The 119,231-nt window shown below is 44.5% G+C and overlaps 1 long non-coding RNA gene and 1 pseudogene across 6 annotated transcripts; one reads left to right on the top strand and one right to left on the bottom strand.

Annotated features, from left to right (window-relative positions):
- Positions 1-8,436: 8,436 nt before the first annotated feature.
- LOC134482799 (uncharacterized) lies at positions 8,437-87,667 on the bottom strand. 6 transcript variants are annotated; one of them, XR_010059354.1, is made up of 8 exons: positions 87,583-87,667; positions 84,406-84,510; positions 66,952-67,176; positions 62,933-63,033; positions 60,180-60,276; positions 13,938-59,744; positions 13,347-13,468; positions 8,437-11,890 (listed from the first exon to the last, which is right to left on the bottom strand). It is a non-coding gene; the product is annotated as an uncharacterized LOC134482799 (long non-coding RNA). The 6 variants fall into 6 exon arrangements; XR_010059348.1 differs by having other exon boundaries at positions 66,952-67,160; XR_010059358.1 differs by having other exon boundaries at positions 66,952-66,999.
- Positions 87,668-117,447: 29,780 nt separating this feature from the next.
- On the top strand, positions 117,448-117,925 carry LOC134484154 (large ribosomal subunit protein eL24-like; annotated as a pseudogene).
- Positions 117,926-119,231: the final 1,306 nt, after the last annotated feature.

The following is a 119,231-nucleotide window of genomic DNA, read 5'->3' as shown; positions in this document are numbered from 1 at the left end:
ACTGGGTCTGTAGCACAGTGGATGCTGATGGGGACTGGCCACAACTGGCATTCTATCCTACCAAAAGCAAAAAAGAAGTAAGAAAGAAAGAAGGAGAGAGAGAGAGAGAGAGAGAGAGAGAGAGAGAGAGAGAGAGAGAGAGAGAGAGAGGGGGGGGGAGGAAGGAAGGAAGGAAGAAAGAAAGAAAGATACAAAGAAACAAAGATACAAAGATATAAGAAGATACAAGGAAGGAAGAAAGAAATAACCCATCTATCTCACTCCCTGCAATCCTGGTTTTCACCATAATGGGGCGCGGATGTGACCTTCTTCCTACAAATGAAAGCTGACTTCCCTCAGGGAGATAGATAGATAGATAGATAGATAGATAGATAGATAGATAGATAGATAGATAGATAGATAGATAGATAGATAGATGGATGGTTGATGGATGGATGGGTGAATAGATAGATAGAGAGAGATAGAGATAGAGATACAGAGATAGAGAAGTGATTTGACTTAATCAGTTTCTTCCAGTCCTATTCTTCAGAGCAAAGTCACCTTCGACATGGCTGGTGCAATTGCTTGTTCTTCATTTCTGCTTTCTTTGGCTGTTCATTCAAGGCAGCCCCCTTAGAATCTGCTCATCTCAATAAAGCCCCATCTGTGGAATGTATATCTTCTCAGTAAGGAGCTGAGGCATTCTTGGAAGGAGCTCCCAAAATCCCCTCTGGGGCAGTTGACAGTGTTCTCTACTTCAGACAGCAGCTGCATGAAGCAAACACACCTGTCTGAACATTCCAGCTTGGGTGCACATCACAGTGCACCTGCCCCAGGGTCCCTGTCAGTTGCCCATTCCACAGGGTCACTACTACAAGATCCCATCCCAAGGGCTCTTGCCCCATTGCTCCTCCCCCAGGGACCCTGGCCCACTGAACCAACCTCAGGGATCCTGTTCCATTGTACCCACCATGCTGCACCTTCCTGAGAGTACCTACTGTCCTGAGGTCACTTTTTATAAAATCTAATGCAAATATCTTGCCAGCAAGACCACATTGTCTTTGGTGGCACCAAGTAGATATTAGCAGGACTTCATCACCTTCCCTTTCTCAATCCCTTCTCACAGTTGGACATGTGGAAGCAAAGAAACTGGCAGCAGAATACAGAATATTCACCCAGAATATCACCACCCCTAGAATTCTCATGAGATGTGCTGCTATGACTATGATACAGGGGTGGCAGGTAGGCTTTGATATTGAACAAGCCTAGGCTGGTGCCTCTGCTCACATGTGTGCCAGCAGCTTAGCTTAAGTCTACATGTCGTAAACTCTGAGAGGAGGAAGGAGATCTTCCTACATAGAGGCTGTTCTCTGAACCTGTGTTGGCCAAGGTCAAGCCAGAGTGTTTGAACATGCCAGTTCCAGCCTCTGAGGGTTTTCTGCCTGCCTGGTGTTTGTCCTGCTTTATGTCTGTTGAGGTGAAGATGTGGTCCATGCTAGGAAAAAGTTTGAAGACAACTGCCCTGGGTTCCCATGCTAAAATTCAATTCAGGACTGACAGGGACCTAAATACCAACAAGACCGTGCCAGGCCCATGAGTTCAAAAACCAAAAGCAAATGGGACCTTGATGTCCTCCTGTGCTGCTCTGAAAAGACTCAGGACACACAATTCTCCTGCACATCCAATGCCCCTTGGGAAAATCCTCTGTCAAGGGCAGGTGATGCCTCATGAGAGTGAACTGTCAGGGTAGGAAAAGACACTTGGGACTACTGTCCTGAACTCACCAGTCACAGATGAATGGGCTTTGAAAAGTTTTCAGAACACAGGATAGGGGTGTGTAAGCAAGTGCAGGTAATCCTTGGGAAACACATAGTTCCTGAGGAGGTTCTGAGAGCTTTTGGATCCACTCCTGGAGAAGACAGCATTGTGTTCAGGGGGTAACAGAGCAGGAGCCTGCTGATGCTATAAACAGTATTGCATTGGGAGTATTGGGAGCGGTAACAATGCCCTTAGGAGCAGGATGTCCTAGCACTCTCAGATCAAGCAGACAGCCTAGCGCCTATTAGGGCCATATCCCAAGAGTATGCCGCTCATGTAGGAAGCTTCTAATGTCTGGAGGCAGAAGAAGGGAACATGGACATTGTTTGAGTTAGGGGTTTACTGCTGAGAAGAGACACACCACAACAAATGCAGCTCTTATAAGGACAACATTAATGAACAAAGGATTGCAGGTTCAGAAACTCAGTCCATTATCTTCAAGCTGGGGAGCATGGCAGCATCCAGGCAGGCATGGTGCCAGAGAGACTGAGAGTTCTACATCTTCATCTGAAGGCTGCTTGGGGAAGATCGGCTTGCATGTGGATAGGAAAAGGGTCTTAAAGCCCAGGCCAATGTGACACACCTACTTTAACAAGGCAAAGTCTCCTAATAATGATACTCTAGAGCTAAGCATATACAATCACAGACATCTCCAAGGAGGGTGGCACTGTTCTATTAGAGAGAAGCATCAGCTCCCATTAATATATTGAGGTCAACCCTGGATAGGGCACGGAGCCCTCCACACATCCTGGAACTCATGGAGGCATCCTATGAAAGAGCTTTTTCCCAGAAGCACACGTGTGTCAAGGCGTCCTTTCCAGCCAGTCCCTAGGGAATCTCCAGTGTTAAACTCTGTCTCTTCTTTTGCAGAAGTAAAATATAATAAAAATTCACAGTACAGTGAATAGCAATAATGGCGAAAGGTGTAAATAGAGTGGATTAGTACCTGACCAGTAGGATTGATTTTATATGAAATGTGTTTGGGTGCAGTGCAGTATCCTCTTCCATGTTCCTACATACTGATCAATGACCCTGTACAATTTCTCTCTAGACAGAACCATCTGGAATTCACTCACTGAGGGACTTATGCCCTGGAGTGGCAGCTACTGGTAGGACTTGTGCATCCATGTCACGAAGCGAAGAGACAGAGATGCATGGATTAAATGGAGAGAAGCAGACTGGAATGGTGGAGAGGCTAACCTGCCAACAACCCCAAACCCCCAGCAGGATGACAATGGAGAACAGCGAGCAGTTTCCCAGCCAGCCTCACTCTCCATAGACAGACTTCTTCCAGTCCTTCCATTTTCCCAAGGAAAGAAAAACTCAAAAAGCAGGGACAGGGAAAGAAAAACTGCTCTACTCCCAGGAGCCAAAAACAAGCTCCCTAGCACCTCCCTGTCTGAGTCCATAACCAGCCACAGCCCAGTCCTCTGCTCATCTCTAGAGGCTCAGGGACCCAGGCAGATGAGCCCTTGAATCACAAACGGCTCCTCTACAGCATTCTATGGGTGTCAGTCCTGAGTCCCTGAGCCTGAGGTGCTCTGCACTGCTATTCAGATAAGACTTCTCTTGATCTCTGTACAAAGATCTCTGTGTTGGATGTCAGAGGAGTGTGTCCACCCAGCATTGGTCCTGGGGCTCTGGCCCTCTAATCTATTGGTCCATGTTAACTTCACCACAGAGCCACCATGTGTCCTTGTACAACCCCTCCTTGATCACCTTTTGTAGGAAGATATTTAGAGTCCCTTGCAGGTGGCACAGAAAATGGCACACGGCTGAGGGTGGTAGACAAACCTGGGGACACATCAAATGCTAGGATGTTGTGAGGATCCCTAAGCCATGCTTGGGCAGGCCTGTGCCAGGGCTCCCATAGGACCCTTTCTTTCTGTCCCCTATACACACCAAGAACCAATTACCAGGCAGGGGAGAAGGGAACTTGGATTCCAGGCCTAGCCCAGTCCTATGATTCCTTACCTTATAGCCCTTGCGTCCTTTGGGGCTCAACAGTTCCCCTACAATGCAGACAGCAAGGCATACCTGGTATTCACAGCTTACCTGGGCTGAAACTAGGCTGCTTTTGATACTAAAAACCAGGAGGATGTGACTTGGCCTTGAAATTACTCACTCAGGCTAGGGAGGACTCCAGGGTACCTGAGCTCAACTGCAAAGGCAGAAGCTGAACAACAGTGAGCAGAGGTGGCACATTTTGCTGCTTCTTTGCTTTTCTGCTCTCAGGCCTTTCAATGAACTCTACAGATGAGGATCTTTCCTCCCAGGCTTAGTGTCTGTAGCCATGAGGGTCCTCTACAGGGAACTCAAAACCCCAGAAGAGTCTTCAAGAGGAAACTGCTACACACTGCACTGTCCCCCAGCACTCTGAAAAACAGAGACCCTTTCTGGGCTTGTGCCAGTCAGTTAGCTTCTGGCTGCACTGGGTGCTCACACATAACACAGCAGCCTGGGTCCTGTGACCTGGCTGTCACAGACTGTGATTGAGAGTTTATTTCATCTGAGTCAGCACAGCCACTCTGTTCCTTCTGGTCCCAGGGAACACAGAGCTCCTTGTCTTCACACATTCCTGTTTTAACGTTGGACCTTAATATCTAAAGTGAAGCCCACACTCAGGATGGACTTGTTTTTCTATACATCATGCCAACTTCTGTGTGAGAGGGAGTTTTTTCGTGTATATGCATACCCCCTTATGTGCCTAGGTGTCCATGTATACCCATGGTACCCATGGACCAACTGTCTCCCGTCCCCAACCCCACCCCGCCCCTGGGATGCCCAGCACAGCCACAGTACAGCCTTCTGTGGGTCTGGATGTGCCTGTCTGCCCTACCCACCAGAGCATGGCCTGCTATGACAGGAGCTCTTCATTATTTTGGGAAACATAGCAGTGAACCCAGGTGGGGCTTCTGGTCGTCAGGGAGCTCACTTGTCCCCCACTAGTTCCCTTGGTTGAGGGATTGTGGTTTTCAGGACTCCCAGAAGCAGCAGAAGCCAATGGACTCATCCTTAGTGTGTGCAGCAGCTAAAGGTGCATGGAGGTCAGGACTTGTGCCCTGTGTCTTCAGAGACAAGAAGGAGCCAAGACCATTGGCTGACCCTGAGAAGCCACTTGGGTCCCATAAAGATTCTATTTATGTCCTTCCTCTGAGCCTGTGGAGACATTGTGGGGAACTATGCCAATTTTCTCTGGACACCAGGCTGTGCAGAGCTCCAGACTGTGGTCACAATCAATAGGGAATGAACAGGACAATTAAAGGCCAGGCTCTGCCATGTCTCTGCCAAAGAGAGTTCAGTGGGGTCAAGGTGTGGGCATAAGGAGGAGCCCAGGCAGATTCCAGAGTCTCTTTCCTATATTCATCTGAAGGCTGGGGAAAGAAAGTCACCACAAAATCATAGTGACTTTACATGACTGCCTATTAAAAGAAACATCAAAGATGACAGGCGTAAATCATGAAAATGGCATCTGTGTGTGCGGAGACAGCTGTCTGCATGGACAGAGTGTACCCACACTCCAAGCAGGGACTACAGGCATGGGGAGTGTCTGTCTACACTTGCAGCAGGGCATACATGCTACCAAACACACAATAAAAGCCATCATGCGGGGCTGGGGATTTAGCTCAGTGGTAGAGCGCTTACCTAGGAAGCGCAAGGCCCTGGGTTCTGTTCCCAGCTCCGAAAAAAAGAACCAAAAAAAAAAAGCCATCATGCCCAAGCCTTGTGTCTATAAGCCACTGAAAGCCTCTCACCCCTCAGTGGGGTCCGATCTCCAACACCTTAGAGACATCCACAGACTGTGCCTGTCAGAATATGGAGAGCCATGATGAGAGTCTCCCCCGGGAACTCTGTAGTCTTGCTGGAAAATCAAGAGGAAAGCCCAGCCTCTAGGCCAACGTGCAGCACAGTTAATACACAGTGTAAACTGCATTGACACACAAAGATGCTGAAGACAGAACATGGGAGGGCCTGGCAGAACTGTAACTCGGCCAGAGGTGGTGCGGCTTACAAAAAAGAGCAATCATGCCTGTGGTAGCTCCCTAAAGCCCAGCTCTCTGCCCCCTATATTTTGGGGTCTCTGAGGAAGACAAACTGATGGACTCCTAGAGCATCCTGTTGACTAGCTTGCTGTTCAGATGTGGGATGTGGTCACAGTGCTCTGACAAGGCCATAAGGGCATCTGCTAGGACAGCCAGACTCTAATTGATAAAGAAGGCCTCCTTCAGGGCAAACCCAGTCACCAAGACACAGCTGTAAAGTAAGCAGTCCAGTCGCTTGTGAGCATGCTATCCAGACAGGAACAGGCAAACAGAGGTGGTTCTTGGGAGGGACCATGGGACCCACCCACTTCCCAGGCAGGCACCATGGCCTTGTAGTCATTGAGGTCCCTTGTTGGATACCACAGTCCTTTTAACTGCAGGCAACCCTTTTTCTAGACACAGAACAACATAAGGCCCATCATGGAGTATAACATGGCCTTCTGTTGACAGTTCACAAGCTCTCTCTACTGTGTTGCCCTTTGATGACTCTGGCATTCTTGACTGGGCAGATGTCGCACCCATTCACCTGCATACACACTGCTGGCCCAGTCCATGTGCTGAAACCTGCCCCCAGGAGCTGCCCAGCATGGTCGGGTGGGTCCACTGGAGATGAAGCCCAGTGCAGTGGTAATCCACAAATACCTGCCCTTGCTTTCTCGTGAAGGTCAGCTTGGCTGGACTTTGGGGCTGTGGTCCGGAGAGTGGAAAACAGAAGGGTCACAAAGGTCTGTCAATCATCAGACAGAGCTGAATGTCTGGGAATCCATTGGCAGACAACTGAGACTCCCTAAGCACCATGAGGCAGGCTTTGCTCAAGCACTGTCCATAGGGGGCAAGTCCTGGAGGTGGATGTGCCTACTAAACAGACAATGCTGCCCTAAGCAGTCTCGTCCCTTACAGAAGTGTCACTGTAGCAAGATGGAGAATGTCCATCTCTACTGGCTTTCCATAGGAGTGAAAACTAGCCTGGGTGTGTCCTGCTGTGCCCAGGGCTCTGCACTCTGGCTTATGATGTGGAGGCCCAGAGCAGCTGTCCAGCATAGCATGTGAGACCTTGAACGCACTGCATTTAAGTCCTAGGGTGAGTCTCATGTGGTCAAACTGCATGACTCAGGTGGCTGACATCTAATCTGCTGTGATTGACATCGCTGGCTTTTACAATGTGGGTGTAGCCTTAGGGGCCATGTTCTCTGAGTTGCATACCTCTGTGGATGAGGCCCACAAACTCCAGGGCACTGGTGACAGACCTGGAAAAGGACAGCATGAGTCAGAGGTAACCCCCTGGATGATCTGACAAGGGATAAGCACTCTGCACTCAGGGTAACCTTACCTTACTCATCTGACAGACAATTCTCATGTGAACCAAGTGTGGTAAGTTTGTCCTCTTTGGACACACAGATGTACATGCAGATAGAGCACTAAAGTAAATGAATCTTAAAAGAAAGGAACAAAGGAATGAAAGAAGGAAGAAAAGAAAGATAAAGAATGAAAGAAAGAATGAATGAAAGGAAAGAAAGAATGAAAGAGACAGAGAGAGAGAGAGGGAGGAGGAGGAGGAGGAGGAGTAAAGAAAGGAGGAAGCAAACAAGCAAGCTGCTCAGCTGTAGAGAAATGGGCCTGTAATCCCAGACACTCAAGACACACAGTAGGGAGGGGGATCAGAAGTTCAAAGCTAGCCTGGTCTACAGCATGAGTTTCAGGTCTGCTTGGACAACTTAGTGACACCCTTTATCTAAAGGTGAGGAGGGCTAAGGCTACTAACTCAGTGGTAGAGCACTCATGGGGGAAGCAGACTGCTGTCCATTGATAACTCTCCTTTCTTGCTCTGAAATAGACAATGGTGTTAGAAGAGTCAAAGGTCCCTGTCTTAGCATCCACTATTCTATTTGCTACAACGTTAAGGGTCCAATTTTTGGTATTTTTTCAGTGATCAAATCTATGAAACAAAACTTAAGCAATACTCTTATTGCTGTCAGAGTGGCAGGTGGATGATAAATGCTTGCCCACCTGCATCAGTAAAAAGCTGGTTCCTTGGACTCCCTGCAAACACATCACTGCTAACTGTATGCCTTGTGTAGGCTTTTCCAGCACTGTACGTAGCTTGAAAACCTTCCCTGCTATGGACCCTTGAGTGGGCATCCTGCCTCTCAGTCTCAGAATGGAGCAAAGATCCCCTGGTCACCTCTAGGCTCACAGGTCAGGGACCTCTTCCATCCCGTGGTGAGGAAGACTGACACGGCTGCACACACTTTGGAAAAAGAACATATTGGCAACCCTTATCGAAAATGATGCTTCTCACTTTCCATTATGGCATTCTATAAAATATGGGTATTTCCAGGTATAATTAGACGTGTTGTTGATTGAGTGTGTGTATGTTTTGGAGGTTGGAGGCGGATAATTCGTTTCTCCAAGCCCCTTCCTCAATTTTGGGTGATAAACATTGACTCTCATATAGTCTTTTAATAATTTACAGTTATTTATATATTTTTAAGTTTTGCTTATTTTTACAAACTTTTTGTTCCTCTCTCTCTCTCTCTCTCTCTCTCTCTCTCTCTCTCTCTCTCTCTCGCTCTCTCTCCCTGTCTCTGTCCCTCCCTCTACCCCTCCCTTCCTTCCTGTCTCTCTCTCTCTCTGGGTAATTAGATATAATACTCAGGGTCAGGACATTCTACCCTTGAGCTACCCCAAACAGAAAAAGGTTATAAACAACTTTATTATGATATCTGTGACATATAAAGCTGAAACGTGTTAGACGTGAGCATCTTGATGTTCCTAAAGACATGTACTTTCTCAGATACAGAATTCCAGCGGGCTAAAATTCCTGCTGTTACTTCAGATTAACCTTTGTCATGAACTGAACCAATGGGGAACATAGTAAGCACAGTCCCTGAGCTGCTTCCTAGGTCGGTAGCACTGGCTCCATCCCAGGCACAGCTGGAGTGGGCAGCTGTAAGGTTGAGGACCTGCACTCAGGACACTGGGCTCCAGGAGCACCTCACCTTCAGGTCATCCTGTGTACCTCTGATCGTCACTCCTGGGTTCTCACTGCCTGGCACTTAACCATAGACATCACTGTAGAATTATCTAAGGCCAGAATGTCAAAAACATAGTTGTTATGAATTTCTACTTTGAAAATGTCAAATGTTGGGCTGCTTGAACAGTTTTCAAGAACAGGTTCAAGAAATGAACCTGGGAGAAACACAAGAAATATAGCCTGAAGTCTCTTCCAAAACAGCCACTCCAGCATAAGCTTCCACAGGCAGTCACTCTCCTCTGCACTACCGTCCCCCTTGTTTTGCAGCTCATGGATCTCCTTGCTTAGCATGTCCACAAGGTGCATTTGCTGTTGCTTCTCCAGCTTCTCCCTGGCATCTTGTTTCCATGGGTCTGGAGACAGACTATCCCCATAGGACAACTCCTCTTTACTGATAGTTTTCTACTGCAGATTCCTGTGCTCAATAGTGGGGGGCTGCTGCTGGGGCTACAGCTCCAGAGTAACTGTTTCTTGGGGCCTCTGCAGTGTGGAAGGTTTTCCTGGTTGGGCCGGTGTGGCCAAAAGAGATAAGGAAGCAGGGATCAGGGAATGAGAGTGCATCTGCCCCAGATTCTACTCCTGCTCCCCGTGCTTCCTCTCTGCTTCCTTATCCAGGCAGGCCTTCTATATCTCAGACCACCACTGCTGCTCCTCCTTCTTTTTTGCTAGCCAGCAACCACCTGAGCAGACTGGGATCCTGCCTTGTTTGCAGAAGGTGGTGGGAGGGGCAAAGCCACTGAAATGCCATCAAAACCACTGGTGTAGGTGGACATGTGGTGGAGGAGGTGGTGGAGGGAGGTCTGTTCATATGGGCTGGAAGACAGTCACAGGGGTGGGCAGCACCTCTGCTGGGTTTTCCAATGGCCAGGACCACTCTTGGTAGAGTGGAAGCAGGGGTAACTGACTTGGAGGAATATTTCAGGTGCTCCTGGCTGGATGTCATAGAGTCCACTGAGGAGCTCTGGATCCACATATCATTGTCACACTAGAGATCCATGCTGGCCACTACTCAATGCAGCTCAAGTTGGTAAAACTCTTCCTGAAGTTCTTCCATTGAAGGGGTAACACACCGAGAAAAGAAAAGACGAAGATCTAATACTTCAGAGACTCACCAGAGATATTAACAAAATTTCATGCATGTTTCTTTCTCACAGAGGAGGTAAGAAAACTGAGGAATGGGTGTATAACCAGACCTGACACTGCTTTATGGCTCACTCTCCAAGTAACCAGCTGTACCTGTGTGTACAAAGGAATAAAAAGATTTTTCTATACACTGATGCATGCTGTTTGTGGCATTGTCACTCCTGCAATTTAGCTCCTAGCTTCAGGACTACGTAGAGGGGTCTGTTCTTGTGAAATGTAAAGAAATAAACAATGAGATTCATAAAACTGCATAAAAGGTGAACTTTGTCCTCGGGGATCTGTTTTACAATCTTTAAAAAAGCAATCATGGGGGTTGACACCCCAAAAGGAGCTTTGCCATCTCAGGAAGAGGTGATAGACGGGTTTGTATGAGGGGTTATTGGCAAGACAGGAAGGGCTAATATTGGATTATAAAATAAATAAATAAATAAATAAATAAATAAATAAATAAATAAATGGTTTTTTAAAGAATATATTTTAAAAGCCATGATAAAAAATGTAATTTTGACCCTATGCTTTCAATAAAAAAAATCTTTTTTTTTTCTGAGCTTGGTACCGAACCCAGGGCCTTGCGCTTCCAAGGCAAGCACTCTACCACTGAGCTAAATCCCCAACCCCAATAAAAAAAATCTTAAATTTTCTTATTTACTCATTTACACTAATTCTCATGTTCCCCGATTCATTAATTTATTTGACTAGTGTAATAGAAATAAACTTAAATGACCAAAATTCAGGAATGATAGTTAATGTAATTTGTTGGGAACTGTATCAAAGAAGTCAGATATTTCACAAGTAAGAAAGTGTTCCAGCTCATCTTAGACCTCAGTGCAGGGTTCTCCAGTGAAGACAGATGTTAGCTGCTGTTGTAGTGGTATATGCACACTTCTCTCCAGGGATAGGAGGCTGATCTATTAGAAATAGTGTTAAAAACCCAAGTGTCACATTAAATAACAAGTAAAATAAACATAACAACATTCCTTTAAATGCAGGAGCCATGGCATACCCATCATACACTGAGGGCAGGATGTTTAGCACTGAGCCAGAGACAAAGATGTACCAGAAGTCGGCTTCACGCACCCCTACAAGTCTCCTGACGCCACAGACCAGGAGCAGGACTTTCTCCAGGACCAGATGAGATCTGGGCTAGAGACATGAGAGTAAATACGTGAAGCCTTTTGGAGGTTGAAGCCTTTTGGACGTTGGGGTCTCTATTCAGTATACTCCATCCTCACTACTTTGTTAGCAACTCTTTTAAGTGTAAAAATGATCTCCACTAACTTGGAAACCCGATCCATTTTGAAGACACATTTACAGTGCATTTTGATCTATAAGGTCAAGGGTTTTCCAAATAAAATCCTAATTTTGGACTAATATGAGACCTCTATGAAAACTGTATTCTAGCTGGCCAAGGGACACAAAAAACAATGATCAAAGTATAAACAATGATCTGGGTGACAAGGTGACTTAGAGAATGCCTCTTCTTACTTGTCACATTGGGGCTGAAAGGGTGATCTGCTCTGTTTTTCATCAGACTGTCTTTACCAGGCAGCTTCGTTGGATGACTGTGCTCTGTCCAAGGCTTTTGAGGACTCTTTGGGGAGCGGTTTTGAGCTGAATTATTATAGAGCTCAAAACCTTTACTCTTCCACCTATCGATGTTGGATAATGCCATCCTCTGCTACATAAGTGGCTGGAGCCATGGATCCCTCCTTGTGTACTCATGAGTTCATGGTTTCCTACCTGGTAGCTGTGGGGTCTGGTTGGTTGATATTGTTGTTCTTCCTATGGGATTGCAAACCTCTTCAGCTCCTTCAGTTCTTTCTCTAACTCCTCCATTGGGGTCCCCATATTCAGTGTAATATTCAGCTGCAAGCTGAACAGGGCATTGAGATGGGAATGGGTGGGTGGGAGCGGGATCATACTCATAGAAGCAGGGGCAGGGGGTTGGGAGAGCATGGGAAGGGGGTAACATTTGAAATGTAAATACATAAAATATCCAAGAAAAATAAAACTCATAAAAACTTCACTCTGTGCTCTGGGTTTACCTGAGCCATAACGATCTGAAACTGAAACCAAAGCCAATTCACTCATTCTCTCTCCCTCATTCTTTCTAAGATGAAGAGCTTCAAAGGATGCATCTAAAATTCTTATATTTAATAACTGCTCTTGGTATAATAGGGTGATCTTTTATATACATTCTTTGACCAGCCTAAAAATGCAAAAACGAGCAAGCAATCAGAAGAAACCATAGCCCAGGGTCTCACTATATATTTGAGGCTGGTCTGGAATTCAGTACACAGGCAGGAGGACCCCAAAGTCACAGAAATCTGCCTCTTTCTGCATCCTTAGAGCTGGCATTAAAGGTACATGCCACCACAAATAGCTTTATACGAACATTTTGAAAAGCTTTTACATATATTGTCTAGAAAAACTTTTCATTCACTTAGTATGTATGTATGTATGGGAGAAATTGACCTTATTTATTTTCTCAGATCTGACTTATAATTTGTAAATAACAAAGTAACTATTTTTCGAGTAATATTTAAAAGTACTCAACTACTCTTCTCTCACCTGATAACACACATATTATTTTCCATCAATCAGTATGACAGCATCACATGGTGCTGTCCCCTGGTGTGATTATCAATGCCTGTTCACAGTTTAGTCTTCCTGTCTGCTCACCTGGGACTCATTCGTTACCCACTTCCCTCTTTGAGTTTGTAAATGGTGTTCTGCTTTAATATGCCAACACATGGTCTAGCCAGGATTGTTTCCTGTTCCTCGCTTTAGTATACAGGATTCTAGGCTGTCAGACACTGATATTGTTGTTGATACTGTAGCTACAAAGGTTAGGCGCTAAGGTGTGCAGGTTCCAAAGCTGAGGCAGGGTCAGAAGAGAGTTCACAATACTGCACTTAACAGACTGTAACTATATCTAGGAAACTGTACCATTAGATCTGATCTGAATCATGATCCAGAAGTATTTCTCAGCATCATGCACTCAGTCTCAACTAACTTCTTCCTTGAAGAGCTGAGCAAGAGCTGTGGTAGGAGCTACTACATGGGAATTTTAGGGCCTCTCTTTATAAAAATAATTTATGTGTATGGGTGTTTGCCCAGCATGTGTACACACGAATGCTTGACTCATGTCCAGAGAACTTAGAAAAGTGCTTTAAATCCCATAAAATTAGAGTTTTGGGATAACACTGGTGTTGTAAAATACTGAATCATCTTTCCAGCCCCAGATTTTGATAACTTTTAGGAGTAGCCATATCTCAATACAGGATCACTATATGTTGGCTAACCTGGCTTGAGTCACTAGCTCTTACCTCTCTGCACCATGGAGGACAATGGCTGGGTAAGAAAGGTGGACAGGCAGTGAAAGAGGATGCCTTGATTTGCAACTTCCAGGGTAACCATGGGACTGGTACTAGTCATGAGTTCTGCTGCCCTAGGAAGAAAATATAAAGAAACAGCGGTCACTGTCACAGTAGAGTCTATGTTCAGAATACTTGTGCTTAGGTTCCTCAGCCTGGTTGCTGTTTGGGGAAATAAACCAGACTTTCAGAAGATTATGTCCTCTCTACATCACTTATGATAATCAATTATAAAACAGGTAAGTATATTCTATTCTATAACATTAACATTAAGATATTTAAACATTTTACAAGCTCTAAGTATATGTGTACATATTTATATAATTATTTAAGGTAATACTCTATACTAATATACATTCTTAAGAGTGAACACAAAATGAGATTCCTGTGCTCTAAGAACTAGGATTATTGGGGAAGGTGGGTAAACACAAAGATCTTTTACATCACTACTTTTTGAATTCAAATTTCAAAATGCAAAATATCACTTCAGTACATTAAAACTAACCAATCAGTTGAGGCTTTAAAGGAACCAATTAGTCATACCTTTCCTGAGAATGTCCAAATAGACTAAATCCATCCACAATGAGGACTTGGTCATGGGCACCTAGTTGTCCAACCTGAACCACCAGAAGGATGCAGGGGTAGGGAGAAAAGAAAAAAGGCAGCGTCAATGCACCACAGCATTCCTCACACCACACAGTCAGTGCACAGCAGCATTCCTCACATCACACAGTCAGTGCACAGCAGCATTCCTCACACCACACAGTCAGTGCACAGCTGCATTCCTCACACCACACAGTCAGTGCACAGCAGCATTCCTCACACCACACAGTCAGTGCACAGCAGCATTCCTCACACCACACAGTCAGTGCACAGCAGCATTCCTCACACCACACAGTCAGTGCACAGCAGCATTCCTCACACCACACAGTCAGTGCACAGCAGCATTCCTCACACCACACAGTCAGTGCACAACAGCATTCCTCACACCACACAGTATCCACAGCCATAAGCATCTGCACAGTATTTCACAAAGCTCGAGTGAAGAATGCCTTTCACTGTTTCCTTTAAAACAAATACTGACCACATCTGCAATACCTCCTTGGACAACGATTTAACATAGATTTCCAGTTTATCCTGGCCAGCAGACTATGCAAAAAAAATGGTCAGAACAGCACAATTAAATCACACAGCAGGAAATGTGCAAAACCCTGCCCACATACACCCTAGTAGCTTGACTAGTTAGGAAAGTTTCTATTTTATGGTTCCAAACTTGTAAGAAAAATACTCCTGTAAAAATGGACAATTTGGTGAGAAAATGCCCATAGACTTGTAATACTCAAAATGATTATTTATAAAGTCTGAAACAGCTACAAATCCAAAGGAATGAGAAACACCTCAAGTGACTAGCCCTTACCCATATCAGGACAGAAAACCAGCTTGGTACTAAATAATCCAGCATCTGCCTTCTCTATCTTCTATTTAAACATAAGGTTTAAATTTCAAGACAAGAAATTAACTTCTTGGAGGAAGCAGTTAACAGCACTTTGTAAGGAAATATTATCCAGAAAGTGCTCTACTGGAATTCATATCCTGGGACCGAACAGTCAAACACACTTAAATAGCATTCTATGGAGAGCTAATGAAGTGTTTTAGAAAAAGTTAGGTATTGTATATAATTTCAGGATCAAAAATATTCTGCTTAGAGATCATAATATAACAACAAAAGAGCTTTGGATCACATAGGGAAGTATTAAACCATACAGTTATGTTCACGAAGCCCTACCCGGATATTACTGGAAGTTGCACAACACTATGTGTATACTTTTGTACCAAGAATAAAATTAACTTACCTTAAAAACTATGAGATAGTATTTGATATAGTAATGTATCATAAAAAGTGACTTCAGGAAATGAAGATAAATTTCTAAAGTAGCAATCAAGAAGATGTAATTTTATGTGTAAACCATCTGTGTTTCCAGCCAATAGTTAACATTTTATTTTACCTTTTTCATTGATGAGAATGGTCCATTTTCTCCCCTGCAGTAGGGAGTAGGGAAAAGACAGCAGTCATCAAGTATGCAGTGTGTTACTGTTTCATAGGCATACAACCTGTGTTTTATTTACATATAAACATAGGGATGAATATAATAATATTATGAATAAAAAAATAAATTACATTATCTATCAATAGAAATTAGATATTATAAAAGAGAATTGTCTTATACAGGGTTCTTTAGAGACACAGAACTTATGGGAAATCTCTGTACAGTAAGACAATTGGTTGATGACTTGCAGTCTATAGTCCAACTCCCCAACAATGATCAGCAACAGGTATGAATAGGAGTCCAAGGATCTAGCAGTGGCTCAGTCCTACAAATCAGGCAGGCAGATGAAAGAGAGACTCTTCCTTCTTCCAATGTCCTTATATAAATCTCCAGCAGAAGGTGTGTCCCAGATTAAAGGTGTGTACCACCACAGCTGGAACTGGGACTTGCTTTGTCCTAGGTGACCTTGAACTCAGAGATCTCCTTGTCTTAAACTCCTGAGATTCACAGCCACTTTGCCTCATGATCTCCATGCCAAGATTCAGTTCAGAAATTTGTGTCTCCCAGCCTCAAATCAGGATCAAAGGTGAGCTTTCCAATTCTGGATTGAAGTTCATTCCACATATAGTCAAGTTCACAACCAAGAATAGCCATTACAAGTATATACAATGTGTCATTATACATATACAATACAGATACATATAAATTTGAAAATACCATAACATTTTATTAGTATATGTTAACCGAGTAAAGTGACGGAGGTGGCTGTGTCATTTGTTTGCACATCGTGCATGGGTGGGAGAAGAACTTATAAGCCCTTGCATCAAATGAGGAGCTGCAGTTAACAACAGCTGATAGAAATTCACTCTTCCTTGGGGACAAGCCACTGGTAGGACTCTGATAATCCAGTGAATGTCTGTACACACAGTATGCATGTATGACTAGCACTAATAGGGCTTACTGGGATACAAAAAATGTGTGTATGTGTATTTCTGTACACACACACACACACACACACACACACACACACACACACACACACACACAGAGGAATGGTTTAGTGGTGCTGACTTTTAAGCCCAGGATCAGATTCAGGTGGACCTCTGTGAGTTCTAGGCTAATTTGATTTACACAGCAAGTCCCAGACCAACCAGGGCTATAGAGTCAATCGGGGGATTCTGAGAGGGATCTTGTAGAAGTTGGAGGACAGATGTTAGGGTGGATATGACCATATTTTACTGTATACATGTATGGAAATTTAAATAAATGAAAAAATACATAAGTAACTGAGATGAAAAAAGTACACTAAATGATCGCAACTTTTTGAACTGACATTTGTCTAGTTATGTGGCAAAGAAGAAATAAATATGCCTTTTACTGATTTCATCTATGGCAATGCCAGTTTCCTTGAGTCAAAACACTTAACATAGATGATTGGAAATGACCTTGAAATCACAGTTACCTGTGGGGAGCGGGTGTGGCGGTAGTCCCAAGATGGCGCCTGGGACTGCAGCTAAGTCTCGTGACTAGCATCTGACTTCCTCACACACCTGAAACTAGCCACATCCATTGTGAGAGCTGTGCAGGTGCACCATGATGCAAGATCAGGCCATGTGACGTGGACCTATGAACTGAGATTATGCAGTCTGGATTGAGGAGGCGGAGTTGAGGGAGGATACAAGGGAGTGTGCTCGGGGGCTGGGCTGGGAGGGAGACAGAAGAAAAGAAAAGAAAGATTCCTGTTTGCATGTTGTAAGGTTCTTGAATAAACCGCTTTGAAAAGAACGCTGTGTAGTCGCTCTTTTCTGCGGGTCGGAAACAGAAGCGACAGTTACCATCAGCATACATGGGCTAGATTGAAAATTTATAGTTCTGATTAATGAAGCTGGAAGATATTTCATAACTTTATATTATTCACTGCATAGGTTATTTTATAGATCAATAGAATTCCACAACTCAGCTGTGAAATCATTCCATTCTCCCAGTAAACATCCATGATACAATAATGATGTTCTAATCTCTTTGAACAGGTGCTCCGGTGCAGAGTTTGCCTGAGATAGCCCAACAGCTGCATCCTGTCTTGTCTCCTTCTAGAGAGCTTCGTGACTTTTCTGAACAGAATACAAGGTGGGTTATTTGTTTGAATTTTACTTGGGATTTTTGACTTTAGCTTTTTCCCTGATATCTTTTCCATAATTTTTATTCTATTTTCCTAACTTTGACTTTAGTTTCTTTCAATCACTTTTTGTTACATGTAATTTTTAAAATAACCCCACACTAAGTCTGGCTAAACACAGGCATCAGAGTTTCACCCAGCCCCTATGGCTAGCTCTATGCAGCTGTGTTACTCTGCATCCTGAGGCTCGATTGCTAAGCCAATTGGGAACCAGTTTAACATGAAATACCTTGACTACTCAAGATGAAATACTGCTCTTTGTTTAAGCATGTGAAAAGATAGTCTTTTTATGAGCCAAATTTAATAATAACTAATCATACGTCTTCGTTCATGCATTGTGAACAATGGCATAAGGAATCTTTACCTTTCTTGCTTGGTTCTCTTGAATTTTCTAGTTCTTCAGGGGGGCTCATCTGCCCTTTCTGACCCAGAGAACCCTGGAAGGAGTCCAGTGCCTAATTACTTTTCCTATAAGCAGAAACATAAGGTCTTTCTCCCAAATTAGCAGACACTTTAGCCAGTAACCAGAAAGATTTTTAGCTTGACATCTTTCCCAGAGGAATAGTAAAATAACCAGAAAATTCAAAAACACATACATTTCGAAAATTAAATACTCATACGAGGGAACTAAACCAAACAAGCAGAGTAGAAACAGTTTTTTCAGGCCTTTTCTAATCTGCCAAGACAGGACATTTAACCCTCTTTTGAGAGAATATGAGAATCCTGTGAGACACTGAGACTTTCCTAGAGGGTTTCATCCTTATCCAAATTCTGTTGTCTGCCTTGGAGGCTGTAGTTTTTCTGTTAGCTCAGTTTGTCCCTGCACAGCAGGAGCTCCCAGATAATCTGGGCTCATTTGCCCTGAGTTAGCTCTGAACCTCAGGAGGAATTCCCCAGGTGACTGTGGCCAAAATTGTGTCCTCTTCTATCTTTAAACAAAATTACATCAAATTAGCAACAACTAAACCAAACTTTATTAAAAGCAGGCAGTCTTCAGTCTCCCTCTCTGCCTGGATCCATTTATTATACTGATTCTTTTTACAGGAAGAGAACGCAAAGCCTGATTTGGGTCTGTCTATCACTGTGTTTGATTAAGATTCCCATGTGCTGGAGTCATTTGACTCATCTCTGCTCATTCAGGAATCTAATTCTCTCATCCCTAGGACAAGAATCCTAACTCCCTAGTGGATTGTTGACTACCACAGGCAACATCTTCTATTGCATGAAGTTTTAAATTAAACCCATGCAAATTCCTGCTATGCTCTGGTATCAGTGGTTATCCTGAACCCACATGGCTAGCTCTATGCAGCCATCTTGTCCTGGTTCCTGCTGGTAGTTTGCTACTCTAACCACACAACTTTAATCTGAATGCCTGGACTACTGCTTGCATTTCTCATCCCATCCACCACCTCTGGCTGACCTGCAGAAGGTTGGATAATGCTCCTTTCACAGGACTTGCCTTAGTCTTTTGAAATGAAAACCCAGAAGCTTATACTAGCCAGATTTATAGTGGTAAATCTCAAACTCCAAAAGTCCCAGTCAAAGAACAGAAAACTCAATAATATAAGTACAAGCTGAGTGCTTAGACTAGACAAATCTACCACTACACTACTCTATTGCCCATTTATGAAATCTCTAGCTACTTGTGGCTCCTGCAAGCCACATGGGCCTGCTCCATTTTCCACCTCTTCTCTCCCATCTTCTTCTTCTTGCCCGCATCATCCATCTCTATTCTTTCTCTCCCTTTCCCAAAACATTCTGCTCTATCTTTTCCTTCCATTGCCCAATGACAGGCTGTAGCCTTTATATGGCTAATTACTATTTCAATTGACATCATCTGAATATGTGATCTATTGCACTACAGGGCCGCCCTCTTGAGAGGAAAAAATTCAAACAGTAATCCACAAGACATTTTGCTCATTTTAGTTAACACATGAAGTGACGATAGCTTCAGTTTCCAAACATCTTTTTCATTATTTTTATTCTACACTTTTAAAGTTACTTCTAGGTATTATTTGTAGTATTTTTAGCTACAATGCTTACACATAGTAAGGAGGATTTCCCAAACCCTAGGCCCCAGCAGAATCTCTGAGGAGGGAAACTTCCACACTCAGTACAAAGTCTTAAGGACTTAAGGAGCAATGCCAAGGTCCCGATATCACATCATCGCCTCCCTAGCAGTCCCATGGCCATCGAACTGCTTGTAAAGAAGCATTGGTGTAGGCCACACATGGCCAAGGCAGAAACAATGATGATGGTCAACAACCTGAACAGCATCTTACTTCCACAATTAAGAGCTTATTGAAGGACAACAGCTTTACCAAAACACCTGAAAATGGGGCCACCTAGAGGAGGACAAGGGCAGGGAAATATTTAGGCAAATAATAGCAACTGTGAGCTAATGCCATGAGCACGGTATAGTACCGAGTGAACTGAAACTGGATAAGATTATGTTGGACATAAATGGAAAAGTCAAAATCATCGACTTTTGCCTTAGAAATCAAGTGGAACCAGGGCAATGCTGAACTGGCACTGTGGTCCTTTCTCTTTTGGAGCTCCTGAACTCTTCTTCAGCAAACTTTATGATAGTCCACAGAATGACTTATGGACCATAGTTTTACATTTAATGGTAGATAAAAAAAGTCAGATTTTACTCTGTCTTCATACTACAGTTTTGAAGACCGGTTGTGGCAAGTATGTATCCTAACCTCTGTGGGGTGTCAGAAGAGATGTAGGACCTCTTGGCCTCTTAATGATAGTCAACACGAAATATAGTTTGACAGTCACAGATGTGATGATGTACCCCTGGTTAAAGGAAGATTGAAAGGCTTTCCCAAATCCCTATGAAGGACTGAGCTCTGTCAGGCTAGACCCTGCAATTGTGGAAGAAATAGAACATACTGGGTACAGAGCCTAAGATATCACAACATATAATCAAACCATGGGATCATGTGGCTTACTGTACAGGCAAGTTCTCCAGGTGCAGGGCAGAACAACAGAGGCTCACACATCGAATCCAGTTATTCCCTACCCTTGATGTATACGATGCATTACCTTTGAGCTGAAGAGGAGTGGAAGCTACCCCACCCTAGTCACACTGGTCTCAACATCCTCCAATGGCCTTGTGTTTACCTTTGGCCATTATCTTGCCAAAGAGAAGGCAGAAGAGCGAAGAGGGCTGTTCTTCTCTTCTTCCGGCCACTTCAGATGAGACCCACACTGGACAAACATACATCCATGCCAGCAGTGTCGCCTGAATTCACTGAATAATCAGCTTCAGTGAGAACAACAGCAGCAATGAGAACACAGGAATGCAAATTCCTGCTATGCTCTGGTAGTAGTGGTGTTTCTCACCCCACCTGGCTAGCTCTATGCAGCCATCTTGTCCTGGTCCCTGCTGCTAGTTTGCTACTCTAACCAAACACCTTTAATCTGAAATGCTTGGACTACTGCTTGCATTTCTCATCCCATCCACCACCTCTGGCTGACCTGCAGAAGGTTGGATAATGCTCCTCTCACAGGACTTGCGTTAGTCTTTTGTAATGAAAACCCTAGAGGCTTATACTAGCCAGATTTATAGGGGTAAATCTCCAACCCCAAAAGGCCCATGCAAAGACCAGAAAACTCAATAATATATCTACAAGCTGAGTGCTTAGATCAGACAAATACACCACGACACTACTCTATTGCCCATTTATGACATCTCTACCTTCTTGTGGCTCGTGCAAGACACATGGGGCTGCTCCATTTTCAACCTCTTCCTCCCCCATCTTCTTCTTGCCCAAATATTCCGTCTCTATTCTTCTTTCTCTCCCTACCCCAAAACATTAAGCTCTATCTTTTCCTTCCATAGCCCAAACACTGGCTGTAGCCTTTATTTGGCCAATTACTATTTGCCATGACTTCACCTGAATATGTGATCTATTGCACTATAGAGTTGCCCTCTTGAGAGAGCAAGAAAAACAAAACAAAAAACTGCAGTCCACAAGACATTTTGCTCAGTTTTAGTTAACACATGCAGTGATTGTAGCTTCAGTTTCTCTACATCTTTTTCATCATTTTTATTCTATAATTTTAAGTTATTTCTAGGGAATATTTGTAGTATTCTTAGCTACAATGATTCCACATAGTAAGGAGGAGTTCCCACACCCAAGCCCCAGGCAAATTTCTGATGAGGGACACTTCCACTCTCAAAACAAAGTCTTAAAGCCAAGGGGACGCAGGAGCAGCGCCTTTGCCTCAGTGGCAGACCCATGGCCATGGAACTGCTTCTAAAGAAGCAATGGTGCCTGTCACTCATGACCAAGGCAGAGACAATGATGATGGTTGACTACCTGAACAGCATCTCACTTCTACAAGTAAGAGCTTGTGGAAGGACAACAGCTTTACCAAAACACCTGAAAATGGGGCCACCTAGAGGAGGACAAGGGCAAAAAATATTTTGGCAAATAATTGCAACTGTGAGCTAATGCCATGACCAGGGTATAGTACCCAGGGAATCTAAACCTGATAAGTTTATGATGGACATAAATGGAAATGTCAAAATCATCGACTTTCACCTTAGAACTCAAGTGGAACCAGGGCAATGCTGAACTGGCACTGTGGTCCTTTCTCTTTTGGAGCTCCTGAACTCTTCCTCAGCAAACGTTATGATAGTCCACAGAATGACATATGGACCATAGTTTTACATTTAATGGTAGATTAAAAAAGTCAGATTTTACTCTGTCTTCATACTACAGTTTTGAAGACCGTTTGTGGCAAGTATGTATCCAAACCTTTGTGGGGTGTCAAAAGAGATATAGGACCTCTTGGCCTCTTAATGATAGTCAATACGAAATATAGGTTGAGAGTCACAGATGTGATGATGTACCCCTGGTTAAAGGAAGACTGAAAGGCTTTCCCAAATCCCTATGAAGGACTGAGCTCTGTCAGGCTAGACCCTGCAATTGTGGAAGAAATAGAACATACTGGGTTCAGAGCCTAAGATATTGTAATATAAAATAAAACCATGGGATCATGTGGCTTACTGTACAGGCAAGTTCTCCAGGTGCAAGGCTGAACAATGGAGGCTCACACATTGAGTCCAGTTATTCCCTTTCCTTGATGATGATGATGCATTCCTGTTGGGCTGTAGAGGAGTGGTAGCTACCTCGCCCTATACGCACAGGTCTCATCATCATCCAATGGTCTAGTGACTTCCTTTGACCACAATCTGGTCAAAAAGTAGGCAGAAGAGTCACTGGGGCTGCCCTTTGTTTCTTGAGGCCACACCAGATTACACCCACACTGGACAAACATACATCCACGGCAGCAGTGTCGCCTGAATTCATTCAACAATCATCCTCAGAGAGAACACAACAGCAATGAGAACACAGGAATGCAAATTCCTGCTATGCTCTGGTATCAGTGGTAATGCTCAACCCACATGGCCAGGTCTATGCATCCATCTTGCCTGGTTCCTGCTCCTAGTTTGCTACTCTAACCAAACAACTTTAATCTGAAATGCCTGGACTGCTGCTTGCGTTTCTTATCTCATCCACCCCATCTCCCCGACCTGCAGAAGGCTGGCCAATGCTCCTCTCACAGGATTTGCCTTAGTCTTTTGTAATGAAAACCCAAGAAGCTTCTACTAGCCAGATTTATAGGGGTAAATCTCCAACGCCAAAAGGCCCATGCAAAAACAGAAAACTCAATTATATAATTATAAGCTGAGTGCTTAGATTAAACAAATCCACCACTACACTACTCTATTGCCCATTTATAAAATCTCTACCTACTTGTGGCTCCTGCAAGCCACGTGTGCCTGCTCCATTTTCAACCTCTTTCTCCCCCATCTTCTTCTTGCCCGAATCTTCCGCCTCTATTCTTCTTTCTCTCCATTCCCCAAAAAGTTCTGCTGTGTCTTTCCTTCCATTGCCCAAACACAGGCTTTAGCCTTTATGTGGCCAATGACTATTTCACCTGACATCATCTGAATATGTGATCTATTGCACTACAGGGTTGCCCTCTTGAGAGAGCCAAAAAACAAAGAAAAAAACAAAAACAAAAAGTAAAACAAAAACAAATAAAAGAATAAATTGCAATCCCAAAGACATTTTGGTCATTTTAGTAAACACATGCTGTGAATTTAGCTTCAGTTTCCCTACATCTTTTCCACTATTTTTATTCTATACTTTTAAGTTATTTGTAGGTAATATTTGTAGTATCTTTAGCTACAATGCTTACACATTGTAAAGAGCAGACCCCACACCCTAGCCCTCAGCAGAATTTCTGATGAGGGAAAATTCCACTCTCAATACAAAGTCTTAAGGACCATGGGACACAGGAGCAACGCCTTCGACTCAGTGGCAGCCCCAGAGCAATCGAACCGCTTCTAAAGAAGCAATGGTGCCTGACACTCATGACCAAGGCAGAGACAATGATGGTCGACCACCTGAACAGCATCTCACTTCTGCAAGTAAGAACTTGTTGAAGGACAACAGCTTTACCAAAGCACCTGAAAATGGGGCCACCTAGGGGAGGACAAAGGCAGGGAAATATTTAGGCAAATAATCATAACTGTGAGCTAATGAAATGACCAGGGTATAGTGCACAGGGAACAGAAACCTGATAATTTTACCATTGGACATAAATGGAGAAGTCAAAATCATAGACTTTTGCCTTAGAACCCTAGTTGAACCAGGGCAATGCTGAAGTGGCACTGTGGTGCTTTCTCTTTTGGAGCTCCTGAACTCTTCCTCAGCAACTTTATGATAGTCCACAGAATGACAAATGGACCTGAGTTTTACATTTCATGGTAGTTAAAAAAGTCAGATCTTACTCTGTATTCATACTACAATTGAGAAGACCATTGTGGCATGTATGTATCCTAACCCCTGCGGGGTGTCAGAAGAGATGGAGGACCTCTTAGCCTCCTAATGATAGTCAACATGAAATATAGGTTGACAGTCACAGATGGGATGATGTACCCCTGGTTAAAGGAAGACTGAAAGTCTTTCCCAAATCTCTATGAAGGACTGAGCTCTGTCAGGCTAGACCCTGCATTTGTGGAAGAACTGCACCATAATGGATTCTGAGTCTAAGATATTACAATGCATAATCAAACCAGGAGATCATCTTGCTTACTGTGTGCCAAAATATGCCTACCTAGAGCAAGTCAAGGCTAGGGAAATATTGTGCAAATAATAGCTGTGATGAGCCACTTCTACGGGCAAACAATACTTCACAGGGACGTGAAGCCAAAGAGTGCTGGTTTGTATATCAATTGAAAAGTCAAGATTATGAACTTTGGCCTAGTACCTCATTCTACCCAGGGGAAATGCTGAACCAGCACTGCGATACTTATACTTTTGGTGTCCCTGAACTCTTCTTTGAAAAATTTTATTATGTTCCAAAGAACAAAATATGGACCTTGGGTGGAATTTTATAATTTTTGGCAGTCAGAAAGTTTCCATTTGATTCTCTCTTAATTTTGGAGCTGAGAAGACAGGCTGTAATAGAGGTATATGCTGCCTCTGGTGGGGTGTCAGAAGAGCTGGAGGACCTACTTAGCCTCTTAAAGATAGTCAACCATAAATATAGGCCAACAGTCATTGTGGTCATGATGCAACCCTAGTTCAACTAAGACTAGAAGCAGTTCCCAAATCCCTATGAGCAACTGATCCCCCTCAGGCCAGACCCTGCTAATGTGAAAAAGTAATGGAATACATTGGGTTCTAAGCCCTAGAAACTAAGGACACTTCAACCAGATAATATATTAACCAGACCATGTCATCCTACTTCCTTCTGCAATGGCAGGAAGTTCAGGGGCAAGGCAACAAAACATAGGCTTGGACAGACAGTACAGTGGATGTGTTGGGAAAAAGCAGGTGCTAAGACAGTGGATGTTCTGATAAAGTGGCCTCCAAGTCCTTGTGAGGAAGAAGCACTTATGCCATCCAGTAATGACCATGGCAATGACAACAATTGTGTTTATCTACCCCAACATCATCTACAAGTAATTGAGACCAAAACAAGTGGATACCTTGTCATGGAGCTGGGTGAGGTTCAACATCTTTACAAATGTATCTCAAAGTATAGCTACATAGTGAAGGACAAGGCCTGGCAAAGTTTATGCAAATATTAACAGCCTGGATCTACTCTCAGGGGCACAGAATAATCACAGGACAAACAAATAATATGTTGGATAAGAAACAAAAAGCCAAAATCATTGACTTTGACCTTAGTACCCAAGACAATCAGAGCAAATGCTGAACCTGTACAATGGTGCTAACACTTTTGATGCCCATGAACTCTTCCTAGGATAAATTTATGATAGTTCAAAGAACCACATATGAATGCTAGAGTCTTACATTTTAAGGTAGTTGGAAATGTTGCCTCTATTTTCATACACGAGTTGAGAAGACATGTGGCAGGTGTGTATCTTGACCACTGTTGGGTGTCAAGAGAGCTAGATGACCTGCTTAGCAACTTAATGACAGTCAAACCCAGATATATCCATCATAGACATGATAATGCACCCCTGCTTCAAAGAAGAATGGGAGCATTTCCCAAATCCCTATGAGGAAATGATACCTCTCAAGCCACACCCTGGAATTTTGGACGTAATGCAATATGTTCCATTCAAAACACAAGACATAATGTTCCTTTATATCAAAGAAAGTCTAAGCAGATCATGGCATTCAACTGATTACTGTAAGGACAGGCTATCCAGGTGCCTGGCTTCACAACCAGCCTCAGACAGTTACTCCAGTTATGGCTCCATTCCCTACCCTTGATGAGTATGCTACTTCCACACTAGGCCTGGACTGCAGAGAAGTGGAAACCAACCCACCATTGGCACGTTGGACTTGTCATCTCCCATAGCCTTGTTTATGCCTATGTTCATAATTCTAGTCATAGAGGATTCAGAAGAACCACTGAGACTGGCCTTCTCTTCAGGCCACTCCAGAGGACACCTGCACTGGACAAAACATACATGCCAGGGTGTCTTCTGCCTTCAGTCAACAAGCAGCCTCAGGGTGAAAAGAAGCAGCAATGAGAACACAGAAGACAACCTATTATTCCTCTGTGCCTAAGGAGAGGGCAACACTGTCCCCAGTAGTGGCCATCCAAAAGGCTTTAAGGATGGAACAAGACATAAAAAAATGTCCTGATGAAATGTGTTGCTGCTCTCCATCAAGAAAGAAATCTCACCTGAGGCATAACACCTTGTCTCTTTTGAGAAATGAAGCACAGTTAGAGCATCCAGAGAACAAGTTGCAGGCACAACCCAGGTACCTTTGTGCTAAGTCCTACCCAATTTACTCTATGAGGGTCCTCCTGTGTCTCTGATTTCCATTTGTTCAAAATTGTTTCCTTTTTAACTTCTGTAAGTACTATATGATTCTTGGTCTATGCCAAGCCCTCTTGCTGTTCTATATTTCTCTAGTTCCCAGCAGGCATTAAATATGACTGATGTGTACCCCACTCTACAGACTTGTCCTGCTGACCCCATGCCTTCATCTGTACTTAGAGCACCCCAAAATACAACAGCTCCCACAAGGTCAGGCCTAGAGGCCTACTATGGGCTAATGGAATCTTCCAGAGGCAACTGTTCCTAACATATCTGGCAATTAATCACAAGAGCTGAAGAACAAATTCTTAAGTTTTCAGAAGTAACATCACATTCCATTACGCCTCAAAAATAATAACCAGCAATTCCTTCAAAACAGTGACGGTGGACTTAGTAAACAGTGTGGATCCTGTGACAATGTAGGTCCTGCAATACTGGAGGCAATGAGATAGTGCAGGTACTTTTACATTGGAGGTCAGGCAACATTGGAGGACCAGCATGAGTAGAGGTCCTGGGAAAATGGAGATGGGACTGGTACAGTGGAGGTCCTGACTAAATGCAGATGCTGCAAGAGTGGAGGTCCTGCAAGAGTGGAGGTCCTGCAAGAGTGGAAGAACGGTGATAGTGGAGGTGCTAGGTCATTACCATACTGGAACAGTGGATGTCCTGCTACAGTGGCTGTCAAAGTGCTGGTAAAGAAGAAGCAAGGGTGACAGCCAGTAATGAAGATGGCACATGTACTGATGATTTTTGACCATTCCAACATCATTTCACTACTCCAAGTAATTGAGTCTGAAACAAGACAATACCTTGTCATGACGCTACTTGAAGGTCACCAGTTTTACAGACACGTCTGAACAGCTGGCCAGTTGGTGGAGAACAAAACCAGGGAAACATTTAGGTAAATACTATCAGACATGAACTACTGCCATAGTCACATAATAGTTCAAAGAAACCTCAAAATACATGATATTTTCTTGGACAAGAAAGGAAAAGTCAAAGTCATGGTCTTTGGCTTTATGAACCAAGTTGATATAGGGCAAATAAAGAACCGACACTATGATGATTACCTTTTGCTGCCGTGGAGCTCTATCTAGGCAAATTTTATGATAGTCCAAAGAATGACACAGGGAAGACATGAGTAGTCTTACATTTCATGGTAGTCAGAGGTTTCATTTGACTAGTCATAAAAGGGCTGAGAAGTCAGGTTGTAGCCTGTGTGAATCCTGCCCCCTGTGGGATATGAGAAGAGCTGGATGACCTGCATAAGTTCTTAATGAGAGTAAACCCCAGATACAGGCTGACAGTCATGGACGCCATCATGCAAATCTAGTTCAAGAGAGACAGAAAAGCATTCCCAAATCCCTATGAGCAACTGATCACACTCAGGACAGAACTTGCAATTGTGGAAGCAATACAATATATTTGGTTCCAAGCCCTAGATACTACAGGTACCAAAAAAAGTATATCAAGACCATGGCATCCTATTGCTTACTGCAAGGGCAGGCTATCAAGGGACATGGCTGCACAACACAGTGTCACCTAGTGAGAACAGTTATGGCACCATTCCCTAACATTGATGCTGATGCTGCTTTCCCTCTAGGAATAAAGAAGAGCAGAAGCCAGCCCACCATCAGCACATTAGTTTCGTCATCTTTCAATGGTCTAACTTCTGTTTTTATCCAAAATGCTTGTTATAGAGTAGGCGGAAGACCCAGTGGGACTGGCCTTCTCTTCAGGCCACTCCAGATGACACCAACACTGGACAAAAGACACTGTCTCCCACATTTACTGAATGAGCAGCTTCAGGGAGAAGAGCAGCATCAATGAGAACAGAAAAAACAACATATTCTCTGTCTGTGCTTCAGAAGAGTGCAAGATATTCACCAGCTGGTGTCGGAGCAGAGGCTTTAAGAGATGGAGGAAGAAATGGGGGAAGTTCCCTGATGAACCTTTGTTATGGCTTTACATCAAGAAAGAAACTTCACAAGAGGCAGGACAGAGTCTCCCCAAAAAGAACGAATAAGGATAGCATGCAAAGAACAAGGACCAGGTACAGCCCAGGTACCTTGGTGCTTTGTCCTACTCAGTTGGCTCTGTGCTGGTTCTTCCTCTATCATTTCCATTTCTTTAAAATTGGTACCTTCTTACCTTCTGTAAGTACTGTTTGATTCTTCCTCTATGCCAAGGGTTATTCCTGTTCTGGATTTCTCCTCTTCCCATCAGGAACTCAATGTGACTGATGTATACCCCACTCTACAAAGTTATCACTTGCTGATCCTATCCTTTCACCTGAATTGCATTACCTTCTGAAAGGCAACAGCTCCCACAAGGTGAGGAATAGAGGGATATGAGCTCTTGTGATCTTCCAGGGGATAACAGTCCTAGAACCTGTGGAAATCAGTCACATGTGCTAAAAAAACAAATTCTTGGGCTTTCAAACGTAACATCACATTCCAGTAAGGGTGAAATATAATAACTAGCAATGTCAATAAAAATTGAAAGTGAACTTGATGCAGCTGTGCCTATCATGAGTCAGTGTAGGTCCTGAAACAATGTAGGCACAGAGATAGTGGAATTACTGTAACAATGGAAGTCCACCATTATTGGCAATCATAAAATATTGGAGATAATGAGAGAGTGGAGATTAGGCTGGAACAGTGGGTGTCCTATAACAACGGAGGCACTGTAAAAGTGGATGTCCTGCAACCAGAGATGTCCTTCAATAATGGAGCTACTTGGACTGAGGAAGTCCGTAATACTGGAGGTCCTGGGACAGTGGAGGTTCTGCAAGAATGGTATTCCTGTCAATGTAAAAGTAATGAAACTGTGGAGAACCCTCAACAATGGAGGTCACGTGCCAGCAGAAGTCCTGCAAAAGTCTAAAAGAGTTGATATCCTGTGACAGTGGAGGCCCTGTGACAATGGAGGTCCTGCCCCTGAGGCAGTACAGTTGCTCCAACATTGGAGGCCCTGAAACAGTGAAGGTCCTGAGACAGTGGAGGTTCTTTGATAGTTAAGGTGATTGGAGAGTGAAGGTCCAGTGTCAGTTGAGGTCCTGCGTCATTGGAGGTCCTAGAGATATAGTAGACGTCCTGAGACAGTGGAGATGAGCCTGGAAGAGTGGAAGTCCTGTGACAGAGGAGGTCCTGTGACAGTGGTGGATATGCAACAGTGGAAATCCTTCAACACTGGAGGTCCTACAAAGGTAGAGGTCCTGAGACAGTAGATTTACAGTGAGAATGGAGGTCATGCAACAGTGGACTTTCTGTGCCAATTGACATCCTATAAATTCTAGTTGGTGATATAATCGATGTGCTTCAACAGTGGAGGTCCTACAATAGTGAAGGTCCTTCAAGAGTGGCAGCCTGATACACTGGAAAACCTGCAACAGTGGGCATCCCTTAAGAGTTGAGTTGCTGCAACAGTGAAAGTCCAGCAAATGTGTACATCCTGTGCTAGTAGATGTCCTAAAATTTGTAGTCCTTAGAAAGTGGAGTTGCCTAGACAGCAGAGTATCTATCACAGTGGAGTTGCTGCATAGTGGACATCAAAGTCCTGCTAATGTAGAAGCAATGATGCCAGCCAGTAATGACCATGGCAGTAATGATAATGGGTAACCACCTCAACATGATCTCACTTCTTCAAGTCATTGTGAGCAAAACAAAATTATGTCTCATCATGGAGCTTGTTGAAGGTCAACAGCTTTCCAAATTCATCCAAAAGTATGGCTACCTAGAACAGGACAAGGTCAGGAAAATATTTTGCAAAGAACAGCAGTGATGATCTACTGCCATGGGCACACAATGTTTCACAGCTACCTGAAGCCATATAATATAATGTTGGAATGCAATGGAAAAGGAACAATCAGCAACTTTATCCATAGTACCCCAATTGAACAGGGCAAATGCTAAACCGGCACTATGGTGCTTACAATTTTGGTGCCCTTGAACTCTTCTTTGTCAATGTTTATGGTCAACCATCATAATTTTCTATTACTAACAGTAAACCCCAGATGTAAGCTGACAATCACAGATGTAATAACGCAATCCTGCTTCAAAGAATGGGAGGAAAGTAATAAAATATATTCAGTTCTAAGCCCGAGATATAAAGAATCTTTATATTAAAGATAGTATAACCAGACCATGGCCCCCAATTGCTTACTGGAAGGGCAGGCTATCCAAGTGCCTGGCTTCACAACCAGTCTCAGACTGGCTCCATTCCCTACCCTTATGATTATGCTGCTTTCCCACTAGGACTTTAGAGTGGAAACCAACCCACCATTGGCACATTGGACTTGTCATCCCCCCTGGCCTCGTTTCTGCCTATGTCCATAACGCTAGTCATAGAGGATTAAGAACCACTGAGACTGGCCTTCTCCTCCAGGCACTCCAGATGACACCCATGCAGGACAAAGAATACATGCTAGAGTGTCTGCTGCCTTCAGTCAACAAGCAGTCTCAGGGAGAACAGAAGCAGTAATGACAACACAGAAGACAATACATGATATTTTCTTGGACAAGAAAGGAAAAGTCAAAGTCATGGTCTTTGGCCTTATGAACCAAGTTGATATAGGGCAAATACAGAACCAACACTATGATGATTACCCTTTGCTTTTATCTCTCTGTGCCTCTGGAGTAGGCAAGTCTGTCCCCAGCATGGCCTGGCCCAGAGGATTTAAGAGATGGTCTAAGAAATTAGGAATATCCAAATGAAGCAGTGTTCTTTTGTTCGTCATGCAAGAAAACTCCCCTGGGACAGGACAGTGTCTGTCCTGAGAAATGAGGGATAGACACAGCATCCAAAGAACAAGCAGCAGGCAGGCACAGCCCAGGTACCTTTGTGCCTTGTCCTGCCCAGTTTGCTCTGTGCTGATTCGTCCTGTGTCTCTGGTTTCCATTTCTGCAAATAGTTTCCATTTAACTTCTGTAAGTACTGTCTGTTTCTTCCTCCTCCCAATGCCTTCTCCCTATTCTGGATTTCTCCTTTTCCCAGCAAGGACTCAATGTGACTGATGTGTACCCCGGACTACAGAGTTGTCCTGCTGACCCCATGCCCTCACCTGGACTGTAACACCCCCGAAACAAAACAGCTGCCACAAGGTGAGGTCTAGAGGGCTGTGGGCTCGTGCACACCTCTAGGGGCAACTGATCCTAGCACATCTGGTAATTAATCACAAGATGTGCAGGAAAAATTGTTAATTTTTCAAAAATACCATCACATTCCATTAAGCCTCAAAACTAATAACCAGCAATGCTTTCAAAAAAGGGACAGGGGAATTAATGAAACAGTGCAGATCCTGTGACAGTTTGGGGCCTGCAACTGTGGAGGCACTGGGATAGTGCAGTTTTGTATTTGAGGTTGTGAACATTGGAGGTCCTGTAAGAGTGGAGGTCCTGAGACATTGGAGATGGGACTGGTACAGTGGAAGTCCAGAGACAATGAAGGTGCTGCAAGAGTGGATGTCCTGGAACAGCGGAATTCCTTAGACAGTGGAGGTCCTGCAATAGTGGATGTGTTTAGACAGGGGAGGTCCTCCAACAGTGGAGGTCTGTTACGGTGGAGGTTCTACAACAGTGGCACTCCTGTGATAGTGGAGGTTTTGAGACAATGTAAGGCTGGGAACAATGGAGATGCTATGCCAGGAGAGGTTCTACAAAAGTCTAGTCGGTGATAGAGTGGATGTTCTGAGACAGTGGAGATCTGGTGACAGTGGAGGTCCTGCACCATTGGAGGTTCTGGAACAATCGAGGTCCTGAGACAGTGTAGTTGCTCAGACATTGGAGTTTAGGCAACATTGTAGGCCATGTGAGAGTGGAGGTGCTGGGAGAAATAAAAGTGATGGGACAGTGGAGGACCTGTGACTATTGTGGTCCTGCAATATTGGAAGTCCTTCATCAATTGGGGTCCTGGGATTTTTGAAGACCTGCAATATTGGATGTCCTGCACTATTGGAGGTGCTGATTCAGCAGAGATGAGCCTGGTACAGTTGAGACCTGGCTAAAATGGAGGTGCAACCACACTGCAGGTCCTGCAAGAGTAAATGTCCTATTACAATGCAGTTGCTCCAAGTTTATAATTCCTGCAATACTTGGTTTTCTAGGACAGTGAAAATCCTACAAAAGCAGAGGTTGTGTGTCAGTTGAGGTTCTTTGACAGGGAATGTCCTAAAACAATGGACATCCTTCAACATTGGAGGTCTTGCAACAGTGGAGGTCCTAGACAGTACATTTGCACTGTCAGTGGAGGTCCAGAACAGAGGAATTTTTTTGGGCCAGTAGAGGTCCTGCAAAAGTCTAGCTGCGGAAAATGTGGATGTCCTACCACATCGGAGGTCCTGCAACAATTGAGGTAATGCAACAGTGTAAGTATACCTACTGTGGACATCCTGTGCTAGTAGAGGTCCTGCAAGTTGGCGTTGCTGAGACTGTGAAGGTGCACGGACACTGAAGGTTCTGCAAAAATGGAGGTCCTTATAACAGTTGAGGAACTGCAACTGTGGATGACCTGTGCTAGTAGAGTTCCTGCAATTTGAAAGTCCTGAGTCAGTGGAGGGGCTGAGACACTGGAGGTCTTTTGACAATGCAGGTCCTTGTCACCGTGGAGGTGCTGTGATATAGGAGGTCTTACAACAGTAGAGGTCCTTGTAACAGTTGAAGTGCTGTGACAGTGGAAGTCCAGGGGCAGTACAATTCCTGTGCCAGTAGAGATCTTGCAGTTTGGAGGTAATGAGACTGTGGAGTTTCCTGACAGCTGCGGTACTACCACAGTGGAGGTCCTGTGACAAGGGAGGTCTTAGGATAGTGCAGTGTCTGGGACAGTGAAAGTCCTGCTACTGTGGTTATCAAAGTGCATGCAAAGAAGCAGCAAGGGTGCCAGTCAGACAAGAGCATGGCCAATATAATGAAGATATTCATCCACACCAATATCATATTGCTTCACCAAGTAATTGAGTCTGAGACACATCTATACCTTCTCATGGTTGAAATTCTATAGCTTTACAAATTCATCTGAAAGTCTTGCCACCTCGAGGAAGACAAGGTCAGGGAAATATTTAGGCAAATATTAGCAGACTCGATATACTGTGATGGGCATGGTGTAGTTCACGGAGACTTGAAATCGAGTGATATTTTGTTACACAAGAACGGAAAAGTCAAAATCATCAACTTTGGCCTTTCCTAGCAAAGTTGAACCTGAGAAAACGATGAGCTGGCACTACGGTGTTTACAATTTTGATGCCTGTTATTACATCCTAGGCAAACATTGTAATGGAACAAAGAACAATATTTGAGTTAAGGAGTAGGCTTATATTTCACTGTTGTAGGATTTGACTCAGTTGTTATAAAAAGGTGAGAAGACATGTTGTGGCCGGTGTGTATCCTGCCCACTGTGGGATGTCCGAAGAGCTGGAGATCTGTGTAGCATCTTAATGGCAGTCAACCCCAGATATGGGTTGATAGTCATAGAAGTAGTGATGTACCCCTGGTCAATGAAGACTGGAAGTGGTTCCCAAATCCTTGGAGGAACTGATCCCCCTCATGCCAGACACTGCTAATGTGGAAGCAATTGGATATTTTGGGTTTTGAGCCTAAGGTATTATAGATATATTACATCAAAGAAAATATTACCAGACCGTGGCATCCCATTGCTTACTGTAAGGGCAGGCTCTCTATGGGCATTGCTGCAGATCCCAAGGTCAGCAAGTTTGTCCAGTTATGGCAAACATTCCCTACCCCTTGTGATGGCACTGATTTCCCTCTAGGACTGAAGAGGAGTAGAATTGAGAACACCATAGACACATTGGTCTCCTCATCTTCCAAGGGTCTAATGTCTGCCTATAATAATGAGGCTAGTCAAAAGGAAGCAGAAGAGTCACTGGACTGCACTTCTCTCCAGGACACTTCCGATGACAGCCACACTGGACAAAGCATACATGCATGACAGAGGTTTCCCTGCATTTACTCAGCAAGCAGACACACTTACAAGAGCAGCACCAATTAGAACATAAAGGACAACCTATTCTCCAGGTGTTTGTCAGCTGAGAGCAGGCCTTTCCCCAGCTGGGGCCTTCCCAGAGGACTTAAAGGATGGACCAAGAAGATGAGAGAATCCCTGAAGTTGTGTTTCTGCTTTACATCAAGAAAGAAACCTTACATGAGGCAGAACAGTGTTCTCTCAGAAATGAGGCATGGCGAGAGCACCCCGAGAACAAGCAGAAGGCACAACCGAGGTACCTTTGTGCTTTACCCCTCCCACTTTGCTTTGTGGTCATTCCTCCTTTGGCTCTGTTTTCCATTTCCCCACAATTCTTACCTTCTTATACTCTCTAAGTACTTTACGATTCTTCCTCCACCACAAGCTTTCTCCGTCTTGTGGATTTCTCCTTTTCCCAGCTGGGACTCAATACGACTTAATTGTACTCCACTCCACAGAGTTGTCTTGCTGATCCAATCCCTTCACCCGAACTGTATGACCCTCTAAGCACAACAGCTTCAACAAGATGAGGGCTACAGAGCTATCAGATCAGGGAATCTTCCATAGGTTACTGGTCCTAGCACATGTGGCCATTAATCACAAATGATACAGGACAAATTCTTATGTTTTCAAAAGTAACATTACATTCCATTCATCCTCAAATCTAATAACTGGTAATGCCTTTGAAAAAGTGTAATTAGAGTTGCTGCAATAGTGCAGATCCTGTGAAGAGGTAGGTCCTGTAACAGTGGAGGCACTGAAATAGTGCAGGTTCTGGGACAGTGAAGGTCCTTTGAAAGTGGAGGCGCTGCGATAGGGGAGGTCATTCTACCTACAGTGGAGATGCTGCACAATTGAAGATTTGGCTACAGCGGTGGTCCTGTGACAACTGAGGTCCTGCAAAATTGTAATTGCTGACACAGTGGTATTCCTGTAAATGTAGAGATCCTGTGACAGTGAAGCTGCAGCATCATTAGAGGTCCTGCTTCAGTTGATGTCCTGAAACAGTGTAGTTGCTTTGACCCTGGTAGTGCTACAACAGTGGAAGTTCTGGGACAGTGGAGGTTATAGGCTAGTGGAGGGCCTGCCAACAGTGCTTATCCTGTGCCAATGCTGGTCCTACAAAAGTGTAGTTGCTGAGTCATTGGAGGTCCTGTGACAGTGGAGGTCCTGCAGCAATGGAGGTCCTGTGACAGTGGAGATTCTTCAACATCTCAGGCTCTGGGACAGTGGAGCTGGTTGATGTATGGACAGTGGAGGTTCTGCAATAGTGGAGGTGTTTAGACAATGGAGGTCCTGTAATAGCATTTTCTCAGTTCTGGATTTCTACTCATCCCAGAGGGGACTCACTATGACTGATATGTAGCCCACTCTACAGAACTGTGTCCTGCTGATCCCATCCCTTAACCTGGATTCAACTTCTCCCAAAACACAACACCTCCGACCAGGTGAAGACTGGTGGACTAAGGGCTCATGGAATCTTCCAGGGGTATCAGTCCTAGAATATGTGGTCATCAATCACATGTGATGCAGAAAAAATTCCTGTGTTTTCAAAAGTAATATCCCATTCCATTAAGACTCAAATCTAATAACCAGCAATGTCAACAAAATGTGAAAGTAGAATTGGTGCAACAGTGCAGATCCTGCTACGGTGTAGGTCCTGCAACACTGGAGGTACTGCAACAGTAGAAGTCCAGCAACATTGGAGATCCTGCAATAATATGGGTCCTGAGACAGTGGAGATGAGGCTGGGACAGTGGAGGTGCTACAACAATGGAGGCACTCTAAGAGTGGGGGTCCTGCACCATGGAGGTCCTTCAAAAATGGAGGTACTTAAGACTGAGGTTGTCTGCAATAGTGGACATCCTAGGACAGTGGAGGTGCTGCAACAGTGGAGGTTCTGTGTTAGTTAAGGTACTGAGACAGTGGAGGACCATCAGCAATGGAGGTCCTGGGCCACTACAGGTCCTGCAAAACTCTACTAGCTATCCTGCAACTGTGGATATCTTTTAACAGTGGAGGTCATGCAACATTGGAGGTCCCTGAGACAGGAAATTGGTCCGATATTGGAGGTCCTGCAACAGTGTAGGTCCTGCGACAGTGAAGGAGTTGGGACAGTTAAGGTGATTGGACAGTGGAGATCCAGTGTCATTTGAGGTCCTGTGACATTAGAGGTCCAACAGTTATAGTGTAGGTCCTGAGACAGTAGAGATGAGTCTGGGAGAGTGGAGGTCCTGCAAAAATAAGTGTGCTAAGACATGGGAGATCCTGCAACAGTGAATGTCCCGAGACACTGGAGTTTCTGAGATAGTGGATGTGCTTGACCAGTGGAGGTTCTCCAAGAGTGGAGGTCCAAAGCAATGAAGGTCCTGTGACTGCATAAGTGCTGAGAGAGTGGCGATCCTGTGACAGAGAAGGTCCTGTGATAGTGGTGGCCCTGAAACAGTGTATGTGCTTCAACACTGGAGGTCCTGCAACAGTGAAGGTCCTGATACGGTGGATTTATCATGACATTGAAGAACCAGCAACTGTGGACTTTCTATGCCAGTTGACATTCTGCAAAATTCTAGATGCTGAGAGAATGGATGTGCTGCAACAGTGGAGGTCCTACAATAGTGGGGGTCCTTCAAGAAGGGAGGTGCTAAGACACTGGAAATCTTGCTAAAGTGGATGTCTTTTAAGAGTTGAGTTGCTACAAGAGTGAAAGTCCTGCAAAAATGTACATTCTATGTCAGGGGAGGTCCTGCAATTTGGAGGTCCTTAGAAAGTGGAGTTGCCTGAGAGTGGAGGTTCTACCACAGATTAGGTCCTGTGACAGTGGCTGTCAAAGTCCTTGTAATGGAGAAATAATAATGCCAGCCAGTAATGACCATGGCAGTGATGATAATGGGTGACAACCCCAACATCACGTGGCTTCTTCAAATAATTGAGACCAAAACAATATTATATCTTGTCTTGGAGCTTGTTGAAGCTCAACAGTTTTACAAATACATCCAAAAGTATGGCTACCTAAAGCAGGACAAGTCAGTAAAATATATTGCAAATATTAGCAGTGATGAACTACTGCCCTGGGCACACAATATTTCACAGGGACCTGAAGCCAAATAGTATTTATCTTGGATATTAATGGAAAAAAACAAAATAATCGAATTTCGCCTTAGTACCCGAGTTGAACCAGGGCAAATGCTGAAGCACCACTCTGGTGCTTACACTTCTGTTGCCCCTGAACTCCTCTTTGTCAACGTTTATGATGGTCAACCATCATCATTATCTCTTAATCACAGTAAACCCCAGATATAGGCTGACAGTCACAAACCTCATAATGCAACCTTGCTTCAAATAATGGGAGGGTTTCCCAAATCCCTATGAGGAAATGATACCTCAGGCCACACCCTAGAATTGTGGAAGTGATGTAATATATTCAGTTCTAAGCCCAAGAAATAAAGATTCTTTAAATCAAAAAAAAATTATTAACGGATAATGGCGTCCAATGGCTTACTGAAAGGGCAGGCTATCCAGGTGCTGGCTTCACAACCAGGCTCCCTCATTGAGTCCAGTTAGGGCTCCATTCCCTACCCTTAAAGATTATGCTGCTTTCCCTCTAGGACTTCAGAGGAGTGGAAACCAACCCACCATTGGCACATTGAACTTGTCATTCCCCATGGCCTCGTTTATGCCTATGTCCATAACTCTAGTCATAGAAGATTCAGAAGAACCACTGGGACTGGCCTTTTCTTCAGGCCACTCCAGGTGACAGCACACTGGCCAAAACATACATGGCAGGGTGTCTTCTGCCTTCAGTCAACAAGCAGCCTCAGGGAGAACGAAAGCAGCAATGAAACCACAGAAGACATCCTATTATCCCTCTGGGCCTCAGGAGAGGGCAAGACTGTCCCAAGCAGGAGCATGCTCAGATGATTTACAGGGTGGACCAAGAAATTAGGAATATCCAAATCAAGCAGTATTCCTGTGCTCAATGAAGCAAGAAAACTCTCCTGGGACAGCACAGTGTCTCTCCTGAGAAATAAAGGCTAGAGTACATCCAAAGAACAAGCAGCAGGCAGGCTCAGCGCAGGTACCTTTGTGCTTTGTCCTACCCAGTTTGTTCTGTGCTGGTTCCTCCTGTGTCTCTGGTTTCCATTTCTGCAAAATTGTTTCTGTTTCACCTATTCTAGCATTGTATGATTCTTACTCCACCCTAAGCCTTCTTTCAGTTCTGGATTTCTACCCTTCCCAGCAGGAACTCAACACAACTGATGTGTACCCCACACTAGAGTTATCCTTCTGACCGCATGCCTTCACCTGGACTTTAGCACTCCCAAAAGACAACAGAACCCACAAAGTGAGGCTTCGAAGGCTATCGGCTCATTGAGTTTTCTAGGCGCTACTGATCTAGCACATCTGGACATTAATCACAAGAGCTGAAGAAGAAATTCTTAACTTTTCAGAGGTAGCATCACATTTCATGAAGCCTCAACACTAACAACAAGCAATGCTTTCAAAAATGTGACAGTGGAGCTGGTGCAGCAGTGCAGATCCTCTGACAGTGTAGGTCCTGTAACAGTGGAGGCACTGAGATAGTGGAGTTACTTTCACATTGGAGGTCATGCAACATTGGAAGACCTGCACGAGTGGAAGTCACGATACAGTGGAGATTTGACTGCCGTAGTGGAGGTCAGGAGACAATGCACATGCTGCAAGAGTGGATGTTCTGCAACAGTGGAGGTCTTGGACAGTGGAGGCCCTGTGACAGTGAAGGTTCTACAACAGTGGCATTTCTGCGATAGTAGAGGTCTTTAGACAATGTAAGACCAGCAACAATGGAGATCCTGGGCCAGTAGAGGTCCTGCAAAAGTCTAGGTGGTGATAGAGTGGATGTCCTGAGACAGTGGAGGTCCATGACAGTGGAGGTCCTGCACCATTGGAGGTTCTGGATCATTGAGGTCCTGAGACAGTGCAGTTGCATAGACATTGGAGTTCCTGCCAACAGTGTAGGTCCTGTGAGAGTGGAGGTGCTAAGAGAGTGAAGGTGATGGACAGTGTAACTTTTGTGTTCCTAAAATGGTGGAGGTCCTGCAATAGTTGAGGTCTTGATACAGTGCAGTTCTTCCAACTTTGGAGGCCCTGCAACAGAATAGGTCTTGGGAAAGTGGAGGTTCTGGGACAGTAAAGGTGATGGGACAAAGGAGGTGCTGCATCACTTGAGGTCCTGGGACATTAGAGGTCCTGCAATATTAGAGGTCCTTAGAAAAGTAGAGGTCCTGAATGAGTGCATTTGCACTGACAGTGGAGGTCCAGCAACAGTGGACTTTCTCTGCCAATAGAGGTCCTGCCAAAGTGTAGCTGTTGAGAAAGTGGATATCCTACAACGTTGGAGGACGGGCATTAGTGAATGCCCTGAGACACTGGAGATCCTGAAATAGTTGGTTTGCTTGGACAGTGAAGGTACGACAAAAGTGGAGATCCTGCATCAGTGGAGGGGTTTCGATAAAATGGAGGTGCTGCCACACTATTGGTCCAGCAACAGTGAATATCATGAGACAACGCATTTTCAATGATAGTGGATCTCCAGCAACAGTGGGATTTCTGTGCCAGTAGAGGTCCTGCAAATTCTAGAAGCTGAGAGGGTCCATGTCCTGCAACGCTGTGGGTCCTGCAACAGTTGAGTTACTTCAACATTGTACGTCCAGCTACCATGGATATCCTGTCCTAGTAGAGGTCCTGAAAATTGGCCTTGCTGAGACAGTGGATTATCCTGTGAGAGTGGAGGTCCTATGACACTGGAGGGGATGGGACAGTGGAGGTCATGCCAAAATTGCGGTCCTTGTAATGGTTGAGTGGTTATAACAGTGGAAGTCTAGCAACAGTGGACATCTTGTGTCAGCAGAAGTCCTATAACATAAAGGTCCTAGGACAGTGGAGTTACTGAGACATTGGCGGTCTTGTGAGTATGGAAATTCTTTTAACAGTTGAGGTGCTGTGACACTGGAAGTACAGAAAATGTAAATGTCCTCTGATAGGAGAGCTCCTGCAAATTGGAGCTGCTGAGAGAGGGGAGGTCCTGCAACAGTAGTGATCCTGAGACAGTAGAGATCCTGCAACAGTGGAGGGGCTGAGACACTGGAGGTCATTTGACAGTGGACTTCTTTTAATTGTAGAGGTGATATGACAAGGGGGTTCTGCAATGATAGAGATCCTTGTTACAGTTGAGGTACTCCAACAGTGGAAGTTTAGGGACAGTAACTTCCAATGCCCGTAAAGGTCTTGCAATTTGGAGGGTCTGAGACAGTGGAGTTGCCTGACCGCAGACGTCCTACTGCAATATTGGTCTGGTGAGAGTGGAGATCTTGGGATAGTGCAGGTGCTGGGACAGTGGAAGTTCTGCTACAGGGGTTATCAAAGTGCATGCAAAGAAGAAGCAATGGTGCCAGCCAAACATGACCATGGCAAATATAATGAAGATTTTCATCCACCCCAACATCATCTTGCTTCTCCAATTGAGTCTGAGACAAGTCTAATAACTTATCATGAAACTGGTTGAAATTTTACAGCTTTACAAATACATTTGAAAGTCTTTCCCCTTAGAGGAGTACAGGGTCAAGGAAATATTTGGGTAAATATTAGCAGGCTTAATCTACGGCTATGGGCACTGTAAAAGTACACAGTGACCTGAAACCAGATTATATTCTGTTAGAGAAGAATGGAAAAGTCAAAATCATCAACTTTGGCCTTCAAGGCAAGTCAAATTTGGGCAAATGCTGAACTGGCAGCATGGTGCTTATCCTAATGGTGCACCTGATCTCTTCCTAGGAAAACGTTAGGATGTTCCAAAAACAAAATAAACCCAACATATGGACTTAGGAGTAGGGTTACATTTTGTCATACAAGAGCTGAGGAGACAGGTTGTGAGTGGTGTGTATCCGGCCCACTGTGGGGTGTCAGAAGAGGCAGCTTAGCCTCCTAATGACAGTGAATCACAGATATGGGCTAACAGTCACATAGGTGATGACACACCCATGCTCAATGAAGACTGTAAGTGGTTCCCAAATCCCTATGAGGAAATGATCCCTCTCATGCCAGACACTCCACTTGTGAAAGCAATGTAATATATTGGGTTTTGAGGCCAAGAGATTATAGATTCACTGTATCAGGGAAGGTACAACCAGAGCATGGCATCTTATTACTTAATGTAAGGGGAAGCTATTCACCGGCATGGCTGCATAACCCAGGCTCAGCAAGTTTGTCCAGTTAGGGCCCCATTCCCCACCCTTGCTGATGGCACTGATTTCCCTCTAGGACTAAAGAGGAATAGAAGTGAGTACACTGTAGACACATTGGTCTCATCTTCCAATGGTTAAGTGTCTGACTATGATCTTAAGCCTAGTCAAAGAGGAGGCAGAAGGGTCTGCCCTTCTTTTCAGGATACAGCCAATGCCACCCACACTGAATAAAGCATACATACATGCTGGAAGTGCCCTGTGTCTTCAATCAACAATCAACCACACTTAGAAGAGCAGTAGCAATGAGAACACAGAGGACAACCTACTTTCCTGCTGTTTCTCAGCAGAGAGAACTTTCCCCAGCTAGGGCCTTCCCAGAGGCTTTGAAGGAACGAACAAATTTCAATAGGGAATTCACTGATGAAGTTGTGTTGCTGCTTTCTTTCAAGAAACAAACTTTATATGGGGAGAAGAGAGTGTTCTCCCAGAAATGAGGCACAAGGCGATCGTCCAGAGAACATGCAGAAGGCACAACCCAGGTACATTTGTGCTTTGTCCATCCCAGTTTGCTCTGTGCTCATTCTTCCTCTGTCCCTGTTTTCCAGTTCCCCATAATTCTTACCTTCTTATATTCTCTAAATATTTTACGATTCTTCCTCTAACCCAAGCCTTCTCCCTCTTCTGGATTTCTTCCCAGCAGGGACTCAATATGACCGCTGTGTACCCCACTCTAGAGCGTGGTCTTGCTGACTGCATCCCTTCACCTGAAGTTTATCATCCTCTGAAAACACCAGTTTCCACAAGGTGAGGTGGAGAGTGCTATGACCTCATGGAATCTTTCCATAAGTTACTGGTCCTAGCACATGTGGCATTAATCACAAGAGGCACAGAACAAATTCTTATGTTTGCGAAAGTAACATCACATTCCATTCAGCCTCAAATCTAATAACCAGTAATGCCTTTGTAAAAGTGCAATTAGAGTTGCTGCAACAGTGCAGATCCTGTGAAGAGGTAGGTCCTGCAACAGCAGAGGCACTGAAATTGTGCAGGTTCTGTGACAGTGAAGGTCCTTTGAAAGTGGAGGCACTGCGATAGGGGAGGTCATTCTACCTACAGTGGAGGTGCTGCAAAATTGAAGGTTCGGCTACAGTGGAGGTCCTGTGACAACTGAGGTCCAGCTGTTGGAATTGATGATACAGGTGTATTCCTGTAACTGTAGAGATCATGTGACAGAGAAGTTGGAGCATCATTGGAGGTCCTGCTTCAGTTGATGTCCTGAAACAGTGTAGTTGCTGTGACCATGGTGGTGCTACAACAGTGGAAGTCCTGGGATAGAGCAGGTTATAAGACACTGGAGATCCTGCGACAGTTGTAGTGTTCCTACAGTGGAGGTCCTGTGACAGTGGAGGTCCTGCAGCAATGGGTGATCTGTGACAGTCGAGTTGATATATGGATAGTGGAGGCCCTACTATAGTAGAGGTGTTTCCACAGTGGATGTCCTGCAATCATAGTGTTGTTTGGACAGTGCAGTTCCTCAGACAATGGAGTTCTTGTGACACTGATGATCTTATGACATTGGACGTTGTAAGACACTTGAGCTCCGGCACAGTAGAAGTCCTGTGATAGTTGAGATACTGAGACACTTGAAGTCCTGTAACAGTGGAGTTGACACACAGACAGTGGACTTCCTGAGGTAGTGGTGGTGCTTAAACAATGGATGTCCTGTGACAGAGGAGGTCTTGCGATATAGGAAGAACAACATATGCTGGCTGATGACCCAGAGCTTCCAGAAAATAGACCACCAACCAAGGGGTGTACAGGGATATGATGTGTGTGTGTGTGTGTGTGTGTGTATACATATATATATATATAAAATTTTCTCAAACACAGTTTAAATCTCTTAAGTGTGCTCTCAAATCTGCCCTAATTCACATAAATCAGTCAAAACTGTTGGCTTTGTAAATAGTTCTCTCGTGTCCCAATGTTTATATGCTGGTCACCCCAACAACATTATACTTGTCTACATGAGAGTCAAACAATGTGGGATCCTTGTACCAACTGGACCACGCAGACCCTGGGCTCACCTTCAGGTTCTCACATACATATACAAGCACACACACACACACACACACACACACACACACACACACACACACACTCATGAGAGAGAGAGAGAGAGAGAGAGAGAGAGAGAGAGAGAGAGAGAGAGCTTATCATCTATTTCTAAGGCATAATGTGTGCTCTTGGAGTTGAGCACTGGGACTTGCACATCTAAACAAGTGCTGTACACCTAGGAACATTTTCTGATTTGTATTTTCTCTTTTATATCCAGTTCCTTGGACATCTTCAAAAGCAAGTAGGGCATTGACATACCATGAAATCTTGGACGTAAAAGTAAATTTTAATACAAAGCTCACATGTCACTCACAGATGACTCTAATAGGAAGTACATTAAGTTCAGTATCATTCAATCTGAAACCCTCAATGTGTATACACCACTCTCACTGCCCTCACGAAATCTCATGTTTGAACCACTCTGCCTAGCTGGAGATACCTGTTTATCTCCCAGAATAAAAGGGAGGCTCCAGGCTCAAGTGGAACAGCAGATTCAAGGTGGGATTGTTGGGTGACATTACAGTGAACACCAGGGACTTCCCCTGAGAGGCAGGAAGTGGCCCTTTCATTCCTGCTGGGGGAGCAGTATCTAGATTGTCCTGCATGGGACAGAATCCTCTCATTCTAGCAGATATCCTGGGTGACAAAAGGAATGTGAGTAGATTATGAAATCAAACTACCACATTTCTTTCTGAGGCAGAGACATTTGAGAACCTTGGCCTAGGAGCTAACAGCTCCAGATAGCAAGGTGATGTCAGTGTGGGCCCTGTATTGACCTATGTATAGTTATTTATGTTAATCACCAAATATGTAAAACTTACAGCACTTAAGAGCAAAGTCTCCCAGGAGGCTCAGCTAAAACTAATCAGTGAGTTTTTAAGAACACAAACAAGTAGGAAATTTAAATTCATGTGACTGCTAGAAGTAAAGCAAGATGCTCTTGGTAGATAAGGTGATAACCTCTGTGTAAGACCCCTAAAATCATACACAACTTAAGATGTGAAGTACTCAGCTAGCATGCTTAGTGCCATGAACCCAAGACAGAGCTTCTCTATGTCTCATCATCTCTGAAGCACAGTCCACAAACAGTTGCAACAAATCTTTTCTTCCTCCAAGTTCAAAGTTACCTTTACTCTTATTGTTTCCACAGTTAACTGAGCTCTCCTGGATACACAGGTTTGACTAACCGTCTCTGAACTTCTCCCACCCACGTACAGATGATACCTCCCTCTGCACATGAAGCCTGTTCCTCTCAGGCCTGCTGTTCTCCTTCCCAGATAGAACTGGACACCTTTCAAACCTACATTCTTAAGTCATCTATCAACATTGGGTACACGATAGGCACAAGTTGTCATTGAGTGCCAAATGACACTTTCCTACCTGACAATGAATAGGGTCCAGGGGTTCCAAACATGAAAACTGGCCAGATAAGGTCAGGTAACCTCCATACTATCTCCATGTAGAGAAGAAAATTGACACACCTTCTCAAGCAGACTTTCTCAGCTGTCTCAGACCACACAGCAGTCCTTTCTTGAGCTTCCTTACTTCCAGTGACTGATGAGAGTACATGAGAAGATGCTTGATTTCTAGAAGACCTGGACCCCATGAACCATAGCAGCAGCAGTTTGTGATCAAAAGTTATATCAGGAACTAAAAATACCTAATGTTCATGTGTTGATTTGAATATGCTGAGCCCAGGGAGTGGGACTATTTGCAGATGAGCCCTCATTGGATAGGTGTAGCCTTGATTGAGGAAGTGTGTCACTGTAGATGTGACCCTTATGTTCCTTGTCCTAGCTGCATGAAAATCAGTTTTCTAGTAGCAGCCTTCAGTTGAAGATGTAGAACTCCCAGCTCCTCCTGCAACATGTCTGCCTAGATGCTGCCATGCCCCTACCTTGATGATAATGAGCCAAACTTCTGAACTTGTAAGCCAAACCCAAATAAATGTTCTTCTTATAAGAGTTGCTTTGGTCATGGTGTCTGTTAATAGCAGGAAAACTCTAAGTAAGTCATTTTCTACCACAGATTACTAAGTTAGTTGAGTGATGTCTTCACCTGAGGAGACATGGCCTCTTATTAAGATGCTAATCTCCAAGCAATTTCAGGCTCTCTTCTGGTATAGGCATTGGCTATAATATTAGTATTCCCAGTGTCTTTTTCTCTGTAAACTGTACATTTTGTATTTCTTTTTGCCCCATTTGCTATTTTTCATTGAAGAGTATAAGCACAGTATGACAGAGGCCATACTGGGCTCTCTTCAAATTTTCATCAAAGAAATTTGTTTATTATTTTTGAATTTAGCCTCAAGTAAGTTTTTAGGATGTGGGCAGAAAGGAAGCCACATTTTTGTAAAAGCCTCATAGGAATTATCCTAGACCAGTTACAAACATTTTTTTTCCTTCTGAATCCCCTTCTCCTGGGCTTCCACAGTCTGAATAGCTCTTGGCACTCCTGACTCCCAAGTTCTTGCCAGTGTAGCCCATTAAACTCATCTTAGAGCACTGGAATTCTTACACATTTCCCAAAACAAGAAACAAGTACAACCTGGCATCGTCAGGTGTCACACAGCAAGAGTCCACTCCATTAAGTCACCTTCTGCATTAGTTACATTTGCATTTCTGTGACAGAAATGCCATGAGCACAGCAAACTATAAAACAAGTAGGACATTAGTGATTCTATTTCAGAGAACGTGTGTTAGCAGAGGTTAAGTTCCATGACTACAGGGCATGGTGGAAGGAGGAGGAGGCTGAGGTATGACATCTAGAATCACAAGTACAAAGCAGATGGTGCATTGGGAGTGGTGCAAAAGCACAAAAACCTCAAAGCCCAGCCCCGCTGACATTCTTTCTCCAGCAAGGGCACACCTCCTGAATCTTCCCAAACAGAGTCACCAACTGGGAAAGGAGTACTCAAATGCCCGAGACAGTGGAGGATAGCTCATGCAAAATGTCATGGTGATTCAGGAATTCGAATCAGTAACAGAGAGAACCTTCACTCTGGGTCTTTGTGTGTTGCTGCAGAGCCAGCAAGCTGCTCTCCCTCCTCTTTCACATAAGATGTGGATTAAGTAAAAATGTAAACAAGCATCTCCATGGAAAATCAACAGCCCTGTTAATCTGGTCATACTTACAGTATAGGTCTAGAGGTATTGGACACTGAAATCACAGAAGGATCCAACCCAAACTCAAACCCTTTAGTCTTCAGGAATAAAAATACCACAGAAGGCAAAAGGGGCAAGGACATGAAGCAAACACTCATTCACTCAGCAGATGAAATTACACCTAGTCCTAACCCACAGACCTACTTCTTAAACAGCGTACATTCTGCTGGTACCTATTCAACATGATCCTAAATGCTGCAGTCAGAACAAATGGTTTCTTACTTTGTTGAGTATGACTTAAAAACACTAAAGTCCTCTGAAGGAAGTGAATGGAATCTTCTCAGAGCCTAGGGAGGTCTGCTAAGGGAGTAAAAATAACAAAACAACACAAACCAATTACCCCACCAGGAAGTAGAAACCGGTCTGATGTCAGTTGCCAATTCCTCAGGGTTTAAGAGAAGCCTGCAGACTGGAAGGACTGAGGAAGTTGAGGTTAAAGTACAGTTACACTGAAAGTTCACTTTAGGAATGAGAACGATAGCAATTGGACAGTGCTGTGTGTGTGTGTGTGTGTGTGTGTGTGTGTGTGTGTGTGTGTGTGTGTTCCATGCATGTGTTTCTGTGTGAGTGTGGTTGGGTTGTTGTTGTTGTGTGGTTAATTTGAGACAGAGTGTCACCACAAACTGAAGGTGTCCTAAAACTCACCCTGTACACAAGGGTGGTTTTGAAGTAACGAGACCTGCTCTCTCCTGAAAGGGGGGATTAATGATGTGTAGCACAAGCTATGTGTGAATGTAAATTTCAAAATCTGAAGATTTTAGAAATCTCATTTGGCTTGCTTTAACAATGCTGGTGATTACAGAAATACATGGTACACTGAGGACAGAACAGAATATACAGTGTGAGCTTTTGAGATTGTTCAGAGGTGAAAGGAATAGCTGATGATCTGAGTTTAGTTCCAGAGGCACTGTTAATATTCAAAAACAAATATAGTCAATTTTTATCATTTGTAAAATCATTAAAGGCATCCAGTCAGAGATTAAACTATTTTTGGTGTTGTGATGCTACACAATCATAAGACTGATTCCTGTGGAACAGGCTGGTGGAGCAGACAGTAATCAACAGGACATCAGAAAACCTTCAGAGCAGGAACTAGAGAGATCGCTCAGGGTTTGAGAGCACTGGCTGCCTTTGCAGAGGACCTTCACTTATTTTCAACACTTCCAAGTCAGCTCACAGTCATGTGCAACTCAAGATCTAGAATATCTTACCCTCTTCGGGTTTTATGGGCACTACATAATACACACAGTGCACATATACTCATGTACACCCTTGTTGGACAACCATAATCCAACCACAGAAGGGAGAGACCTTGCCACACTCAAGCTTGCCATTTTGAAGGAGGAAGCCTTCTTGTTAAAAGCACTGGAGAACAGCAGGCACAAGGACACCTGACTCACACATTCCACCCGAGATCTTGAGATGGAAGCCACACATAACTCTGGCCTTCTCACTGAAGAGAGGTCATCCTTGGGTAAGGAGCTTTCATCTGATCCTGTTTTCCTCTTGGATCCCATTACAGAAAAGCATTTGTGTTTGTCTAAGTCTGCACAGATTCCCAACACCCTTCCTAGTCATGTCTGACAAATCCATATGGAAACCACTGTGTAACTGGAGTCCTAGTCTATAGCATCTCTCTCCTTCATGCTATCCTCCTTTTATAATGCATATTTGATAGGGAAAATATATTCTTTGTGTACTTACAAATCCCACATTGTTTACATGTGGCTAATGTTTCTTCCTCAGCATGTTTGCCTGGAGACAAGGCTGGATGCAGGTATCCTGGAGATAGGGCAAGATTCAGGTGCTGTGGTAGCCATAGGATAGGAGCCATCACAGCTGTAGCTCAGTGTATGGCATGCATTAACAAAGAAGACTCTGTCAGTCCCAAGGGCAGCTACATCCACAGGGGCCTAAGGAGAGAGACCTGATTGCTACTGTTGATGTTGCATTTCCTCTTTGTTCTGTTTTACATGGAATTGCCCATACACAACAAACTTCCTAGGATATCTGACAGCCACACACAGATGCACATCCAGGTAAAACACAAAAGCAAGTGAAATAAAAATAAATAATTTTAAAGTAGTATATAAGAGAAAAAGACTGGTTTTTATAAAAGAGAAACTTACCCTCAAAAACTATTTACGGTCCTGAAACCTATTTCTCATAGGCAGAGGAAAATAGGCATGGAATTCTTTCTCTCTACACTTCTCAGTGTGTTCTGAGCTACTCTAGCTTCACAGGTATTGGGTGAAAAGTTGAGGATCTTAGTAAGATTAGCATCATGTTGCACGTCAGCTGTCTTCAGTCCCTCCTGAATTCCATGTTTTCAGCTGAGGATCTCTTGCAGGGGGTTCTGTATCCTGAGTTGTTGTCTTGGTCTGTGGAACTTCATTTACTACTACTACTACTACTACTACTACTACTACTACAACAACAACTCCACACACATACACACACACACACACTCACACACACACACACACACACACACACACACACACACACACACACACACGTACCAGTTTAAGACAAGACAGACTGTGTGTCTGCAGGGGATTCAATGCCTTCTAGAATCAGGACCTGAAAAAAGAGCACTACACTTCAAAACAAAAGTCCAAGGAAAGGAAACAACTGGAGTTTCAGTGGAGGTTGTGTCAGAAGAGCCTGTGAGGAGATGAAGGGCACACTGAACACCCAGCCACACTGGAAATGTCTGCATCTGAACTGTGCAGCATCCCACTCGGAGTGCGGCGTGCTGTGGGGTGTCTGAGAAACCATATCTGATGACCTGGGTTTGCACTTATTGAGACCAAGTATTTGGGGGTTGGAGGTGACTACTATATCTATACATCAATTAAAATTAATGTGGGTGAATCATGGTGCATAAACAGTACAACACAGCTGTCCAGGACCAGCTGTTGGATGTATCATTAAAGCATTATTCCTTAAATACTTCTGAGCACGAGGAAGAAAGATTTAGGATTAATCTCTGTTCCACTACTGGATGACACACTAAGTGGCAATCTCAATGGAGGGGACCAGCCGTCAAAGGAAAGCCGCAGTCCTTTCCATCTTTTACAACTACAGTAGTCTCCGCAAAGCTAACACTCACATGTGTCTCATCAGTCAATCAGTCTACAGGACAGAGATTACCTATGCGGATCTCAGGGTCAGAATAGCATTTTCTGTTTCCAGTTCAACTACCTTTTTTTTCTTTAACCTGCAACCCAGGATCCAAAAGAAAAATGGACCAACACAGCATGTACATGCCCACATGAAATACCATGATTGAACAGAGTGCAAGAAATGGTAGAAAGAGTCTCAGCAAGGAGAAAGTCAACTGTCAGGTTGTGAAGACTCCTTCACATACTGCAGAGGCAAGACAAGTCAGCCTCAGCAAGGCCTGGCCGGCTACCCACACACACCCCATGGCTCTGAGCCCATCAGCTCCAGACCTGAGGACTACCAGGGATGCAAGCTGTACACTTGAGACTCTTTTATCTTTTGGTCAGGAAGGTGCCATGGAAAGTAGCTGGGAAGCAGAGTTTACAGAGAAAGCCATAGAAACAGTTCAGCCTTAAAAATCAAAATCGGATCCCTTCAAAGCCAGGTGTGTGTGTGTGTGTGTGTGTGTGTGTGTGTGTGTGTGTGTGTGTGTGTGTGTGTGTAGGTGCTCATAAGACGTAGGTAGGCTTGGAAAATCAAGGAGAGGAAGGATTCATTGAGAAGCTGAGATGGTGGGGAATGAAGGGTGGTGGATGTTGGAAGGAAGCTAGAGCATGGTGGGATTTTAATAGCCAAAGAAGTGAAATTCGTATTTAATGCCCTTAAGACAACTGGTCCAGGTTCAGTGTTCCTGGTGGTGGCTCAGTGTTCCAGCTGTGGATTCAGGGAACTCAGAACATCATGATGAAAATAATCTCTCAGACTACAGAGTCAAATTCCTGCTGGTGCTCCAGTCTCATCAGAGAAGAAATTAAGTCCCTCCTCCTATGGATCCTCTCATTTTTGTCATTCTCGCCTGCAGGAGATTCAGTCCTTCCTTTGAGGGGGCTACTCATACCTGCAGGTGATTTAGACCCTCTTGAAGGGAATTCTGTCTCCACATTGGGATGCGGACCCTGCTGTTAGGGAATTAACTCTCTAAATCTTCTCACAGAGTAATGTGAGACACTGCACTTCTAAACTCTGATTGGTAAAGAGAGCCCATGGTGTGAGTTTGAAAACCTCTGAGTTATACACTGTCAATTTGTAAATGTGTTCACTTGATTATGAAAATCTCTGTAATATGTTGATGAAGTTTATTATTTTCTAGATTTCAAAAATAATAGAAGCTATAGTTAAAAGTTTAGTATGTGTTTGGTCAAAGTAATTTGAAAATACTTTTGATTTTTTTAAACATGCTGTATGACATAGAAATTTTACCTTAATTTTGTGCTGTTTACTGATAGGCTACAGAACTGCTTCATTTCTGCTGACAGATCTTATATTCATTGGTCTTGTATAACTCACTATTCAGTGCTAAATTTTAGCAGATTCCTTAGGGTCTCTTCTATTTATAATTGGATTCCATCTACAAGTCGACTGCCTTTTTCTTCCTTACTGATGCGAAGCCTTTTGTTCAGTTTCCCTCCATAAATGACGGATTTATACCATGAGAACAATTTTGGACAGCAGTACCAGAAAGACCTGGGACACAAACATTTACAAAGTCTGGTCCAATTAGAATGGGGCTCTGTGAGAAATTTCTGTCAGGTTTGCCCTGACCCTATGAGTCTCTCTTGAGTGCCTTAGGTTGGACAAGATACACCCCAATTCATATGGTGAAGGATGAAGTCCCTGACACTAAGCAGGTGACACTTAAAGACAGTGCCTTCAAGGTCATCGATTCAAGGAAGCCTGAAAAGTGGGCTCTGTTGTAATGTCTTTGGGGTCCTTATGAAGGGAACCCTAGAGCCACAGACATTAGAAGGGTACAGAGAGAGAACACAGGACATCAAGAGGAATCTGCTACCTACAAACTGAGGAGAACTGGAGCCAACTCTTGGACCCAAGACTTCCAATCTCAAGCCCACAGAAACCTCTGCTCAAATGTGGAGACAGCCCACAAAGATTATTACAGTGTGCATTCTTGGTGTGCCCTGGAGTCTGAGATTGATGCTACAAGCCCAGCTGTACCTTGGGATGGATGGAAGTCCTAAGATTAGTCTCTCAAGGTGAGGTAAAGTGGTTCTGAGTTAGTGCTAAGGTACAGTCCCAGGATGAAGCTTCTGGGTAGCTTCTGGAGCTTGAAGCAGGCAGGGTTGTGCTCTCCTTAAGGAACTGAGCACTTGTTGCTGGGACAGAGATTTCTTCCTTCAATGTACACTTAGGCAAATTTGCAAAGATCCAAAATGCTGCCTGCGGCTCTCACCAGTTTCCTTGGAGCATGCCCACAGACTTCCTTGTCTGCTAGTTGGAAGTCAAGCCTTGTCTTCTAAGGGGCTGCTCAGCAAGCATCTGACCTCTCTGGTCAGCAAGCACTACCTGCTAAAATCTCACTTTTAAGAGGCAGATCAGATCATCTTCTCTCTGGGTAAGGTCACAGTATAGTCTTTTTTGTTTGTTTGTTTGTTTGTTTGTTTGTTTGTATGGTTGGTTGGTTTTTTAATTTTTTATTAGATATATTTCTTTACTTACATTTCAAATGTTTTTCCCCTTCGCAGTATCCTGTCCATAAGCCTAAGGTGGGGCTGATTTCAGATCAGGTAAGGTCCAGACTCTCTACTTGGCAGCCATTACCACACATGGTGTTTATATTTTTGTTCACTTTATCCATTTATTTATTCTGTTGTGTGCTCTACGAGGGCAAAGAGTAGGGTTACATAATTTTTGGTATTAGTAGCTGTACTCCCAAATCCTGCTCAGTATGGAGTCTGTGAATGTTCAGCATAGCTGAGGGAGGTGCCAAGTCAGGGGACCTAGATGTGCTGATGCTACAAATGCAAGGTCAGAGAGGACCCAAGTGGGAGTTTGAGGAAGGAGCCATAAAGACAGTTGGGAGTAAACAGGTCAACTTCCCTAAGATTCTGAAAATATGATCTCCATCCCAAGGGAACTCAAGACTCAGAAAACAGTGCTACGATGACAACCCCAGTTCTCTTATTTTTTCCACGTCCCTTAGAGCATGGAGAGATGGTTTCAAACTCCCTGGGCTCCCTTCATACTCACTGGCATTTGATGCTGAAACTGCCACTAACTCTGTTCTGGAAATCCCCTCAGGGCATAGCTAAGTCTGTAGGGGGAGGGGCGGTGGGTATTGTTCATTGGCCACTCATAAGCAAAAGCGGTATGCCTACCCACAGAAGTTTTCCTGGGTAGATTACCTGCTCATTGAATATGGGACTTTGCTTCTGCCTTCTCAAGAAAAACAGAGTCCCCACACTGCTTGTAGAGTACAAATCAATTTACTGTGGCATTGAATACTCGTATCACCTGGAGACCTAACTTTCCCAGCCAACTTGCGATCCTGCCTCCTGAGCCTTCCGATGGAGGAGACTCTTCCCCATGCCCTCTACTATCTCAAGAGAGCCTACCTAACAGATAATGTCTTATAGGGTCCTTCAATCAACCTGCACAGGTTCTGTGTTCATTTCTCACAGTGTTAACAGTTACACACACATATGGTTTCTCGTCTGATCCCCTAACCTGTCATGTATGTGACTGCCTGGGATCACAGGGTGAGCAGGGGCAGTACTATCTGTATACTGCTAAAAATGATTAAGCAACCTCAAGACTGGCACTTACCTCCCAATGCCTTGAGTGAATAAGTTGAAAAATTTTGTAAACAAACATAATCACCCGGCACTTTAGGAGATGAACATTTCTTCTGCCAAGTCAATCAACCAACCTATTCTGCTTTAATTGTATCATAAATTCATGAGTATATGTGTTTCTGAAAACACTTTATTACCTGGGAATGGACAGAGGAAGACTCATGTAGGATTTGGCAGAAAATGAAGTGGTACAGAGACCAGGGAAAACAGTAGGTCAGAGCCACAAATCCCACACAGGACAGGGTGCATAAGAAGACATGGTCCTCGATGAGTACCAAATCTAGTTTCTAATGGATATCTCCACAGATTTAAAAAACCTGTAAATTAAAATATCGAAATACAAACTCTAATTCTAATATATAAATTCTGCTCTTCCAAAAATGTTCCCCCCAAATTCCTTAAACCCTCAAACATGCCTTCCCTTTCTTAAAGTTCCTTTGCATTTTTTACAGGACACTGCGGAGTGTCACAGTTTACCATATAACAGTAGTCACAGTCATTCCCTGTTCATCTGAACTTTACATCCTTTGAGTAACAACCGCCTCACTCCCTCCTTGTATTTCACCCATCCCCTGAGATTTGGATGCTGTCCTGCTGCCCTGCTCAAGCAAAGTATGCATGAGAGTGAGGGGACACAACATCTCACTGACCCTTCAGCCTGCTGGAACTGATCAGTGTACCTTGTGCCATGATAATAAAGCATACCTTCATTCCATCAGTACTGAGTGGCCACTTACATTTCAAACATGAACGACCAGAAGACCTTTAAGGCAATGGGCTTATCAGTGAATATGTTTGGGGAGTCCAGGCATTAGCATGGGGCAGTGAAAGGAGACATTTCCCCACAGTAATGTATGCTATTCAATGTGCTCTTACAACACATATTCACATCTGACCTCACTGCCCAGGGATGGCCAAGTCTATTTCACTACAGGTCTCACAAACACACATGCAGATTTTTCAGATGCTTGCAGGTTCTTGAGTGCATCTGTCTTCCCACGCACTAGGGATAGCAGGTACCTGCTCTTCTTTGGGAGGTATTGTTATGCCACCAAAGGCTGCCCATGTGCTGCAGAAACAAGGAGAATGCACTTCCTAGGCAAGACAAGTGTGCAAATCCTTCATCAGCTCTCTGGGACATTCTATTCTCTTACAGAGGAAAAAGCAAAGACACACTTTCAAATAGGAAACTCGATAAATGTAAAAAAAAATACTTATGCTTGTATTTCAACACTTGATCGTATAGCTTGTATTAAAAAGAATTTTTGGGTTGAAAATGCTTCTGTTTTATTTGAAAGTGTGCATATTTCACTGATGCACAGATTTCTATGGATCAGAAAAATCTTCTGAACCCACATTAGGGATTCTGAAAATAGAAAATGTGATGAAATCATAAAATCCCCTTTCACATAAAATAAGCAAACTGAGGTCTTTTTCCATAAATCACCTAAGGAATGACAGTGCAAAATTCAGGAATTAAAATTAAATAACTCTATTATGCTGAGAAAGAGTTGCAGACTCGACTGACACAAGTGTTCTTCTAGCACTTAAGTCACAGGAGGTACAGCAACACACTTCTTCCTTTCCTGACAGTGTATCTACATCTCTTTACTAAATTTACATCTTTTCAGATAGCTATGTTTGACGGCCACCTATGAGCTCCCACTCTTCTCAGACATCTTTGCTCCTACCTGCAAGAATGCTGTGTAATGCTGTGAGAGTCCTAGAGTCTTTGGAACCTCTGAAGAATTAGTTAACTCTCTAACAGAACTGTCACCTATAATGTCCACCAACGATTAGTGTAATGTTGATTTGAATTGATAAAAATAAAATCCCTAGCATCAAATCTGAAACCTTTCTTTAGAATTTTTGAAATTAAATCATGAACTAGATATTCAATCTCAAATATTTACATCAGATCTGAAGGCTCACATTGTTGAAGAATGATGTGTTGTGTGCCTTACATAAAAACCTCCTTCTAGCCACCTCATGCAAATTGAAGAACATACAGGCAACATTTCACCTGCCCTAAGAGACCATTCTCCTGCAGACAGGGTCCACATGACACAAGAATGCCCTAGGCTGAGAGGCTTGTATCCTGCAGACAGGGACCACTATGACACAGTAGTGGTCTGGAATTCTCAGCTATCACTGTCTGGTAAACAAATGGAGTTTGGAGAAAGAATGGAAAGGTAATTTCTAGGCTTACTGCCCTTGGAATGACAAAGGAGAAGATAGGATAGAGGAAACACCCTGTCATCTTTACAGCCCTTCATTCTGCCCTCTGGGTCCAAGACTGACAAAGCTAAAAAGAACAGATAACTCCTACATTTGATAAACACCATCAGCAAAGTTTATGGATACAAGTTTAACTAAAAAAAATCAGTAGGACTCTTTTAAACAAACAATGAAGGGACTGACAAATTAGGGAAACACTACTATTTACAATAGCAACAAATAATATAACAAAAAGGCCTCAGTGCAATTATAAGAAAAGGAAAGATCTGTATGACAAAAAATTTAATCTCCGATTAAAGCAATTGAAGAAGATATCATAAGAAAGGTCATGGACAGGTAGGATTAATAATTTGAAAACTACCATCTTACTAAAACCAATCTAAATTGTGAAGGCAATACCTGTCAAAGCTGAAAACAAGTCTTTACACACCTTAAAAGAGCAATTCTCAACTTCAAGTGAAATATTTAACAAACACAGGGAGCTAAAACTTTCCTGAACAATAAAAGAATTTCAGGAGGAATCACCATCTCTGATTTACTGCTGTTCTACAGAGCTATAGTAATACAACTATATGGTATTGGTATAGGAACAGACAGATTGATCAATAAAATGAAATCCAAGACCCTGAAATAAACCCACACAACTATGGATGCTTATTGTCAAGAAAGGAGGCAAAATCATATGACAAAAATAAGAAAGCATCTTCAACAGGTGGTGCTGGTCTAATTGGATACAGGCATAAAGAAGAATGCAATGACCCTAATGTATAAAGCTCTGCAAAACTCAAGTCCAATTGCATCAAAGACCTCAACATAAAACCTTATCCGTCAAACCTGATACAAGAGAAATTGGAAAATAGGCTTGAGCACATTGGTACAGGAGACAACTTCCCGAACAGAACCCCAGTGGTGCTCAGATATTGAGATCCACAATAAACGAAACTTGAAACTGAAAAGCTTCTGTAAGGAAAAGAACACACTTGATAGGAGAAATGGCAGACTACAGGTTGGAAAAGGATCTTCACCAAGCCTATATCTCACAAAAGACTAATATCCAAATTACATAAATAACAAGTTAAACTACAAGAAACCAGATATCCTAATCTAATAATGGGGTGCAAAGCTAAATTCATCAGCGGAACTTCGAAGGGCCAAGAGACACTTGAAGAACTGTTCACCATCCTTGGTCATCAGGTATATCCAAATCAAAAGCACCCTGTGATTCCAACTTACATGAATCAGAATGACTAAAATAAAAATCTCAAGTGACATCCAGCACATGCTGGTGAGGATGTGGAAAAAAGGGAATACTCCTCCATTGCTGCTTGGATTGCAAACTTGTATATCCACTTTCAAAATCATATTGGCAGTTTCTCAGAAAAGTGGGAATCGTTTTACCACTGGACTTAGCAAAACAACCCCTGGACATATACACAAAAGATGCCCCACCATCCCACAAGGATGCTTGATGAACTTTGTTCATACTGGTTTTATCTGTCATAGCCAAGAACTAAAAAAAGCCTAAATACCCCTCAACTGAAAAATGGATACAGAAAATATGATATATATCTATACAAAGGAATACTCTTCAGCTATTAAAAATAAATACATTATGAACTTTTTAGGCAAATGGATGAACTTTAGAATGTTATCCTGAGTGAGGAAACCCAGAACCACAGAAAAACGTATGGTGTGTACTCACTTATAGGTGGACATTATCATACAGTGTAAGATAACAGATAGATAGACAAGAAGAAAGAAGGAGGGCCTAAATGAGGAGGTGTGAATCTCACTCAGAGGGGAAACAAAATAGTTCTCAGAAGGATGAAGTGATGGAACAGGGTAAGAGAAGAGGCAGGAAAGGAGACGGAAATAGTGATCAGGTCAAGGGAGAGGGGTTTGGGAGAGGGATGGGAGTGGGAATACAAATTTTCTGGGCAGGAGGGAGCAGGGATCTCTGGTGACTTGCTGGATGGCTGGTAAGGGAGAGCATAGGGGGAGTCTACGGGGGTGACCCTAGGTTAGAATCCTACCAGAGCAAGAGACAGAAATGGCTACCTCTTGTTGCAAGAAAGAACTTCTAGACGAGGAAGTGGACATCAATGCACTCACAGCACCAACTCAAAATCTATCTTGCTAATGAATGTGCAGGGATAAAGATATAGCAGAGATTGAGGGAACAACCAATCAATGACTGCCCCAAAGTGAGATCCATCTATGTGACAGAGATAACCTCTGACAGTATTTATGATACTCTGATATACTTGTGGACAGAAAAGAAACATACTTGTCTCTGAAGAGGCTTCATCCACAAGCTGAAACCCACAGCCAAACATCAGATGGAGCTTGGGAAGTCTTGTGGAAGAGTGAGGGAGAATTGTGAGCAAACTAGAGGGGTCAAAAACACTACAAGAAGTCCCCTACAGTCAGATACTTTGGACCATGTATACTAGAGCCTGTGCAACCAACTCCAGAGCCTGGTGTAGCTATCTGCAGTTGGTCTCCATGTGGGTCATCTGACAAGTAGATCCAGGACTGTCTCAGTCTTTGTTGCCTGCCATTGGATCTCTTCCCCATACCCGGACTGCCTGATTGTAAATCTGTGGGGCAGAATGTGCTCGGTCCACCTGGGACTAGATGTCCCAGGGTGGTGTGGTACCCAGGGAGTATCCCCATCTCCAAAGAGAAGGGAGAGCACTGTTAGAAAGGATTTGTATGGTGGGACTGGGAAGGGAAGAGGGAGAGTAGCTGGGATCAGGATGTAACCTGAATAAAGAATACCTTGTTGAAAGTAAAAAAGTTACCTTGGAAATGGGAAAGATTGATAAATGGTTAAGAGCACTGAATGCTCTTCCAGGGGTCCTGAGTTCAAATCCCAGCAACCACATGGCAGCTCACAAATATCTCTAATTAGATCTGATGACCTCTCTGTTGTTTCTAAAGACAACTACCCTGTATTTATATATAAGAAATGAATGAATGAATGAATGAATGAATAAATAAATTTTATCTGGTCTTAGTTTTTGGGCAATGAATAAAATGTCCTGAGATTAAATTCAAACCCATGTCATGGACTGCCTGGATCTTTCAGGTCTGCAGGAAACATCTCAAGGAAGAACAAGAGAGGCTGGAGAAGGATGGGGAGGGGTCTGATCCCTGCAGCTCCTCAGTGTCCACTAGCACAGCACTTGCCCTTGGGAGATGACGTCTTTCACTCTTCCAGACTGTTGCACCAATCAGAATTACGTGCTCTGTGGATGAACCTGTAAAAGAGGACAATTGCTCTTGGGCCAATATGGAGGTTCCTGGCCTCTCAGCAACTTTACTGCTGACTTTTGAGGTCTCTGGTGGGTGAGCAAAATGAAGACACACAGAGTAGCCTCAGGTTGAGTCAGCCAGGCCCAGAGGGCTCAGTGGTGTCTCTCAGATTCCCAGGCCCTCCCTAAGACTGGACACTCTACACAGTGTAAGTGGATTAGGGGATAACCAGGAATGCAGTTGCTCAGGTGGCTGACTCTGTAGGAGGGAAATAAATCACAGTGGGAAGCTTCAGGACAGTCAGGTGACCTGAGGCCTCCACAGAGTCTAAGTCCAGACTCACAGACATTCATCTGTCCACAAGTCTCCTAAACACAGGCCTTGTCTGACCTGCAGTCCAGAGTATTGTATTATACTGTCCCCTTAGAGAGAGGACATACTTTCCAGGTAGTCGTCTTCTGTGTCACACTGAGACTGGGTCTGTGGTACAGTTGATGCTGATGGGAACTGCTCACAACTGTCATTCTATCCCACCACCTGCATTAAACAAACAAACAAACAAACATACAAATAACCCATCTATCTCACTCCCTACAAACCTCATTGTTGCCAAATGGGAGTGCTTCTGTGACCTTCTTCTTACACATAAAAGCTGACTTCCCTCAGAGAGATGGATGGATGGATGGATGGATGGATGGATGGATGGATGGATGGAAGGAGAGTCAGATGGATAGACAGACAGATGGATAGATAGACAGACAGACAGACAAGTGAATTGCCTTAATCAGTTTCTTCCTGTCCTACTCTTCTGAGCAAAACACCTTGTACATGGCTGGTGCAATATGCCTGTTATTCATTCCCGCTTTTTTTGGCTGTTCATTCAAGACAGCTCTCTTAGAATCTGCTCAACTCAATAAAGGCCCATCTGTGGAACGTGTAACTCCTCAGTTAGGAGCTCTGGCATTCTTGCAAGGCCCTCCCAAGATCCCTTCTGGGGCAGTTGGCAGTGTTCTCTACTTCAGACAGCAGCTGCATGAAACAAACAGACAACTTTCCGAACATTCCACCTTGGCTGCATGCCTCAGTGAACCTCCAGCAGGGTCCCTGCCGGTTGCACATTCCACAGGGTCACAACTACAAGATCCCTTCCCCAGGACTCCTGCCCCATTGCACCACCCCCAGAGTCCCTGCTACACTGCACCTGCCCCAGGGTCCCTGCCCTGTTGTACCTGGCCCAGGGTTCCTACTCAGTTTTACCTGCCCCAATGTCCCTGGCCCACAGCACCAGCCTCATGGATCCTGCCCCATTGTACCACACCATGGTCCACCTTCCTGAGAGTACCTACTACCTATCTTGAGGAGGCATTTTTTAAAATCTAACTGAAAGATCTCGCCAGTCAGAGCCCATGGTCTTTGGTGGCACCAAGTATATATTTGCAGGGCTTCATCACCTTCCCTTTTTCAATCCCTTCTCCCAGTTGGCCATGTGGGAGCAAAGAAACTGGCAGCAGAACACGGACTATTCACTCAGGATATCATCACCTCTAGACTTCTCATGAGATGGGCTGCTCTGACATGTGATACAGGGGTGGCAGGTAGGCTTTGACATTGAACAAGCCCATGCTGCTGCCTCTGCTCATATGTGTGCCAGCACCTTAGCCTAAATCTACATGTTCTAAACTCCGAGAGGAGGAAGGAGATCTTCCTACATAGCGGCTGCCCTCTGAATCTGTGCTGGCCAAGGTCAAGTCAGAGTGTTTGAAAATGCCAGCTCCAGCCCCTGAGGGTTCTCTGCCTGCCTGGTGTTTCTTGTGCTTTATGTCTGGTGAGGTGAAGATGTGGTTCATACTAGGAATATCTTTGAAGACAACTGCCCTGGGTTCCCATGCTAAAATTCAATTCAGGACTGACAGGGACCTAAATAACAACAAGACAGTGCCAGGATCATGAGTTCAAAACGAAGAGCAAATGGGGCCTTGCTGCCATCATGTGCTGATCTGACAAGAGTTGGCACACACAATTCACCTGCACATACAATGCCCCTTGGGAAAATCATCTGTCAAGGGCAGGTGTTGCCTCATGAGAGTGAACTCTCAGGGTAGGAAATGACACTTGGGAATACTGTCCTGAAAGCACCAGTATCAGGTGAATGGGCTTTGAAAAGTTTTCAGAACACAGGATAGGGGTTTGCAACCAAGTGCAGGTAATCCTTGGGAAACACCCAGTTCCTGGGGAGGTTCTGAGAGCTGTTGGATCCACTCCTGGAGAAGACAGCATTGTGTTCAGGGGGTAACAGAGCAGAAGCCTGCTGATGCTATTCACAGTATTGCAATGGAGCAGTAACAATTCCCTTAGGAGCAGGATGTCCTAGCACTCTCAGATCAAGCAGACAGCCTGGGGCTTCTGGTCCCATAGTCCCAAGAGAATGCAGCTCATCTTTGAAGCTGCTAAAGCCTGGAACCTGAAGAAGGGAACATGAACACTGTCTCAGTTAAGTGTTTACTGTTGAGAAGAGGCACACACAACCAATGCAGCTCTTATAAGGACAACATTAATGAACACAGGATTGCAGGTTCAGAGACTCAGTCCAGTATCATCAAGCTGGGAGCATGGCAGCAACCAGGTATTCATGGTGCCAGAGAGAGTGAGAGTTCCACATCGTCATCTGAAGGCTGGTTGGGGAAGATTGGCTTGCATGTGGATAGGAAAAGGGTCTTAAAGCCCATGCCCAATATGAACACCTACTTTAACAAGACCATGCCTCCTAATAGTGCCACTCCCTGAGCTAAGCATATACAAACCATCACAGACATCTTCCATGAGGGTGGTACTGTTCTATCAGAGAGAAGCCTCAGCTCCCATTAATATACTGAGGTCAACCCTGGATAGGGCACAGAGCCCTCCACACATCCTGGGACTCAGGGAGGCATCCTACGAAAGAGCTTTTTCCCCAGAAGCACACATGGGTCTCCAGGCCTCCCTTCTAGCCAGGCCCTAGGGAGTTTCCAGTGCTAAACTCTTTATCTCCCTTTGCCGAAGTTAAATATAATAAAAATTCACACTTCACAGTACAGTGAATAACAAAAATGATGAAAGTGGTAAATAGGACTGATCAGGTCTCTGAGCATGAGGGTTGATTCTATATGAAATGCGTTTGGATGCAGTATCCTCTTCCATGTACCACGGTTCTTACCCTGCTCGATGCTGCTTTAGACAGAACCATCTGGAATTCACTCACTGAGGGACTTATGCCCTGGATGGCAGCTACAGGTAGGACTTCTGCATCCAGGTCACCTAGCCCAGGGACAGAGATGCATGGATTAAATGGAGAGAAGCAGACTGGAATGGTGGAGAGGTTAACTGGACAACAGCCCCAAGCCCCCAGCAGGGTGAGAATGGAGAACGGCATACAGTTTCCCAGCCAGCCTCACTCCCCATAGACAGACTTCTTCCAGTCCTTCCTTTTGGCCAAGGGAAAGAAAAACTGCATGAACCAGCTCCCTCCCGCCTTCCTGTCTGAGACCATAACCAGCCACAGCCCGGTTCTGTGCTCATCTCTAGAGGCACACGGACCCAGGTTGATGAGCCCTTGTATCACAAACATTCTACAGCATTCTATGGGTGTCAGTCCTGATTCCCTGAGCCTGAGGTGTTCTGCACTGTTATTCAGAGAAGACTTCTCCTGATCTCTGTACAAAGATGTCTGTGTTGGATGTCAGAGGAGAATGTCCACCAAGCATCGGTCCTGTGGCTCTGGCCCTCTAATGTGTTAGCCCATGTTAACATCCCAACAGATCCCCACCTGTCTTTGTGAAACTCCTCCTTGATTGCCTTTTGTCAGAAAACATTTAGAGTCTTTTACAGGAGGCAGGGAAAATGGCACACAGCTGAAGGTGTTAGACAAAGCTGGGGACATATCAAATATTGGGCTGGTGCGAGGCTCTCTAAGCCATTCCTGGGCAGGCCTGTGCCAGAGCTCCCATAAGACCCTTTGTTTCTACCCCTGTACAGAGTAAGAACCAATTACAAGGCTCACCATCTGCCCACAGCAGAGGGAGAAGGGAACTTGGATTCCAGCCCTAGCCCAGTCCTGTAATACCTGACCTTATAGACCTTGCTTTCTTTGGGGCTCAACAGTCCCCGTCAAATGTAGACAGCAAGGTCTAGATAGTGTTCACAGCTTTTCTTGCCTGAAACTGTGCTGCGTTTGAAACTACAAACCAGAAAGCAGTGACTTGAACTTTAGACCACTGACTCAGGCTAGGGAGGACTCCAGGGCACCTGAGCTCAGCTGCAAAGGCAGAAGCTGAACCACAGTGAGGAGAGGTGGCACATTTTGCTCTTTCTTTGCTTTTCTGCTCTCAGGCCTTTCAATGAACTCTGCACATGAGGATCTTTCCTCATAGGCTTAGTGTCTTCAGACATGAGGCTCCTCTACAGGGGACTCAAAACCCCAGAAGAGTCTTCAAAAGGAAAGTGCTACACACTGCACTGCCCGCAGCACTCTGAAAAACAGAGACCCTTTCTGGGCTTGGTCCAGTCAGTGCTCAATAGTTAGCTTCTGGCTGCCCTCGGTGCTCACAAATAACACAGCTGCCTGGGTCCTGTGACCTGGCTATCATAGACTGTGAGAGTTTATTTTAACTGTGTCAGCATAGCCACTCTCTTCCTTCTGGCCCCAGGGACCACAGAGCTTCTTGTCCTCACACACGTCTGTTCTACCATCGGAATGTAACAACTAAAGTGAGCCCCACATTCAGGATGGACTTGGTTTTCTGTACATCATGTTAACCTCTGTGTAAGAGGGAGTGTTTGCATGTGTATGCATACCTCCTTCTGTGCCTAAGTGTCCATGCACAACCCTACACCTATGTCCTGTAAGAGGTCATCATTTGGACAGGTATGTGCATCTGTCTGCAATTCCCAACCCCACCTCATTCCATGGATGCTGAGCTTATGGGCTTTGCTGATGCTTCCAACAAAGCTACAGCAGCAACAGGAGTAACAGCAGCAGCAGCAGCAGCAGCAGCAGCAGCAGCAGCAGCAGCAGCAGCAGGAGGAGGAGGAGGAGGAGGAAGAAGAAGAGGAGGAAGAGGAGGAGGAAGAGGAGGAGGAAGAGGAGGAGGAAGAGGAGGAGCAGTAGGAAGATTTTGCTTCCCCGTGCCCATGAGAATTGCTGAATGACTTCTTCTGGAGACAGGTATCATGCTGAGAACTATTTATCAAAGTGATTTAACAGAATATTAATGTTCATAGAAGACACGCTAATATTCCTGAGGTCCTGCAGCCCTGGAAGATAGAGTTACATGGCAGAGGCAAGCAGTGTGATATGTTCTTAATGCTCTCAGAGCTGATGACGTAATAGGTCTGAAGAAGCATTTCGTGGGAGTCAGGGTCCAATCCCCCTCTGTCAGGGCACACAGAGCTCCTGGCCTTGCATCATGCCTGAGAGGTGACCTGGTCCTCACAGGGTCCTTGGATTTATTGGTTCCCCCTCAGTCATGGTCTACCCTATACCCCATGGTGTGTGGAACTTGTATGGGCTGGATTTACATTAGTGACCCACTGGAGCTGGACCTGGACCCAAAGAGCACGGAAGCCCTGGACACTGAGGACAATAAGACCAGCAGACAACATCTCCCCTGCCTCTCACTCTGCTCCACGAGCCAAGGCAGCTCCCACACAGCAGGCATCCAGGCTAAATCCCCTCAGAGAGAGTGTGAGATGTCTGTGGAAGAGCCCACAGGGACTGCAGGATTCTGTGGGAAAACATCTGGTAGCTTCTGGAGGAGCTGCAGCAGCCAGGCCACATGGAACTACACTGGGGGTGAGCTATAGGCCCAAGTAGCAAAGAGCCTGATCTGGCCATTGCTAGTCTGAATCCCTGGGTGCACGCTGGAATGGTCACTCAGGACTACTACATTGAAGGCCAGTCAAGGGCATGCAATGTGTCACTAACACTGTGTTGTGGCTACATTCTCAAAGTCTTGTCCAGGAAAAAACCACTGGCCTTGACCACTAAAGTTGAGTCCAGACTCATGGGCTACAGGATAGCAGATTGAACTGAGTCTGAATTCCCATGAGTATGACCTCTGTCTGATCCCTGGGCTCAGGATAGATGAGCATGAGAAGGCACCATTCCTGTGTCTGCAGGAGTAGCAGAGAGCTCAGAATACATGAGCCACTCCTAACCCTGACTGGAGCCACTCTGGGGAGGACATGGCATCATTTGTGAGATGGCCTTATATGGGACACTGTGCTCTGGTTTGTGGCACATACAGCTCCTGTCTTTCTTGCTGACAGGTCAGATCCTCAGCTGGCCTCATCACGGACAGTCCCATGAGGAAGGATGTGTGGTTCCTACTTGAGAGTTACAGCAGGAATGAGCCCAGGACACGATGGGCCACCACAGTGAGTACGGGCAGTGCTCCTGTCTTGGCCCTGATTTACCTGTCTTTTCTTCCTCATCCTCCTCCAACTCATCTCAGCAGCCACCCAGAGACCTTTGCAGGAGTGTGGGTCAAGCTAATCAGGGTGCAGGGCTTGAGGTCAAATTCTGGGTAAGGTCTCCATATAGCCTGGATGGCTCCCACACACTGCCCAACTAAGATTTTCAAATTGGGTCCTCAGGGTTGTGGAGAATCCTCTACAGGTCACGCTGCAGGTACAGCCAATTCCTTGGGAACACTGGTTTAGCAGTGGTCCTCTGCTTCAGGCACAGAGCCTTAGTGGGAGGGCTTGCTGAGTGGCACACCAGGACCAGAAGAGTGTAGAGCCTTGGAGAGGTGTACATGAAGAACTGCAAGACTTTATTTCTACCCTTCTTTACCTCTATCTTGTACTAAAGGGTTTTTACCAGACCCCTAGGGACCTAAGAAACTTGAGTTTGTACCACCATAGGGCACTGGAGAAACTAAACCAGCAGCCCTGTGAAACCCCGGTAGAGGACAGTGTGGGCTCTGTGTTTCTGGACTGAATCTAGACTGGCATGAAGGCTGATTGACCAGCCAGCACGATGCTGGACTCACTGAGAGTTAGGAACAGTTAAAGAGTGGGAGGAGAGAGCATAAGAGGCAGTCACAGCAGAATCCAGGACAACAATGGAACTAACTCATGTAATAGAGAAGCACATGCCCTCCCAAAAGTCTGTCAGCTTAAGGCACCACACTGAAGAATTGAACCAATAACATGCCCCATTTACACATCTCCTACCTGTGGTTCTTGTAGGGTCCTCAGGGAAGATCCTAAAGTCCATCGTGGCTGAAAAGCAGAAATATGCACATCACTGCAATGTGAAGGCTACTCTCAGCTGATGGGACCCACACAGTCTGTGGACAAGTTTGCTTAAGTGAAAGGTGGCCGTCCTGGAACTCTGGCGGTTCTTTCAGGGTAGTATACGATGACCACATCTAGAGCCATTCCTGAAAGACATAAGTGCTAAAATTCAACAATAGGGAGAGAATACTACACTGGATGGAATCACTCGACCCAGTGTGGACAAAAAGAGGTCCTACGCCATGGCATGGAGGCTCCCAAGAACCTCTAGGATGAATGTGAGCCCCACACGAGGCCACAGCCCAGCCTGGAAGAACATTAAAATATCTGAAATTATCAGGGATCATAAAGTAGGTGGGGCAGGACATGGAGCTGTTGCATGCTGGAAAGGTTGGAGGAAACAGCATGGGGCAATATAGAGGGCAGTGTGCCATGAGAGCTAAGACAGAGAACCAACAGGATGACCTATCACACCCAGGACAGATTGTCTATGCCAGAATTAGAACAGTCTGGGTAGACCTGGAGCCCTGGGATTGTAAGAGCATAGAAAGCACCAACAGTCATGGTGAGGACTACCACCATGTTGCTGTATCTTTCTGCAGGTTGAAGAGGAAGAGAACAACCACAGAGGTGACCAGTATGTCCTCAGCCTGGACAATGCCTGTCTGCTCAGTCATACAGACAGCTCATGACTAGATCACCCAGCGAAACCTGAGACTGCACACTGGTTAGCTCCTCTCAATGGCATGAAGTTCATTCTGTGCTAGCCTGGCAAAGATCCACCCCTGCCAGATATTGTAGTGTAGGCAAGAGCCATACAGCAGCCCTGTCTGTGCCAGCCAGCCTTTAAGGTTGTTTGGTAACATTCCAGAACCAGCAGCCTTTGGCCATGTCTGGGCAAGGCAGTTTTTGGCCCTCAACCCTGATGCACACTATAAAGGTCTTTTTGCCTGCCCACTTTTAGAAGATAGGCAGCCAGTTCTGTCATTAGCTTAGGGCATGTGGTGGGCCCTATTCTTCCTTCACTGAAACTAAGCTCCTAGGATTCTCAGGTGCAAACGTGTCTGAGAGAAACAAGTGTCTATGTTAGCCCTGAAGCAGCTTGGGCTCCTGTCTTATCTGCAAGAGTTGTCATGGTGAAACTTGGGCAGTAGAGGGAGCTCTATGACTGTAAAGCCTGCCTAAGCTCCAAGGACCCAGAGCTGGCTACTGCAGGATGTCTTAGATCAAAACTCTGTAGGTCCTTTTCCCATGTCTTGCTTTTAAGTACAGTAAGCAACACAAAGGCCTCCCTTGCAGTATGTCTCACTTCCACCCAAACCTTGCAAACAAAACACCAGTGGATGCAATGGGAAAGAATCCTTACCCCATTCCTCAGGCTGTGGGGGCTGCCTCCACCTGGCATGATAGTGTTCCTGGGGCAGTGGTATAGGGCTGTTTGGGGTCTCCTCTCCTCACCTTAGTCAAGCAGGTTCAGGGGCCAGTAAGCAGGTGCAGTTCATGGGCTCTGGGAAGGTATATGGTACGTTATCTACCCATGGAGCCCTCATGATTCCTTTACTGCCCAAGGTCCAAAGAAGTATTTGATGTCCATTTACTTGGGCAAGAGGAGACTTGAATGTCACTGCTGAGCTCAGATTCTTGGTAGTTGTGCCAGCATTGTGTGAGAGCCACATCTGGATCCCTTCTAACATTCGTCAGTGTGGAGCTCAAGTCTACCTGGCTGGGTAGGGCAGAACCTCCTCATCTAGGCCTTCTCCTGTGGGTCCTGAGCTCAGCCAGAACGTGGAGTTTGGACAACCAGTCAGGATGTCAGTTGATGCAATGACTCACACTGGGGCACAGGCAGAGCTGAGCGTTCTATTGTCTGGACAATGTGATAACAAACAGACTGGGAACCATGGGAGGAGGAGGACCCCCAAGCTAGCTCAGGTTTCAATCCCAAAAGATCAGTGTTCCCCATTCTTATGAAGTGCGTTAACTATCCCTGACCAAGAGGTATGTTAGCTTCTATTAGAAAAAGTTTGGGAACAAAAACCCTAGTGTTAAGTGGGGACTGTGCCAACTGTGAATGACCAGCATGGGGCAGGACTGGTGTCAAGACATGCCCCCCTGACACACACACAGGCACACATGCAGGTGCATATATAGGCACACATGCACATGAGCATGTGCAAACACACACACACACACACACACACACAAACACACACACACACACACACACACACACACACTACCTGGTACCAAGGGGGTGTGTCCTCCATGCCTTTCCTTAGCTTCCCCTCATCACATATGTCCCTGAAGAGTCTAAGCCAAGGGTAGTCCCTCCCCTCTCTGAGGTTTTTATCCCTCAAGCTCAGGTAAGGTCACTCTGATCCTCTTTCCTTGCCTGGCCTCAAGCTTGTCACCTGGTCCTGGGGTTCACAAGTGCTACCAAGGAAGAAAGTACCCCCCCCCCCGCCAGCATGCTAGGAACATAGCATATTTGTATTTTATGGCAAAACTACTTTGAATTTGGTTGTCTGGCCCTCAGTACCCTACCCTCTCCTTTTTTAGGGCCACAGTTCCTGTCCTCTGGCTTCTGGTCCTCATCATTCTCCACCCTGGTTTCTTAAGTAGTTGGTTCGTTTTAGTCTTCCTGACCTTCAACCAGTGGTCTCAGTCCTGCTCCTCCTTGTGGCAGTTTCATATTTGCTAATACGAATTTGCTCATTAAACATTTTGTTGTATTAAAAAAAAGGACGAACGTGCAAATGTCTCCATTTTTACCCAGCTGCTCATACTGCTGGCTCTGGTCATGAGTCAAGTGTGGACAGGAGCTTGGTAGGGTCTAGGTACTTCCTTTGTCAGTGTGTCCACCAACACAAGTCTCCCGTGGTACCAAAGCACTCCAAAGAGCTTGGGATGTGCTGGGTGGCATGGCTGAGTATGCCTGTGAATAGCAGACAGGCCCAGTACAGCCACAGTACAGCCTTCTCTGGGCGTGAATGTGCCTGAAAACAGATGATGTTTTGTTGGACAGGAATGGAAAAGTCACAGCTATGCACTTTGGCTTCAGTACACAAGTTGAACTAGGGCAAATGCTGAACCAATACTATGGTGATTACACTTTGCTGCCTTTGAACTCTGCCTAGGCAAACTTCATAATAGTCCAAAGAATGACATATGGGACATAGGAGTAGCCTTATATTTCACGGTCGTCAGAAAGGTCTCATTTGACCCTATAATCATGCAAGAGTTGAGAAGACAGTCACATGTGGGCTGTCAGAAGAACTTAAGGGCCTACATCATCTATCTATAAGGCATATTGTGTGGTCTTGGAGTTGAGCACAGGGACTTGCACATGTAAGCAAGTGCTGTACGCCTAGGTCCGTTTTCTGAACTATATTTTCTCTTTTATATCCACTTCCTAGGATATCTTAAAAAGAAAGTAGGGCCTTGGTCTACCATGAAATCTTGAACCTGAAGGTAAAGTTTAATACAAAGATCACATGTCACTCACAGATGAATCTAGTAGGAAGTACATGAACTTCAGTAGCACTCAATATGAAACCCACAATGTGTGTACACCACCCTCACTGCCCTCATTTAAACTCATGTTTGGACCACTGTCCCTAGCTGGAGACACCTTGTCATCTCCCAGAATAAAGTGGAGGCTTCGTGCTCCAGTGGAACAACTGATTCAAGGTGCAAGTGATGAGTAACATTACAGTGAACACCAGGGACTGCCCCTGCAGAGGCAGGAAGTGGCCCTTCCATTCCTGCTGGGGAAGCAGTATCTAAATTGTCCTGAACAGGGGAGGATCCCCTCACTCTAGCTGATATATTGGGTGACACAAGGAATGTAGGTAGATTATGAAATCACAGTACCACATTTCTTTCTGAGGCAGAGACTCTTGAGAAACTTTGCCCAGGAGTTAACAGCTCAAGATAGCAAGGTGAGGTCACTGTGGGCCCTGCATTGACCTATGAAAAGTTATTCATATTAATCACCATATCTTTAAAACTTACAGCATGTGAGAGCAAAGTCTCCTAGGAGACTCAGCTAAAACTAATCGGTGAGCTTTTAAGAACACAAACAAGTAGGAAATTTAAATTCATGTGACTACTACTAGTAAAGCAACATGCTGGCAGGTAGATAAGGGCCTTTGTGTAAGGCCCCTGACAACATATAGAACTTGAGATGTCAAGTGCTCAGCTCACATGCTCAGTGCCATGAACTCAAGACAGAGCTTCTCTGTGAGTCACCATCTCTGAAGCATGGTGTGCAAACAGTGGCAACAAACCTTCTCCCAAGTTTGAAGCTGACTTTACTGTCATTGATTGTTTGCACCCTCCCCCAGATTGCCAGATTTGATTAACATTCTCTGAATTTCTCTCACCCATGTACAGATGGACCTCCCTCTGCACATGAAGCCTGTTCCTCTCAGGCCTGCTCTTCTCCTCCCCAGATTAGGAACTGGATACCTTTCAAGCCTACATTCTCAAGTCTTGTATCAACTTTGGGTACACAATAGGCACAACATGACATTGAATGCCAAATGACACTTGCCTACCAGACAATGATTACAGTCCAGGGGTCCCAAATGGAAACTGGCCAGGGAAGGTCAGGTAACCCCTATCCTGTCTCTATGTAGAGACAAAAATTGACACACCTTCCCAAGCAGACTTTCTCAGCTGTCTCAGCCCACACAGCAGTCCTTTGCTGAGCTTCTTTACTTCCAGTGACCTGGAATACATGAGAAGATGCCTGATTCTGGAAAGACCTGGGCCCCATGAACCACAGCAGCCACAGCTTCTGATCAAAGGTGATTCCAGGAACTGAAAATGTCTAATGTTCCTGTGGCGATTTGAAAACAGTAAGGCCAGGGAGTGGGACTATTTGGAGGTGTGGACAAAGTGTGGCCTTGATGAAATACATGTGTCACTGTGGCTGTGACCTTTACATTTCTTGTCTGAGCTGCCTGGAAATCAGTTTTCTCCTAGAGGCCTTCAGATGAAGATGTAGAACTCTCAGCTCCTCCTGCACCATGTCTGCCTAGATGCTGCCATGCTTCCACCTTGATGACAGTAAAGTAAACCACTGAATCTGTAAGCCAGACCCAAATATGTGTTCTTTAAGAGTACCTTTGTTCATGGTGTCTGTTCACAGCAGTAAAACCCTAAATCAGTTACTCCTGATTACAGAATAGAAGCTTAGTTTAGTGATGTCGTTCCTTGAGGAGAGATGGCCTCTTATTAAGGTGCTATTCTTCTAAGAAATTTCAGGCTCTCTTCTGGCATGGGCATTCATTATAATATTAATCTTCCCAGTGTCCTTTTCACTCCAAACTATAATTTTTTATTTCTTTTTTGCCTCCTCTGCTTTGATTCATTATAGACAGACCTGTTAAGAGTAATTGCTAAGAACAACATGACAGTGGTTATACAAGGCTCTCTTCAAATCTGCACCGAGTAATTTTGTTTATTACTTTTAAATTTAGCCTCAGGTAAAGTGTTAGGGTGTGGGAAGAAGGAACCCATACTTCTGTAAGAGCATCACAGGAAATATCATTAGCCAGTCGTAAACATTGTTCCCTTCCGAATCCCCTTGTTCTGGGCTTCCCCAGTCTGAATAGTTCTTGGCACTCCTGAGCATTCCAAGCTCCTGCCAGTATAGACCATTAAGCTCTTCTTAGACCATTCAACAACTTCTAGGTCAAAGTTCCAAAGTTTTCCATATTCCCCTAAACAAGAACCAAACAAGCACAACCTGGCAGGATCAGGTGTCACACAGCAAGAGTCCACTCCATTACATCACCATCTGCATTAGTTACATTTGTATTTCTGTGACAGAAATGCCATGAGCACAGCAAACTATAAAAGAAGTAGGGAGTTAGTGATCCTATTACAGAGACCACTTGTTACCAGAGGTTAAGTTCCATGACTACAAGGCATGGTGGACATATAAAGGCAGACCTATCAGAATCACACCAGACTTTTCGCCGGAAACTATGAAAGCCAGAAGATCCTGGACAGATGTCATACAGACCCTAAGAGAACACAAATGCCAGCCCAGGTTACTGTATCCTGCAAAACTCTCAATTAACATAGATGGAGAAACCAAGATATTCCATGACAAAACCAAATTTACACAATATCTTTCTACAAATCCAGCACTACAAAGGATAATGAATGGTAAAGCCCAACATAAGGAGGCAAGCTATACCCTAGAAGAAGCAAGAAACTAATCGTCTTGGCAACAAAACAAAGAGAAGAAAAGCACACAAACATAACCTCATATCCAAATATGAATATTACAGGAAGCAATAATCACTATTCCTTAATATCTCGCAACATCAATGGCCTCAACTCCCCAATAAAAAGACATAGATTAACAAACTGGATACGCAATGAGGACCCTGCATTCTGCTGCCTACAGGAAACACACCTCAGAGACAAAGACAGACACTACCTCAGAGTGAAAGGCTGGAAAACAAATTTCCAAGCAAATGGTCGGAAGAAGCAAGCTGGAGTAGCCATTCTAATATCAAATAAAATCAATTTTCAACTAAAAGTCATCAAAAAAGATAAGGAAGGACACTTCATATTCATCAAAGGAAAAATCCACCAAGATGAACTCTCAATCCCAAATATCTATGCCTGAAATACAAGGGCACCTACATACGTAAAAGAAACCTTACTAAAGCTCAAAACACACATTGCACCTCACACAATAATAGTAGGAGATTTCAACACCCCACTCTCATCAATGGACAGATCATGGAAACAGAAATTAAACAGAGACGTAGACAGACTAAGAGAAGTCATGAGCCAAATGGACTTAACAGATATTTATAGAACATTCTATCCTAAAGCAAAAGGATATACCTTCTTCTCAGCTCCTCATGGTACTTTCTTCAAAATTGACCATGTAATTGGTCAAAACACGGGCCTCAACATGTACAGAAAGATAGAAATAATCCCATGCGTGCTATCGGACCACCACGGCCTAAAACTGGTCTTCAATAACAATAAGGGAAGAATGCCCTCATATACGTGGAAATTGAACAATGCTCTACTCAATGATAACCTGGTCAAGGAAGAAATAAAGAAAGAAATTAAAAACTTTTTAGAATTTAATGAAGATGAAGGTACAACATACCCAAACTTATGGGACACAATGTAAGCTGTGCTAAGAGGAAAACTCAGAGCACTGAGTGCCTGCAGAAAGAAACAGGAAAGAGCATATGTCAGCAGCTTGACAGCACACCTAAACCCTCTACAGCCAAAAGAAACAAATACACCCAGGAGGAGTAGAAGGCAGGAAATAATCAAACTCAGAGCTGAAATCAACCGAGTAGAAACAAAAAGGACCATAGAAAGAAACAACAGAACCAAAAGTTGGTTCATTGAGAAAATCAACAAGATAGATAAACCCTTAACCAGACTAACGAGAGGACACACAGAGTGTGTCCAAATTAACAAAATCAGAAATGAAAAGGGAGACATAACTACAGGTTCAGAGGAAATTCAAAAAATCATCAGATCTTACTATAAAAGCCTATATTCAACAAAACTTGAAAATCTGCAGGAAATGGACAATTTCCTAGACAGATACCAGGTACTGAAGTTAAATCAGGAACAGATAAACCAGTTAACCAATCCCATAACTCCTAAGGAAATAGAAGCAGTCATTAAAGGTCTCCCAACCAAAAAGAGCCCATGTCCAGACGGGTTTAGTGCAGAATTCTATCAGACCTTCATAGAAGACCTCATAGCAATATTATCCAAACTATTCCACAAAATTGAAACAGATGGAGCACTACTGAATTCCTTCTATGAAGCCACAATTACTCTTATACCTAAACCACACAAAGACCCAAAAAAGAAAGAGAACTTCAGACCAATTTCCCTTATGAATATCGACGCAAAAATACTCAATAAAATTCTGGCAAACCGAATCCAAGAGCACATCAAAACAATCATCCATCATGATCAAGTAGGCTTCATCCCAGGCAGGCAGGGATGGTTTAATATACGGAGAACCATCAACGTGATCCATTATATAAACAAACTGAAAGAACAAAACCACATGATCATTTCATTAGATGCTGAGAAAGCATTTGACAAAATTCAACACCCCTTCATGATAAAAGTCCTGGAAAGAATAGGAATTCAAGGCCCATACCTAAACATAGTAAAAGCCATATACAGCAAACCAGTTGCTAACATTATACTAAATGAAGAGAAACTTGAAGCAATTCCACTAAAATCAGTGACTAGACAAGGCTGCCCACTGTCTCCCTACTTATTCAATATAGTTCTTGAAGTTCTGGCCAGAGCAATCAGACAAAAAAAGGGAGGTCAAGGGGATACAGATCGGAAAAGAAGAAGGCAAAATATCACTATTTGCAGATGATATGATAGTATATTTAAGTGATTCTAATAGTTCCACCAGAGAACTACTAAAGCTGATAAACAACTTCAGCAAAGTGGCTGGATATAAAATTAACTCAAATAAATCAGTAGCCTTCCTCTACACAAAAGAGAAAGAAGCCGAGAAAGAAATTAGGGAAACGACACCCTTCATAATAGACCCAAATAATATAAAGTACTTCGGTGTGACTTTAACCAAGCAAGTAAAAGATTTGTACAATAAGACCTTCAAGACACTGAAGAAAGAAATTGAAGAAGACCTCAGAAGATGGAAAGATCTCCCATGCTCATGGATTGGCAGGATTAATATAGTAAAAATGGCCATTTTACCAAAGCATCTACAGATTCAATGCAATCCCCATCAAAATAGCAATCCAATTCTTCAAAGAATTAGACAGAACAATTTGCAAGTTCATCTGGAATAACAAAAAACTCAGGATAGCTAAAGTATCCTCAACAATAAAAGGACTTCAGGGGGAATCACTATCCCTGAACTCAAGCAGTATTACAGAGCAATAGTGAAAAAAACTGCATGGTATTGGTACAGAGACAGACAGATAGACCAATGGAATAGAATTGAAGACCCAGAAATGAACCCACACACCTATTGTCACTTGATTTTTGACAAAGGAGCCAAAACCATCCAATGGAACAAAGATAGCATTTTCAGCAAATGGTGGTGGTTCAATTGGAGGTCAACATGTAGAAGAATGCAGATCGATCCATGCTTATCACCCTGTACAAAGCTTAAGTCCAAGTGGATAAAGGACCTCCACATCAAACCAGACACACTCAAACTAATAGAAGAAAAACTAGGGAAGCATCTGGAACACATGGGCACTGGAAAAAATTTACTGAACAAAACACCAATGGCTTATGCTCTAAGATCAAGAATCGACAAATGGGATCTCATAAAACTGCAAAGCTTCTGTAAGGCAAAGGACACTGTGGTTAGGACAAAACGGCAACCAACAGATTGGGAAAAGATCTTTACCAATCCTACAACAGATAGAGGCCTTATATCCAAAATATACAAAGAACTCAAGAAGTTAGACCGCAGGGAGACAAATAACCCTATTAAAAATGGGGTTCAGAGCTAAACAAAGTATTCACAGCTGAGGAATGCCGAATGGCTGAGAAACATAAGAAATGTTCAACATCTTTAGTCATAAGGGAAATGCAAATCAAGACAACCCTGAGATTTCACCTCACACCAGTGAGAATGGCTAAGATCAAAAGCTCAGGTGACAGCAAATGCTGGCAAGGATGCAGAGAAAGAGGAACACTCCTCCATTGTTGGTGGGGTTGCAGACTGGTACAACCATTCTGGAAATCAGTCTGGAGGTTCCTCAGAAAATTGGACATTGAACTGCCTGATGATCTAGCTATACCTCTCTTGGGCATATATCCAAAAATGCCCCAACATATAAAAAAGACACGTGCTCCACTATGTTCATCGCAGCCTTATTTATAATAGCCAGAAGGTGGAAAGAACCCAGATGCCCTTCAACAGAGGAATGGATACAGAAAATGTGGTACATCTACACAATGGAATATTACTCAGCTATCAAAAAAGATGACTTTATGAAATTCGTAGGCAAGTGGTTGGAACTGGAAAATATCATCCTGAGTGAGCTAACCCAATCACAGAAAGACATACATGGTATGCACTCATTGATAAGTGGCTATTAGCCCAAATGCTTGAATTACCCCAGATACCTAGAACAAATGAAACTCAAGATGGATGATGAAAATGTGAATGCTTCACTCCTTCTTTAAAAGGGGAACAAGAATACCCTTGGCAGGGAAGAGAGAGGCAAAGATTAAAACAGAGACTGAAGGAACACCCATTCAGAGTCTGCCCCACATGTGGCCCATACATATACAGCCACCCAATTAGACAAGATGGATGAAGCAAAGAAGTGCAGGCAGACAGGAGCCGGATGTAGATCGCTCCTGAGAGACACAGCCAGAATATAGCAAATACAGAGGCGAATGCCAGCAGCAAACCACTGAACTGAGAATAGGACCCCCGTTGAAGGGATCAGAGAAAGAACTGGAAGAGCTCGAAGGGGTTCGAGACCCATATGAACAACAATGCCAACCAACCAGAGCTTCCAGGGACTAAGCCACTACCTAAAGACTATACATGGACTGACCCTGGACTCTGACCTCATAGGTAGCAATGTATATCCTAGTAAGAGCACCAGTGGTAGGGGAAGCCCTTGGTCCTGCCAAGACTGAACCCCCAGTGAACGTGATTGTTGGGGGGAGGGCGGCAATGGGGGGGAGGGGGAGGGGTACACCCATAAAAAGGGGGGATTAGGGGGATGTTTGCCCGGAAACAGGGAAAGGGAATAACACTCGAAATGTAAATAAGAAATACTCAAGTTAATAAAAAACAAACAAACAAACAAAAACCAAAAAAACAAGGCATGGTGGAAGGAGCAGAAAACTGAGGGCTCACATCTAGAATCACAAGTACAAAGCAGAAGGTGCACTGGGAGTCACGAAAATCACAGTAACCTCAAAGTCCAGCCCAGATGACATTCTTTCTCCAGCAAGGGCACACCTCCTGAATCTTCCCAAACAGATTCACCAACTGGGAAAGGAGTACTCAAATGCCTGAGACAGTGGAGGATAGCTCATTCAAAATGTCATGGTGATTCAGGAATTCGAATCAGTAACAGAGAGAACCTTCACTCTGGGTCAATGTGTGTTGCTGCAAAGCAAGCAAGCTGCTCTCCCTCCTCTTTCACATAAGTTGTGGATTAAGTAAAAATGTAAACAAGCATCTCCATGGAAAATCAACAGCCCTTTTAATCTGGTAATACTTATAGGATAAGTCCAGAGGTGCTGGACACGGAAATCACAGAAGGATCCCACGCAAACTCAAACCCTTTAGTCTTCAGGAATAAAAATACCACAGAAGCCAAAAGGGGCAAGGACATTGAGCAAACACTCACTCACTCAGCAGATAAAATTACACCTATTCCTAACCCACAGACCTACTTATAAACAGCGTACATTCTGCTGGTACCTATTCAACATGATCCTAAATGCTGCAATCAAAACAAATGGTTTCTTACTTTGTTGAGTATGACTTAAAAACTCTGAAGGAGTCCTCTGAAGGAGGTAAATGGAAACTTCTCAGGGCCTGGGGTGGTTGGCTAAGGGAGTACAGATTAACAAAGCAACACAACCCAATTTCCCCACCAGCAAGCAGAAACCGGTCTGATGTCAGTTGCCAATTCCTGAGGGTTTAACAGAAGCCTACAGACTGGAAGGACTGAGGTAGGTGAGATTAAAATAGTTACACTGAAAGCCCACTTGAGGAATGAGAAAGGTAGCAACTGGACATTGCTCTGTGTGTGTGTGTGTGTGTGTGTGTGTGTGTGTGTGTGTGTGTGTGTGTGTGTGTGTCTGTCAGTCTGTCTGTGTCTGTGTTTGTGTCTGTGTGTGCCTGTGTAGAGGTCTGTGTGTGTGTTTGGGTTTTTGTTGGTTATTTTCAGGCAGGGTCACACCACAAAATGTGGCTATCTTAATATTTAACATGTAGACCAGAGTAGTTTAGACAGTTTAGAGAGCCTCTCTCTCCCAAGTGGTGCCATTAATGATGTGTAGCACCAGTTATGGGTGACTTTAAATCTCAAATTCTGAAGATTTTATAAGTCTTCTTTTGCTTGTCTTAACAATGCTGCTTCTTGAGGCAATACATGGTGCACTAAGAACAGAATAGAATATACTGTGTTCGTTGGTGAGATGGATCAGAGGTGAAAGGAACTTACTGACGATCTGAGTTTAGTTCCAGAGGTACTGTTAATATTCAAAAACAAGTACTGTCAATTTGTATTCTTTCTAAAAATCTGTCAGGGCATCCAGTCAGAGATTAAACTGTTTTTCGTGTTGTGATGCTACACAATCATAAGACTGATTCCTGTGGAACAGGCTAGTGGAGCAGACAGTAATCAACAGGACACGAGAAAACCTACAGAGCAGAAACTAGAGAGATGGTTCAGGGTTTGAGAGCACTGGCTGCCCTTGCAGAGGACCTGCACGTGTATTGCAGGACCCATAGGCAGCTCACAGCCATCTGCAACTCCTGGTCTCAGGTATCTGACCCTCTTATGACTTTGGGGACACTGCCTAATACATACAGTGCACATACCCACATATATGTGGACCATGCATATACACAAAATAAAAATACCTAACTCTAAAAGAAAACAAATCCTTCAGAGACATCAAACAGATTCATGATACCCTGTTGGACACACTGACTTTTGTGACATGAGACAATGGCCAGCTTTGCTCTTATGACCTTGAAGAGGGACTATTAACTAACCCTCATGACCAGAGAGAGCGGGTATTCTAAATCTTATGACATGGGAGAGTGGCTATACCAAAACATGTGTCCTGACACTTGAAGTTAAATCCATAACTACCAATATTAGCAGTCAGCAGCTTTCTAAATTCATTTTGTGATGTCTACATTAAATTACAGCCAAATATATTCAAAACCTGACCCAAAATAACTATTTCTGCAGACTTTCTGACATGTACAACAACTGAGAAGTGATAGAGTTATTACTACCATTTCCCAGCATCAAATGCTGAGCCTCTCCAATCTGAAGATATTCCTGCACAAACCAACTTCTCTCTTCTGGAATATACTAAACTGAAGCTGAAGAGTTAAAATAAAAACTTCATAAAAACTGCAAAAGAACAGCAGATAAGGGGACAGGACAGAGCTGGCCTGAGATGTGCCCGGCCAAGCCTATAAACAAGGTCGAGGGATTGTTCCAGGAAGGGGGCCATCCGGACGGATGACTCCCTGCTCTACAGATAAAGATAAGACATTCTCCTATATTGAGAACACCCCAGCCCGCACGTACTGCTTGCAGATGAGACCTTGTACCCATTTCCCTTGCTGATAACCACGCGAAACCCCCTGGCTTCTCCTATATAAACCCCTGCCTGAAGAGGCTCGGGGCCGATTCCTCTGTCTCCTGTGTGAGATACGTGTCAGTCCGGGATCTCGTTAATAAACGCTACCTCTTGCTGTTACATCAAGACCGGCTACTCGCGTTTCTTGGGGGCACCTCAACCCGTGACTGGAGAGAGTCTCCCCAAGTTTGGGGGTCTTTCAAAGCTAAAGCCATCTCAATCCTCCTCTACAGCTGCAGCCTGGTCCTCCTCTCACAGGAATTCTTAAAACATAACCCCATGACAGTAGTCACACTGTGAAATGAGTGTTGTTTAAGGGTGCCTGAGCAAGTCCACTTTCTGTTGCAAGAACAAAATGACTGAAGCTGGCTTATGCATGAAGAGGTTTGTTTGGGACAGTTTTGTTATTGAAAGCTGGGGTGACCTCACTGGCTCAGCTTTGGTCATAGTACCATATGATATCATGGTTGGAGTGTGTGCTAGAGAGAAAGATCCCATGGCATGATGAGAAGTGAGAGGGGTTTGGGAAGAGTTTGGATCTTTTCATAGCCACCGGGTTTTGCTACACAGGCTCCCTCTAGACATGACATAACCATCTTGCAGTAGGCACCACCTGTGTGTGTGTCTGTGTGCTTGTGTGTTTATGATATGTGTAGTATAATGTAGGTTGTGTGTGTTCGTATCTATATATGTGTGTCTTTGTGTGCATGTGCACTTGTGTGTGTGATTTCCATGTGTTTATTTGTGTGTGTGCCTCTGTGTGGTATGGCATGATGTGTATGGTGTGGTATATGTGTATGTGAATGTGTGTGTGCACCCGTGTGTGTGGGCATCTGAGTTGTGTGAATGCATGTATGTGTGTGTGTGTTCCATGTGTGTTTTTGTGAGTATGTGCATGTGTGTGGGCATGTGTGTGTGCACATGTGTGCCTCTGTGTGCATTTGTGTGTGCACATATGTGTCTTATGCATGTATATGTCATGAGTGTGTGTTCATGTATGTGTGTTTGTGTGTGTGTGTGTTGTGTGAGCATGAAGAGACAAAATGAAAAGATTAAGTCCTTTTTTCATCACTCTCTCCCTTACAAGTTCAAGTCAAGCCACTCACTGAAACACAAGTCTGTCATCTCAGCCAGGCTGACTGTCAGCTACAAGAATAGGCTGGTATCACACTGTCCCACAGTTCTAGGATTATGGGCATATATAGTCCACAGTCACAGCTGGTTAGTCCTAATGGTTCTTACATGAGCTTCCAGCACAAGGCCTTTTGGGGACATCCATAATCAAATGATGACAGGGACAGACCTTGCTACCCTCAAGCATACCATTTTCAAGGAAGAAGCCTTCTTGTTAAAAGCAGTGAAAACAGCAGGCACAAGAACACCTGACCTCACTTTCCTCCTGAGACACAGAGATAGAAGCCACACATAACTCTGGTCTTCCCACTGAAGAGAGGTCAGCCTGAGCTAAGCAGCTCTCATCTGTCCCAGTTTTCTTCTTGGCTTTCATCATAGGGAAGCATGATAAATATTTTTCCAAGTCTGCACAGGTCACCAACACCCTTCCTAGTTGTGTCTGACAAAGCCACATGGAGACTACTGTGTAACTGGAGTCCTAGTCTATGGCATCTCTCTCCTTCACACTACACTCTTTCTAATGAAGCTTTGATAAGGAAATTATATTCTTTGTGTACTGACAAATCCCACATTCTTTACATGTGGCTATTGTTTCTTGCTCAGAATGCTTGCCTGGAGACAGGGGTGGATGCAGGTATTTTGGAAACAAGGCGAGATGCTGGTACTCTAGTAGCCATAGGACACAAGCCATCACAGCTATAGTTCAGAGCATGGCATGCATTCACAAAGAAGACGCTGTAGGCACCAAGAGCAGCTACATCCACAGGGACCTAAGGAGAGGGACCTGATTGCTACTGTTCATGTTGCATTTCCTCTTTGTTCTGACTGTTTTAAATGGAATTGCCCAACACAACACACTTCCTAGGATATCTGACAGCCACTCACAGATGCACATGCAGGTAAAACACCAATGCAAATGAAATAAAAATAAATAATTTTAAACTAGTATATAAGAGAGAGAGACTGGTGTTTATAAAAGAGAAACTTACCCTCAAAAACTATTTACTGTCCTGAAATCTATTTCTCATAAGCAGAGGACCATAGGCATGGAATTCTTTCTCTCCACACTTCTCAGTGTGTGCTAGGGTACTCGATCTTTATAGGTATTTGGTGAAACATTGAGGAGCTTAGAAAGATTAGCATCATGTTGCATGTCAGCTGTCTTTATAGTCTTGAGTTCCATGTTTTCAGCTGAGCATCTGTTGCAATGGGTTCTGTATCCTGAGTTATTGTCATGGTCTGTGGAACTCCATTAACTACATGGATACAGGGGCCACAGAATGGTCATCTGGTACTTCCCCAGCCCATGAACATGACCCATGTCCAGTCACAAGTCAGAATTGGGTCCTCAAAGCTGCCACCAGGAATGCATGTAGACAAAACTAAGGTATCTGAGGAGGGTAAGGAGGAACAGAGTCAGGTTGAGGCCTGTTTCAAATTCAGAATTGCCAAGTATGTATTTCAGTTAACTGCTTTCATATTTCCCTACTGGGTGAAATCTTATCACTTGTTAGATTGGATCTTTTAAGCCAGAGAGCTAACACTGCTGAAGCAAAATCGTCATACAGACAGGCTATCAGGAATGTCACCCATGTTTATTATCTCTGGTAACAGCAGAAGTGCAGAAACATTTCCTCACTCAGGGTGAGTATGGCACAAAGAAAACCAGTGCATGCTCCTTACACCCCTGAGGGCTTCCCAGTGTAGGGGCCAGCACACTGGGTTCTGACAGTCAATGTGTCTGTGATGTGACTAAGGCACTAGGGACTGCTTACATCATCAACAGCAAGGGTCACTTTTCTAGGGATGGCACTGCAGAGATCAGACAGTAGTTAAACCTGAAAGCTCATCACATTCAACTTCTCCCTGAGCTCCTAACACACCTGATCCCCACACCCTAAGCACTTGCAAGGCCTTCATGCCTGCTGCTGTACGTTCACACTCTGCTTCCATGCACTCTGCATTCTTCCTCCTCTCATGCTCTGCTCCCAAGGCCCTGCCTTCCACCCTGGTTTTTCTTTATTTTTATTTCATGCTCCTACCTCTTCCATGTATTCTGAGTGGATCAGCTATGGGGTAGGATCATGAAATCTGTGGTTCTAAACACACACACACACACACACACACACACACACAGAGAGAGAGAGAGAGAGAGAGAGAGAGAGAGAGAAACACACACAGAAAAACACACACAGACACATAGACACACACACACACAGAGAGAGAGAGAGAGAGAGAGAGAGAGAGAGAGAGAGAGAGAGAGAGAGAGAGAGAGACACAGTCGTACCAGTTTAAGACAAGACTATGTGTCTGCAGGGGATCCAATTCATGCAAGATTAGGGACCTGAAAAAAGATCACTAAACTTCAAAAGAAAAATCGAAAGAAAATAACTCAAAGGAGTGTCACTGCAGGTTCTGCCACCCCAGAAGAGCCCGTGAGAAGACGAAGGGCATACTGAACGACCAGCCACACTGGAAATGTCTGCATCTGAACTGTGCAGCATCCCTATCCTGGAGTGTGGCGTGCTGTGGGGGTGTCTGAGACACCATTTCTGAACACCTGGGTTTGCACTTATTTAGACCAAGTCATTGGGTGTTGAAGGTGACTACTATATCTATAGATTTATTAAAACTTATACGAATGAATTCATGATGCACAAATTGTACAACCCCACTCTCAAGAACCACCAACTGTTGGACGTATCATTAATGAATTATTCCTTAAATACTTCTGAGCACGGGGATGAAAAATTTAGGATTAATCTCTGTTCCACTTCTGGATGACACACTAAGTGTGCACCTCAGTGGAAGAAACCAACCATCTAAGGAAAGCCGCAGTCCTTTCCACCTTTTTGCAACCACAGTAGCCTACGCAAAGCAAACACTCACCTGTGGCTCATTGGTCAGAGCAAAACATTACTTCGTTATCTCTGCCAATCTCAGGGACAGAACAGCATTTTCTGTTTCCAGTTCAACTATCTTTTCTTCTTTAATCTGCAACCAAGGATCCAAAAAATGCATCAACACAGCACTTACCTGCCCACTTTGAAACACCAGAGTGCAAGAAATGGTAGAAACAGCCTCAGCAAGGAGAAAGTCAACTGTCAGGTTGTGAAGACTCCTTCACATACTGCAGAGACAAGACAAGTCAGCCTCAGCAAGGCCCGGCCGGCTACCCACACACACCCCATGGCTCTGAGCCCATCAGCTCCAGACCTGAGGACTACCAGGGATGCAAGCTTTACACTCTGGACTCTTTAACCTTTGGTCAGGAAGGTACCATGGAAAGTAACTGGGAAGCAGAGTTTCCAGAGAAAGGCATAGAAACAGTTCAGCCTTAAAAATCAAAATCGGATCCCTTCAAAGCCAGGTGTGTGTGTGTGTGTGTGTGTGTGTGTGTGTGTGTGTGTGTGTGTGTGTGTGTAGGTGATCATAAGACATACGTGGTTTGGAAAATCAAGGAGAGGAAGGATTTATTGAGAAGCTGAGATGGTGGGGAATGAAGGGAGGATGTTGGAAGGAAGCTAGAGCATGGTGGAGTTTTATAAGCCAAAGAAGTGAAATTTGTATTTAATGCCCTTAAGACAACTGGTCCAGGTTCAGTGTTCTTGATGGTGGCTCAGTATTCCAGCTGTGGATTCAGGGAACTCAGAACATCATGATGAAAATAATCTCTCAGACTACAGAGTCAAATTCCTGCTGGTGCTGCAGTCTCATCAGAGAAGAAATTAAGTCCCTCCTCCTATGGATCCTCTCATTTTTGTCATTCTCGCCTGCAGGAGCTTCAGTCCTTCCTCTGAGGGGGCTACTCATACCTGCAGGTGATTTAGACCCTCTTGAAGGGAATTCTGTCTCCAGATTGGGATGCGGACCCTCCTGTTAGAGAATTAACTCTCTAAATCTTCTCACAGAGTATGTGTGACTACCTGGAGACAGCATTATCTGCACTTCTAAACTCTGATTGGTAAAGAGAACCCACGATATGAGTTTGAAAACCTCTGAGTTATACACTGTTAATTTCTAAATGTATTCTGTTGAGTATGAAAATTTCTGTAATATTTTGATGAAATTTACTTACTTCCTAGATTTCAAACAATAATCGAAGCTATAGTTAAAAGTTTAGTATGTGCTTCCTCAAAGTAATTTGAAAATATTTTTGATTTTTATTAAAGATGGTGTACGACATAGAAATTTTCCCAACTATTGTTTTGTTTACTGCTAGGATATAGAAATGCTTTATTTCTGTTGACAGAGCTCATATTCATTGTTCTGGTATAACTAATTGTTCAATGCTAAACTTTAGCAGATTCCTTAGGGTCTCTGCCATTTATAATAGGATTCCATCTACAAGTTGACTGCCTTGTTCTTCCTTTCTCATGGGATGCCTTTTGTGCAGTTTCTCCCCATAAATGACAAAGTTAGACCATGAGAACAATGCTGGATAGCAGTGCCAAAAAGACCTGGGACACATTTACAAAGTCTGTTCCAATTAGAATGGGGCTCTGTGAGAAATTTCTGTCAGGTTTGCCCTGACCATATGAGTCTCTCTTGAGTGCCTTAGGTTGGATAAGATACACCCCAATTCATATGGTGAAGGATGAAGTCCCTGACACTGAGCAGGTGACACTTAAAGACAGTGCCTTCAAGGTCATCGATTCAAGGAAGCCTGAAAGGTGGGCTCTGTTGTAATGTCTTTGGGGTCTTATGAAGGGAACCATAGAGCAACAGACACTTACAGGGTGCAGGGAGAAACCACAGAACACCTAAAGGAATCAGCTACCTACAAACTGAGGAGAACTGGAGCCAATTCTTGGACCCAAGACTTCCAATCTCAAGCCCACAGAAACCTCTGCTCAGTTCTGCAGGCAGCCCAAAAATATTACAGTGTGTGTTCTTGGTGTGTCCTGGAGCCTGAAATTCACTGCTGTAAGCTCAGTTCTATCTTGGGGTAGATGGGACTAAGCATTAGATCTTAAGATTTATTTCTCAAGGTGAGATAAAGTGGTCCTGAGTTGGGTGCTAAGGTACAGTCCCAGGGTGAAGCTTCTGGATAGCTAAGTTGGGCCTTGAAACAAAACAGAGCTGTGCGGTCCCCAGGAAACTTAACACTTGTTGCTGGAACAAAGGTTTCTTCTTTCAATGTCCACTTAGGCAAATTTGCAAAGATCAAAAATGCTGATTGTGGCTCTCACCACTTTCCCTTGGAGCATGCCCACAGAGTTCCTTGTCTTCTACTGGGAAGTCAAGCCTTCTCTTATAAGGAGCTCTCATGCAGTCATCTCACGTCTCTGGTCAGGAAGAAAACCTGCTACAAACTCACCTTTAAGAGGCAGAACAGATCGTCTTCTCTCTGGTTAAGGTCACAGCATAGTCTTTATATGTTGGCTAGGATGGTGGGGCTTGAGCTCCCATTCCCTCAGCCTCTACCTTCTTTCCAGTATACCACAAGCCCTGGCTGGTCACATATCACTTTCCACAGAGACCTCTGTTTTCTAAGCCCTCTGTCTCCTCTGTTGAACAGGAGCTTTCTGTCCCTGCAGCCCAGACAAGGACTCTAACTTTAGGGTGGGGCTGAGTTTAGATCATGTAATGTTCAGACTCTCTGCTTGGCAGCCATTATCAGGCATAGTGTTTATATTTTTGTTCACTTTATCGGTCTATTTTTTCTACTGTGTGCTCTAAGAAGGGAACGCGTAGGGTTACATAATTTTTGCTGTTAGTAGCTGTACTCCCAAATCCTGCTCAGTATGTAGTCTGTGGATGTTCAGCATAGCTGAGGGAGGTACCAAGTCAGGAGACCTGGAGGTGCTAATGCAGCAAATGAGAGGTCAAAGAGGACCCAAGTGGCAGTTGGAGAAAGGAGCCATAAAGACAGTGAGGAGTAAACAGGTCAACTTCCCTAAGATTCCGAAAAGAAGCAGACCTAATTGGGCTCCATCCCAAGGGAACTCAAGATAAGACTCACGAAAGAGTGCTACCAAGCCAATCCCAATTCTCTTATTTTTCCCACATTCCTGAGAGCAGATAGGGGCGGTTTCAAATTCCCTGGGCTCCCTTCATACTCACAGGTATTTGATGCTGAAACTGCCACAACCTCTGTTCTGAAAATCCTCACAGTAACGAATGAAGGGCGTGGCTAAATCCTAGAGAGGGGTGGCTAGTATCGTTCATTGGCCACTCATGCCCATGCGCACTATGCCTACCCACAGGAATTTTCCAGTCTAGCTTACCGGTTCATTGAACCGGTTCATTGAACCCACAGGTTCATTTTGCTCCTGTCCTCTCAAGAAATACAAGGTCCCCACAGTGCTTGTAAAATACAAATCAATTTACTGTGGCATTGAATACCCATCTCACCTGGAGGCATCTCTTTCCCAGCCCACTCGCGATCCTGCCTCAGACTTCCCAGAGAGCAGGCCCTTCCCATTCCCCTCTACCATCTTGCGAGCCTACCTTACAGATAATGTTTTGTAGGGTCCTTCAGTTAACCACACAGGTTCTATGTTCATTTCTCACACCGTTAATTAAATTAAAATTAAATAACTCTGTTATGCTGAGAAAGAGATGCAGACTCAACTGCGACAAAGTGTTCTTACAGCACTTAAGTCACAGGAGGCACAGCAACACGGTTCTTCCTTTCCTGACAGTGTATCTACATCTCCTTACTAAATGTTCAAGTTCTGAGATATCTGTGTTTGCCTGCCACTCACGAGCTCCCATTCTTTTCAGACGTCTTTGCTCCTACCTGCAAGAATGCTGTGTAATGCTTTGAGAGCTCTAGAGCCTTTGGGGCCTCTGAAATATTAGTTAACTTTAGAACGGAATTGTCATCTTTAATTTCCACCAGTGATTAGTCTAATGATGATTTGTACTTTTAAAATTAAATCCCTAGGATCAAATGCAAAATCTTTCTTTAGAATTTTTGAAATTAAATAATGAATTAGATATTCAATCTCAAATATTTACAATAGATAGGGAGGCTCACATTTTTGAAGAATGATATCTTGTGCACCTTACATAAAAACCTCCTTCTAGCCACCTCATGCAAATTAAAGAAGGTACAGCCAACATTTCACCTGCACTGAGAGACTTTATCCTGCAGACAGGGTCCACTATGACACAGTAGTGGTCTGAAATTCTCGGATATCAATCTCCCGTAGGCAAATGGAGTTTGGAGAAAGAAGGGAAAGAGAATGTCTAGGCCTACTGACCTTGGAATGACAATGGAAAAGGTAGGGTAGAGGAAACACCCTGTCATCTTTACAGCCCATCATTCTGCCCTCTAAGTCCAAGACTCCCCACAGCTAACAAGAACGGGTACCTTCACCTTAGTCAGATCACTAAGAACTAGGCAGGGTTTTTCTTGGTAAAGTAAAACAAAGTTTCTTGGATTTGGAACAATTGCAACCATTTCAGAAAAAGAAATTAAATATCACTTAGAAGTACATTTGTTCCTTCTTCTTCAGGCCCACTCCCACAAATCCACTGCCTAGGTCAGACCTGCTTGAGTACAGGTGACCTCTCTCTTCTCACTTACTGTTCAGTTCATTCTCAAGCTCTGTTAACTTAAGAGAGACTTTCATTTTGTCAGACACATCAGGACCTTGTGAAAAGTGGGGCAGATGCTCTTTAAATATCAGGTTTTCAGGGGCTCCAGAACTGCCAGGTAAGTCTGCATCGTGGCTGGAGAAGAAGAAAACACAAACGATCATGCATAAAAATACAACTAACTTGCCTAACTAAATTTTCATCAGAATTTTCATGTTTCAGTGAAATTTATTCTTTGTTGCATATTATTTCAGTAATTTTATGTATTGCGGCTGAGACAAGCTACACCTACGCTTTGGTCTGAGCAGAACTTTAAAACCCAATCTGTGCTCATCAACTAAATGTAAGTTCAAGGAAAAGGGCAGGGTTTGTGACATAGGCCTATAACCAGTCTCCCAAAAAGTTATAAATACAACTTAAAATATAACAAAAGTCTAATAAACCAAGAAACAATTCCATGTAGCAAAGGGACAATATATTTTCTTGACAGTAACTTTCAAAAATAAATATGCACACTACAGATGGCCCAGTGGTCAACCGAAGATTACATAAATGCTAGAAAGACAAGGCAAACAGCTTAGCCATTGAGAGACCCTCTTTCAATGAGTAACAGACAGTAATTTGAGGATAATTTCTGTCAACCTCAGGGTAAGCCTCCACGTGCACCTATGTACACAGATATATATGGTAATGCATCAAACCCACACTAAAAATGGAGAAAGAAAATAACGAAGACAGTGTTCTCAATTTCAGTAAGCAGGCAATTTGTGCCACCTAAGCAAGCATAACTACGGGGGTTGTTTAAAAGTACAGCGTTTCCAAAAACTTTCCCCAATCTAATACGGAGAGTCAGAACAGCCCTGATTAATGTAATTCAGTTTTACAAAGGCAGAGGACATCTAACCTGAATGGATGTTTAACTATTTACATATATACTTATGTAGATATATAACCATATACAACAAACAGACAATATCAAACAAAATGGAGAGAAATTTGAAGCAATCCTACTAAAATCAGGGACAAGGCAAGCCTTCTCATTCTCCCAGTATCTATACAGTATATTATGGGAGGTTCTAGCCAGAACAATTAGATAACAAAAATAGATCAAAGGAATGCAAATTGGGAAGGAGGAAGTTAAGATATCACTATTGGTGGATGATATGATAGTATCAACCGGTGACCACAAAATATTCTACCATAGAACTCCTTCAGCTGATAAACAATGTAAGCAATGTGGCTAGTTAGAAAAATTCACTCTAACAAATCAGCAATCTTCCCCTACTCAAAGGAAAAATGGGCTGAAAAAAATTAGGGAAACAGCACCCTTAAAATTAGTCGCATATAATATAAAATACCTCAGGGTGACTCTAACAAAGCAAGTGAAAGATCTGAACAATAAGAACAAGACTCTGATAAAAGAAATTGCGGAAGACCTCAGAAGATGGAAAGATCTCCCATGTTCTTGGATCAGAAGGATAAACATAGTAAAATGGCCATCTTACCTAAACCAATCTATAGATCAAAGCAATCCCCATGAAAATTCCAACTCAGTTCTTCATAGAGTTAGAGCAATTCTCAAATTCATCTAGAATGACAAAAAACACAGGATAAAGAGAAAATATTCTCAACAATAAAAGAAATTCTGGGAGAATCAGCATTCCTGACCTCAACCTGTACTACAGAGAAATAATTTAAAAAAACCACAGTTATTGATACAGGGACAGGCAGGTAGATCAAGGTAATACAATGTACAACCCAGAAAATAACCCCACACACCTATGGGCACTAATGTGTGACAAAGTAACCAAATCCATCCAGTATAAAATAGACAGCAGTTTCAACAAAAGGTTCTGGTTCAAATGTCAGTGAGCATGTAGAAGAATGCACATGATCCCTAATGTTTATACAAATCTTATTTATAATACCCAGAACTTGTAGCCAATCCAGATGTCCGAAAATGGAAGAATGGATATAGAAATTGTGATACATTTTCACAATGGAGTACTACCAAACTATTATAAACAGTGACTTCATGACTTCATGAAATTTGCAGGGAAATGGATAGAACTAGAATATATTAACCTGACTGAGTAAACAAGACGCAAAAGGACTCACATGCTATGTACTCACTGATAAGTTGATATTAGCCCAAAAGCTCAAAATGCCCACAATAACCCTCACAAACCACATGGAGCTTAAGAAGAAGGAAGACCAAAGTGTGGATGCTTCAGTCCCACATAGTAGGGAGAACAAAATAATAACAGGTGGTGGAGCAAGGCAGGGACCAGGGAGCAAGAGAGGAGGGGAAGAGAAATATGCAAGGGTTGGGGAGGATAGGATCAGATTTTAGAAGGGAAATGGGCAAATTAGAGTTTCAGAAAATTGATTAAAAATATGTAGCAGTGGGGGATGATGAACTGGATGTAGCCAGTATAAGGTCCCAGGTGTTAGGGCAGTGAGAGTCACCTAGGACGCAAAAGGATGGCTTTATCTGAAGTATGCAACAAAGGAACATACAACCTGTAGAGACACCTCCACTAATCTAGACACGGCTCCAAGTTGAAGGATTGGGACACACGACCATCTCAAAATTTTTGCTTAGATATATTCCTGTCAAAAGTAAACACAAAAATAAAAAACTGGAACAGACACTGAAGGAAAGGCCATACAGAAACTACCCCACCTAGGATTCCATCCCATCAGCAGATACAAATTCTATACATTATTCCTAATGCCAAGATGTGTTTACTGACAGTAGCTTGGTATTGCTGATCCCTGTTATATCAGCATCTGACCAATACACCTGCAGATACTCACAGCCAACCATCAGCCTGAGCCTGGGGACCCCAAAGGAAGAGCTAGGTGAAAAACTGAAGTAGCTGAGGGAATTGAACCCCATAGGAAGAACATTATCAGCTAACTAGACCACCCAGAGCTCTGATAGACAAAACAGAAACTAAAGAGTATACGTGGAAGAAACCATGATTCCAGACACATGGCCTTCGCTGACATCAATGGGAGAGGAGGACCCTGGTCCTGTGGAGGTTTGATGTGCCAGCCTAGGGGGATGTTAGAGTAGTCAGGTGGGAGTAGGGGAGAGAGTGGAGGAGCTCCCTCATAGACGCCAAGCTGAGGGGCATGGGGAAGATGGAATGGGTGGTTGTGGAGGGGCAACAAAGAAGGGGGATATCATTTGAAATTAAATAAATAAATTGATTAATTTAAAAAAAATCTCATGATCATCTCAGTAGATTCTGAAAAGGCCTTTGACCAAATGTGACAGTCCCTCATGTTAAAAGTCACGGAGAGAGAGGGTTACAGAAGAGTACATGAACACAATTAAGATAACATACAGCAATCCACTAGCCAACATCACATTAAATAGAGAGAAACAAAGCAATTGTCCTAGGCTCAGGGGCAGGGCAAGGCTGACCGCCCTCTCCCTATCATTTCAATATGGTTCTTGAAGTTCAGGCAGAGCAATAAGACAACTAAAGGTGAACAAGGAGATATACATTGGAAGGGAGGAAGACATCGTATTGGTATTTTTGATGATATCATAGAATATAGAAGAGACCCAAAAAATTCTATCAGAGAACTCCTACATTTGATATATACTTTCAACAAAGTTAATGGATACAACATTGACTAAAAAATTAGGTATCACTCTTTTAAACAAACTATAAAGGGGCTGACAAATAAATTAGGGAAACACCACTCTTTACAATAGTGACAAATAATATAACAAAAAGGTCTCAGTGCAGTTATAAGAAAATGAAAGATCTGTATGACAAAAATTTTAATTTCTGATTAAAGCAATTGAAGAAGATATCATAAGAAAGGTCATGGACAGGTAGGATTAATAATTTAAAAATGACCATCTTACTAAAACCAATCTAAATTGTGAATGCAATACCCGTCAGAGCTGAAAACAAGTCTTTACAGACCTTAAAAGAGCAATTCTCAACTTCAAGTGAAACATTTAACAAACTCAGGATAGCTAAAACATTCCTGAACAATAACAGAATTTCGGGAGGAATCTCCATCTCTGATTTACCGCTGTCCTACAGAGCTATAGCAATAAAACTACATGGTATTGGTATAGGAACAGACAGGCTGATCAATAAAATGAAATCCAAGACCATGAAATAAACCCACACAACTATGGATGCTTATTGTCAACAAAGTAGGCAAAATCATATGACAAAAAACAAGAAAGCATCTTCAACAAATGGTGCTGTGCTAATTGGATATAGGCATAGGGAAGAATGCAATGAGCCTTATGTATAAACCTGTGCAAAACTCAAGTCCAATTGCATCAAAAACCGCAACATAAAACCTTATCCATCAAATCTGATACAAGAGAATGTGGGAAATACGCTTGAGCCCATTGTACAGGAGACAACTTCCTGGATAGAACACCCATGGTGCTCAGACATTGAGATCCACAATTAATAAATGAAATTTGATGAAACTGAGGAGCTTATGTAAGGAAAAGAGTACACTTAATGGGAGAAATAACAGCTGAGCTCAGGTGTCCTGGAGTCCTCCCTAGTCTGTGTCAATGATCTCAAGTCCAAGTCACAGCCGCCTGATTTGTAGTATCAAACACAGCAATGTTTCAGGCCAAGGGAGCTGTGAACACCATGTACACCTTGCTGTTTGAATTTTACGGGAACTGCTGAGCACCAAAGGAAGCAAGGGCTACAAGGTCAGGTATTACAGGACTGGGACAGAGCTGGAATCCAAGTTCCCTTCTTCCGCTGCTCTGGGCAGAATGTGGGCCTGGTAATTGGTTCTTGCTGTGTATAGGGGACAGAACCAAAGGGTCCTTTTTTTTTTTTTTTTGAGCTAGGGCCCGAACCCAGGGCCTTGCGCTTGCAAGGCAAGCGCTCTACCACTGAGCTAAATCCCCAACCCCCGAATCAAAGGGTCCTATGGGAGCCCTGGCACAAGCCTGCCCAAGCCTGGCTTAGGGAGCCTCACAGCATCCCAGTATTTGATGTGTCCCCAGGTTTGTCTACCACCTTCTGTTGTGTGTCATATTCCCTACCACCTGCAAAGGACTCTAAATATCTTCCTACAAAAGGTTTTCAAGGAGGAGTTGTACAAGACACATGGTGGCTCTGTGGTGAAGTTAACATGACCCAATAGATTAGAGGGCTAGAGCCCCAGGACTGATGCTGGGTGGACACTCTCCTCTGAAATGCAACACGGAGATCTTTGTATAGAAATCAAGAGAGTGCTCTGAATAGCTGTGCAGAGCACCTCTGGCTCAGGGACTCAGGACTGACACCCATAGAATGTTGTAGAGGAGCCATTTGTGATACAATGGGTCATCTTCTTGGGTCCCTGTGCCTCTAGAGATGAGCGGAGGACTGGGCTGTGGCTGGTTATGGGCTCAGACAGGAGGGTGGGAGGGGACTTGTCCTCAGCTCCTGGGAGTAGAGCAGCTTTTCTTTCCCTGCCCCTGCTTTTTGGATTTTTTCCCCTTGGCAAAAAGGAAGGACTGGAAGAAGTCTGTCTATGGAGAGTGAGGCTGGCTGGGAAACTGCTCGCTGTTCTCCCTTGTCATCCTGCTGGGGGTTTGGGGTTGTTGGCAGGTTAGCCTCTCCACAATTCCAGTCTGCTTCTCTCCATTTAATCCATGCATCTCTGTCTCTGGGATAGGTGACATGGATGCACAAGTCCTACCTGTAGCTACCACTCCAGGGCATAAGTCCCTCAGTGAGTGAATTCCAGATGGTTCTGTCTAGATAGAAATTGTACAGGGTCGTTGCTCAGTATGTAGGTACATGGAAGAGGATACTGCACGGCACCCAAACACATTTCATATAACATCAATCCACATACTCTGGAACTAATCGGTTCTATTTACACCTTTCGCCATTACTGCTATTCACTGTACTGTGAAGGGTGAATTTTTATTATGTTTCACTTCTGCAAAGGAAGAGACAGAGTTTAGCACTGGAGATTCCCTAGGGCCTGGCCGGAAGGGAGGCCTTGACACACATGTGTGCTCCTCGGAAAAAGCTTTTTCATAGGATGCCTCGTTGAATCCCAGGATGTGTGGAGGGCTCTATGCCCTATCCAGGGTTGATCTCAATATATTATTGGGAGCTGATGCTTCTCTCTGATAGAACAGTACCACCCTCCTGGAAGATGTTTGTGATGGTTTGCATATACTTAGCTCAGGGACTGGCACTATTAGGAGGCATGGCCTTGTTAAGGTAGGTGTGTCACATTGTGCATGGGCTTTAAGACCCTTTTCCTATCCACATGCAAGCCAATCTTCCCCAAGCAGCCTTCAGATGAAGATGTGGAACTCTCACTCTCTCTGGCACCATGCCTGCCTGGTTGCTGCCATGCTCCCAGCTTGATGATACTGGACTGAGTCTCTGAACCTGCAATCCTGTGTTCATTAATGTTATCCTTATAAGAACTGTATTGGTTTTGGTGTGTCTCTTGTCAACAGTAAACCCCTAACTGACACAATGTCTACGTTCCTTTCTTCAGCTTCCAGACTTTAGAAGCTTCACACATGAGCAGAATTCTCTTGGGACTATGGCCCTAGGCTCTAGGCTATCTGCTTGATCTGAGAGTGTAAGGACATCCTGCACACCCCTATCCTGTGTTCTGAAAACTTTTCAAAGCCCATTCATCTGAGACTGGTGAGTTCAGGACAGTAGCCCCAAGTGTCTGACAGTTCACTCTCATGAGGCATCACCTGCCCTTGACAGCGGATTTTACTAAGGGGCATTGGATGTGCAGGAGAACTGTGTGTGGTGAGTCTAGTCAGATCAGCACAGGAGGGAATCAAGGTCCCGTTGGCTTGTGGTTTTTAAACTCATGGTCCTGGCACTGTCTTGTTGGTATTTAGGTCCCTGTCAGTCCTCAATTGAATTTTAGCATGGGAAGCCAGGGCAGTTGTCTTCAAAGATATTCCTAGCATGGACCATATCTTCACCTCACCAGACATTAAGCACAATAAACACCAGGGGGCAGAGAACCCTCAGGGGCTGGAACTGGCATGTTCATACACTCTGGCTTGACCTTGGCCAACACAGGTTCAGAGAACAGCCTCTATGTAGAAAGATCTCCTTCCTCCTCTCAGAGTTTACAACATGTAGACTTAAACTAAGGTGGTGCCACACATGTGAGCAGAGGCACCAGCCTAGGCTTGTTCAATATCAAAGCCTACATGCCACCCCTGTATCACAGTCACAGCAGCCCATCTCATGAGAATTCTAGGGGTGGTGATATTCTGGGTGACTATTGAATGTTCTGCTGCCAGTTTCTTTGCTTCCACATGTCCAACTGTGAGAAGGGATTGAGAAAGGGAAGGTGATGAAGCCCTGCTAATATCTACTTGGTGCCACCAAAGACAATGGGGTCTGATTGGCAAGATCTTTGAGTTAGATTTTATAAAACACAACCTCAGGACAGTTAGTAGGTACTCTCAGGAAGGTGTAGAATGGTGGGTACAATGGGACAGGATCCCTGAGGCTGGTGCAGTGGGCCAGGAACCCTGAGGCAGGTAAAATTGGGTAGGGAGACTGGAACAGGTACAAGAGTGCAGGGACCCTGGTGGAGGTGCAGTGGAGCAAAGACTCTGGGGGAGGTGCAATGGGGAAGTTGTCCTGGGGAGGGGACCTTGTATTAGTGATCCTGTGGCATGTGTAACTGGCAGGGACCCTGGGGCAGGTGCACTGTGACATGTTCCCGAGCTAGAATGTTCATACAGGTGTGTGTTTGCTTCATGCAGCTGCTGTCTGAAGTAGAGAACACTGGCAACAGCCCCAGAGGGGATTTTGGGAGCTCCTTTCAAGAACGCCATAGCTCCTAACTGAGAAACTATACATTGCACAGATGGGCCTTTATTGAGATGAGCAGATTCTAAGGGGGCTGCCTTGAATAAACAGCCAAAGAAAGCAGAAATGAATAAGAAGCAATTGCGCCAGCCATGTCCAAGGTGTTTTTGCTCAGATAATAGGCCCTGAAGAAATCAGTTAAGTCAAATCACCTATCTATCTATCTATCTATCTATCTATCTATCTATCTATCTATCTATCTATCTATCTATCTATCTATCTATCTAATCTCCCTGAGGGAAGTCAGCTTTTATTTGTAGTAAGAAGGTCACATCCGCGCCCCCTTGTGGTGAATACGAAGATCGCATGTCGTGAGATGGGTTATTTCTTCCTTTGTATCTTTGTATCTTTGTTTCTTTCTTTGTTTCTCTCTCTCTCTCTCTCTCTCTCTCTCTCTCCTTCCTTCTTTCCTTCTTGTTTTTCTTCCTGTACTTCTTTATTGCTTGATGTGGGATAGAATGCCATTTTTGGCCAGTCCCTATCAGTATTGGCTGTAACACAGACCCAGTCACAGTGTGACCCAGAAGAGGCCTACCTGGAAAGTTTGTCCTATCTCTAAGATACACTGTATAATACCATAGTCTGGACTGCCGGTCAGACAAGAACTGTGAATAGGAGAATTGTGGACAGAATGAATGTCTGTGAGTCTGGACGTAGACTCTGTGGAGGGCTCAAGACTCCTGACTGTCCTGAAGCTTCCCAATGTGATTTTTTTCCCTCCTACAGAGCCAGTCACCTCAGCAACTTCATTTCCTGGTTATCCCCTAATCCTCTTACACTGTGTAGAGTGTTCAATCTCAGGCAGGGCCTGGGAATCTGAGAGACACCACTGAGCCCTCTGGGCCTGGCTGACTCAACCTGAGGCTACTCTGTGTGTCTTCATTTTGCTCACCCTCCAGAGACCTCAAAAGTCAGCAGTAAGTTGCTGAGAGGCCAGGAACCTCCATATTGGCCCAAGAGCAATTGTCCTCTTTCACAGGTTCATCCACAGAGCACGTAATTCTGATTGGTGCAACAGTCTGGAAGAGTGAAAGACGTCATCTCCCAAGGGCAAGTGCTGTGCTAGTGGACACTGAGGAGCTGCAGGGATCAGACCCCTCCCCATCCTTCTCCAGCCTCTTTTGTTCTTCCTTGATAAGTTTCCTGCAGATCTAAAAGATCCAGGCAGTCCATGACATGGGTTTGAACTTAATCTCAGGACATTTTATTCATTGCTATAAAACTAAGACCAGGTAATTCATTTGTTTGTTTGTTTGTTATATATAAGTACACCGTAGCTGTCTTCAGAAACACCAGAGAGGGCATCAGATGTCATCAGAGATTTTGTGAGCCACCATGTGGTTGCTGGGATTGGAACTCAGTACCTCTGGAAGTACATTCCGTGCTATTAACCACTGAGCAATCTTTCTAATTTCCAGGCTAACTTTTTTTAATTCCAATAATGGTTTCTTTATTCAGGTTACATCCTGATCCCAGTCACTCTCCCTCTTCCTTTCTCAGTCCCACCTTACAAATCCTTTTCACCATAATGCTCTCCCTTCTCTTTGGTACTCCCTTTGGTACCACCCCATCCTGGGGCATCTAGTCCCAGCAGGATCAGCCACCTCCTGTCCCACAGATTTACAATCAGTTAGTCCAGAATGCGTAGGGTTCTAGTGGCAGCAACAGAGAATGAGACAGCCCTAAATCTACTTGTCAAATGACCCACATGGAGACCAGCTCCAGATAGCTACAGCAGGCTCTGGGGTTGGTTGCCCAGACTCTAGCATTCTCCATGGTCCAAGGCTAATTGACTCTGGGGGTCATCTTGTAGGGTCTTTGACCCCTCTGGTTTGCTTCTCCCCCACTCTTCCTCAAGACTTCCTGAGCTCCACCTGACATTTGGCTGTGGCTTTCAGCCGCTGAGTGAAGCCTCTCCAGAGACAGGTGTGCTACTTTTCTGTCTGCAAGTAAATCAGAGTAACATAAATACTGTCAGAGTTTGTGTCTGTCACATGAGATGGATCTCATTTTGGGGCAGTCACTCGTTGGTTCTTCCCTCAATTTCTGCTCTGTCTTTATCCCTGCACATTTATTGGCAAGACAGATTTTGAGTTGAACATTTCGTGAGTGTATTGATGTTGCCTTCCTTTTCTAGAAATTCTTTCTTGCTACAAGAGGTGGCCATTTCACTCTCTTGCTCTGGTTTTAATCTAAGGTAGAGTCACCCTCGAAGACTCCCCCTATCCTCTACTTTACCAGGCATCTGGCAAGTCACCACAAATCCCTGCCCCTTCCTGCCAAGACAGTTTGCATTATCAATCCCTTTCCTCTCCCAACTCCTTCTCCCTAGACCTAGTCACCGTTTCCATCTCCTTTCCTGTCTCTTCTCTTGCCCTGTTCCATCACTTCATCCTTCTGAGGACTGGGACTATTTTTTTTTTTCACTTTCTGAGTGAGATTCACAACTCCTCTGATAGGACCTCCTTCTTCCTTCTTTCCTATCAATCTGTTATCTTGAACTTTATGATTAATGTGCACTTACAAGTGAGTACACACCATAAATTTCTCTGTGGTTCTGGGTTACCTCCCTAAGGATGACATTGTCAACTTCATCCATTTGCCTACAAAATTCATAATGTATTTATTTTTAATAGCTGAAGAGTATTCGCTTGTGCAGATATTACATATTTTCTGTATCTTATCTTCAGTTGAGGGACATCTAGGTTGCTTTTAAATCTTGGCTATTGCAGATAAAACCACTATGAATATAGTTCATTCAGCGTCCTTGTGGGATGGTGGGGCATCTTTGGGTTTATGTCCAGGGATTATTTAGCTAAGTCCTGAGGTAAAACGATTCCCAGTTTTATGAGGAACTGACAAATGACTTAGAAAGTGGATGTACAAGTTTGCAATCCAAGCAGCAATGGAGGAGTGTTCCCTTTTTTCCACATCCTCATCAGCATGTGCTGGATGTCACTTGAGATTTTTATTTTAGCCATTCTGATGCACATAAGTTGGAATCTCAGGGTGCTTTTGATTTGGATATACCTGAAGACCAAGGATGGTGAACAGTTCTTTAAGTGGCTGCTGGCACTTGGAAGTTCCTCTGAAGAATTTAGCTTTGCACCCCTTGTGTCCCCATAGGCCCAGAGAAAAGGCAGAAATAGAATCTTTATGGGACCCACGTGGCTTCTCAGGGTCAGTCAAAGGTCTTGGCTCCTTTATTCTCTATAGACACAGGGCACAGGTCCTGACCTCCATGCACATGCTGCACACACTAAGGATGAGTTATGCTGGCCTCTGCTGCTTCTGGGAGTACTGAAAAACATAATCACTGAACCAGGGGAATAATGGGGGACAAGTGAGCTCAAGGCTCCTGCCACCTGCCTGAGGATAGAAGCCCCAGCAGGGTTCTCACTGCTGTGTTCCCCAAGATAATGACAAGCAGCTGTTACAGCAGGCCATGCTCTGGTTGAAAGGGCAGACAGGCACATCCAGGCCCAGAGGTGTGTACTGTTGCCGTGCTGGTTCTGTCTGCTCTTTACCGGCATACTCAACCATGCCACCCAGGATTTCAAAAGTTCTGTCTGCAGTGCTTTGTTTCCACAGAAGCTCTGTGGTCATGGAGAGACTGACAAACCAAGGACCAAGACCCTTCCAAGTACCTATCCACACTGGACTCCTGCCAGAAGCCAGCAGTATGGGCAATCATGTAAAAGTGGAGATATGGACTACTTTTTTCCTTGGGAGCACTTGTGAACCCCCAGGGTCAGGTGAAAAGCTTGATGCCAGGCAAGGACAAGAAGGAGTAGAGTGACCTCACCTGAGCTTGAGGGATAGGGAACCCTTTGACTCACAAACTTCAGGGACATATGTGGTGGAAGGCGAGGCAGGCTGTACACACACCCATGGTAGCAGGTGGTGTGTGTGTGTGTGTGTGTGTGTGTGTGTCTGTGTGTGTGTGTGTGTGTGTGTGTGTGCGTGTGTGTGTACCTCAATGTGTGTCCATGTATGTGTGTGGGTGGGCCTGTCTTGACACCTGTCCTGACTGATGCCAGATACCCACAGTTGGCACAGACTCCACTTAACACTAGGGTTTTTGTTCCCAAAGGTTTTCTAATGGAAGGTAATATACTTCTCGTCAGGGCTAGTTCACCACATTTTGTATGAATGGGGGACACTTATCTATTGGGATTGCATCCTGAGCTAGCCTTGTGGGCCCTCCTCTTCCCACTGTTCCCAGTCTGTTCGGTGTCACAATGTCCAGGGAATAGAACCCTCAGATCTGTCAGCACCTCTGTGTGGGTCATTGCATCAGTTGACATGCTCAATGGTTGTGCCAAACTCACATGTTCTGGATGAGCTCAAGATGCACACAAGAAGGCCTAGATGAGGAGGTGCTGTACTACCCAGCCAGTCAGACTTAAGTTCCACTCGGACAAACGTTAGGAAGAGGTGCAGATGTGACTCACAAAAATGCATCCACTATTGGGCTCAACTAGCAAGAACCTGTGAGCAGCAGTGACATTCAGTTTCCTCTTATCCAAGTAAAGGGACATCAAATACTTCTTTGGACCTTGGGCAGTCAAGAAATCTTGAAGACTCCATGGGTAAATAATGGACCATGCAACATCCCAGAACCCCAGGACTGAACCTGCTTGAAGCCCCTGGAGCTCCTTGGCTAAGGTGAGGAGAGCAGACCCCAAATAGCCCTTTACCAGTGCGTCAGCAACACTGTCTCACCAGATGGAGGAGACTCCATAGCCTGAGGTGTGCAGTAAGGGCTTTTTTCCATTTCATGCAGTGGTGTCTTGTATGTGTGATCTCATATGGAACTGAGACATACTGCAAGGGAGGCTTTGTTTTGGGTAGAGTTAAAAGCAAGACATGAGAAGGAACTGCAGAGTTGTGATCTAGGAGACCCTGCAGTAACCAGCTCTGGGTCCTTGGAGCCTAGGCAGGCTTTGCAGTCACAGAGCTCCATCTACTGCCCAAGTCCCATTCTGACACCGTCTCTAGCAGATAAGACAAGAGCCCAAGCTGCTTCAGGGCTAACAAGACACTTGTTTCTCTCAGACACTTTTGCTCCAGAGAATCCTAGGAACTTGGAGACAGAACCAAGAAAAATAGGGTCAATCCCAAGCCCTAGGCTCATGTCAGAGCAGGGTTCCCCCCCGCCCCGCCGTCTCCTACAAGTGGGCAGGGAAAGGACTGAAGTGGTGGGCAGAAGTGCTGAGGGCCAACAACTGACTTGCATGGAAATGGCTGGAGGCTGATCATGCTGGAATGCTCCCAAACCACCTTCAAGGCTGGCTGGCACAGACAGGACTACTATATGACTCTTGCCCAGACCACAATGTCCTCAAGGGTAGGGTCTTCCCCAGGCAAGTATAGGAAGAGGTAGTTCCTGAACTTCATGCCATTGAGAGAGCGAAGCTCTTGAGGACCCAGCTGGTCCACCAGTGTGCAGTCTCAGGTTGCTTTGGGTGAGAGAGTCGTGAGCTGTCTGTATGATTGAGCAGACACTTGTTGTCCAGGCTGAGGACATACTGGTCACCTCTGCGGTCATTCTCTGCCTCTTCAACCTACAGGGAGATACGAAAACATGGAGGTAGTCTTCACCCTGACTTTTGGTTCTTTCTATGCTTCTACAATTCCAGGACTCCAGGTATTCACAGACCACCTAATTCTGGCTATTCGATCTGTCCTGGGCCAGATAAGCCATCCTGTTGGTTGCTCTGTCTCACAACACATTTCCCTCTATGTTGCCTCAGGCTGTCTCCTCCAAGCATCCCAGCATGCATCAGCTCCATATCTTCCCCAACCTACCTTAGGGTCTCTGATAATTCCAGATACTTTAATGTTCTCCCAGGAATGCCTGTGGTCTCTTGTGTGCCTCACATTCATCCTAGAAGTTCTTGGGAGCCTCCATGCCATGGCATAGGATGTCTTTGTGTCCTCAATGGGCAAAGTGATCCCTCCAGTGCAGGATTCTCTCCTTATTGTTGAATTTTGGCACTTATGTTTTTCAGGAATGGCTCTGGATATGTTCACCACACACTACCCTGGAAGACTGGAGAGTTCAAGGATGGCCAACTTTCACTTAAACAAACTTTTCCATAGACTGTGTGGGTCCCATCAGCTGAGAGTAGCCTCCATATTGCAATGATGTGCAAACTTTTGCTGTTCAGCCATGATGGACTTTAGGATCTGCCCTGAGGACCCTACACAAGCCACAGGTAGGAGATGTGTAAATGGGGCATGTTACTGGGTCAGGTTATCAGTACAGTGAGGCTGTTCCAGACGCTGCCAGTTATCTTCCCACGCAATCATGCAGTCGCTGTGGGTTCATCCACAGACATCTCACACTCTCCCTGCTGGGAGTTAGGCTGGATGCCTACTATGTGGGAGCTGCCTTGGCTTGTGGAGCGGAGTCAGAAGCAGTGGAGGAGATGGTGTCTGCTGCTCTTAATGTCCTCAGTGCCCAGGGCATCCCTGTGATCTGGGTTCAGGTCCAGCTCCAGTGAATCATTGATGTAATTTCAGGCCATAGAAGCTCCAGACACCATGAGGTACAGGGTAGACCAGGAATGAGGGGGAACCAAGCAATCCAGGACCCTGTGGGGACCAGAGAAGCCAATATTCCATGTCATGTCTTAGGCATGATGTAAGGCTAGGAGCTCTGTGTGCCCTGACAGAGGGGGATGGGACCCTGACTCCCACAAAATGCTCCTTCAGACCTATTACACCATCAGCTTTGAGAAGGTCTTCCTCATTAAGAACATTCCACACAGCTTGCCTCTGCCATCGGACTCTATCTTCCAGGGGTGAACCCCCTCAGGAATATTGACATGTCTTCTATGAATGGTTAATATTCTGTTAAGTCGTTCTCCTAAACAGTGCTCAGCAGAGTATGTGAATCCACAAGAAGTCATTTTCAATTCTCTCAGGGAAAAGGAAGCAAAATCCTCCTCCTCCTCCTCCTCCTCATCCTCATCCTCCTCCTCTTCCTTCTCCTCCTCTTCCTTCTCCTCCTCCTCCTTCTTCTCCACATTTTCCTCCTTTTCCTCCTCCTCCTCCTCCTCCACATTTCTCTCCTTCTCCTCCTTCTCCTCCTCTCTTCCTCCTCCTCTTCTCTTCCTCCAGCTCCCCCCTCTTCTCCTCCTCATCTTCCTCCTACTCTTCCTCCTTCTGCTACTGCTAATGCTGCTGGTGCTGTTGCTTCTACTCCTGTTGCTGATGTAGCTTCAGTTGGTGTCTTTTCCTTGGCCATGTCTCTGATGTCACCTCCTGTTTATACTCAGGACATGACAGAATTTCCAGATGGCACTGTGAAAGAGACAAGACAATTTATTGCAAGCCAAAAAATAAAAAAAAATAATGAGTTAGAATTCTTAGATTACTATTTGGGGCTTTGATTGCCTTACTATTTTATTATTTCTCCGTTTCTACTTCCCATTTGAGATCTTTGAAAGAAATTATTTAGAAATGTTACCTATAAAATCCTATATATCACTAGGTCTTAGGAACAAAAAATCAGTATGCACAAAACTATGCATGCATGCACGATTCTGACCATCAACAATAACCAGCAAACTAGGCTGTTGATACTTATTCAATGACAAACCTTGTTATTAGTTTTGAGACTTACTGAAATGTGATGTTACTTTTGAAAAGATAAGAATCTGTTCTGAGGCACTTGTAATTAATGACCACATGTGCTAGGACCAGTAGCCCAAGGATGAGGCTATGAGCCCATGACCCTCTAGTCCTAAGGGGGAGTTATTGTCCTAAGGGGGAGATAGAGTCCATGTAAAGGGATTGGGCAGCAAGACAATTCTGTAGAGTGGCATACACATCATTTATATTGAGTCCCTGCTGGGAAGAGGAGAAATCAAGAAGAGGGAGAAGGCTTTTTGTTAGGGAAACATCATAAAGAAATTAGAGAAGGAACAAGGTAAGAATTATGGGGAAAATGGAAACCAGAGACAGAGGAAGGACCAGCATAGAGCAAACTGGAAAGGACAAAGCACAAAGGTACCTGGGCTGTGCCTGCTGCTTGTACTCTGGACTCTCCCTGTGGCTCATTTCCAGGGCTAGTTGCTGTTCTCCCCCAGACGAGGTTTCTTTCTCCTTGGCAAGCAGCAACACAGCTTCATCAGGGCGTTTCCTTTATTCCTGGTCCACCCCTTAAATCCTCTGGGCCAGACCCTGCTCAGGATGGGCTCATCCTCTGCTGGGGCTCTGTGGGAGAGTAGATTGTCTTATTTTCTTACTGCTACTTTTCTCAGTGAAGATACTTGTTGGTTGAAGGCATGGGATACTCATGGCACATTTGTGATAGTGGTTCTGTGTAGGTGTCTTCAGGAATGGCCTGAGAAGACCAGGGACAATGGATCTTCTGCCTCCTCTTGGAGTAGCCTTCTGGCCATAGCCAGACCTTGACCATGGGAGGATGACAGTAGCAAGGTGACAAGAAGTAGCACAATTCCACTCCTCTTTAGTTGTAATCTGAAAGCAGCAGCAGCATCAAGGCTAGGGAAATGGGGCTGTAACTGGACTCACTTGCTGTGCCTGGGCTATGCAACCATACCCTTGGAGAGCCTGCTCTTGTAGGAAGCAATAAGTTGCCATTGCCTCATTATATTTTCTTTTCATTAAAGAGTATTTTATTACAGAGGCTTGGAATCCAATACATTCCACCGCATCCAAAATTGCAGGGTCTGGTGTGAGGGGGAGTAGTTCTCCATAAGGACTTGGGAAACCCTTCCAGTATTCTTTCAACCAGGAGTGTTTCATCACCTCTGTGGCTCTTGATCTATAGCTGGGAATTACTCTCAGTAACAGACTAAGGAGGTCCTCCAGCTTTTCTGAAACCCCACATGAGGAAGGATACACTCTTGCCACAGCTTGTCTTTGAAGCTCTTGGATGATCAGTGAATCTAATTCGAACTTTCCCACCACCATATAACACAAGACCACTCCTATGGTCCACATGTCATTCTTTGGCCCGTCTTATAGATGGCCAAGGAAGAGTTCAGGGGCACAAAAAGAGTACGCACAGCAGTGCTGGGTTAGCATTTGTCCTGGTTGAAATTGGGTGCTAAGACCAAACTCGAGGACTTTGACCTTTTCGTTTTATCGATCATAATATCATCTGGTTTTGAGTCCCTGTGAACTATACCAGGCCCATGGCAGTAGCTCACTGCTGATAATATCTGTTCAAATATTTCCCGGGCCTGGTCCTCCTCTATGTGCTCTGACTCTCTGTTGGCCTTCCACCAGCTCCATTATGAGGTATATTCTAGGTTTGCTCTCAATGATTTGGAGGAGCGAGATGATGTTCAGGTGGTTGGTCTTTCTCTATATATTTGCTTCCGTCATAGCTTGCTGGAACCACTGCTTGTACTTTAGGAGAACTTTGACAGCCACCGGGGTGCCTGTGAGCCAGTGGTGGACCTTGGCGTGGCTCCCTTGCCCAATTGTCCTCAATACTTTGTATTGGGGTGAACGTTTCCCTCCTCAGACATACTGGGCTTGGGGATATGGAGTGGTAACTCCTCCTCACTCTGTGTAGACATTTGATCAGTACTGATGCTGTCTAAAAATAACATTAAAAAGTAGGAATCAAATAGTGAAAAAGATGTAGCAATACAGGAGCTAAAATTACACATGTAAATAATCAAAACAATAATATTCCACATAAGAACATAAAAACTACCACAATAAATAAAACCAGACACCCTAATAAAGCATAAAAAAATCGAAACCTCAGTAAGGAAATAGCCAGTGGTCCTCCAAATATATGGCCTAAATCTATCTCTTGTATTCATACAAAAATCAGTCAATCTATAAATAAGAAGCCAGCCATCTACATAGGCCTTTAATCTGATATTATGGGTTGGCATACCAAAGGCCTGGGAGCGACTGGTCATCCAGCCCAGATACTTGGCCAGCTGCAGGCCAGTGAGAGAGCCTGTCTTGAAAATAAGGTTGAGGACCTACCTCAGGAACAGCAGCCGGGATGACTTCTGGCTTCTACACTCTCTTGCACTGAGGTGCAGATAATATAGATACAAGGGGCAAAAGGGGATGGAGACACACACACACACACACACACACACACACACACACACACACATCTCCCTGACATACAGGCCACCACGTAGATGTAAGAGGATACTGCACTGCACCCAAACACTTTCCATATAAAGTCAATCCTCATGCTCAGGTACTAATCTGTTGTATTTAAACCTTTCACCATTTTTGCTATTCGCTGTATTGTGAAGTGTGAATTTTTATTTTATTTTTCTTCTGCAAAAGAAGAGACAGAATTTAGCCCTGGAGACTCCCTAGGACCTGGATGGAAGTGAGGCCTGGAGAGTCATGTGTGCTTCTGGAAACAAATCTCATTCATATGATGCTTCCCTGAGTCAAAGGATGTGTGGAGGGCTCTGTGCCCAATCCAGGGTTGATCTCAATATATTAATGGGAGCTGAGACTTCTGTCTGATAGAACAGTGCCACCCACCTGCAAGATGTCTGTGATGGTTTGTATATGCTTAGCTCAGGGAGTGGCACTATTAGGAGGCATGGCCTTGTTAAAGCAGGTGTGTCACTGTGGGCATGGGCTTTAAGACCCTTTTCCTATCCACATGCAAGCCAATCTTCCCCAAGCAGCCTTCAGATAAAGATGTGGAACTCTCACTCTCTCTGGCACCATGCCTGCCTGGATGCTGCCATGCTCCCAGCTTGATGATACTGGACTGAACCTCTGAACCTGCAATCCTGTGTCCATTAATGTTGTCCTCATAAGAGCTGCATTGGTTGTGTTATGTCTCTTTACAGCAGTAAACCCCTAACTGAGACGATGTCTGTGTTCCCTTCCTCAGCTTCCAGACTAGATGCACAGAACACATGAAACTCAAGAAGGATGACGAAAATGTGAATGCTTTACTCCTTCTTTAAAAGGGGATCAAGAATACCCTTGGGAGGGGATAGGGAGGCAAAGTTTATATCAGAGACTGAAGGAACACCCATTCAGAGCCTGCCCCACATGTGACCCATACATATACAGTCACCAAACTAGATAAGATGGATGAAGCAAAGAAGTGCAGGCTGACAGGAATTGGATGTAGATCTCTCCTGAGAGACACATTCAGAATATGGCAAATACATAGGCGAATGCCAGCAGCAAGCCACTGAACTGAGATCGAGATCCCCACTGAAGGATTCAAAGAAAAGACTGAAAGAACTTGAAGGGGTTTAAGTCCCCATATGAACAACAATGCCAACCAACCAGAGTTTCCAGGGACTAAGCCACTACCCAAAGACTACACATGGACTGACCCTGGGCTTCAACTGCATAGGTAGCAATGAATAGCCTAGAAAGGACACCAGTGGAAGGGGAAGCCCTTGGTCCTGCCAATACTGAACCCCCAGTCAATGGGATTGTTGGGGAGGGTGGTAATGGAGGGAGGATGGAGAGGGGAACACCCATATAGAATGGGAGCGGGAGGGGTTAGGGGCATGTTGACCTGGAAACCAGGAAAGGGAATAACAATTGAAATGTAAATAAGAACGAAATTTTTAAAAAGATTAAAAAAGGGGGGGGATTAAAAAAAGAAGTGAATGTCTGGGACTGGGTTGTGGCTGAGCCATACATCACTGCTTGGAGTATAGTTATTTTCTCACTACGAAATATGGCCCAAGGCAGCTGAGGGAAGGGAGGGGGCTTGCTTTGGCTCATGGTTTGAGGAAACACAGTCTAGAAGAGAAGGCGCTGTGATGGGAGCATAAAGTGGTTGGGCAGATGGTGACTGCAGTCACAAAACAGTGGCTATGGAGTGCTGGTGTTATTCTCTTTCCCTCTCCTTTTCTCCTTCAGGGTGGGATCCTAACTCATAGAATGCTGCTGCATTCATTGGAAGAAGGGAGTCTTCTCTCATCAGTTAAGCCTCTCTGGATACATCCATAGAAGTTGGCCAGAAGTGTGCGTCCTAAGTGAGTCTACATCCTGTCAAAAGGACCATCAAAATTAAACATCGCATTTAGTATGGACATTACAGAAAAATGGTGGGAAAAAAGGAAGGAAGGAGAGAGAGAGAGAGAGAGAGAGAGAGAGAGAGAGAGAGAGAGAGAGAGAGCAGGTGGGAGAGGGAGAAAAAGGGAGAGGGGGGAGTGAGGTGGGAGAGAGATCTAGGAATACAGTCACTATTGACTTGATTTCATCATTCATTCTACCAGGACTGTAAAGTATAAACTATTCTTGTTTTTAAACCTCTACATTTATGGAGATTTTAAAGGAATAGGTGAAAGGTTTTGAATGGGGAGTCGTCGGGAGGGACACTGAAATGGATCTCTGGGGAGTGAAGAACTTTTCATAGAAGTTATTATAGCTGTGGACAGACAGAGAGGCAAATGCATCACTGTGGCTTCAAGGATCATTCAGGACCCAGCAGCAGAGACAGACTGTGTGGTGGTGTCTTGGAAGAGAGGAAACTATGGCCTCACTGCAGAAGTAGGGATATCTTTTTCTGATTTCTGGAGATACGGGATGTCTCACAGTACAAGCCTGCTGCCATACGTTCTAATTCCTAGGCAGGTGTCAGGGAAAATGGTGGGAATAGAATGTCTGGCTTCTAATGCGCCCTGTGATTTAACCTGATGTCCCAGGTGAGAGATCCTGATACTGGGAACTCTGTCAGCTTAGGGCCCCAGAAACAGGGTCTCAGTGGGATGCTTGTCAGTATCTTCAAAAAGGCAGTGGTGGCAGCTGCAGATATTGTGATCTGTGCAGCAACTGGGTCTCACAGGACATTCTTATAGCAGGAATAAAAAACTGATGCAGTAAGCAAAATATTAGAGAATCAACAACTGACATTGTGGTCAACTGAAGTGAGCACTTAAATGATTTCCTCAGTGTCAGAAAGACCCTAACGAGCCCTCGGAGTCTGTCAGCACAGCACCTTGAGTGGTAACTAGTACAAAAAGTGGGGCCAGGGTCCAGGTGAAGGTGGTGTGCGGGTGTTTGGGTGGGGTGTGTGTAAAACTGTCTCCTCTCACTGGTCAGGTGACTGCAGAAATGCCCTGGGTAGTTGGTGAGCGTGCGTTCGTGTGTGTGTGTGTGTGTGTGTGTGTGTGTGTGTGTGTGTGTGTGTGTGTGTGTGTGTGCGTGCGTGTGTGTTCATGCACACATTTGTGTGTATGTAGAGCCCAATCTAAGCAGGCTTTGGGGATGACTCGATTTCTCTACCTTTTGACCATCACTGCTTCCTCATTTGGAAGATGGAAACAATTCTTCATACAAAGTAGTAATACTGACATGAAAGTCTGCTGTGGAGAATGCTATAGCCTCCATTGGAGACTGACTTCTCAATCTTCAAGGACCTTTGAATAGCCAAATTGAAATCTTCAGTGTGAGGGAAGGTGTTGAGCTGCTGGGGAGCATGTGAGTCAGGATATGGAGCACTCACTTCCTCAGCAGGTCAAGAAGAGCTGAGGCCTAGCAGGCTCCTGCTAATGACTTGTCTATCTCCACACACAGGTGATGGTTTTAAGAAACATGTTCAAACTGGCTCTTTACTATGTGGGAGCAGATAAGGAGAAAAAGTTGGCTTGGCTCTCTCTGGTGGTACATATTCCCGTGCCATAATGGACCAAGGTACTTTCAACACTGACCTGCAGGGTTCAAGAGGGTTGAACCACTGTTATGACATCCCACTTAATGGAATTCCATTTTTGTGTCTCACTTAGTTCTGTGGTCCACATGCTGATGTCTATTTGGAGTGCCTGGTTTTATAAGATATGCACACAGTCCCTAAATGATCCTGAACAATGACTGTTATTCTTTACTGGGCTTGGGGCTTGCTCTATACTAGATGCTCATGGGTTTTCTTCATTGTTAGTTCTAGCTGTGGTTTTGATGGCAATGCAAAGTTGGGTGAATGCCAGCCACTGCAGCATTCCTAGAGGGAAACACTGCTGCTCTCTCTGTTGGAGACATCAATGACTTCATTAACTTGCAGAGAAACCATGCTGGCCAGGGTTTTCTCTTCTGACATCTGGAGACCAAGGTGGAGAAAGTGCTCAAAGGGCCTCAGACTCCTTATCTTCAAAAACAGGGAGCTCCAGTTCCTAGAAAGCAGGAGACACAGCTGGCAACTGATGCATCACGAGGAACCAGAGCAAATGTAATCAATTTGTGGGCTTCAAGAGGGCCCAGGGAGTGGTCCTTTGTCACCTGGCCCAAGAAACTGCCTTTCCCACAGGGGACTCACTGTTTCTCAGAGGAATGTTCTCCTCACTGGATTTTACCCAGCCCAGGAAGGGCTGTGGCTGAAATGGAGCTTTTGATCTTTTAGTAACAAAAACATCAGAAAAAAAGCTGAATCAGTTGTTTGAGGCTTCAGGGAAAAAAAAAAAAAGCCTTCTGACAGTTTCCCCTCCCAGAGCTCAGCACAAGCCAGACAGAAGGTTCAGAAAGGAGCCTGCTCTCCAGGGCAGAGGCAGCATCTGTGTTCTGCAGGAGGCCACTCATTCGAGCTCCTTTCCTCTGGGTTTGAAGCCGTGGGCATCACTGTGCCCTGCAGCAGTCCCAGGCAGGTAGAACACCCAAGGCCTGGCCTGAGACAAGCCAGCAGACAGTGACCGGGATGATGGCCACCCCAGTGGAGCTGCCCCAGCTGGCCTGTGTTTTCCTGACGGTCCTGCACCCTGAAGCAAGGCTAAGCAGGCAGGGGAGTCCTGTGCACAGCTTCTGTTTCAGTTCTGATAAAGCTCTTTCCTCTGTCAGAGAGGAATCTCATGGGATTCACTGTCTTGAAATATACGTGTACAGCCTGAAAACAACCTGCACTGCCACAAGTCAAATAAATGCCCAGACTGGAAAAGTCAGGGTTTTTCTTAGAAGATATTCTTTCCTTCATCAAAGAAATTGCTCAGCAGACTTTAGGCCTCAGGAGCTAGAGGCCTGGAAGGCTAAAGACCTTCCTTGCTCAGATTCTTGGTTACAATGAGCCTGCTGGGGTCTTTGCTGAACCCTGTCAATGGTAGTAAACCCAAGTCCCTCAGAAAGACATGCTACTGTGGCATGCTGGCACTATCAGCAACCTGACCACACACACTAAGAAGCATAAAATAGGAAACTGCATTTATTTCTGGGCCTGTGTCTGTTAGTTTACTTTCCTCTGTGTTCTGACAAAAGCCACTTAAGGACGAATTTGTTTTGGCTCACAGTTTTGGACTACAGTCCATCACAGAAAGGGAAGCATCCACCCATCCATCTTCCATCACCCGGGTTAGGGAGCTGCTCACATTGTGTCCACATTCAGGAATCAGAGTTAATGAATGTGAGCACTCAGCTAGCTTTCTCCCTTTTAATTCATCTTAGGAATCTCAGGACATTATTACATGGTCTTCCTATATCTGTTAACTCAGTTTAGAAACTCCTTACAGATATTTCCAGAATGTTCTTTCCTAAGTGATCCTATATCCCATGCAGTTAGCAAACAGTAGTAACCATTACACTCCCTGACCATTCATCTATCCACCTCTCCATCCACTACCCTTCCATTCATCATCAATCCATCCATCATCCATCTCTCCATCACACATCCATGCATCTATCATCCATACATCATCCATCCATCCATCCATCCATCCATCCATCCATCCATCCATCCATCAATGCATCATTATCCACCATTCATTCATACACCAACTCACGCACCAGTCCATCCATCAATCCAGAGATCCATTCATCCTCTATCCAAGCATTTATTACTCAGTCCCTCCCTTCTTCACACGGTCTATCCACCCATCCATTCTCTGCCTTGTTCCAATCCAGGGTCAATTACTGTGAGTTTCTTGATACCTAATGAGTAGAGAAAGAAGTTGAAACCGAACAAAATAGACAACAGAGAAACGGTAAAAAGAAAATGAAAGCAATGTGAAGTCAAGTTGATGTTTTATTGGAAATCTTCCATTAAGTTGAAAAGAAATAAAAAGAGAGAGGGAAGAGTCAAAACACAGTTCTCTGTATTTAAAAAATAAGTCTCAAGCAACATAATGGTAACAATTAATAAAGCATGCAGCTGTGAGTTAATATTTATTTATTTATTTATTTTTGAGACCACATCTCACTATGTAGTCTATGCTGTCCTCAGACTCACAGAGCTTCACCTGCCACTGCCTCCCAAATGTTGGCATTAAAGGGGTGCAACACTGCAGGTAGTGATTGTGAGTTAGGAGACATCAGAACTACCACGTCCACCGAACCTCTGTAGGTTTATAACTGGCGCCCATTGTAGAATTATTGTGGGATCCTCTTGCCGCTTGGGGAAGCAGGACAGGAGACGTTGAATACACTTACCTAGTGCTGCTACCGGGCAGGTGCCAGCTTGTGGGAAGCCACAAGACACTGATCTGTGTTGGGGAAGAGCAGTCTATGCCACAGGACACCGTCAGAGCTGACTCGGGGTCCCTGGGCCTGCAAGGGGGCCCAAGCTGTGTGGTCTCAGGATCTTGTGCATCCAGGCGCCACTGAGATGCTGCAGAAGAGCTGAGAACAAAGTGGGGGTCATGGGGCTGGATCTAGCCTGCGACCAGGGGAAAAAGGGAGGAGCTCCAGCTGGTCCCCAGGGGAGAGTTCTTGGCTTGACTGAGGTAGCCTACAGGCTTGGTTGTGGAGGTGGCTGGCAGCTCAGGGAGGCCTTCTAGGGGAGATTAGATGGTGGCTCTGTAGAGAGATTAGATGGTGGCTCTGTAGAGAGATTAGATGGTGGCTCTGTAGGTGAAGGGCTTCTCTACAGCTCCCCGTGGTGAATCCTGATGAAGAGAAACAGTCTGTGGTTTTAAGGAGTTTATTGTAATGGTGTAAATTAGAGGAGTAAAGCCATGCCCCACTTCTCAGAGTGGGCCAGAGATTAAATAGGTTTTGCATGGAGGAATGTCTGGGAAGAAAAGGTTTTTGGCTAAGCCTCCAGGCCTTTAGGTACCTCATTATAATGGAGATCTGTCCTGAGGCTCCATGACCTGTGGTCATGGCCTCTACCTGTGGAGGGGAATGGGGCATTGCCCTTAAGTGACTGGTGGCCACAGATCTATGGTGGGCTGTTGCTAGTAACCTGCCTGGTTTCATGGGAGTCAGGCTAACGCTTACCATTTCTTCAGGGTGGCCAGGGCTTCAAGCCTCCCCAACAGGGAACCGGAGTCCCTTTCAAGGTCCCACAGCCAATGATTCTGCTCCTGGCCCATGACAGATGCCTGTAGCTGCTGTTGGGGAGCCTGACACCCTATCCCAGTTGGCTACTCTCTATCTCCAGAGGTTTGACTGGATTGTATCCTTTGTGGAGGAGTACATCAGAGAGAGAAGTTGTCCTGGTTTCTTTTCCTGTTGTGATGAAAAAGCCCTTGGCAAAAGCAACTCAGGGAACAAAGGGTTTCTTTCAGCTTCAGTTCTAGGTTTGTCCTCCATGGTAAGGAAGTTTGGAAAACTCGGTTACACTGAAATCACAACTAGGGAACAAAGAGAGACGGATGGATCCACACTCTTACAGCTTCCTTTCTCCACTTACATAGTGAGCTGACAACCTCAACCATTGAAACTTCTTTGGAGATGGATGTTTTGTACCAAGCGCTGCCCTCCATATCTGAATCAAATACTTTGAGTGAGTTTACAGAACTTCCTCTGGGCAGAAGGGGTGTTTGCAGGGCTTCCATGGAGTGTGATGGACACTGCCCAGTTGCCGTGGGTGGAGCCTGTCAACATGACCTGTGTATTCATTCACAAGTACATGCTGTTGTTCATTATATCAGGCACTGAGTCTTCTTAGGGGCAGAACACAGATGAGGCCCCTATGTTCCTGCACATTGAAATTCTACTGGAGGGAGGTCCATAGGGCATTCCTTAAATCTCTCAGGACTGACAGGAGTGGGCTGCTTCTGAGCAAAACCTTTTCATATTGGCAAATCAGTTGGTGCTGCTGAGCATCCAGCCAGCCTGGCAGTGCCTGCTCAGGAAAGCCTACAAGGAGAACTGGCTTTACAGACCAGGGTTTCAGAAGCTGTGCTTCGGATATAGAGTCAAGGCCATGGCTAGAGGCATTCTGACAGTGTGGGAAAGTTTGCACTTCCAGGGCCTGGTGTGTCTCTCCACTAGTTCTGTCACATTAGCCTAACTGGCCACTGCTTGGGAAACCAGCCCTGCTAACACCACATCATCCCCATGGCTGGTACTAGCTCTTTGTGTCTTGTTCATCAAAATCCTGTTAGCTATTATCTGAAATTATTTATTATTGTGTTTATAAAAAGATAATGGAGAAAAGCAATATGTATTGGTGAAGGTGCAGTCAGTTGTGGGGAAGGGTGTGCCTCAGAGGGCCGGACCGAGGCATCATTTCTCCCTGAGGAACCAGCCACATGATGATATAGTATAGAATAGAGTTTATTCAGGGCATGGGGAGGGGAGTGAGAGGGTAGTAGAGACAGAGAAAGGCAGATAGATAGATAGATAGATAGAGAGAGAGAGAGAGAGAGAGAGAGAGAGAGAGAGAGAAGAGGAGTAGAGAAGTAGAGGCTGGCCATGAGCACATGGAGAGAGAGGGGGAGAGAAATGGGGAGAGGTGGGGAAGGGCTGAGAGAACAGAGCTGGAGCAGGAAAGCAAGAACAAGAGAGAGCAGAGGGGGCAAACAGCCCCTTTTACAGTGAGTCAGGCACACTTGACTCTTGCCAGGTAACCACGGGGCAGAGCTTAGACAAAATGCTAACACATCTCCCAGTAAACATCAACTGAAAAAATGGCCAGTTCTTGTTGAGTTTTAGATGGTGGTGGTGGTGATGGTGGTAGGGTGTTCAAAAAGGCACTGAAAGATTACTGGGGACTAAGAAGTTTATTTTTTTTTCTTTTTTTCTTTTTTCTTTTTTTTCGGGGCTGGGGACCGAACCCAGGACCTTGTGCTCGCTAGGCAAGCGCTCTACCGCTGAACTAAATCCCCAACCCCTGACTAAGAAGTTTATTAATGCCATGGATACATAGAGAAGCAACTGCATGATAGTCTCCAGAGAGAAATGCAAGTCCATAAGGCAGGAGAAGACATCTCTTCTTGGTCTTCTGAAGGTAGGCCGGGTTTCTCGGTGGGTCTGCCTCAGGCTCTCTGGTTCGCAGGCTGAAGGGAGGGAGAGAGGTCGGAGAAGAATGTGAACACCATCGATATCCCTTTTGATGTTAATTCACTTCCCAGGTGAGACACACACACACACACACACACACACACACACACGCACACACACACAGACACACACACACACACACACACACACAGAATCCCCTCCCCCAACTCTATACCTACACTGGGGTTGTCTGTTAGCTCTGGACTCATGGACATCATCTCAGTCAGGGCTATTGCTGCAGATACTGTGACCTGTGTCAAGCCAACCGTGAACATCGTATTCTTACAGCTATTCTCCTCAGAATGCCTTCCCTGTGAACTCCTAGAGGAAGCAAATTCTGGAATTATCAGCATGGAGAATCTCCTGAGACTTCCTGCCTCCCTAAGGATCTACTGAAGAGAGGGACTTGGCCAGGTTCTTCTGAATCTATGAGAACTGCTGCTGCCTACAAGAACAGGGACTTATGGCCAGTGTCCTCTGGATAGTGGTGTCTGCAAATGCTTTGCCAAAAGTGTATCCTCTGCAAAGGGAAGTCTAGGCAGGCAGTGTCTGCAGGTCTCCAGTCCGTGTCTACTTCACAGCTTGCTTGTATAGCATGTTCAGAACCAAGTTTCAGAATCTAGGAGTTTCTTAAAGGCTGATTTGTCTAATTAAAGATCTTAATGGGCATTCTTTACAATTCTAGAACCAGGCAATAATTTAGTCTGCAAAGTAGAATGTGTCCTCTAAGTTGGCTTTTAATCGGTTAAAAGAGAATGCCTTTATGAGTCGACCAGCTTTCAGGGTCAACAACATACGTATGTGTCTAACTGTGTTTACATGGAGCCTTGGCAAAAATTTCCTTAGCGTTTGAAGAACTTTGTCTCAGGACGAGTAATTCTTACTGGAGTGTCCCCAAAGTCTACTTTAGAGTGCAGAGAGAAGAACCTCTTGTTAGACTTGGTCTTGCTGGCAAGGCCCCTCTTTCCAATCTGTCTTACCCAGTGTATACCACAACCACCACACCCCAACCCTGACCCTCTGCTGCACTTAAGGGAGCCTCTTGCCTGCTTCTCACCTCCTGGAGAGGCAAAGTCATCCCAGAACAGCCAACCTGCTGTGGAGATTGACTCGCCAGTAATAGAAAGCTGTGGAATCAGTGGGATCAAGTCTCATGCTGGTTTCATATTGAAAGTAAATCAAACACATCTTTCAAAATCAAGATAATTTTCTGCTAGAAATATCTAAATTTATGTGGCTTTTTGCAACAGTGTTTATTTTAAACTTAAAATCACACCAAAGAAAGGAATGCATTTTTAAAATCATTATCAGAAAAAGCACACAGAGAGGGTGTGTTTGAAAGGAATCAGGGACATCTGTCACCATGAAGGTCGAGCTGTGCAGTTTTAGCAGGTACAAGATCTACTCTGGACACGGGCAGCGCTCTGCCAGGACCGATGGGAAGGATTTCAAGTTTCTTAATGCCAAATGTGAGTCTGCATTCCTTTCCAAAGGAACCCTCGGCAAATTAACTGGACTGTCCTGTCCAGAAGAAAACACAAGGAAGGAGAGTTGGAAGAAATTCAAAAGAAAGGAACCCACTTGCAGTCAAATTCCAGCAGGCCATCACGGGCGCTTCTCTGGCTGATATAATGGCCAAGAGGAATCAGAAACCAGAAGTTAGGAAAGCTCAGCGAGAACAGGCTATCAGAGCTGCCAAGGAAGCAAAAAAGGCTAAGCAGGCATCAAAGAAGACAGCAATGGCTGCTGCCAAGGCCCCCACAAAGACAACCACTAAACAATAGACCGTGAAGCCTGTGAAGGTCTCTGCTCCCCGAGTTGGTAGGAAATACTAATTTGGTAGATGAGAGTTTAAAAATAAAGATTTGTCTTTAACTCTAAAAAAAATAAATAAAAGAAAGGAAAAGGAAAAAGGAAAAAGAAAGAAAGAAAAAGAAAGGAATCAATGTTGGAGTAGTTCCTGGGTTTGCGTTGGGTCAGATCTCCCCCTCGTCGATGTGCCTCCATCTTCCTTTCATGTCTCTGTTTCTTTTCTGTGAATAAACACTCTGACAGAAGCTCCTTAGCAGAGTGGGGTGGGTTTATTCCTGCTCACAGTTCTAGGTAACCGTTCCTTATTACAGGACAATCACAGATGCAGGAGCAGGCTCATCTGGTCACATTGCAACCACAGTCAACAATAGAGCAGCCGGATTCCTGGACTACAGACAACTTTTTCAACCTCATGGGTCAGCACAGAAAAGAAGCTCTGTAGAGGCTTTCTGTCACCCGTGGGCAAACAGTTTCAGGAAGGAGAGACATGGGTTATGGCTTCAGCATTTCCTTAGTACCAAGCCCCATACCTGACTCGTGTAAGGATTCATAGTCAGTGTTTCCCCCCTGGCAGGCCCCTCAGTCTTCCTCAGGTGAGAGGCTGCCCCTTTCTGTGTGCACTAATAAACACAGTCCCATCTGGTGAAGGTCGGACTCCTGTGTCTTTCTGTCTTCCATCTCTGTATTCTACCTTAAAAAGGTAAGAGTCAAGCAGCAGAGAGCAAGGCATGCAGCTAGCACAGTCCAGAAATCTCAGCAAACGACACATAGGACCAGGCAAGACAAACTAAGGGACCAGCCAGTCAGATTCCAAGACCTTATGAATTTAACCCACGTCAGGCTTTCAGAGGGTGAACACACTCGAAGACAGAAGGTGCATCAGTAGGATGGGTGGGGGTGGGGATGCGGTGGAATTCCCACAGCTGAGCAGGACCCACAGGAGTCTGGACACAGTAGCCTGGCATATTAAGCTGTGTGCTGGCGAAGACTAAATCCTGCTTCATTTGTTTTAACTGTGGAATAAGGTAAACTTCAGTTTCTCTCTGTGTGACATTTTTCTTCACAGACGGAATCTTAAATGTAAATGTGGGTGTTGTGTGTGGTGGGAAGCATCTGTGTTATCTGAGAGCTTCAGTAACTAAGAGCAGCTGAAGCACAGAATGAGGACTTGAGCACTAGTGTGCTCTTGGGACAAGAGAGTGTCCACGGGACATTCACAAGTATGAAAACCTCAAGAGAGAGGCGAATCCTCAGTGAGAATTGGACATCCCAGGGGAGGGGAGGGGAGGAGACCCAGCAGTGATGGAAGTGGGTGGGAAGGTCCTGGGA

The sequence above is a fragment of the Rattus norvegicus genome, chromosome 1 (assembly GCF_036323735.1).
Source record: "Rattus norvegicus strain BN/NHsdMcwi chromosome 1, GRCr8, whole genome shotgun sequence".
NCBI classification, from domain to species: domain Eukaryota; kingdom Metazoa; phylum Chordata; class Mammalia; order Rodentia; family Muridae; genus Rattus; species Rattus norvegicus.
This window is presented reverse-complemented; position numbering and strand designations above follow the sequence as displayed.